Source organism: Danio aesculapii, chromosome 10 (genome assembly GCF_903798145.1).
Source record: "Danio aesculapii chromosome 10, fDanAes4.1, whole genome shotgun sequence".
Lineage (NCBI taxonomy): Eukaryota > Metazoa > Chordata > Actinopteri > Cypriniformes > Danionidae > Danio > Danio aesculapii.
The window spans coordinates 19539824-19666573 of NC_079444.1; the positions used below are offsets into that span (position 1 = coordinate 19539824).

At 35.6% G+C, this 126750-nt stretch overlaps 5 protein-coding genes and 1 long non-coding RNA gene across 10 annotated transcripts in view; 4 read left to right on the plus strand and 2 right to left on the minus strand.

Annotated features, from left to right (window-relative positions):
• kcnn2 (potassium calcium-activated channel subfamily N member 2) overlaps positions 1-555 on the minus strand; it is a 73833-nt gene extending 73278 nt beyond the window's left edge. The window contains exon 1 of the mRNA XM_056467346.1: positions 1-555. This exon is cut by the window's left edge and continues 268 nt beyond it. Within this exon, the coding sequence (XP_056323321.1) occupies positions 1-524 (524 nt within the window). The 5' untranslated portion in view covers positions 525-555.
• A 3979-nt stretch (positions 556-4534) lies between these two features.
• smarcad1b (SWI/SNF-related, matrix-associated actin-dependent regulator of chromatin, subfamily a, containing DEAD/H box 1 b) lies at positions 4535-53593 on the plus strand. Of its 3 annotated transcripts, XM_056467394.1 has the most exons (23): positions 4535-4954; positions 22536-22665; positions 24941-25109; positions 25211-25259; positions 25430-25518; positions 27688-27780; positions 27874-27952; positions 30971-31389; positions 32701-32897; positions 32992-33082; positions 35186-35285; positions 35367-35426; positions 37477-37552; positions 37918-38053; positions 38240-38371; positions 41181-41276; positions 41480-41597; positions 41674-41789; positions 44766-44954; positions 45254-45372; positions 48992-49174; positions 52637-52746; positions 52839-53593. In XM_056467394.1, exons 1-23 carry the CDS (start codon positions 4903-4905, stop codon positions 52898-52900), a joined length of 2865 nt encoding a protein of 954 aa, XP_056323369.1. In that variant the 5' UTR covers positions 4535-4902; the 3' UTR covers positions 52901-53593. The 3 variants fall into 3 exon arrangements, with proteins under 3 accessions (XP_056323369.1, XP_056323367.1, XP_056323368.1); XM_056467392.1 differs by lacking the exons at positions 4535-4954; positions 22536-22665; positions 24941-25109 and having other exon boundaries at positions 25216-25259; positions 41184-41276; XM_056467393.1 differs by lacking the exons at positions 4535-4954; positions 22536-22665; positions 24941-25109; positions 25211-25259 and adding an exon at positions 25276-25363 and having other exon boundaries at positions 52839-53592.
• Positions 53594-55002: 1409 nt separating this feature from the next.
• ska1 (spindle and kinetochore associated complex subunit 1) lies at positions 55003-63465 on the plus strand. The gene is made up of 7 exons (XM_056466988.1): positions 55003-55082; positions 55679-55768; positions 56364-56488; positions 59192-59295; positions 59472-59612; positions 62312-62481; positions 62748-63465. Exons 2-7 carry the CDS (start codon positions 55681-55683, stop codon positions 62894-62896), a joined length of 777 nt encoding a protein of 258 aa, XP_056322963.1. The 5' UTR covers positions 55003-55082; positions 55679-55680; the 3' UTR covers positions 62897-63465.
• A 132-nt stretch (positions 63466-63597) lies between these two features.
• Positions 63598-78311, minus strand: LOC130236080 (uncharacterized). 2 transcript variants are annotated; one of them, XR_008838440.1, is made up of 4 exons: positions 78129-78311; positions 66808-67009; positions 66194-66453; positions 63598-63943 (listed from the first exon to the last, which is right to left on the minus strand). It is a non-coding gene; the product is annotated as an uncharacterized LOC130236080 (long non-coding RNA). The 2 variants fall into 2 exon arrangements; XR_008838439.1 differs by lacking the exon at positions 63598-63943 and adding an exon at positions 65628-66110.
• slc2a11l (solute carrier family 2 member 11, like) lies at positions 63729-77230 on the plus strand. Its single transcript, XM_056466650.1, has 12 exons — positions 63729-63776; positions 63847-63945; positions 64195-64355; positions 66005-66129; positions 66225-66354; positions 67266-67414; positions 69879-70069; positions 70632-70742; positions 70863-70964; positions 75168-75243; positions 75348-75475; positions 76378-77230. The coding sequence occupies exons 1-12, from the start codon at positions 63753-63755 to the stop codon at positions 76594-76596; spliced, it is 1515 nt and encodes a 504-aa protein (XP_056322625.1). The 5' UTR covers positions 63729-63752; the 3' UTR covers positions 76597-77230.
• A 152-nt stretch (positions 78312-78463) lies between the features above and the next one.
• On the plus strand, positions 78464-103293 carry nt5c2l1 (5'-nucleotidase, cytosolic II, like 1). Of its 2 annotated transcripts, none has more exons than XM_056466649.1 (18): positions 78464-78625; positions 82114-82187; positions 82274-82391; positions 84773-84868; positions 87715-87806; positions 87886-87943; positions 90599-90692; positions 94006-94059; positions 96327-96410; positions 96525-96566; positions 96655-96756; positions 98809-98875; positions 98959-99129; positions 100135-100186; positions 101272-101332; positions 101593-101769; positions 102369-102452; positions 102761-103293. In XM_056466649.1, the coding sequence occupies exons 1-18, from the start codon at positions 78588-78590 to the stop codon at positions 102848-102850; spliced, it is 1554 nt and encodes a 517-aa protein (XP_056322624.1). In that variant the 5' UTR covers positions 78464-78587; the 3' UTR covers positions 102851-103293. The 2 variants fall into 2 exon arrangements, with proteins under 2 accessions (XP_056322624.1, XP_056322623.1); XM_056466648.1 differs by having other exon boundaries at positions 78465-78625; positions 102758-103293.
• Positions 103294-126750: the final 23457 nt, after the last annotated feature.

Below are 126750 nucleotides of genomic sequence, written 5' to 3' on the forward strand. Positions count from 1 at the left end.
GAGGCGAGTGTGTCGGACGCGTCCGCCGCAGAGACGGGCTGCAGTGGCTGGGACTCCGAATCAAACTCGTGCAGGTTCCTGCGGGACGAGCTCAAGTTGCTGAGCGGCCGCATCACGCCGCCGTTGTATCTGCAGCTGCTCATGGCTATTTGGGTGTAAGAGTTACTCTCTCTGTGGCTGCTGGCCGGACTGCCCCGAATCTGCTGCCGGTTGTGGTCGCGATGAGGATGATGATGGTGGTGATGATGATGTCTGGAAGAACTACCATGACTAGAGGGCGTGAACTCGCTGTACTGAGCGCCTTGCCTGGTTGAAGATGAGACGGACGGTGTCCTTAAAGTTCCCAGCGGCGTCCCGTGCAAAGGCTGGCTTTTTCTGGCATCCTCGCAGGTGGAGGAGTTGTTGCAGGTGCAGTGCCTGATGGAGCGCTCTTCCTCCCGCCCGCAGTAGTGCTGGTACTTACAGTGCTGCTGCTGCTGCTGCTCTGGATAGAAATTGTTCTGCAACTGCAATGGGGTTTCCATGTCAGAGCTGCTGCTTAAAGCGGAGCCCCGTGCTTGCACCCTACCGAGGGGGCGTTGTGATGAGTAACGGAGGATAGAAGCTGGCGCGAGGATGGACCCACGTCGGCTCCTGTAGAAGTGCGAGCGAGCTTCCGATTGGTCGGCGACCCAAAACAACTGGGCTGACGTCACGCGGGGAAGGTGGCAACATGCGGTTCAAATGTGCGAGCATCCACATCCACAAGTCGCTGCTGTCTGGATGTTTCTTTGGGCTGAGAGATCAGTGGATTTCATTTAGATAATATGTGTGGTTTCTTTATGTGTTTTGAGGGTTTGTTTGTGTTACAATCCACATGAAATGTCTAGAATTAAAAGTAGAGTTTTTTCGTTGATAAGAAGAGTATTAAAATGTAAACAAATCAGCAATGAATAAAACTTACCTACCGACGTTTCATTTTCTGTACATTATTTCTTTGACATTCAAAACTTGCATTCTCTTACTCATTTTCTTTTGGTTTATTTTCAGATTTATCAGGGGTCACAGCGGAATGAACCGCCAATTACCATCAGCTACAACCCAGCAACACTCTGTGCTGGGAAACACCCACACATTCATACATTATGCCCAATTTAGTTGATCCATTTCGCCTATACAACATCTTTGGACTGTGGGGAAAACCAGAGCACACAGAACACACAGAAATGCCTCCTGACCCAGCCGTGACTCGAACCTGCAGCCTTCTTGCTTTGAGGCAACAGCGCTAAGCACAGTCACAATTAAATTGCACCATAAAATTAAATTAATTTTAAAATAATGTAATTTATTATTGTATCACATACTAGATTAAAATATAACAGGTGCAATAAAAAATCAAAGAAAACAAAACTTTATTTTAAGTGAATATGATGGTTTCTGATGGCCATACACGGTTAAATGAGAAAATAATAATAAAATTGATTTATTCATTCTGTACATTTATTCATTTCTGTATATGATCAATTATTACTAGCAATATATATATAATAGTGTTATATTTTTACAGTTTTATGTATATGTGTCTGCATGTCTGTGTATGTGTGATAAACCTGTAATCTATAAACTCAGTGTGTGTGTGTGTGTGTGCATATGTGAATAAAAAAATATTAATGGGGGGGGGGGGGTTGGGTGCAATTAAACATAAATTCACAATTTAGGTGTATATGGCATCTACAGCTAAATATAAAACAATATTGAATCATTCAGTTTATTCATTAATTTAATAAAATCAAACAATTGCAGTTCAGTCATTGCTTTATTTATTTATTTATTGTTCACAATGGCATGATAAAGGTCTGAGTTATATCTGTCAACACTCCTGAGCCTCTTCGTTATTTACAAAAAAGTTTAAAAGTATCAACTGAAAAGTGACTTTCTCGGATAACACACAAAAGACAGTGATGTTACCTGCAGATGTTACCTTTTTATTAACAATGCTTGAACAATAACAGAAAGGAATTAATAATTTTTTTAATTACACAAAAGACACAAAAGATAATCATTGTACATTTACGATCTTTCCATCCTCATTAATAATGTTAATAATAATAATACAACATATATAAATAAATAAAATAACAAAAATTAGCGAATAAAATAAAGGATAAAGAAAATTAAGTAGCAGTGGATCTGAAGTTCTCAAAACTATGGACCCAAAATCCTCTTATGATGAATATAAATATCCTGCTTTTTGACTTTTCGTCACTCTTAATGTCTTCAAATATATCACTAATTCTTCTTTAAACACCACTAGTCTTGGGGGAATTCTGAAAAATTTACATTTATAAATATAAAATTAGGATGACACGGTGGCGCAGTGGGTAGCACAATCGCCTCACAGCAAGAAGGCCGCTGGTTCAAGCCTCGGCTGGGTTAGTTGGCATTTCTGAGTGGAGTTTGCATGTTCTCCCCGTGTTTGCATGGGTTTCCTCCGGGTGCTTCGGTTTCCACCAAGTCCAAAAACGTGCTGTAGGTGAATTGGGTAAGCTAAATTGGCCGTAGTGTATGTGCTTGATTGAGTGTGTATGGGTGTTTCCCAGTGATGGGTTGTAGCTTGAAGGACATCCTCTGCGTAAAACATATGCTGGATAAGTTGGCGGTTCATTCTGCTGTGGCGACCCCAATTAATAAAGGGACTAAGCCAAAAAGAAAATTAATGAATGAATGAATTACCTGCAGAAAGTACTACACGAATCAGAAAGAATTGTTTTAGTGAACCGATTCCAAAGCTCCGATTCACTAAGTCGAATCAAACTCGCCACTACAGTCACAATCCACGTGCACCTGACTACACTTAAAGCCAGGGTTTATTGTACTCTCTTAAAACCCCCAAAAACAATCAACAAAAAACAAAACAACAACAGAAATGACAAAAACACGTCCACTGAACAACAACACTGATAATCCTAAATGATTAAACACTGCTTTCCTTTCCAATGCGTATTGCATAACACACACAATCACTAGCACGCCTGTATAACAATATCCATCTCGATGTCTGTACAAGTGTGTGTTTATTGTCTTAATCTTCATTAATCCCAGCACGTGTGGAAGTCGCTGCAGTGTTACCGCAGTCACAGCACGTCACCTCGCAGCGTCAGCAGCATCTGAAAAAGCCTTTGTTATTGTTGTCTCGCCTCTTGCCAACTTGCATCGTTATGAAGCAAGATCAAGCTGCCGTCTGTCTGTCAGTCAGTCAATCACCGAGCAGCTCATTACCAGAGGACTATCAGAGACACTGAGAGTTTGAATGAAAGGAAGATAACTGGATGCGCGCGCCATGGCTCGGAAAACTAGACAGATTTACTTGAAAACAAGGCAGCTCGGTTTCGTGCCAGACACTCGGAGATGTGTGATGAGTGTTTTATTGCTGCAGATTTTTTTTTGTGAATCACCAGCTCTGCATCATGTTTTATTTATTTATTTCTATTTAAAACATTTCAAATTTGGAGTTAGCTGTTGTTTATTTTTGATTTATTATTATTATACAATTATATTATTATTAATATATTATACATTTTATATTTCTACAATACATAGACATACATCGTACAATTAACGATAACTAAACATAAAATGCAACATATGCAGCCCAATGTACATTATCAATGTACATTTTCACTATTAATTGCATAATTAGTCATTTTTATTTAAAAAATTAAGTTTTATTTTACTTTATATTTGTAATATTGCAATTAATAATAATATGTTGTATTTTTATTGGTTAATTAATTATTACTTAATTTCAAACTATAATATATTATTAAACATAGACATATAAAATAAAATCAACAATTATTGTTTTATAATAATAGTTATAATAATAATAATAATAACTATAATAAAAAATATTAATAATATTAGTAATAATAGTAATAACAATAATGCGTATTTATTATTATTATTATTATTATTATTATTATTATACACCATTATTATTATTATTATTATTATTATTATTGTTATTATTATACACTATTATTATTATTATTATTATTATACACCATTATTATTATTATTATTATTATTATTATTATTATTATTACTATACACCATTATTAATATTATTATTATTATTATTATTATTATTATTATTATTATTATTATTATTATTATACACCATTATTATTATTATTATTATTATTATTATTATTATTATTATTATACACCATTATTAATATTATTATTATAATAATAATAATTATTATTATACACCATTATTATATTATTATTATTATTATTATTATTATTATTATTATTATTATTATTATTATTATTATTATTATTACTACTACTACAAAAAAAGAGTGAAAAAAACGATTTTTAAATTATACTTTCTAAATAAAATACTTGCGACTTCACGGTTTAATTGACGGTATCCATTTATGAGTAAAAACCTGGTAAAAACCTTTCCTTTTCCCGAGTTCACTTCCCCGTACTTCTCTACTACACATGCGTGCCTCCACGGCCACCGTAGTTACAGATGTTACAACCGGTTAGCGTTTGATCAGAACTGTCTTCATTCATTAAATACCGTAACTTACAAACAACAAAAGCGCTGAAATATCTCAAAGACACATGTCATGCAGATAAATTGCTGGAGTTAACCAGGTTTATCTGTTCATTAGCGGTGGCCGAAACCGACGCGAGGCTGTTTATTGACAAAGCGATCATTTATTAGCTCGCCGGTGAACTCTTTGTTATAGACAACTGCTTTTATGGTCCCCAAACCAGCTGAAAGCGGGTTTTAGTTGGTGAATTCGGGCAGCGACGCGTCAGATGAGGCTCAGTGTATCGATTGAGATGCGTGACATTATGCGTGGAAGTGGATTGAGCTGTTTTTCTAACGCGTAAGAGTGAACAATGAGGAGAAAGAAAGGACCAGCATCATCCTCAGATCATGAGGAGCCGCCGGGTAGGATGTGATACCACAAATGTACTGGTTTAAAACTGTGATGTTACAAATGTACACATTGGTCATTCGAGAATGGGTTAATAAATAAAACAGTATTGATTAAACTGTGCTTCCCATCATAGCAAATCTATGACAAACAAATGCAATAAATGATAAATGCAAATAAATTATGCAAATATTACAAAACGTCATCGTTGTTACTTATAATTTATTTGCATAAATGCATGTTTAGATTTACATTCTCTCAGAGCCAATTGGAGATATGTCAAAATGTTAAATATAAACATATATTTGACATGTGTCAAATATATGTTTAAAAAAGGAAAATATTACTTATGAAATCAGTAAAAGGGTGTTTAAATCATTGCATATATACTGTGTTTTTCCCTTTTCACTTTTGTTGTCAGCACTGTACGTTTTCTGCTGTTTAGGGTGTCAATATTTGAGTTTTGGAAACATTTTTTGATCTACAATTTAAATTTAAATGTCAAATTTCAGTGATTTATCATGCAGATTTCTTTATGGTGTTATCAGCACATTCTGAATTAAAAGTCGTATTTGGTATTAAAAATTGGTATGGTACATATACTTTATATTAATACTAAAATATACATTTATAATATGAACAAAAAAGGTGACGCAGTGGCTCAATTGCTAGCACCGTTGACTCAAAATGGTCACTAAACAAAAGCAATAAATGCCAAATGCAAATGGATTATGCAAATATTACAAAACATCATCGTTGTTCATTATAATTTATTTGCATAAATGCATTTTTAGATTTACATTCTGTCAGAGCCAATTGAAGATGTTTTAAAAATGTATTTTTTTTTCTCTATTTAGTGTGAAACAGGGCTGCACAAAATCTCATTTCGGCATTGATATCTCAATCAATGTGATCATTCGCAATAGTCTCATCTTTTGCTTATGTGGGCAGCACGGTGGCGCAGTGGGTAGCGCTCTTGCCTCACAGCAAGAAGTTCGCTGGTTCAAGCCTCGGTTTGGTCAGTTGGCATTTCTGTGTGGAGTTTGCAAGTTCTCCCGTGTTTGCGTGGGTTTCCTCCGGGTGCTCCCGTTTCCCCCACAGTCCAAGACATGCACTATAGGTGAATTGGGTGTAGAGCATCCGCTGCATTAAATATAGGCTCGATAAGTTGGCGATTCATTCCGCTGTGGTGACCTCAGATTAATAAAAGGACTAAGCCGAAAAGGGAATTAATGAATTTTGCATGTGTTTTTGATGTCTATAATGATCTTAAAAGCATTTAGTCATAAGAAATTGTACCATTTGTAACTTTAACAATGAATAATTTTATTATGGTGGCTTGAAAAGCCAGCATACTGTTATCTATCTTAAACTTATTATTAGGCTGGCTTGTGTAGCAAGCCAGACTACTGAAATCCTATTTAAACTTATTATTATTTTTTTTTTTTATTATTCTTCTTCTTCTGAGACTAAAATTTAAACTCTATCTCCTCCTAGAGCTTTCGAGCTATGACCACCAAACTCGCACCAGACCTCCGAACTATTCGGACTCGGATTGCTATATCTTTTCCGACTGATCCGACTTTCGGTTTTCCGAAAACACCCCCGGGACCACCGGAAAAATCCCATAGACTTAACATGGGATCAAACTTTGTGAGCGCATAACTCTGCGTCAGACTGTCGCACAGACTTCTAACTGGGCTCATTTAACTCAGACTATCAATCTGCCAATGACTGATCACCTTTAAACTTTCTAGCCACGCCCTAGCAACCACTTTTGGACCCTAGAAACTGTCCCATAGACTTCCATTGCAAAAGACTGTCATTGACTTAACATTGAATCAAACTCTGTGAGCTCATAACTCTGCATCAGACTGTCATATAGACTTATGGCTGAGCTCATTTAACTCAGACTACCAAACTGCCAATCACTGATGAGCTTTTAACTTTCTAGCCACACCCTAACAACTAGATACTGCACCCTAGCAACAACTGTCCCATAGACTTCCATTGCAAAAGACTGTCATTGACTTAACATTAGATCAAACTTTGTGACCTCATAGCTTTCCATCAGACTGTCATACTTATCTATCTATCTATCTATCTATCTATCTATCTATCTATCTATCTATCTATCTATCTATCTATCTATCTATCTATCTATCTATCTATCTATCTATCTATCTATCTATCTATCTATCAACTGTTTTTATCTATCTATCTATCTATCTATCAACTGTTTTTATCTATCTATCTATCTATCTATCTATCTATCTATCTATCTATCTATCTATCTATCTATCTATCTATCTATCTATCTATCTATCTATCTATCTATCTATCTATCTATCTATCTATCTATCTATCTATCTATCTACTGGTTTTATCTATCTATCTATCTATCTATCTATCTATCTATCTATCTATCTATCTATCTATCTATCTATCTATCTATCTATCTATCTATCTATCTATCTATCTATCTATCTATCTATCTATCTATCTATCTATCTATCTATCTATCTATCTATCTATCCATCCATCCATCCATCCATCCATCCATCTTCAAACTGTTTTGATCTATCTATCTATCTATCTATCTATCTATCTATCTATCTATCTATCTATCTATCTATCTATCTATCTATCTATCTATCTATCTATCTATCTATCTATCTATCTATCTATCTATCTATCTATCCTTTTTCAAACTGTTTTTATCTATCTATCTATCTATCTATCTATCTATCTATCTATCTATCTATCTATCTATCTATCTATCTATCTATCTATCTATCTATCTATCTATCTATCTATCTATCTATCTATCTATCTATCTATCTATCTATCAACTGTTTTTATCTATCTATCTATCTATCTATCTATCTATCTATCTATCTATCTATCTATCTATCTATCTATCTATCTATCTATCTATCTATCTATCTATCTATCTATCTATCTATCTATCTATCTATCAACTGTTTTTATCTATCTATCTATCTATCTATCTATCTATCTATCTATCTATCTATCTATCTATCTATCTATCTATCTATCTATCTATCTATCTATCTATCTATCTATCTATCTATCTATCTATCTATCTATCTATCTATCAACTGTTTTTATCTATCTATCTATCTATCTATCTATCTATCTATCTATCTATCTATCTATCTATCTATCTATCTATCTATCTATCTATCTATCTATCTATCTATCTATCTATCTATCTATCTATCTATCTATCTATCCTTTTTCAAACTGTTTTTATCTATCTATCTATCTATCTATCTATCTATCTATCTATCTATCTATCTATCTATCTATCTGTCTGTCTGTCTGTCTGTCTGTCTGTCTGTCTGTCTGTCTGTCTGTCTATCTATCTAAGAACATGCTAATTCATGCTAGAGTCATGCTAGTAACATGCTAATTCATGCTACAATCATGCTAGTAACATGCTAATTCATGCTAGAATCATGCTAGTAACATGCTAATTCATGCTAAAACGATGCTAATTTATGCTAGAGTCATGCTAGTAACATGCTAATTCATGCTAGAATCATGCTAGTAACATGCTAATTCATGCTAGAATCATGCTAGTAACATGCTAATTCATGCTAGAATCATGCTAGTTACATGCTAATTCGTGCTAGAACGATGCTAATTCATGCTAGAATCATGCTAGTAACATGCTAATTCATGCTAGAATCATGCTTGTAACATGCTAGTTCATGCTAGAATCATGCTAGAACGATGCTAATTCATGCTAGAATCATGCTAGTAACATGCTAATTCATGCTAGAATCATGCTAGTAACATGCTAATTTATGCTAGAATCATGCTAGTAACATGCTAATTCATGCTAGAATCATGCTAATTCATGCTAGAATCATGCTAATAACATGCTAATTCATGCTAGAAACATGCTAATTCATGCTAGAATCATGCTAATAACATGTTAATTCATGCTAGAGACATGCTAGTAACATGCTAATTAATGCTAGAAACTTGTTAGTAACATGCTAATTCATGCTAGAAACATGCTAGTAACATGCTAATTCATGCTAGAATCATGCTAGTAACATGCTAATTCATGCTAGAATCGTGCTAATAACATGCTAATTCATGCTAGAAACATGCTAGTAACATGCTAATTCATGCTAGAATCATGCTAGTTACATGCTAATCCATGCTAGAATCATGCTAGTAACATGCTAATTCATGCTAGAATCATGCTAACAACATGCTAATTCTTGCTAGAAACATGGTAGTAACATGCTAATTCATGCTAGAATCATGCTAGTTACATGCTAATTCCTGCTAGAATCATGCTAATAACATGCTAATTCATGCTAGAATCATGCTAATAACATGCTAATTCATGCTAGAATCATGCTAGTAACATGCTAATTCATGGTAAAATCATGCTAATGACATGCTAATCGTTTTATCTATCTATCTATCTATCTATCTATCTATCTATCTATCTATCTATCTATCTATCTATCTATCTATCTATCTATCTATCTATTTTAAATATATACATTTTAAAACTGTTTAAACTAAATAAACTATTACCAAGGCTTTGTCAAGCCAGCCTCAAAGTTTGTCTCGACGAACTTTAATAATCTAGTTATGGTGGCTTGAAAAGCCAGCATACTGTTATCTATCTTAAACTTATTATTATTCTTCTTCTTCTTCTTCTTCTTCTTCTTCTTATTCTTCTGAGACTAATTTCTAAGTGTATCTCCTCCTAGGCCTTTCAAGCTACATACTTCAAACTTTCGTCAAACCTTCAAACTGGTCTGACTCGGGTTGCTATATCTTTTCTAACTGATCCGACCTTGGGTTTTCCGAAAAACGACCCAGAAAAATCCCAAAAGTCCCATTGACTTAACATTGGGTCAAACTTTGTGAGCTCATAACTCTGCATCAGACTGTCCTACAGACTTCTAACTGGACTCATTTAACTCAGTCTAGCCAGCAGCCAATAACTGATGACTTTTTAACTTACTAGCCACTCCCTAGCAACCACTTACAGCACCCTAGCAACTGTCCCATAGACTTCCATTGTAAAAGACTCCCATTTACTTAACATTGGATCAACCTTTGTGAGCTCATAACTCTGCATCAGACTGTCCTACAGACTAGAGTCTGGCCTCATTCAACTCAGTCTAGCCAGCAGCCAATCACTGATTACCTTTAAACTTACTAGCCACTCCCTAGCAACCAATTTCAGCACCCTAGCAACTGTCCCAGAGACTGTGACTAGCTATTCTAACACACGCTAACAGTTTTAACATCCTACTGACATGCTAATCTTGCTAGAAAGGTGCTAGCAACACGATAGTGACATGCTAGTCATGCTAGTAACATGCTAATTCATGCTAGAATCATGCTAACAACATGCTAATTCATGCTAGAAACAAGCTGACTCATGCTAGAATCATGCTAGTAACATGCTAGTTACATGCTAATTAATGCTAGAATCATGCTAGTTACATGCTAATTCATGCTAGAAACATGCTAATTCATGCTAGAATCATGCTAACAACATGCTAATTCATGCTAGAAACATGCTAATAACATGCTAATTCATGCTAGAAACATGCTAGTAACATGCTAGAATCATGCTAGTAACATGCTAATTCATGCTAGAATCATGCTAATAACATGCTAATTCATGCTAGAATCATGCTAGTAACATGCTAATTCATGCTAGAATCATGCTAGTAACATGCTAATTCATGCTAGAAACATGCTAGTAACATGCTAATTCATGCTAGAATCATGCTAGTAGCATGCTAATTCATGCTAGAAACATGCTAGTAACATGCTAATTCATGCTAGAAACATGCTAGTAACATGGTAATTCATGCTAGAAACATGCTAGTAACATGCTAATCCATGCTAGAATCATGCTAGTAACATGCTGATTCATGCTAGAATCATGCTAGTAACATGCTAATTCATGCTAGAATCATGCTAGTAACATGCTAATTCATGCTAGAAACATGCTAGTAACATGCTAATTCATGCTAGAATCATGCTAGTAACATGCTAATTCATGCTAGAATCATGCTAATAACATGCTAATTCATGCTAGAAACATGCTAATTCATGCTAGAATCATGCTAATAACATGCTAATTCATGCTAGAAACATGCTAGTAACATGCTAATTAATGCTAGAAACATGCTAGTAACATGCTAATTCATGCTAGAATCATGCTAGTAACATGCTAATTCATGCTAGAAACATGCTAGTAACATGCTAGAATCATGCTAGTAACATGCTAATTCATGCTAGAATCATGCTAATAACATGCTAATTCATGCTAGAAACATGCTAGTAACATGCTAATTTATGCTAGAATCATGCTAGTTACATGCTAATCCATGCTAGAATCATGCTAGTAACATGCTAATTCATGCTAGAATCATGCTAGTAACATGCTAATTCATGCTAGAATCATGCTAGTAACATGCTAATTCATGCTAGAATCATGCTAATAACATGCTAATTCATGCTAGAATCATGCTAGTAACATGCTAATTCATGCTAGAATCATGCTAGTAACATGCTAATTCATGCTAGAATCATGCTAATAGCATGCTAATTCATGCTAGAAACATGCTAATTCATGCTAGAATCATGCTAATAACATGCTAATTCATGCTAGAAACATGCTAGTAACATGCTAATTCATGCTAGAATCATGCTAGTAACATGCTAATTCAAGCTAGAATCATGCTAATAACATGCTAATTCATGCTAGAAACATGCTAGTAACATGCTAATTCATGCTAGAATCATGCTAGTTACATGCTAATCCATGCTAGAATCATGCTAGTAACATAATAATTCATGCTAGAAACATGCTAGTAACATGCTAATTCATGCTAGAATCATGCTAGTAACATGCTAATTCCTGCTAGAATCATGCTAGTAACATGCTAATTCATGCTAGAAACATGCTAGTAACATGCTAATTCATGCTAGAATCATGCTAGTAACATGCTAATTCATGCTAGAATCATGCTAATAACATGCTAATTCATGTTAGAAACATGCTAATTCATGCTAGAATCATGCTAATAACATGCTAATTCATGCTAGAAACATGCTAGTAACATGCTAATTAATGCTAGAAACATGCTAGTAACATGCAAATTCATGCTAGAATCATGCTAGTAACATGCTAATTCATGCTAGAATCATGCTAGTAACATGCTAATTCATGCTAGAAACATGCTAGTAACATGCTAATTCATGCTAGAATCATGCTAGTAACATGCTAATTCATGCTAGAATCATGCTAATAACATGCTAATTCATGCTAGAAACATGCTAATTCATGCTAGAATCATGCTAATAACATGCTAATTCATGCTAGAAACATGCTAGTAACATGCTAATTAATGCTAGAAACATGCTAGTAACATGCTAATTCATGCTAGAATCATGCTAGTAACATGCTAATTCATGCTAGAAACATGCTAGTAACATGCTAATTCATGCTAGAATCATGCTAGTAACATGCTAATTCATGCTAGAATCATGCTAATAACATGCTAATTCATGCTAGAAACATGCTAGTAACATGCTAATTCATGCTAGAATCATGCTAGTTACATGCTAATCCATGCTAGAATCATGCTAGTAACATGCTAATTCATGCTAGAATCATGCTAGTAACATGCTAATTCATGCTAGAATCATGCTAATAACATGCTAATTCATGCTAGAATCATGCTAGTAACATGCTAATTCATGCTAGAATCATGCTAGTAACATGCTAATTCATGCTAGAAACATGCTAATTCATGCTAGAATCATGCTAATAACATGCTAATTCATGCTAGAAACATGCTAATTCATGCTAGAATCATGCTAATAACATGCTAAATCATGCTAGAAACATGCTAGTAACATGCTAATTCGTGCTAGAAACATGCTAGTAACATGCTAATTCATGCTAGAATCATGCTAGTAACATGCTAATTCATGCTAGAATCATGCTAGTAACATGCTAATTCATGCTAGAATCATGCTAATAACATGCTAATTCATGCTAGAAACATGCTAATTCATGCTAGAATCATGCTAATAACATGCTAGTAACATGCTAATTCATGCTAGAAACATGCTAGTAACATGCTAATTCATGCTAGAATCATGCTAGTAACATGCTAATTCATGCTAGAAACATGCTAGTAACATGCTAACTCATGCTAGAAACATGCTAGTAACATGCTAATTCATGCTAGAATCATGCTAATTCATGCTAGAAACATGCTAGTAACATGCTAATTCATGCTAGAATCATGCTAGTTACATGCTAATTTATGTTAGAATCATGCTAGTTACTTGCTAATTCATGCTAGTAACATGCTAATTCAGACTCGGCTTTTCAAGCCACCATAAAGTTTGTCCTCAAACTTTAATATCTAGTTCTTCTTCTTCTTCTTCTTCTTCTTCTTCTTCTTCTTATTCTTCTGAGACTAATTTCTAAGTGTATCTCCTCCTAGGCCTTTCGAGCTACATACTTCAAACTTTCGTCAAACCTTCGAACTGGTCTGACTCGGGTTGCTATATCTTTTCTAACTGATCCGACCTTGGGTTTTCCGAAAAACGACCCAGAAAAAACCCAAAAGTCCCATTGACTTAACATTGGGTCAAACTTTGTGAGCTTATAACTCTGCATCAGACTGTCCTACAGACTTCTAACTGGACTCATTTAACTCAGTCTAGCCAGCAGCCAATAACTGATGACTTTTTTACTCACTAGCCACTCCCTAGCAACCACTTACAGCACCCTAGCAACTGTCCCATAGACTTCCATTGTAAAAGACTCCCATTTACTTAACATTGGGTCAAACTTTGTGAGCTCATAACTCTGCATCAGACTGTCCTACAGACTAGAGTCTGGCCTCATTCAACTCAGTCTAGCCAGCAGCCAATCACTGATTACCTTTAAACTTACTAGCCACTCCCTAGCAACCAATTTCAGCACCCTAGCAACTGTCCCAGAGACTGTGACTAGCTATCCTAACACACGCTAACAGTTTTAACATCCTACTGACATGCTAATCTTGCTAGAAAGGTGCTAGCAACACGATAGTGACATGCTAGTCATGCTAGTAACATGCTAATTCATGCTAGAATCATGCTAACAACATGCTAATTAATGCTAGAAACAAGCTGACTCATGCTAGAATCATGCTAGTAACATGCTAGTTTCATGCTAATTAATGCTAGAATCATGCTAACAACATGCTAATTCATGCCAGAAACATGCTAATAACATGCTAATTCATGCTAGAAACATACTAGTAACATGCTAGAATCATGCTAGTAACATGCTAATTCATGCTAGAATCATGCTAATAACATGCTAATTCATGCTAGAATCATGCTAGTAACATGCTAATTCATGCTAGAATCATGCTAGTAACATGCTAATTCATGCTAGAAACATGCTAGTAACATGCTAATTCATGCTAGAATCATGCTAGTAACATGCTAATTCATGCTAGAAACATGCTAGTAACATGCTAACCCATGCTAGAATCATGCTAGTAACATGCTAATTCATGCTAGAATCATGCTAGTAAAATGCTAATTCATGCTAGAATCATGCTAGTAACATGCTAATTCATGCTAGAATCATGCTAGTAACATGCTAATTCATGCTAGAAACATGCTAGTAACATGCTAATTCATGCTAGAATCATGCTAGTAACATGCTAATTCATGCTAGAATCATGCTAATAACATGCTAATTCATGCTAGAAACATGCTAATTCATGCTAGAATCATGCTAATAACATGCTAATTCATGCTAGAAACATGCTAGTAACATGCTAATTAATGCTAGAAACATGCTAGTAACGTGCTAATTCATGCTAGAATCATGCTAGTAACATGCTAATTCATGCTAGAAACATGCTAGTAACATGCTAATTCATGCTAGAATCATGCTAGTAACATGCTAATTCATGCTAGAATCATGCTAATAACATGCTAATTCATGCTAGTAACATGCTAATTCATGCTAGAATCATGCTAGTTACATGCTAATCCATGCTAGAATCATGCTAGTTACATGCTAATTCCTGCTAGAATCATGCTAGTAACATGCTAATTCATGCTAGAATCATGCTAGTAACATGCTAATTCATGCTAGAATCATGCTAATAACATGCTAATTCATGCTAGAATCATGCTAGTAACATGCTAATTCATGCTAGAATCATGCTAGTAACATGCTAATTCATGCTAGAAACATGCTAATTCATGCTCGAATCATGCTAGTAACATGCTAATTCACGCTAGAATCATGCTAGTAACATGCTAATTCATGCTAGAATCATGCTAGTAACATGCTAATTCATGCTAGTAACATGCTAATTCATGCTAGAATCATGCTAATAACATGCTAATTCATGCTAGAATCATGCTAATAACATGCTAATTCATGCTAGAAACATGCTAATTCATGCTAGAAACATGCTAGTAACATGCTAATTCATGCTAGAATCATGCTAGTAACATGCTAATTCATGCTAGAATCATGCTAATAACATGCTAATTCATGCTAGAAACATGCTAATTCATGCTAGAATCATGCTAATAACATGCTAGTAACATGCTAATTCATGCTAGAAACATGCTAGTAACATGCTTATTCATGCTAGAAACATGCTAGTAACATGCTAATTCATGCTAGAATCATGCTAATTCATGCTAGAAACATGCTAGTAACATGCTAATTCATGCTAGAATCATGCTAGTTACATGCTAATTTATGTTAGAATCATGCTAGTTACTTGCTAATTCATGCTAGTAACATGCTAATTCAGACTCGGCTTTTCAAGCCACCATAAAGTTTGTCCTCAAACTTTAATATCTAGTTATTCTTCTTCTTCTTCTTCTTCTTCTTCTTCTTCTTATTCTTCTGAGACTAATTTCTAAGTGTATCTCCTCCTAGGCCTTTCAAGCTACATACTTCAAACTTTCGTCAAACCTTCGAACTGGTCTGACTCGGGTTGCTATATCTTTTCTAACTGATCCGACCTTGGGTTTTCCGAAAAACGACCCAGAAAAATCCCAAAAGTCCCATTGACTTAACATTGGGTCAAACTTTGTGAGCTCATAACTCTGCATCAGACTGTCCTACAGACTTCTAACTGGACTCATTTAACTCAGTCTAGCCAGCAGCCAATAACTGATGACTTTTTAACTTACTAGCCACTCCCTAGCAACCACTTACAGCACCCTAGCAACTGTCCCATAGACTTCCATTGTAAAAGACTCCCATTTACTTAACATTGGATCAACCTTTGTGAGCTCATAACTCTGCATCAGACTGTCCTACAGACTAGAGTCTGGCCTCATTCAACTCAGTCTAGCCAGCAGCCAATCACTGATTACCTTTAAACTTACTAGCCACTCCCTAGCAACCAATTTCAGCACCCTAGCAACTGTCCCAGAGACTGTGACTAGCTTTTCTAACACATGCTAACAGTTTAAACTTCCTACTGACATGCTAATCTTGCTAGAAAGGTGCTAGCAACACGATAGTGACATGCTAGTCATGCTAGTAACATGCTAATTCATGCTAGAATCATGCTAACAACATGCTAATTCATGCTAGAAACAAGCTGATTCATGCTAGAATCATGCTAGTAACATGCTAGTTACATGCTAATTAATGCTAGAATCATGCTAGTTACATGCTAATTCATGCTAGAAACATGCTAATTCATGCTAGAATCATGCTAACAACATGCTAATTCATGCTAGAAACATGCTAGTAACATGCTAATTCATGCTAGAAACATGCTAGTAACATGCTAATTAATGCTAGAATCATGCTAGTAACATGCTAATCCATGCTAGAATCATGCTAGTAACATGCTAATTCATGCTAGAATCATGCTAGTAACATGCTAATTCATGCTAGAATCATGCTAATAACATGCTAATTCATGCTAGAAACATGCTAATTCATGCTAGAATCATGCTAATAACATGCTAATTCATGCTAGAATCATGCTAACAACATGCTAATTCATGCTAGAAACAAGCTGATTCATGCTAGAATCATGCTAGTAACATGCTAGTTACATGCTAATTAATGCTAGAATCATGCTAGTTCCATGCTAATTCATGCTAGAAACATGCTAATTCATGCTAGAATCATGCTAACAACATGCTAATTCATGCTAGAAACATGCTAGTAACATGCCAATTCATGCTAGAAACATGCTAGTAACATGCTAATTCATGCTAGAATCATGCTAGTAACATGCTAATCCATGCTAGAATCATGCTAGTAACATGCTAATTCATGCTAGAATCATGCTAGTAACATGCTAATTCATGCTAGAAACATGCTAGTAACATGCTAATTCATGCTAGAATCATGCTAGTAACATGCTAATTCATGCTAGAATCATGCTAATAACATGCTAATTCATGCTAGAAACATGCTAATTCATGCTAGAATCATGCTAATAACATGCTAATTCATGCTAGTAACATGCTAATTAATGCTAGAAACATGCTAGTAACATGCTAATTCATGCTAGAATCATGCTAGTAACATGCTAATTCATGCTAGAATCATGCTAATAACATGCTAATTCATGCTAGAAACATGCTAGTAACATGCTAATTCATGCTAGAATCATGCTAGTAACATGCTAATTCATGCTAGAATCATGCTAGTAACATGCTAATTTATGCTAGAATCATGCTAGTAACATGCTAATTCATGCTAGAAACATGCTAGTAGCATGCTAATTCATGCTAGAATCATGCTAGTAACATGCTAATTCATGCTAGAATCATGCTAGTAACATGCTAATTCATGCTAGAAACATGCTAATTCATGCTAGAAACATGCTAATTCATGCTAGAATCATGCTAATAACATGCTAAATCATGCTCGAAACATGCTAGTAACATGCTAATTCATGCTAGAAACATGCTAATTCATGCTAGAATCATGCTAGTAACATGCTAATTCATGCTAGAAACATGCTAGTAACATGCTAACTCATGCTAGAAACATGCTAGTAACATGCTAATTCATGCTAGAATCATGCTAATTCATGCTAGAATCATGCTAGTTACATGCTAATTTATGTTAGAATCATGCTAGTTACTTGCTAATTCATGCTAGTAACATGCTAATTCAGACTCGGCTTTTCAAGCCACCATAAAGTTTGTCCTCAAACTTTAATATCTAGTTATTCTTCTTCTTCTTCTTCTTCTTCTTCTTCTTCTTCTGAGACTAATTTCTAAGTGTATCTCCTCCTAGGCCTTTCAAGCTACATACTTCAAACTTTCGTCAAACCTTCAAACTGGTCTGACTCGGGTTGCTATATCTTTTCTAACTGATCCGACCTTGGGTTTTCCGAAAAACGACCCAGAAAAATCCCAAAAGTCCCATTGACTTAACATTGGGTCAAACTTTGTGAGCTCATAACTCTGCATCAGACTGTCCTACAGACTTCTAACTGGACTCATTTAACTCAGTCTAGCCAGCAGCCAATAACTGATGACTTTTTAACTTACTAGCCACTCCCTAGCAACCACTTACAGCACCCTAGCAACTGTCCCATAGACTTCCATTGTAAAAGACTCCCATTTACTTAACATTGGATCAACCTTTGTGAGCTCATAACTCTGCATCAGACTGTCCTACAGACTAGAGTCTGGCCTCATTCAACTCAGTCTAGCCAGCAGCCAATCACTGATTACCTTTAAACTTACTAGCCACTCCCTAGCAACCAATTTCAGCACCCTAGCAACTGTCCCAGAGACTGTGACTAGCTATTCTAACACACGCTAACAGTTTTAACATCCTACTGACATGCTAATCTTGCTAGAAAGGTGCTAGCAACACGATAGTGACATGCTAGTCATGCTAGTAACATGCTAATTCATGCTAGAATCATGCTAACAACATGCTAATTCCTGCTAGAAACAAGCTGATTCATGCTAGAATCATGCTAGTAACATGCTAGTTACATGCTAATTAATGCTAGAATCATGCTAGTTACATGCTAATTCATGCTAGAAACATGCTAATTCATGCTAGAATCATGCTAACAACATGCTAATTCATGCTAGAAACATGCTAGTAACATGCTAATTCATGTTAGAAACATGCTAGTAACATGCTAGAATCATGCTAGTAACATGCTAATTCATGCTAGAAACATGCTAGTAACATGCTAATTCATGCTAGAATCATGCTAGTAACATGCTAATCCATGCTAGAATCATGCTAGTAACATGCTAATTCATGCTAGAAGCATGCTAGTAACATGCTAATTCATGCTAGAATCATGCTAGTAACATGCTAATTCATGCTAGAAACATGCTAGTAACATGCTAATTCATGCTAGAAACATGCTAGTAACATGCTAGTATCATGCTAGTAACATGCTAATTCATGCTAGAAACATGCTAGTAACATGCTAATTCATGCTATAATCATGCTAGTAACATGCTAATCCATGCTAGAATCATGCTAGTAACATGCTAATTCATGCTAGAAGCATGCTAGTAACATGCTAATTCATGCTAGAATCATGCTAGTAACATGCTAATTCATGCTAGAAACATGCTAGTAACGTGCTAATTCATGCTAGAAACATGCTAGTAACATGCTAATTCATGCTAGAATCATGCTAGTAACATGCTAATTCATGCTATAATCATGCTAATAACATGCTAATTCATGCTAGAAACATGCTAATTCATGCTAGAATCATGCTAATAACATGCTAATTCATGCTAGAAACATGCTAGTAACATGCTAATTCATGCTAGAATCATGCTAGTAACATGATAATTCATGCTAGAAACATGCTAGTAACATGTTAATTCATGCTAGAATCATGCTAGTAACATGCTAATTCATGCTAGAATCATGCTAGTAACATGCTAATTCATGCTAGAAACATGCTAGTAACATGCTAATTCATGCTAGAATCATGCTAGTTACATGCTTATCCATGCTAGAATCATGCTAGTAACATGCTAATTCATGCTAGAATCATGCTAGTAACATGCTAATTCATGCTAGAATCATGCTAGTAACATGCTAATTCATGCTAGAAACATGCTAGTAACATGCTAATTCATGCTAGAAACATGCTAGTAACATGCTAATTCATGCTAGAATCATGCTAGTAACATGCTAATTCATGCTAGAATCATGCTAATAACATGCTAATTCATGCTAGAAACATGCTAATTTATGCTAGAATCATGCTAATAACATGCTAAATCATGCTAGAATCATGCTAATAACATGCTAATTCATGCTAGAAACATGCTAATTCATGCTAGAATCATGCTAATAACATGCTAAATCATGCTAGAAACATGCTAGTAACATGCTAATTCATGCTAGAAACATGCTAGTAACATGCTAATTCATGCTAGAATCATGCTAGTAACATGCTAGTAACATGCTACCTCATGCTAGAAACATGCTAGTAACATGCTAATTCATGCTAGAATCATGCTAATTCATGGTAGAAACATGCTAGTAACATGCTAATTCATGCTAGAATCATGCTAGTTACATGCTAATTTATGTTAGAATCATGCTAGTTACTTGCTAATTCATGCTAGTAACATGCTAATTCAGACTCGGCTTTTCAAGCCACCATAAAGTTTGTCCTCAAACTTTAATATCTAGTTGAATTTATCATTCAGTTACTGTTAGATTCGGAAACTGATAAACCTCTTTATTTCAATTGTATCTTTTTCTTGATTGTATTTATAAATAGTTATCCATGAAAATACTCACAACACATGCAAATACAGAAATGCACTGCAAATAGCATGGACCATATCGAAAATGTGTTGGGGGACCCCAAAAAGTTTATAGATTGTTTATTAGATTTTATGGAGATGCACTGCCACTGAAGAATCATCGTAATTGATCCAACATTATAAATTCTTTCTAAATAGAGAAATTCAAGTTATCTGGTGAATTTGTATTCGTAAAGCAAAATAAAAAAATATCGCAATGCTAGATATTTCCAATATCCTGCAGCCCTACTGGGAAATCTACAAAAAAAAAAGTGCAACAGAATGTAATAAAGGGTAAGTTCACCAGAAAATGAACATTCTGTTATTAATTAACCACATATTCTAGATGAATTCAGAGATCTCCATTATTCATAGACAACAAATGTCCTGAAACATTCAAAGTCCAGAAAAGGACATTCCGCAGGACTTTTGTGCACCCCAAGAACATGTTTGTGCACAACAAAAAACAACAACAGCTGAGAATTCAATTTCTGAGTAAAATAACATCTGGAGTAAACATAGCACAATGACAACTGAGCATTTTGCTCTGCAATGTAAATTAAATCCATTGCATTTGTTACTGTTGTGCAGAGATGCCAAAAACTAGGGCCTGCGGGCCAAAGTTGGTCCATTGTAACCTTTGATTTGACCCGCCATTCCATCTGAGAAGAGAGTGAGAATTTTTGGGGTTAATGTCTTTAATACACATTGTCATTTCCTAACATCATTTAACATAACCTTTCGTTTGTTAGTTTTATTTTTAAGCTACAAAAAAGACATTAAATGTTTCAATTAACTGTTGTAAATGAATCAAGTTAACAAAAAAATGAACATACTGTTGCTCAACGGATAGACCACAATTCAGAAGTCCTCAGTAAGCAAATCAAGGCAAAGGCATGTGAAGCCTAACTAGTGTATTCAGCATTAAACTCTATTGAAATTCTTATGTTTTCATTACAATAGGTTTGTTATAAAATATAAAAATATAATGCATTAGTTAATGTGATTAATGTAATGCTTTCTATTTAATTTGAAGTAAATGAGGAAATCACCATGGTGATATTGTAATATAGTTTCATTTATTTACCTTCAGCCCATGGCCCTCAATCAAGTTTGGTTTTTGGCCCTTCATAAGAAAAAGCTTAGGCACAGCTGCTGTTGTGGGTCAGAAATAAACAGAAATTAAGTCATTATGTCACCTAAATGAATAGAAATGCCAATAAATGAAAAGAAGAAAACCAGAACAAGCTGCTTTCACGAATATGATGATGGTTGCACTAGAAAATGTGATATTGATTTCATGCAAACATTTTTGTTGTCAACATCTGATAGTTTTGGTCTTGTGGTTCTAAGCCACTTTGTTCTTGATCTTGTCTTAGTCTGAAGCCCTCAAAGTTTTCAGCTTGTTTTGGTCTCAATACGCTCTGATCTTGGTCTTCACTTACTCTCTATTGAAGTAGTCGTGACTACAATACTACTTTATTGAAAATGTGAAGTTTATAGCTGTCCATTTTAGAAAATGTGTTTTTATTGTAGAGCGAATCATCCAAGTATTCAAGTTCAGTTTACCACAGACACACAGGAAATGTAAAAACTCATAAAGGGAGCCGCTGGTAAATTATGCTTGCAGGTTTTGGCATCATGACTGCAGGACTGTATAAGCATCTCAAGAGCTTGTGTTGTGATTTAGTTACAGTTAAGCAAATGCCTGACATCCTTCTGTGATTTAATGCTTCATTCCAACAGAGTCAGACACTGTCATTCCAGAGACGCCTGAAACCAAACGTCCATTGGGATCATCTCTGTCCACCGCCGTTTCTGACTCGGACTCGGACTCTGATAGTGAGATTTCAGGCAGTTCCATGATGCCTGTCAGGTCAGTAATCAACTTCAGTATCTGTGCTTGAGGCAGAGGCATAAAAATAAATGATACGAGGTGCTCACACACACACACACTCTAAAAATGTTTGTATTTTTACAGGAATACAGCCTTAAATGCCAAAGTATGAAAATATTAATTGGGTAAACTGCAAGTTTATGTACAATGCTGTCTAATATATAATTTTAAAAAGAAAAAAATATTAATTATCAAATAATTTTCAGCGAAAACCAGTAAAAGACATTTAAATCATTGCATAAATATACTGTAAAGCAAATTTCCTTTTTCAGTTTTGTTGATCTCCAATTTACATTTAAATGTAAGTTTAAGTTCAGTGATCCATCATGGTGTTATCTGCACATGACAAGTAAAAGTCACATTTGGTATTACACTTTAGTATTCAAAATTGGTATAGTACATACACTATAATAATTATATTAATTGAAATATACATTTATAATTTGGACAAATATACAGGCACCAATAGGCGGCACGGTGGCTCAGTGGTTAGCACTGTCGCCTCACATCAAGAAGGTCGCTGGTTCAAGTCCTGGCTGGGCCAGTTGGCATTTCTGTGTGGAGTTTGCATGTTCTTCCCATGTTAGCGTGGGCTTCCTCCGGGTGCTCCGGTTTCTCCCACAGTCCAAAAACATGCTCTATAGGTGAATTGAATAAACAAAATTGGTCATCGTGTATGAGTGTGTGTGAAGGTGAGATTATATGGGTGTTTCCCAGTACTGAGTTGCAGCTGGAAGGGCATTTGCTGCGTAATAAATAAAGGGACTAAGCCAAAGGAAAATGAATGAATGAATGCACCGATATGTGATGCCATTATGTTGAATGTGTAGCAGACACTGCTGCCATTTTATTTGAGCCATAATTTTAACAGAATACTATAGTTAATAATAATTTTGTACATATTTGGTGTATTATTCTTACGCAATGTATCATATATGTATATTTTGTATAACAAATACGTATATTAGGGCGTCATGGTGGCGCAGAGGGTAGCACGATCACCTCACAGCAAAAAGGTCGCTGGTTCAAGCCCCGGCTGGGTCAGTTGGCATTTCTGTGTGGAGTTTGCATGTTCTCCCCGAGTTGGCGTGGGTTTCCTCAGGGTGCTCCGGTTTCCCCCACAGTCCAAACACATGTGGTTTAGGTGAATTGAATCAGCTAAATTGGCCGTTATGTATGAATGTAAATGCAAAAGTCTATGGGTGTTTCCCAGTGCTGGGTTGCAGCCGGAAGGGCATCCGCTGCGTAAAACATATGCTGGATAAGTTGGCGGCTCATTCCGCTGTGGCGGAATCTCTAAGACTCTATCCGGCAAATTGATAATTTTGGCTGTTTTCATTATCAATTATTGTTATTTTCATGAATTACTTGCAGGCTTAAAAACTGGATTATATCAACACCCTGTACTATAGCTAAAAAATGTGTTTTAAAAAAGTCAGTATAAATGATATGTATAGTTACAAGCCTTTTGCAATAAACAACAGAGTTAAACAGGACACACTAATGCATGGAAAAAAAGCTGTATTATTTGATCAAATTTTTGACTTACTATATACATTCAAACTATTGACACTGACTACGTTTACATGGACATCAGTAATTGAATTATTTGATTAAGACAATAACAAAAAGTTGCTTTTTGAATGTTTCCGCAATGATTGCAATTTACATGTTATAGTGCATATTTTAACGTCATTGCGTCACCACGCTATCCACGTTTCCTCCGGAGTTTCATGTAATTTCGGGTGTTTCATTTTTAATTTGTCGACTGTAACTGCAGTTTGGCACTTTCACTTTCATTCAGGAACATTTCATGCATGCCCCCCATGACAAACGAGATATTGGGTGTGAGGATGAACTGCTGGAAGAGTGTTGTTTTAATGTTTGTGGTCCTTCACTGAGTCGGTAGATGCAGAGAATAGTGCCCAAAATCCGTGTGTGTAAAGACAGCGTACATTCTACACAATGGTAATAGTTTGATTGAGGTGCTTACATGTCTGTACTGCACTTCAATAATGCGACTAAAAGTCGGCATACTCCACATGTATTAATTCGATTTCTGTTTAGTTCGATTATGATTTTAGTCAGATTAAGGTAATCAAAAATCGCTGTTTACATGGTAAACTCTTAATCAGAGTATTGTCTTGATCATATTAAAATCAGATTTTTGGTGTTCATGTAAATGTACTCAATGCTGAGACTTCAGTTTGTTTAACAAAACTGTACAACATCCTTTATATACTCTGATATTAAGGAAGCTTAGGCCGAGGAAGAGAAAAGCAGCATCATCTGCGGATGAGTTCTCAGTGTCTGACGAAGAGGAAGAGATTGTGGTGAAGACGAAACGAAGGCCGACGCACAACAGAACGACAAGATCTACCTCACAGCAAGCTCTACCAGCACACCAGAACGCCTCAAAGATGGTAAAAACTACCAGTTTCTAGACCCACAGCGTGACAATTTTAGATGCACCCCAGCCTTGATTTTTAGCTGCATGGCAATAATCATCTCTTTGACGTTTTAGGTGACCGACAGCGCACACCCCTCGCCCCTGAAGACGTCCGGGATGGCAGGTACAGATGAGCAGATTCACTCCATCAATCTGAACAGCTCCCATGATAAAAGCTCATTGATCGCTTGGATGGCTTCAGTATTGCTGAATCCAGCTGAGTCTGAGGTGAAGATGCATTCGCCGCATTGATTCGCGTGTTGCTGAGCCATGTTGACATGCTCTGCTTTTCAGCTGCTGATTCGGGCCAGGAAAGGAGGCGACAGCAGATGTGCGGCTCTTCCCAGGAGAACGACAGCAGAAAGGGGGGACGGGTTTCTGCGGTGAGTTCAGACACGACCATTGGATTATCGTGGGACGTTCTCTCTCTGATCCCCCCTCAATACTGACAGCAATGCATTTTATGGTGCTGCAAATCCACCGAGGCTAAATTGAAAAGAGTGTCCCGATCAAGGACACTAGCAGTGTGCCTTTCTACCTGGGATATCAACTGCCAGGTTACACATAATCCCCTTTCTAGATGATTTATTAGTCTGTTTGTCATTTGTCATTGGGGAGAGAGTGAGTGAGTGAGAGTGTGTGTGTGTGTCTGCGCTAGGCTTAAAGGAATATTTCACCCGATATTTTGTAGAAAGCTGGAAACCATTGACTTTCATAGTTTTTGTTTGTCCTACTATGGAAGTCGGTGGTTTCAGCTTTCTTCAAAATATCTTCTTTTGTGTTCAACAGAAGAAAATAAACATTTGAAACCACTTGAGGGTGAGCAAATAGTCACAAAATGTTCATTTTTGGGTGAACTATCCCTTAAAGCCTCTGAAATACACACAGCGATGGTTTTTGTTTTGCTCTATTTTTTTCTTAGGGTTAAAAGGAAGTTTGAAAAACATGCTGCACACTGCAAATAAACATTAATATGCAAATGTATTCAGTAAATTTTCCTCTCAACATCAAAATAAATGCACGAAAAGGACAGAGGTGAGAAAACAGCAGCTAAGAAAGCATCTGTTCAGAAATGGGGGTGTTTGTACAAGCTTAACATGTAATATCATGTTTATTTACATCACTTTATACAATAAATTGGTTTAATGAATGCAATTTTGCTGTAAGAGCAACAAATAATGACTTGACTTCTAGTTGATCACTTGGAAAAGTGGCAGAAGGTAGATTTTTCAGATGAATCATCTGTTGAATCAACCTATTGGAACCGGCATGGACCCAAGATTCTCACAAAAGTTTGGTGAAGGAAAAATAATGGTTTGAGGTTAGATTCTGTATAATGGCATGTGAGAGATCTGCAGAGTGGATGGCAACATCCACAGCCTGAGGTATCAAGACAAATTTTGCTGCCCATTACATTACAAACCACAGAAGAGGGGGAATTCTTCAGCAGGATAGTACTCCCTCCCATATTTCAAAGTTCCTGAAAGCAAACAAAGATTGGCCAGCCCAGTCACCATATATGAACATTATTGAGCATGTCCAAAGAATCTTAATGAACTCTGGGAGTCCTGCAAGAATGCTTTCTTTTCCATTCCAGATGACTTTAATAATAAGTTATTTGAGTCATTGCAGAGATGTGTGGATGCAGTCATCCAAGCTTATGGGAGTCATACACAATATTAACTCTTTTTCCACTGCACCATGACTTTATATTCTATACTGTACATTATTTATTAAGTGACAAGACTTTTGTATAAGCAAAGACAGATTTTACTGTCCTAATTAAATAATTAAAAGACATGATCATATTTTATTTTGGTAAAAATAAGCGTAATCTAGAGGCCTTTGTCTTTTATATAAGCCACTTCTGATTACAAATGATAAAGTAGAAGTTATTATTTGTTGTTACTAAAACTTGGATAGGCGACAAGACTTTTGTCAGATAGTGTAGATGTCAGTATCAAAGATTAACTTCTGGTTCCATAAAAAAATGATCTGTAACAAATAGGATTTAAATGAACTATAACTCTGTTACAGTTCACTTAAAGGGGTTCACTCAAAAATGTTAATTCTGTCATCCTCCACTTGTCCCAAATCTTTTTGAGTGTCTGTTGTTGAACACAAAAGTAAAAGTAGATCTACTAAAATAATGTTGGAAAAACAGCCATTGACTGCCATAGTATTTTGTATTCTTATTATAGATGTCGGTGGCTGCATTTTTCACAATTCTTCACAATATCTTGTTCTGTGTTCAACAGAAAAAATAAATAAATCAAAGCTTAGAAGCACTAGAGTGTGCATAAGTGATGCATTTTTAGGTGAACTGTCCCTTTAAAGCTTCATTTAAAAACCATTTAAAATTGACTTCATTGATCTTATGGCAGACATTTCACTCCAAAAAATAATAAAACATCTTTGATTGAGAATGATGGAGCCAGAAGTGGTAAGATGCTATCTGATGTTTAGGTTTTGTCCTCCAGCCATGCGTCACCCCTGCAGCACTGCTCTCTGCTCAGGGATGTGTGTCACACTGGTGTTTTATGTCTCATTAGGCTGATGATTCAGAGGAGGAGGGACCGAGATCTAAAGATCAGGAACGTATGCTGAGAAAACTCCAGAGGAAGTTCCCACATCTAAACAAGAATGTGAGCGATTGCTGGAGGAAGCAGGACATTTTTCTATGTAAATCAAATATTTGTTTGAACTTGAGGCCCAATGCTGTGTGTGGCTTTTTACAGGAACTCAGGGATGTGCTTCAGGAGCACGACTGGCTTATTGACGATGCCTTGGAAACACTACGAATGTTCTCTGACCTCGGTGAGCTTTGATTGATTGTGTATTAACATTATAAGGGTCATGACATGAGAAATCTTTTTTTTTTTTCTAACATTTTGACACATAAGAGGATGTATTTTTAAAACATAATGCCACTTTTAGACTTGAAAGATTCATTCTAACTGCAAAAATAGCATTTGTTGAGACTAAACTGCCAAAACAAGTGTAGATTTTTGCATCTGACTGCCTCAGAAACCATTCTTTAAAGTAGAGGTGTCAAACCTTCATGAAGTTCTTATTTCTTGTTGAACACAAAAGAAGATATTTTGAAGAATGCTGGTTACTGGCACCCATGGACACATTCCAGTTTACTATAGAATCAGTGGGTCCCAGTAAACAGCCATTTTTCTAAATATCTTCATTTGTGCTCAACAGAAGAAAGAAACTCAAATTGGTTTTAAACAAGTAAATGGGTAGATGTATGATAACAGAATACATTTTTTAGTTAATATTTGGGTGAACTATCCCTTTAATGCATATTTTATCTGATCAGTCTAGAATCTACTGAGCAGAAGTGATGTATGAAGCTTTCGAGTCAAGCAGAGAGCCTTTAAAATCACATCAGGCACTTTAAATGTACTTCTAATGTAGATAGAATAATGTTTAAAATGTCAGGGAGAATCAAAAGACCTAGTGCACTGACATCCACAGGACTGCAGCACAATCAAATAAATGGTTTCATCTTAATGGCGTTCCAGATCACGTCCGATTTTTGTGAGCATTGGACTCCAGACTGTATATAAACAAGGGCACAGAAACCTTTTTGTTAAAAAATGAAAGTGCAAACAGTTTTGGATTTGACAGCAGCTGCTTCGTAAACAGTAACTTTCACAATGGTTTATCTGTTAATAAAAATTATGATTTTATAGAGATGACACTTCTGGCCCATTCCCAATTCTACCCCTTAGCCCTTCCCCTTACCTAAAGAGAATTGGGACACCCCTACCCCCTTCACGTGAACGAGTAAAACAAGGGGTAGGGGTGTCCCAATTCTCTTTAGCTTGAAGGCTAAGGGGAAGGCCTAGATAGCCCTTCTAACGGAGACTTGACTAGCATGACTGCACTCAGAATTAAGGAGATCCACAAATTAGTATTTTTTTTTTTGTCGTTATTACAAATTTTTACAACAAACAAGTTTTAATATATTCCTAACGGCGTTCATGTTTTACCGTCATGTTAAAAAAATGCTAAAATTAAAACCGCTAAATTTCGCTATCTATAATCCATAATAATAACTCCTGTATAGCAGTCCCACAACAATCTGACACTCTATGACACTCGAATACCCTGTCAGAAAGTCTAGTGGCTGGGAATGACCTTTTTCCGGTGTCTGGTATAATGTTAATGCTGTTTTCGTGTGTTTATGTGTAAATGCACAGTACAGTTACGATCTTATTGCCACATTATATTGTTATGATGATAACATGATATCGCTGCCTTCTGTGATTTCCTGATGATAAATACCAAAAAAATAACGCAACTGGAATAACTACAGCAGTCACGATCGTCAATCATATATGAAGCAAGTGATCACGATGACATTTGATGATGTATGCAGGTGCTGTAGTGTTGTCCCATTTCTTTTGAAGCCCTTCCTCTTCACACTCTGTTTCAAGGGCCAAGGGAAAGGGGAAGGGTAGGGGTACAAAAATAGTATTACGATTGAGCCTTAATAAACACTGCAGAAATGACAGTGGTGGTTTATTGACAGCCTACAGACACACACAAAACAAAGCTTTGTAGAGAGACATTTTCCCTTGTGATGTCACATGCCCCTTTGTATTGAAACTAGTCATTTTTGCAGCTTGATTTAATAAACGCTTTTTTGTCATTAGAATGACACTTTAAATTATGAAACTTGCAGGATGTTTTATTTGTACAAAGATCTCTTATGTGTCAAAAGATCAAGGCAGATTTGATTTCTCATGTCATGACCTCTTTAGTATTATATGTGAACCATAATAAAATAATAAAAAACATCCATGGCATGACCCTTAAAAGTGCACTAGATGCACATCTGAGCATGCCTACCTCATATTGCATGTCAAAAGCAGTATGTCAGGTATAGTCACTAATGGACACTTTACTATCCCATGAGGCCATGGGACATGGTATTCATAGTGATAAATGACAGAGATTGACTATGCCTTCATAACTTACTAAATATTCGTTCAAATTTTAATCTAAACAGTGAGCTTGAACCAAGGTAATTTGAGTAAAGAAAAACTAAAACAGAAGCTAAAACTATTGGTCAAAAAAATGTTAACTGAAATAAAATAAAGAAATTCAGTACCTGTAGAAGTATAGATGTGCATCATTATAAATAATTTCCGCATATCTGGGCATGTTTATTTTAATATGAAAATGTGTCTTTAAGTTTAAAGTCTCTTTATTTTTTAAGTTGCATTTGTATGATTTTAGGTTTTGTGTATTATTTTATTTTTATTACTAGGAGATTTGCCCTAGAGTAAATGTAAACACTAAACTTTGCATTGGTCGACTCTGTTAACTCTGCTAGACTATAATTACTAAAACTAAACTGAAACTAAATATATAATAAAACTAAAAAGAAATGTGTTCACTAAATAAAATGTAAACTAAAACTATCAGATCCAATTAAGGAATGAACTAAATCTAAATTTTAATTTACAACAACTTTAAAACATACCTGCCAACACTTTCGTTTTTCCTGGGAGTCTCCTGTTTTTCATACCCATCTCCCACCACCCTCCCGTTTTGTTATTTCTCCTGGAAAACTCCCGTAATTTCACCACCCGCCCCCATCCCCCACCCCCAGTCCTCAGCTTTTTGGTCTGTAAAACCCCTGGTTCGCCATATTTGGTATAGTATCTGATTGCATCGGCCACCCGAAACCCGCTTCATAGTACAGTTACTAACACCACAATTCACAGTTCTCTTATTCAGACACCCCCTGAAAGCAGATGAAAACAAGAATGTTTCAGAATTGCCCTAACACTTACATTATTTCTGTACATATAGTGGTTGAGTCCGAAGAAGACGACTCTCAAACTTCCACTCCTGCCAAACACGCCAGACGGGTCGCAGAGACCCGCCAACAAGCTCAGGTTACCAAACTTCCCAGCCCACCCAAACCAAAACCCAGCAGACCTCTGGATGGGACCAGAACATCTCAGAGGATCGCAAAGCAACCCATATTGGCCAAATACACATATGTGAGCTCAGAAGAGGAGTGCAGTGACTCTGAGGCCTCTTTAGTCAACGGTTTACTGGACTCTGACTCTGACCAATCAGAGGAGACTCTATCCAAGCTCAAAACCGAGATCCTCTGCTTCTTTCAGTCCGCGTCTGTGGATGAGCTTACACTCATTGCAGGATGCTCTTTGAAGAAGGCGCAGAAAATCACTGAGCTGAGACCCTTTAAAACATGGAAAGACCTGGTGAGAACTGTGCAAAAATGATATAAATATACAGAGTTGAAGTCAGAATTATTAGCCCCCCTAATAATTAGTTTATTTTTTTTCTCCAATCTGTTTAACAGAGAGATTTCTTTCAGCACATTTCTAAACATAATAGTTTTAATAACTCATTTCTAATAACTGATTTATTTTATCTTTGCCATGATGACAGTAAATAATATTTTTCTAGATATTTTCAAGACACTTCTATACAGCTTAAAGTGATATTTAAAGGCTTAACTAGGTTAATTAGGTTAACTAGGCAGGTTAGAGTAATTAGGGAAGTTATTGTATAATGATGGTTTGTTCTGTAGACTATTGAAAATATATAGCTTAAAGGGGCTAATAATTTTGACCTTATAATGGTTTTTAAAAATTTCAACACTGCTTTTATTCTAGCTAAAATAAAACAAATAAGACTTTCTCCAGAAGAAAAAATATTATCAGACATACTGTGAAAATTTCCTTGCTCTGTTAAACATTATTTAGGTGAAATATTTAAAAAAGAAAAAATATTCAAGTAATAATTATTTATTAATGCTCTTCTTCAAAGAGCATCCTGCAATGAGTGTAAGCTCATCCACGGGGGCTAATAATTCTGACTTCAACTGTATATAGTTGAAATCAAAATGATTAGCCCTTTTCTGAATTTTCTTTTTCAAATATTTCCCAAATGATGTTTAACAGATCAAGGAATTTTTCACAGTATTTCCTATAATATATTTTCTTCTGGAGAAGTCTTATTTGTTTTATTTCGGCTCGAATAAAAAGCAGTTTTAATTTTTTTTAATCTTTTTTTTAATCATTTTAAGGTAAGTATTATTAGCCCCCCTTAAGCAAAATTTGTTTTCAATTGTCTATAGAACAAACCACTGTTGAAAAGACTGTTGAATATATCTTTCCATTAAACAGAGATAGAAAAAAATATATACAGGGGGGCAAATAATTCAGGTCTAATAGATCTGACTTCGTTTATACAATCCTGTGCAATATTTCATATTGTATGTATTTCTATAGTTTACTCACTATCCAATTGTTACCTGTTTTAGTTTTTTCTGTTTACCACAATAGTAGATATTTTAAAGAATGTTGTAGCCTTCCACAGTATTTTTACATACTATAGATTTCAATGGCTACCAGTTTCTGACATTCTTCAAAATATCTGCTTTTGTGTTCAACAGAGGAAACACTTGAGGGTGAGGAAATGTTTAGTTTTGGGTGAACTATCTCTGTAACTGCCAGAACATTTAGGTTATGATCAAAGAGCAACACTTTCGCCCTTCTCTGTCTTAGGATGACGCCATGCGCAGAAGAAACGGTCTAACCGCTGAGCTCCTGGCAGGATGTCGAGAGGTTCTGAAGGAGAGGGAAGTTGTTAAAGGTCTCATGAGCAAGTGTGAGGAGATTTCAGTCAAACTGATCCAAGACGTGACGCAAGTAATGGACAAGGGCCCGGGCTCTATGACCCAGCCCGAGATCCTCTCTAGCACGTAAGATATTGCATCACAGCTTTTGAAGCGGCTTTATAGAGTGACAGATTGTAAAATTTCTGTGGCTTAATCATTTTTTAATGTGTTTTTCTAGATTTCAGTTGAAACCGTACCAGCTGATAGGCCTGAATTGGCTGGTTTTGCTTCATCAGAACAAACTCAGTGGAATTCTGGCAGATGAGATGGTAATGGAATAACGGTCTAAATTATTGAGAATCTTTTCTTCTCATTGTCAACAGAATAAAATGTAAAAAATTATGAACAAATCCTATAAAAACCTTTACATTTGTTGAATGGAAGTGCTGCAAAAGTGGTGATTTATGGCTCAATTCAGGAGAAAAAAATGTATCATATAAATAAAAAAACAGCCTTTAAAAATATGCAGCGAATTGTACAGACACAGATTGATAAAGTGCTATAAAGAAACACTCAAAGGGATAATTCACCCAGCACTGAAGATTCTGTCATCATTTGCTCACCCTTTACTTGTTTCAAACTTGTTTGTCATGTTGAACACAAAAGAAGATATTTTAAAGACGGCTGGAAACCTGTATCAATGACTTCCTTAGTATTTTGTTTCCTACTTTGGATGTCAATGGATACTGTATTCAGGGATGGGCAAAATACATTGAAATGTATTTTAAAATAAAATAGCTATTACATCAATTTTAAATGTATCAAAATAAACTACAAAAATGCAGCAGCCACAAATACTTTAAAAAAGGTTGCAAGTTTTTTTGCAAACCATCCATTAATAGGTCTACTGGATCCCTTCACCATTAAACTGACTTAGTAAAGTAAACAATGTTTGATAAGAACAAAATTTCTCTGCCTCTTCTTCACCTATAGGGGGTTGTGACATAATGATTAGTGAATTGTAACAAAAGGTAACTTGTGTTTCTTTTTGAGATTAGTATATATTTTGAACAAATTTCATACTGAAAGTCCTGTCTTGAAGATGATATTCTGTGGTTTAACTCATTTAATGCATTTAATGAGTCAGAACATAGTACTATAGGTTGATTAAGTTTCCACCCATTGCGTGACCAGTAAAATTCCCATCATCCCCTCATTAAAAGGTCACAGGCCTATATTAATGAGTTCATTTTATTTTTGTGTTCAGAGAATTTCCAATTAAACTCTTCTATATTCAATGTAAAACATCATTTCTGAAAACTTCTAAAAACTCCACAACATAAAAATATGATATGTAAAAAATACCAAAAAATCTGTTTTTGCAAATAAACTCATATATATCCTGCTGCTGCCGTGTAACTGGAGTCTGAAGTTTTTGACCTGTCTGTATAGACTGGAATATTATATTATATTATATTATATTATATTATATTATATTATATTATATTATATTATATTATATTATATTATATTATATTATTTTATATTATATTATATTATTTTATATTATATTATTTTATATTATATTATTTTATATTATTTTATATTATATTATTTTATATCACATCACATCACATCACATCACATCACATCACATCACATCACATCACATCACATCACATCACATCACATCACATCACATCACATCACATCACATCACATCACATCACATCACATCACATCACATCACATCACATCACATCACATCACATCACATCACATCACATCACATCACATCACATCACATCACATCACATCAATATTTGTGTTTTATATATTGTGACATTTTGACAGGCATAAATATTTTATCTCCATACAGTGCACCTGCAGATTAGTACTGGTATTTGAAACCAATGAATTGTAGGTATCGTCAGTGTAGGACTTATTTTAATGTTTGTCTTATTTTTTGAGATCTACATCAGCAATCCATCCATTATTTGTACAGTATACTCTTTCACCCAGGATTTTTAATTAATTTCTTCTTTAACTGTAAGAGTCTCAGTTTAGTTCTTGCAAAGTATTTTACAGTTTTTTCAGACTACAAAAATACAAGACACTAAAGTATTTTGATACAAAATATTAAGCCATTTTCATCAACCCTATCAAATACAAATGACAAAATACATGTATCATAAATACTGCCCATCCCTGACTGTATTCCAGCTTTCTTCAGAATATCTTCTTTAATTTTCAACAGAATAAAGCAACTCCACTTGAGGGTGAATAAATAGTGAGTATATTATCATTTAGAAATGAACTATCTCTTTAAATTAATTTAATGAAATCTCTCAAAACAGTCTTTTTCTTGGTGTCTTACCTTAAGATATATTGTGAATACATCCTAAAGGTTAATTAACACTTTTTTATTTTAGGGTCTGGGAAAGACCATACAGGCCATTTCGTTCCTGGCTCACCTCTATCAGGAAGGGAACCCTGGGCCTCATCTGATCACTGTACCTGCTTCTACACTTGGTGAACAGAATCATTTCAAAGACTAATTCTGAATCAACACAAAACCTCCTGCATCATATTTTTTTGTTATCTTTTTGACAGATAATTGGGTGCGGGAACTGAATCTGTGGTGCCCCAGCTTTAAAGTGCTGGTATATTATGGTAAAACCAAGCTTCTTTATTATATTTAAATTGTATATCAATTAAATAAGATATTAATATTTAAAATGCACTTTTGGTTGCTGTTGTTTTGTTATATTTGACTAAAAATGTATTCAGTATATTATGGAGCTAATAATATGCCAAAACAATCTGGATTTGAATTGTGTTCCTCTACTCTTCCCTGTTGATGACCCCTGACCAACTTCCTGCTGAATCTGAATTTCTTCATCTTGAAATTTCTTCAGTTTTGAATTTCTTCATCTTGAAAACTTAAAACTGTATTTTTACAAACTGGATATTAGGGCTGCTCGATTATGAGAAAAATCATAATCACGATTATTCAAAACGATTACAGTTGAAGTCAAAATTATTCACCCTCCTGTGAATTTTTTTTTCTTTTATAAATATTTCGCAAACTATGTTTATAAGAGCAAGGAATTTTCACAGTATTTCCTATAATACTTTTTCTTCTGGAGAAAGGCTTGTTTGTTTTATTTTGGCTAGAATAAAAGCGGTATTTAATATTTTGAAACCTATTTTAAGATCAACATTAATAGCCGCCTTAAGCAATGTATTTTTTTGACTACAGACTACTTCAGAAGAAACTACTGTTATACAATCACTTGCCTAATTACCCTTATTAAGCCTCTGAATCGCACTTTAATCTAATACTAGTATCTAGTAAAATATTATGTGCTGTCATCATAGCAAAGATAAAAGAAATCAGTTATTAGAAATGAGTTATTAAATTTATTATGTTTAGAAATGTGTTGAAAAAAATCTTCTCTCCATTAAACAGAAATTAGGGGGAAAGGGTCGCTAATAATTCAGGAGGGCTAATAATTCTAACTTCAACTGTATATACACAGTTATTTTCTTCCCTGTAAGTAAGGAAAGGGAAATAAATACAATAGAATAAAAATATTAAACAAACTGTGCTTTAAGCATCTTCACTGTAAGAAAACAAACTTTAATTATAGCTACAAAAGTCCTTCAGTCAAGAGCAGTGAGTGATTTTCTCCTTTTGTTGTTTGATTAATGATAAAAACAGTCGGCAGCAGGAATATTGTGCGCTGTCACTTTAAGAGCAGCATGGTTCTGATTAATGGTTTCTCTTTCACACGTCTTTTGATTCTCAACTCATTTGTTTATTACAGTGAATAATCACTAAACACCGCGTCCTGACTCCTATTTGACCATTAAAGCGCTCACATTAACATGACTTATTGTCTCTGAGGCTGAGCACGCAATCTCTTTTTGCGCTTTTAAAAACATGCATGATTCGAATGTACATCAATGAATGACGTGCATCCTGTGCAGCTAACGTTACATTAAATTACATGCTTTTAGTAATGTTCACGTGATAGTGAGCTTAGCAGAGCAACAAATGTGTACAACTGGAAACGGGCCGTTATATGATGCAATAATAGTTTTATCTCGATTAATGTTTTTTCATAATCGATAGAAGCCAAAATCGAAATCGAAACTGAATTTTTGATTAATTGCACAGCCCGACTGGATATCTGCAGTCCAGGAATTCAGAACACAAAAAAATCTGAAGTTTGAAAATACGTCTATAAAAATATTCAGCCTTGAAAAATTCAGTTGTCTCAAATTTCAGATATTCAATATTCAAGTTATAAAATTCTAATTCAAATGAAGAAATTCAAATTCAAAACAATTTTTAATGGCACATAAAGTACAATTGTCAATAATTCAAATTAACACAATTCAAATTCAGATTCTTTTGGCATATTATTAGCTCCATAGTAAACTACTAGGGACAATTCTTCCCAGTTAAAAAGGAAAATACATTTACTATAATATTTTACATATAATTATTCGTAAAAATATAGGATTCATATTGATGTTATTATAAAATTGTTAATAATGTAATCTATCAAAGAGACTGAACAAACTCTAAACTCTAAAGGTACATGATTGGTCTAGCCAAAGCTGTTGTTATTGGCCTTGTTAGGATGCTAAAAGAAGCTCTTCTGTGTTTACACATTTTGGCTGATATCAGTCTGACTGATCTATTCTGGTATAGGCTCTGCTGAGGATCGCAAGTACATGCGCTATGAGATTCTCAATCAAATAGTGGAGTACAACATCATCGTCTCGACGTGAGTATCTAAGTTCATGCACTCAGAAACACCCGTGGTTCTTGCCCTGAACCCTGAAAAAAAGAGTCAAGACATCATATCCTTCACAGACCACCTGCATGCAAATCTGAGAAGGGCACCAAACACGAGGTGCCAAGGGAAATATGTATCTTGTAAACTACGCCACACACAAAACCACAAGCCGTGAAGTCAGCATAGAAAAAAGCACCCATAATAATGATGAATTACTCAGCGTTTGAGTGAACGTGAAAAGGTCCAAGTAAAATGACCCTGTCCCATTCATTATTTATGGTAATGAAACATGGCTGTGCCTCTTGTCCTGCCCCTTAATACCTAAGCTCATTAAGAAGGTCTCTTGTGCACAGTTACAACCTGGCCATTGGAAACAGCAGTGACCGCAGCCTGTTCTGCAAGCTCAAGCTGGAGTATGCAGTGTTCGACGAAGGCCACTTGCTGAAGAACATGAACTCGCTGCGCTACCGACACCTCATGGCCATCAATGTAAGATCACCGTGAATATTTGTCGTCCTGAGCAACGCGTCAGTGGTCATTAAGAATAAATGGCTTGAGCTCTATTACAGGCACATGGTCTGGTTTTGTAAAAGCTGGGAGCGTGTGTTGCCCAATGGGGTTAAACTGCCTTTGCCCTCTCGGCCACTCAGGTTTCTCCTCCATTTGTGTCCCCAGGCTAAATATCGTCTGCTGCTCACTGGAACCCCACTGCAGAACAACCTACTGGAGCTCATGTCCCTGCTGAACTTCATCATGCCCAACATGTTCTCCAGCAGCACTTCACAGATCGCCAAGATGTTCTCTATGGTAGAGCTCACATGCATATTAAATAAGCAAAATAAATACCCCAACAACCACTCACTACTGTACTCACATACTTACCATTTACATCTTAGCAGAGACTTCACTGACAAATACTTAGAACACTAAAAAGGATACCCAGGATACCATAGCAACATCTTAGCAACAGCTCAGCCTTGGCTTAGAAATGACCAAAAACACCCTAGCAAATCACTAGCAGCCACTAACATCAAGAATACATTTGCAGCACCCAGAACACTTTAGCAACACTCTAGTAACCAGTGGTCCTACCATAGAACACAAGAAAGTACCCAGAATACCTTGAAAACACCCTAATAACCACATCGTCATGTCCTAGATATTACCCAGAACACCTTAGCGATGCACTAGGAACCACTAACGCCAAGGACACAATTGCAGCAGCTTGACAACCACCTTAAATGCCCTACCAGGCACCTGCTAATGCCCTAATAGGCCTCAACACCTTAGCAACCTCCTTGCAACCACCTGGCCATGCCCTTGAAAGCTAGAAAGTACCTGCAACAATCTAGTAACCACCTTGTCAAGCCCTGGTACACTAGAAAGCACCTAGAAAATGTTAGCAATACTCTAGTAACCACATGACCATGCCCAGAAACACAAGAAGGTACCCAAAAATACCTCGACAACACCCTGATAACCACATAGTCATGCCCTAGAAATTATAACCACTTTAAATGTCTTACCAGGCACCCGCTAATGCCCTAAAACACACATAAGACCTTAACAACCACCTGGCCATGCTCTTAAAAGAACCAGCAACAGTCTAGTAACCACTTGGTCAAGCCCTAGTACACGAGAAAGCACCCAGAACACTTTGCAACACTCTAGTAACCAGTGGTCATACCATAGAACCTATGCATAGAACACAAGAAAGTACCCAGAATACCTTGAAAAAACCCTAATAACCACATAGACATGTCCTAGAAATTACCCAGAACACCTTAGCGATGCACTAGGAACCACTAACACCAAGGACACAATTGCAGCAGTACCAGGCACCTGCTAATGCCCTAAAAGGCACAAAACACCTTAGCAACCCCCTAGCAACGACCTGACCATGCCCTTGAAAGCCAGAAATCACCAGCAACAATCTAGTAACTACCTGGTCATGCCCTAGTACAATAGAAAGCACCCAGAACACAAGCAACACTCTAGTAACCAATGGTCATGCCGTAGATCCCAAGAAAGTACCCAGAATACCTTGGCACACCCTAGTAACCATGTAGTCATGCCCTAGAACACTAGAAATCATACATAACACCTTAGCAACACTTTAGTAACCACATAGTCTCATTCTACAACACTAGAAAGCACCCAGAACAGCTTAGCAACACCCTAGTAACTACTTAGCTGTGCCCTAGAATGTTCACACAACACTCTAGTAATCACAGGGCCATGCCCAAGAACACAAGAAAATACCCAGAATGTCTTGACAACACCCTTATAACCACATAGTCATTTTCTAGAAATTACCCAGAACACCCTAGCAAATCACTAGCTACCACTAACACCAAGAACACATTTGAAGCAACTTGACAACCACATTACATGCCTTACCCGCCACATGCTAATGCTATATAAAGCACATAGGACACCTTAGCAACCACCTGGGCATGTCCTTGAAAGCTAGAAAACACCTGCAACAATCTAGTTACCACCTGATCAAGCCCTAGTACACTAGAAAGCACCCAGAACACTTTAGCAACACTCTAGTAACAATGGTCATGCCATAGAACATAAGAAAGTACACAGAATACCTTGGCAACACGCTAATAACCACATAGTCATGCCGTAGAAATTACAACCACCCTAAATGCCTTGCCAGGCACCCGCTAATGCCCTAAAGGCACACAACACCATTGCAACCACCTGGCCATGCCCTTGAAAGCTAGAAAGTACCACCAACAGTCTAGTAACCACCTGGTCAAGCCCTAGTACACTTGAAAGCATCCACAAAAATTTAGCAACATTCAAGTAACCAATGGTCATGCCATAGAACACAAGAAAGTACCCAGAATATATCGGCAATACCTTAGTAACCATGTAGTCATGCCCTAGAACACTTGAAAGCATCTATAACACCTTAGCAATACTTAGTAACCCCCTAGCTCTGCCCTAGAAAGCTCCCACAAAACTCTAGTAACCACCTGGCCATGCCCTGGAACACTAAGAGGGATGGAGAACACTTTAGCAACACCTTAGTAATCACTTTGTCACTCCCTAGAAAACAAGAAAGCACTCAGAACACCCAAGCAACCCCTTAGAAATCACCTTGTCACACACTAAAATGCTAGGAAGCATTCATAACTCCTTAACAACACCCTAGTAATCACCTAGTCACACCATAGAATGCTACAAAGCATCCATAACACATTAACAACACCCTAGTAACCACCTGGTCATGCCCACAAACACTAGACAGATCCCAGAATGTCTTAGCATCACCTCAGGAACTACCTGGACATGGACATTAGCAACCATTCAGAATGCTGTAGGGCAGTGGTCTCAAACTGAATTCCCAGAGGGCCGCAGCTCTGCATAGTTTAGCTCCAACCAGCTCCAACTCACACCTGCCTAATAGTCTCTGGTATTCTTGAACACCTTGATTAGTTAGATCAGCTGTGTTTGATTAGGGTTGGAGCAAAGTGTGCAGAGTTGTGGCCCTCCAGGAATCCAGTTTGAGACCTATGCTGTAGGGTCAAGGCAAGCACCATATTCACTTCTCCTTAAGTAAATGTAAAAATGTAGTTCCAGATATATCTGTTGCCCACAGAAGTCGTCAGAGGAGCAGAGCAGCTTTGAGCGGGACAGGATCACCCATGCCAAGCTCATCATGAAACCCTTCATCCTCAGACGTGTGAAGAGCGAGGTGCATCTGCATAGATAGTCTATAAGTGTTGTGCATAATGCATGCGCTCTCAGAATGCATGCCAATGTGAAAATCTGTTGGACAACATCTCAAATGCATTATTCAGTCTCATGAGCAGATGAGGCACTTTGCTTGTCACGTTGACCCTAGATGGCTCTGGGGCACTCGAGTGGTTCACTGACAGATGATGATGTGCCCGACAGGTCCTGAAGCAGCTGCCTGCCAAAGAGGAGCAGGTTGAATTTTGTGCCATGTCCGAGAGGCAGCAAGAACTCTACAGCGCTCTTCTCCACAAGCTGAAGCATTCCAGTAATGGGGAAAGTATGTATTTGAGGAAGGTGGTGTTATAAATGGTACTGGCAAATGTGAACCTTTTAATAATCTTGGATTTCTGCAGAACGCGAGCTGACCAATGTGATGATGCAGCTGAGGAAGATGTCCAACCATCCGCTTCTTCACCGGCAGTTTTACACCACAGAAAAACTCAAAGCCATGAGCAAACTTATGCTCAAGGTCTGAGATATTTTTGTATGAAGTACTGCATTTTGATTAATGCCACAGGACGGTTAGATACTAGCAGGGCCAGACAGAATTGGGGGCTTTTTTGTATTTTCTGTGCTGATTTTAAGTAGGTCAAGGGAGCCAGACGTTTGACTATTACATGAAGTCTGGTACAATTTTTGGTTTATTCAGCTCAAGAACCATTCATTTCTGCAGGCACAGGCATGAGTTTTAAAGGGAGTTTAGCGGAAGGTTTTTCTAAAGTAGATTATGTTTCAAAACTAGGTCACTATGTAAGATACAGCTGTACAGCAAGTAAAAGAAATGATTTATGATTATGAGTATTATACAACAATGATTACGTTTCAGCAACAGCATAAAATAGGTGCAGTAGGTGATCTGCCACAATGCTAACCGGTTAGCATAATAATAAACACAGTCCCCCTCCTGCTGTCCAAAACCATGCCTCCTGATATCATGAACGTGCACCTTAAAGATGACAGTAGACAATCCACTAGATCACGTCATTCACCAGTTAGAAAACTTTACAGTACTTTATAATACTACAATTCTGAACGAAAAACTGTATTATATCTAGCATGTTTTTAGCTGTGTAGCAAACAAATCTTGTCATAATGTGTAATATTTATTGCATGCAAGGATCACTCATGCGCTTTGTCCTAAAGCCACTACTGTATGCTTAGTGGTTGGCCGGTGGTGTGCAGGAATTACACTTATTACTAAGCCATTCTCACATGCTACTTCAGACTGAATACTCAAAGTAACATGGTTAACAATATAGGGAGCGCATCACAGGTTGCAATTGTTAAAAAATGTACCAATGTGATGTGAATATAAAACCAACTTCAGCTCAGTAAAGCAGGCTAGGCTATTGATTTATGTTTTGTTGTTAAACTAAGATTTCAGTGGCTGAACAGCACTTGCATGTAACCCATTCATAACACAACACAATCTACATAAGCTTTGCGTGACTAAAATACTTTTAAAACAGAATGTTACCTGTCTAAAAGAAACGCATCAGCCATGGTGTCATGGTGGCAAAAGTAACTCCAATATTGGTTCAGGATTTTAAAAAGTTTTGATTCAGCATTTGTTTTTACCGGTCTCTCTCGTGTGCACAGACGTGCAGCGCGCGTCTACATGCTAATGGCAGATTTGCGTGAACGGCTGCACAGATGTACAAATCTACATTTGTTGACAGACAGGTTGGGCTACTTATCAGAATTATGGGAATTGTCGGCCCGACAAATTTTAATTGGATGAACATTTTATAGTCTTATGCCTTACCCAGAATATAAGAATATAAATACATTTAGATTATTTACTTTAATCAGTACTGTTGGAATGTAAAGAGACTTTCAACCAGCACAACAAAACATGTTTCTGAAGACAAACACCTACTGCATCTTTTACATTACTATTAGTAATAGTAGTATTATTTACTCAATATTCACTTCATCAGTTGCAAAGCAGTAAAGGTCTACAAACAAGTGTAGCAGAAAACACCAAATAAATTATATGACTAATACGTATTTTTTTATTTGATCGTTTTTTATGATTGCTTATATTTTGCAGTAATTACTGGAAAATATGTCAAATATATACCACTTATGCTTATTATACTACTATTTATTGTGTTTACTTAAGAATTGCTCATTAAGCTTATTTCTGGTCACATTAGTCCAGCTGTAGATGAAACAGTTATTCATTTAATTTAATAAAATAATGCATTATTAGTATCAATTCTATAAATAACAATAATGAAATATACAGTTGTCAGAATCATAAGCCCCCCTTTGAATTTTGTTTTCTTTTTTAAATATTTCCCAAATGATGTTTAACAGAGCAAGGGAATTTTCACAGTATGTCTGATAATATTTTTTCTTCTGGAGTAAGTCTTATTTGTTTTATTTTGGCTAGAATAAAAGCAGTTTTTAATTTTTTTCAAACAATTTTAAGGTCAAAATTATTAGCCCCTTTAAGCTATTTTTTTTTCCGATACTGAACAAACCATCGTTATACAATAATTTCCCTAATTACCCTAACCTGCCTAGTTAACCTAATTAACCTAGTTAAGCCTTTAAATGTCACTTTAAGCTGTATAGAAATGTCTTGAAAAAATATCTAGCAAAAAATCTTAGAAAAAATCTTTTCTTCGTTAAACAGAAATTGGGGAAAAAATAAACAGGGGTGCTAATAATTCAAGGCGGCTAATAATTCTGACGTTAACTGTATATATTATTATGTTATAATTAAAAGCTGTGCGTAACGAAGATCTCTGATCAACATGTTGCCATTTTATTCTGGAAAAATATAATTAAAAACACTATTCGTTCATTTATTTTCCTTCGGCTTCGTCCTTTATTTATCAGGGGTCACCACAGCGGAATGAACCGCCAAAAGCAGTATTCTTCTAGTTTAATTTCATAGAGTAAAAAGATCAAATAAAATAAATAATGGCACAGTGGGTAGCATTATTGCCTCACAGCAAGAAGGTCGCTAGTTCGAGCCCCAGCTGGGTCAGTTTGGCATTTCTGTGTGGAGTTTGCATGTTCTTCCTGTGTTTGCGTGAGTTTCCTCCAGCTGCTCCGGTTTCTCCCACAGTATAAAGACATGCGGTACAGGTGAATTGAATAAGCTAAATTGGCCATAGTGTATGTGTGAGAATGCTAGATTGTATGGGTGTTTACCAGTGTTGGGTTGCGGCTGGAAGGGCATCCGTTGCGTAAAACATATGCCGGATAAGTTAGCGGTTCATTCTGCTGTGGTGACCCCTGATTAATAAAGAGACTAAGCCAAAAAGAAAATGAATGAATGAATAATAAATAAATTCAAAGCAACATTGCTCAATATAAATGTAGTGTTTATAAAAGCAGATATTTATTGTGATTGTAGTTATCTCCTGTTTTGTTAATTGTGTGTCATCTACCTGAAAAGACTTTGTTTTAATGGGCTGAAATATTCCAGGAGCCGAGTCACCGTGATGCAGATCCCGCTCTCATCAAAGAGGATATGGAAGTGCTCTCAGACTTTGAGTTACACCGGCTCTGTCAGCAGTATTCAGCACTGCACGAATACCAGCTCGACACCGACGTACTGCTGGACTCGGGCAAGCTCAGCCTCCTCACACAGCTGCTGAACTCCCTGAAGGAGAAGGTTGGGGAAAGCAGATTCTGTTATGTTGCGCAGACCAAATTACATTTTCAACAACTCCTCTGAGTATAATGAAAGTTATTTAACTGCAGAGAAATATACTGAGTTCCAAATTACACCACACTGCATACTGTCAAATACAGAAGCAGGGCATATAGGTTTTTGCCAACTGTATGACTTTTGTATTTGGAACAAAATGAGATGTTTAGTAGAATGTTCCTACTGCTCTTTTCCACATAGTGAACTGATCTTCATGTTGTCCACTTGTAGGATGGTCACTTTCACTGTTTTATTCCACGCAGGGCGACCGAGTGGTGCTGTTTAGCCAGTTCACAATGATGCTTGACATTTTGGAGGTGTTTCTTAGACACCATAAGCACAGATACAACCGGCTGGATGGTTCAACCCCCATGAGTGACAGGTAAACACATTTATTTGTGCTGTGTTGCTGAGAATTCACTTCATGTCCAATCAATATCAGCTACACTGATGAGCCAAAAACGTCATTACAGTCACAGGTGAAGCAAATGTCATTGATCATCTTATAATAAGGCTGCATAATAGGCTCTGGGTGGATTTAGATGGTAAGCAATCAATCAGTACTTGTAATCAGCATATTGGATGCAGGAGAATGAAGATCTGAGGGCTAAATTGTTATGGTAAGGTATCTCTGTTGTATCTATGCTTGTGGGTTGCTGCCGGTCAACGGTGGTCTGATGAAGGTGTTGGGCACCAAAGGTTTACCCATGCACGAGGATAAAGATGACCACCTCTGTCTGGTCCTCACAAACAGGTCTACTGCTGCACAAGTCACACAAGCAGTCATATGGCGGTAATGGAAGGAACGTGTCACAGCACAAAGTGTATCACACTCTGCTGTGAAAGAGGAGTATCTATAGGGGCTTTTGCACTGGGTAGTTATAGGAACTTAATCATAGGAACTAGCCACCAGGCCCAGTTCCCAGAGAATAAATTCCCCCAGATAATTTTCCTGTAAGTAAAGTAGGGGAACTGTGAAGGACACTGGTCAAAGCTGTGTTTTCTTTGTGTATCTTGTGATAATGAAGACAGAACATAGATGTATAAGTTATCCGATAGAACCATACAAAGGATGAGTAAATCAACTACGTATGAGAACTTGTAGTGCTACATTTCACTACAGAACACAACACCCTGCTGGGAAATCTGAGCTAATGTAGTTGTGCAAAATGGTGTTCCTTGAACTAATATCATTCCCAGTTCCTCCTGTGTGAACATGCCAAATAATTCTAAGGACTGTGAAAAAGTTTATCCAGTTCCTTTTAAGATGAGAACTGTCCACTTACAATGAGCACACGGGTGTTGTAACTGGACCGTGAAACACTGGAAGAACACTCCATTCAGTGTGATGTTCTGCTGGGAAACCTTCCCAATAAATTCCCATAATGGCGAATACTACCAAGCTACGCTGTTTCAAACCTGATAGTGGTGTTTCCTGGTGGAAGTGGGCTCTTTCTGTAGGATCATGCTATCTGCACTGCATTACATTAAATCATTTCATCATTAAGGAATGATTTTGTTTGAAGAGCATGATTAGAAGTTGAAGTTTTGTCCTGGCCTCCAAAGATTCTCCAGATCTCAATTCAATTAGACCAACTAGTTTGATCCACACCAGCTTCATTTAGCCTTCAGGACTCCATCTAAAGTCTAGAACGGACACGGCTGTTGTTACTTTGGCATGCGCTAGTGGTGTAACGAATCACAAATCTCACGGTTCAGATCACATTATAATCACATTTATTAATCACATTTTTTAAGTCAATGAGACAAATGTAATTTGCTTTTCATTTATTACAGAAACAGTACTGCAAGACACTTTTGGATTTAACAAACAGAACTTAGAAGCTGTAATTTTATTAACAATAAAATGAAGAAATAATCAGCTGAATAAAAATGAATTGTAAAATATTAATTAATGTGAAAATTCACTGTTACTTCTACTGTTGCTGATAATGCTAAATGTAGAAATCTAATATTATAATTTGTACAACCCATATTTATTTTTAGTCTCATTTTGAATAAATGACTCAGTTATTCACTCATAAACCTTCTGTTTCATTCTAGATGGATCATTTTTGAAGAATTATTCAGTGGCATATTTTTGATATCTGCTTGTCGCCACCTTTTGGTTAAATAATGGAATTGCTGCATACAACTTTCATTTTTGAGCATCAAGTTAAATGCAAATGTCGGTGATTTTAATCTTTACCATAAAAAAATGTGTGGTTTTAGCTAAACTATAAACTGTTATCCCAGTACTTCTGTGTTATTTGACTGTTTGTAACTTCATAACGAACTCAAAAGACTAAAGACTGAATCTTTATTTTTATTTTTGTGTTTTTCAAACACAGATTTGAATGCAGTGATTTAAAGGATTAATAAACACATGCAAATGACCTCCATTTATCGTTTATGTTTCGTGAGTGTTGAGATCCCGATCTTTTAAAGATTAATCGTGCAGCTTACACTGAATGCATTGATTCAGGCTAAACAAGTAGTGACAAAAACACCTTTAATAACCTAAGAAACCCACCACATCCCGTATAACCTACCACAACTTCTTCCGTCATCATTATATTTTACAGGAAAGCCTAAATGCTTTCGTTACACATGATCGTTACACATTTAGGATTAATATACAAGGAAAAAAAATTTATTTATCCACAGTCACGTGTCTTCCGAACCGTGGGTTGTGATCCGTACGAAATACGGATCAACCATCATCCATTACACCCCTAGCATGTGCTCATCAATATAGCATCATTTTTTGTGACACAGTACGACAGTAATTACAATTTTTACATTACTGTGAGGGATAGGTTTAGGCTGGCATAGGGGCGAACATTACTGGAATGAAATTGGTAATTGTAGCAGCACACAAAGGACCAACACCATATTAGGCATGTTTTGGCTCATCAGTGTATGTCCTTCTATCGTTGGCCTACGTCTAGACTCATGACAGTGCTAATGTTAGCAGATTTGTGACAAGGCAGAACTGATGCTCATTGTGTCATAAATAAAGGATCGAGTCTCCTTCACTGACAAAGTGTACTCCAACCATGTCCTTTGTCTGTTTTGGAGTCACCGAAACACAAAATAGCCTGCTCATTTTAGCCAAGAATCAAAGTTTAGACAGGAATAAACAGTTTGTGATAAGTGTGAGTGAGTTTTTGTGTTATGATGGAAGTAGCGGTTCTGTTTGTTGTTTTGACCTTGAATTTAAATGGATAGTTCTTTATATAGTTACTTATATATTTTGACAAATGCTGATATCTGGCACCCACTGAGTTCAATAGTAATGTTTTTTTTCTAAAGAACTATGGAATTCAACGCGTGCCTGCAACCAGCATTCTTCAAAATATCTTCTTTTGTGCTCAACACAAGAAAGAAAACCGTAAAGGTTTAAAACCACATGAGAGAGAATAAATAATGAGGTAATTAAAACTTTTGGGTGAACTAACCCTTTAATGGATGAGTGGTTGCTATTATTGTTTACTACTTGGTTATAAAATTATTATAATATATTACTACTATATAAGTTTTATTTAATTTATTGATAGAATGCAGTAAAATATCAAATGTGATTACAATAAAAAATGTGCGTTATTTATGTTATCATCTATGGTAATACTTATAATAGATGATCCCATTAAAAATCCGATATTGATTTGCATACATTTTTAAAAAGCACAGAAATTGGCTCATAAACAATATAGCACCAATATATTGAGTGTTGTGATATTCACCTGAATTATTACTGAGGTAATAACAAAAATTGAACCACTACAAAAATTAAAAATAGCCCACCACACATGAATCTGTTTTATTAAGGCTGTTCGACATCCAGTTCTCCCATCATCGTGTTCTTTGCCGAAGCACTTAACCTCATGATCCACTGGGACTTTTGCAACTGTTAGCATCTTGTAAATCACTTCAGATGAAAATCTAAATGCCAATTAAGTGAATGGACAGTAACTGTAAATCTCATCTGGCTTTTACAGAATTGGGCTGATTGACCAGTTCAACACAGACCAGGATATATTTGTGTTCCTGCTGTCCACCAGAGCCGGAGGGCTGGGCATTAACCTGACTTCAGCCAATGTGGTCATCCTTCATGATATCGACTGCAACCCTTACAATGACAAACAGGCAGAGGGCCGCTGTCACCGGGTCGGACAAACCAAGTAAGAGACGCAGAACAAAGTAGAGTTTTTGGTCCCACTTTATATTAAGTGTTCTTAACTACTATGTACTTACACCAAAGTTAATCATTCATTACAATGTACTTATTGTGTAAATACATGTATTTATTGTGTACTTATGCTTGATTAAATACCTGTATGTAATTACATCTGTAATTAAATTCTGTAATTACATTTGTAAATACACTGCTGACCGTTGCTTACACCTTAACCCACTCTTAAACCTACCCATACCACCAAACCTGTCCATAACACAACCCCTATCCCAACTCAAGAGCACCACAAGTGTTCTCAAATACATTATGAACACAGTAAGTACATTGTGTTTATTTTTCGGTGTAAGTACATAGTAGTTAAGGACACTTAATATAAAGTGGGACAGAGTTTTTTTTTTTTGTCCTCATATTACATTACTACCCTGACCTGGAAAAGCATAAGTAATCTGAATTACATAATCAGATTCCAAAAAGTACGTACATTTAGAGTAAACTACTTTTTAAGTACTTGTAATCAGACTACATTTTTTGTTGATGGATTACCTGATTGCATTTTACACAGTGGCAGTAATTAGTTCAAAATTCATTCATTCTCCAAATTGTTCTCTGTTTTAAAGGGATAGTTCACCCAAAACTGAAATGTTCTGTCATTATTTTTTCAATTTTCTCTTGTTACAAACCTGTTTGACTTTCTTTCATCTGTTGAACTCAAAGGAAGAAAATTGGAAACCTGTAACCATTGACTTCCATAGTATTTGTTTTCCCTTCTATGGATATCAGTGGTTACAGGTTTTTAACATATTTCAAAATATCTTTATTTGTGTTCAACAGAAACGCTTAAAAGTTTTGTAACTTCTTAAGGGAGATTAATTGTGAGTCAATTCAAATTTGTAGGCGAACTATCCTTTTAATGTTTGTTTTTTTATAATAAACCTGTTTCTTATACACATATGTGACTCCTCATGTTTTTATTGGTGGAGTGGAGCACAGAGTTTACCACAGAAAACACCAACATGAAATTATGTGACTGTAATAAGGATCGTTTGATCTCTGGATTTATTGTTTGGTGTTTTTATTAGATTGTGTTATTTGCACTTCTATAGTGTTTCTAGATGAAATATTTGACGTAACAGAGATATAGCTGCGAATTTCATGTTTGTTATATGGCTTTAGTAATATTGCAGGTTTTGTAGATTTACTTAATTTGAAGTAGATGTTTTAAAATCAGAGGTTGTATGAGATAAATAAGATGCTATTTTGTTTAATTCAGTGTTACTATCGGAAAAGTATGGGCTGTTAGTAATGAAGTTTTAACTGTCCACACATTGCCCTTTCAGCCGCAACCCATCACTGGGAAACATCCATACACACTCATTCACACACACACACTACGGTCAATTTTAGCATACCCAATTCACCTGTACCACATGTCTTTGGATTTGTGGGGTAAACCGAAGCACCCAGAGGAAACCCACGCGAACACGGGAGAACATGCAAACTCCACACAGAAATGCCAACTGACCCAGCCGAGGCTCGAACCAGCAACCTTCTTGCTGTTAGGTGAACGTGCTACCCACTGCGCCACCACGTTGCCTTGTTGAGGATTTTGTTAGTGATTATTCATTCATTCATTTTCTTTTCGGCTTAGTCCCTTTATTAATCAGGGGTCACCACAGCGGAATGAACCGCCAACTAATCCAGCATATGTTTTATGCAGCGGATGCCCCTCCAGCTGCAACCCATCACTGGGAAACATCCATACACACCCATTTAAACTGTAGGGATAATTTACAGTTTTTACCCAAAGAATGACCAGTCTGTCAGATGAAGAAGAGCTGGACTCAGAGATTCAAATAAATAAAGTTCACTGAAGATAGATTGCAGTTTCATCAGCAGAAGCCAGCTTCAACACTCGCAATGAGTTCCTAGGACGCTCTGCTTACAATCACAAATCAATAACAATTATACCATTTACACGAGACCAGAAAAGGTGTAATTCCGGTAAACTGTTACGATTGGTCATGGCAAAGATAGACAATTCTAAATATGTACGTCAATGTGGGGTTGTATCTGAGTCCAGATAGGGATGGCGCCCGGAGGCTTGGGTCAGGACACCCGTACACAATTAAGAGCTGGTCTCATACCTGTAGAACTGACCCATCGAATGCGTATACACAGGCAAGAGACAATCTGTTATGAAAAATCCAAGGTTGTTTCTTCGTACTCTCAGCCGTCTTATCAAACTAGTTCAAAACTGGTATAAACAGCATTCAAGCCGCCATATTCTTACTACACAAAGTCTATTTTGCATAAAAAGGAAATCACTTGTAAAAAATTTACCGTAAAAATAGGGAAATCAGTATTAACTCATAGAAATAACAATAGAAACAGTTGTTTCCAGTCATCAGGCTCAGCAGTTCCACTCAAAAGGTCTCTATGACCTATGACCTGGTTTCGTGGCCCCTGAAAAATAAAGTTGAAATAGACAGACAAAGAGAGGAACAAGGACATTGAACATTCGTACATTAAGCAGTGTGTTAACTTATTCATTAGTCAAAATAATTTCAAAGTTAAATACTTTTTCAAATAATCATATTAATAAAGTAATGAGAACAAGGATAAACGTTGATCCATTCTAGGACGGATTGAAAGGCAGAAATCACACAAACACTACGGACAATTTAGCTTACCCAATTCACCTATATACCACATGTCTTTGGACTTGTGGGGGAAACCAGACCACCCAGAGGAAACCCAAGCCAACACGGGGAGCAATTAAATTTCATTGGATTTGCATTTTAAACATTAAATACAAGTTAAAAAGATATTATTTTTTATTTCACATATAAAGGTTTTAGTTATGATACTCCCAAAATAATTTCGCTGAAATCCACAGATTTTTACTAAAATTTTCCGCAGAAATAGCAAAAGCGCCCGCAGATTCCGCCTGGACCTACTTATTACTTATATTTTACATAATGACAGTAATTTGACCTCAATTCGTTGATTATTTTTACATATTTATAAATAGTAATATCCTGTCAATAAATTTGACATCAATAAAGTTTAGCGCATTTTAAATGTAATCCAAAAGTAGTCTGTTTACATTACCATAAATATGTAATCCAGGACAGTGTTTCTCAGCCACGTTGCTGGAGGACCTTCAGCTCTGCACATTTTTCGGGTCTCCTAAATCAAACACACCTGATTTAGATCATCAACTCGTTAGCAGAGACCAAAAGACTTGAAATGGGTGTGACCGACAAAGGTGACATCCAAAACATGCAGTGTTGGTAGTCCTCCAGGAACGTGGTTGAGAAACACTGATCCAAGAGAATATATTACTGACTACAAATTTTGTTGTGTTATTTGTCATTCGTAACTGTTTATAATTCACAAGGAATCTACCCAGCTCTGAGCTTATCTGACTGCATTTGTTCCGTTTAAGGACCGTGAAGGTGATCAAGCTGATAAGTAAGGACTCCATAGAGGACACCATGCTTCGAATTGGAGAAAGAAAACTCAAACTAGAGCAGGAGATGACCGCAACTCAGGACGGTGAGAACACTAATAAAGCTCACAGGGATTTTAATTACCTGACCTTTGTTTTTCTTTCGTACTGCAAATACAGATATGCTTGTTTCTTTCAGGTGAAGAAGACACATTACCTGATGATATGACCACGCTGCTCAAAGCTTCTCTCGGACTCTGAAAGTTGGTCTAGGAGTGAAGCTCATTGTGATACTGGGACTGAATCTGAAAGAAAAAGTACTGTAGCACAATAAAATCTGGTTTTCATACACTAGCTGTAAAAATATGAGATTCAAATGAGCAGATATGTTTACATTTCTACTGTTCATTGCAAAAGATGATGTAATATTGTATGTGTGTTGATGGTGCTTGTATTTGTGAAGGTTTAAATCTGCAGTTGTTTGGTTTAAAAGTCTGGGTTTTTCAAGGATTTTGTTTTGGGGGGTGGGGATTAAAATATTTGTTTATTTGCTCTTTTTGTCTGACATAGTTACAATTTTGCTCTGGGTCTTTGCTTGGAATCTGAGATAAGATCACAGTGAATCTCTAACCGACTAAAGCTGAGAGTTTACTCAATCAGAGGTTGGCATGGTATCTTTACCAGTCTGGGAAATTCTACAAGAATACACAGAGTTCCATGAGCCTGGTTAACAAACCGGGCATCAGAATGGGGTACAAATGTGATTTAAGTGACTCTAAATGTGGCACGAGTTTTGGAGCTATATGGCTTTTCTGAGTATGTCAAAAACATCTGATCTACTGGGGTCTTCATACAGTCATCTTTAGGGTTGTATGAAAAAGAGAAAAAGTTCAATGAGTGGCAGTTCCGTGGGGAAATGAGAATGAGCAGACTGCTTTAAACCCCTGGAAGGCAACATAACTCAAATACAACCAAGGTCTGCAATAATAATAAAATGGCCACTGTAGTAGTTCTTTATATTCTATTAAACTAAAGTATTGTATATAGTTTAGGGACCTTATGATGTTTTAGGAGCATACATAAAATGTGATTTAGTCTTTAAAAATTCATGTAATATGTATACTTCACATACATACTACCTGACAAATATCTTGTCGCCTCCGAGTTTTAGTTATAACTTGACTGCTAGTTGATCATTTGATTCCAGAAGTGGCTTATATGAAGGCAAAGGCCTCTAGATTACGCTTATTTTACCTAAATGAAATATGATCATGCTTTGATTTTTAATCATTTAATTAGGACTGTAAGGTCCGGCATTGCTTAAACAAAAGTCTACGTAACAGAAATAATGTACAGTATAGAATATAAAGTCATGGTGCAGAGGAAAAAGAATTAATATTGTGTATGACTCCCATGAGCTTGGAGGACTGCATCCATACATCTCTGCAATGACTCAAATAACTTATTAATAAAGTCATCTGGAATGGCAAAGAAAGTGTTCTTGCAGGACTCACAGAGTTCATCAAGATTCTATGGATTCATCTTCAATGCCTCCTTCTTCATCTTACCCCAGACATGCTCAATAATGTTGATGTCTGGTAACTGGGCTGACCAATCATGCAGCAGCTTGACCTTCTTTGCTTTCAGGAACTTTGATGTGGAGGTTGAAGTATGAGGAGCGCTATCCTGCTGAAGAATTTGCCCTCTTCTGTGGTTTATAATGTAATGGAGAACACAAATGTCTTGATATGATGTTGCCATCCACTCTGCAGATCTCTCGCCCATACTTAATGCAACCCCAAATGGACCCGCCTGGGTCCATGCATGTTCCAATAGGTCTTCTGCGGTATCTGTGATGATTGGGATGCAGTTTAACAGATTCACTGCAAAAATCTACCTTTTGCCACTTTTCCAAATGATCAACTAGAAGTCTTAGTTATTTGATGCTTTTACAACTGGGATCGACAGCAAGACTTTTGTCAGATATTGTATAGTCCTTTTTTATATTACATAACACACACAATAAAAATAATAATGAATTACATTTACTCAGCTGCACTCAAACAGTTTTAGACATTTAGAAGGAGGAAACATATTTATTAAAAAATGTGTGCTGAACAAATTAGGTCTCTGGTTGGAGTTCATAAAAAAATAAAATAATTCACCTCATGAACAAGCTCAGAAAAAGAAGTAATGACATTTAGGTTAAATTACCTATTAAATCAAGACAGAGGTAGTGCTAAAAGAAATACCATAAAATGCTAAAAATCAGCTCCAAAAAGTAACTATCGAATCCAAAATGTCTCTGACGAAACTGCATTGTCGAATCACAAGGTGTCTTCTGCGCATCAGCGCATGCGTCTGTTTTAAACGTTGGCGCCTGTTAGCCTGATCAACATTTATTCATCACTTTCTGCATCAACTAGACCAATAAAAATATCAGGTAACGTCAAGTATTTTTGTGGTTTCCTAACGGAAAGGGTTGTTGACTTCCCACAACTCTATTGTTAGATTAAGGGCAATACAAAACGTATTTTAAAAAGCGAGTAAATTATCAAATTAAAATTATCATTTTTTGTCACTGGAAAACATCATTTAGACAGATAATGGCCTTTTGACAGTGTTTTAAGCGTGAGTACGTGTCTCCCTCTCACTGTCAATCGCTAAATTTGTCGTTGTTACTGTAACTGTTGTTGTTGTTGTTGCTACGGGTGTAGCATCACGTGACACGTCATAATGGCAAAAATCTAAGCTTTTGCCGTCTGTTTATTAAAAAAATGATTAGTATTAAAGCATGCAAGACTGTCAGGCGAGTTCTGTATCAATAAGAGAATTAAAACACGGATCTTAATGCTCAGGACTAAAATATATTTTTGCTCATGTAAGTTTTGTTGCTAGAGATGGAGCTACACTAACGTTAGTGGTATTTAACGTAATTTCAATAGTTTCCGACTTGTTGCTAAGTAAATGACTTGCATGTTATGTACTTAAATATGTGCTGTTGCTGAACTGTAATCTTTTAATGTTTTCTCTCTAAAGAAATGAATCACTGTGAGCTTGAAGAAGTAACACAACATATTAACAACAAAATTTCCATGATCAAAAGACTCCTGGAGCTTCGAGCTGTTGGTAAGTGGCTTTTACTACACAAGACATGCTCTGAATTATATATATTTTGTAATATTTTTAGACCACATGCTTGATTACAGTTATCATTTAACAAAAACTAAACCCCCAAAATAAAGTTTTTATAATTAAATGAGCTAATTATGCTATCAAAGTGTTATTTTCTCAAGTTTGAAAATGAGCTGATTTATCTATTGCTTAGGCAAAACCCTCATGGCCAGCAGAAGTCAATTAACTGGTGGAAAAATCCACAAGTTTTAGCTCTAATATATTTTATATTACAATAATTTAAAAAAGCAATTATCAGCTAATACTAATATGTCCTCGGTTATATTGTGTAACACTATTATAACTATTTTAACATAAGTGTTGGTCACAGAGACTTGTGTCCACACTGCTGACATATCTACCAGTCAAAACACCATCAGAGAATCACTATTTATAGGTTTCTATTTCAGTCAGAGATTCTGTTTTGACCAGTTTTATTTTACATTACAACTTATAAATCTAAAACATAGAATTCACAACTTTCTTTTTGTTATTATAAAATATCTGCCTTATTGCTGGTGTGATTATTTACACTGTGTGCGCTTTTTAGCAAAAGATCCAGACAAACGTGGGACTCTTCTCAAAATTGGGCAAGAAGTCAGTGCCATCGATGAGCTTCTTGATCGCTTTGAAAGATATGTGGGCCAGCAAAGAGACTTGCTGAAGCATTTGAAGGTGGGATATTTTCTTTAATATATATTTTTAATTATTATTTGGCAAGAAATGTAGTCAAAATAAAAACTGCAATTTACTCCGAATCTATCAGTTTGCTTCACAATATGTTTGTTGATTCATAAAGGTTTTCGAATTTTGAAGTGCTCATTATTTTTGCGCTTGTGCATGCACGCACACACATACGCACACACACAGGTATGGTTGTTTTTTTATTTGTGGGAACATTCCATAGGTTTCAATTGTTTTTATACTGTGGCTGTATTTTTTTTATTGCCGTACTGTATCCCTAAACCCAACCCTTACAGGAAACTATAAAGTTTTACTAATTCTACATTCAGTGCTTTGCATAGACTTTACTTGGGCTGGCCGCCCAAGTATGTTTAGTGACACTTTTTTTTTATTGCTATTATTATTATTATCTTTTTACACTTTTTTTTTTTATCCGCCCATTATAAACAAACATCCGCAAGCGATTAAGTAGTGGAAAATCTCTCCTTTATCCCTTTCATACTGCTCGTTCTGTGTGTGCGAGACCTGTCAAGACTTCCACAGACAGCCTCACGTGCTCTGCAGACCCACAGAGACCTTTTTGCATCTGGCCGGGGTTTCTAAATCCACTAAAATGTCCGGGATTTGGTTTTGCTTTCGTTTTCAAAGCTGTTGTTAATTTTATTTGCACAGCCGCGAGAGACATTAAATAATTAAATTTTTTAATCTAAATAACTCAGAAAAACACCACAAGAGGACGAAATTACATCTAAATTGGCTGCAGAATATTCGTACACTATATTAGAAATGGATAATCAACTCATTTGTCTTATTTAAATAACACTTTATTATTATAATTAAGTTTTAGAGATTGTTTTTATTCTTTTTTTCTGTAATTTCTAATTTGCTGTATAGTTTATTAATTTGATGATATTGATATAATACATATTTTGTATATTAAAAATGCTTTGGCAATACTGTAAAAAATATCATGCCAATAAAGCACCCTGAACTTGAATGAGAGATAGAGAGAAACAGATTTTACCTGTCAGTGGGGGTGCACATGGCTCCTGAATAGCATAAAGGAGAAATAGTGCTTTTTTATTTAATTTTTTTTACTTTAACCCATTGAAAAGAAAAAGTTTAAAACGGATAATAATAAAAATAGTGTTAAAAATCTAATTATGTTTTGTTTGTCGCATATATAGTAGTTAACTATTTATGTGCTGTGGTTAAAAGTGTGTTTCAATCTGGCTACCACTGGTATATTTTTGAGAAATAGAGACATCAGCAATGTTCTCTTAATTCACCATATTCTTGTAATACCCGTGTAGTAATCATGTCATTATACACATTTGTGTCCTGATATGTCATAAACACGCACACAAACACACATATGTGCAAATGCTTTAATAAATTTTTATATTGCAATAACAGAAAAATACTTTTACATAAAAAATACTTAATGTAAATGATAATGGTATAGTGCATGGCTGCCCAACCCTGTTCCTGGAGATCTGCCTTCCTGCAGAGTTCAGCTGCAACCTTGATCAAACACACCTGATTTTAATTACCAAGTGCTCCATCAAGTTGCTTTAGTTGTATTTAATTAGAGTTGGAGCTAAATTCTGCAGGGAGGTAGATCTCCAGGAACGGGGTTGAGCACCACTGGCATAGTGTAACGTAGTTTATATGTTCCGTACACTTTTTGCTCAAACAACTCATTCTCTGGGTGATTACCTATTGCCCTATCGAAATTTTGATTAATGTCTTTTGGAGCAGTAGCTACTGAGAAAAGACGGGAAAAGTACCGCCCATGCATGTGTATGAAAGATGATAGGTATTAACGGTGTTCTGTACAGGATTAAAATAGTGTTACATACAGGGCGCATAACTTCATTTCAACGGCAAAAATGGACATTGTTTTAAGTCTTATTAAAAATCAACGTCATAATATACGATTGTTGTGTTTAACTTTAAATAAATGTTATATTTAATAACTTTTCATGAAAGATTTAAATATTATAACTTTACAATCATGTTTATTTTATTACAGCATGACAATTTAAAATATTAAAACATTAAATTGATGCAAATTAATGCTAACTTAACTGACCTTTTATGAATATAATCATCATCATCACTGCACAAAGATTATCCAAACAGCATTGCAGCCTGTCTCTCAGGCTCTCTCTGGTGGAGAGTTGCACCATGTGGTCATCACCCACAACTAAGGTTTAAATATTCCCATTTCAAAGCATTTATTCAACAAAAGATGATGTATTTTACAAATTATGATAACAATATTCAGTTCACAAAGACTGTTTTACTGTGAGATGCATAAATTAAATGCAAATGCATATTGTTGTTGCTCTAAATGTCTCCCTTTCAAATTGACAGTGGCACCTTTAGCTTGCCCACTGTCTATTTTCAAGCACATTAGGTGGACGTAGCAAATTTACTGAATTTTCTTGGAAACACATGATAGGAGGGTCTCCGTTGTGATCGGGGGTGAAAGAGTGGGAAATAAAGATTACACAGTGTATATATAGCTTGTCTACAACCCGTTAGTATTTATTCAAATCGGTGTTAAAAGGTTATCTGTACAGAACATCGTTGTGTACAGAACATGGTTAGTCTACGTTAAACAAACTCTTAATTGCATATGTTTCATTTTTACTCTATCTTTATTATATTTTTTAAATTTGCCAACAGGATCTAGAAGGTTTTTTCCTGGAGGATGAACAGGATGCCTATCACCTTAAGGACAACACCCCTCCGCACATGCCAAAAAGAGGCCAACAAGCAGCTCCACAAGGGTATTTCCTTGTTTTTGTGTTTCTTTCCCAGAATTACCACAGTGAGATGATGCCTTGCTGTGTTTGCTTCATCATTAAGAAAGCCCACAAACATCTGAACGCAACATGATCAACACCTCGACCAGCTTCTGTTTGACTGAAACAGATGAGTTTGGTTCTTTGTGTTTTGTCATCAGAGGAGGACAGGTGGCAGTTCAGAGCAGGCAGACAGATGCACCAGCCGCCCCTCAGGAACAGGGGCCGCCCAGGAAAACTCAGCGTAACCAGATCAAAGAGATGGAGTTCATTACCGTCCCTGAGTTTGACAGCATACCACCGTGAGTCCTTCCACATCTGTCTAAACAAACTCTCGGAGAAAACATAGTAAAGGTGTGTAAACAATAGCTGTTCCAAAACTCAGTGAGCACCTACTTAGACATTCTTGTAGGTGGGATCTTGCTGCAAAATGCTTTTTTCTGAGGTACTGTGTTTTGCCATTCTGTAATGCATGTTCTCAAAATCAGTTGGAAATTCCACATATAATGGATGATTTTAGCAAATATTTATGAATCTTATACATTGTTTATTGATTATGGGATGTTGTTAGCTTAGCATTACATTAGCACCCAACCTAGTAGCCTTTGTTCTATGAGAAAATTAGCATTCAAGAGTTCAAACTTAGATATTGCTTGAGAACAATAGCAGGTTTGGCATGCTGTCCCAGGAGAGAACCCTGAGCTCGGAGATAATTGAACCCAGGGCTCCTGCCTGGTCAATGAGCATGTAAAGGGGTCTGAGATCAGGTAGTTCTCGAGAGCTCCCCCTGGTAAAGGAGGAAAAAGGGGAGATGGGGTGGATGGGTGAATTCTTCAAAAAATGAAGATAAGGGAGTAATGCTAGACGAGCTATTTATGAGTTTGGAATAATCCGATTGGCTTACTAATGATTACAGATGAGAGACCAGCCACGATCAATCATATCACATGCTCCTTTCGAAATTAGTTTGTGAAACTTCACTTTGTTTTTCTTGTCGTGATTTTAAAAAGTTATAAGATCTAACCAGCCATCAATGAGGTGCTTCATAACATTACATACTAATTTAAAGTTTAAAAAAAAAAATCACAAAAAAAAAAAAAAATCAGTATAAAAATCACAAAATAGAAAGTTACAAGACAAAATGTTTTAATAAGATGAACTACAACCCCATGAAGCATAGCAAAGTAGCTGTTTAAAAAAAATGAAGAAATATTTAACTTGCTGCATTAATTGTTTAAGGTTATATATTACGAAAAAAATAAATGTTATGTTTATGTAGAATTTTCATAAATATATATGTGAGAGTTGGCACACTTTGCTCGTAGCGACTCTCTGATTGGTGGAATCTTAACTGCAGCATCATGGGTAATGTAGTTTTCTACATAAATCCTACTTTTAAATATGACTTATTTGTTTTTTAAATAATATGTTAACAGTTATTTTGAAAAATAACTTAAAATGCAGTATTAAAGTTTAAAATTTAAATGCACCATTTACTCACCCTCAAGTGGTTCTTTTATGAGTTTCTTTAGTTTGTTGAGCACTAAAGAAGATATTTTGAAGAAAGCTGAAAACCCGAATCCATTGACTTCCACTGTAGGAAAACCAAATCAATGACAAATCAAAAACAAGTCAATGGCTACAGGTTTTCAGCTTTTTTCTAAATCTTTTCTTTAGTGGTTCTTAGAATATAGGGCTGCACGATATTGGAAAAATCTGATATTGTGATTTATTAAATTTTTCTGCGTTTTTTTTTTTTTTGCGATATGGATACAGTTTCATAAGATGGTTTGAATAGCACTATTTACAGTTTTCTGGGGAGACTAACAGTATTCAGGTACACGAATTGAATAATCACAAAGGAAAAAATGCTGTTATTAGTTTTTGTCTTGTTTCTAGTCTAAATATAACAAAAATTCTTAGAGCAAGTAAAAATAGTGTTTCGTTCAACTTTACAAGAAATAAATCAAAATTAGGAGTTTTTCCTTAAAACAAGCGAAATTATCTGCCAGTGGGGTAAGTGAAATAATCTTATTTTTTCTTTGAAATGTTGACTAGAAACAAGACAAATTCATTTTTTTAAAAAATAAATTCCATATAAATTAAGTGGTTGAATACAATTCTGTAGCTCCTACTCAACTATAATCCAGACTCAACTTTGCTTATCTTTGCGATGTGACTATTGCGGATGTGCACATTTTGATATCGATGCTAAAACGATATATTGTGCATCCTTATTAGAATACTTCACTAAAAACTTAAAGGTTTGAAACAAGGAAAGGATGAGTAAATGATGACAATTATTTTCATTTTTGGGTGAACTATGCTTTTTAACAAAAGAATAAATCATTATTTAGCGACCTAGATCTCAGTGTTTTTGTCATTAATAAGTTATTGTTTAATCAGTCAAATTAGTTTGTCTGTTTACTCAAAGAGGATGTCTGGCCATCCTTCCACTTTCATTCAAACATACTGGATGTTATGAAAAAAATTTTGAGCATTTTGTAGATGTGTTTGTTTGGAGTGTGTAAAACCTTTGCATGTATTTTATGATTTAGTTTATTCATTTGTGACTACAGATTTTAATGTATTCAATATATATACTTTATGTATTCAATGTATAATTTATTACATGTGAGCTATGTTTTCTTTTTGTTGGATAATAAAAACCAGCCAACTTAAGTGTTTTTCCACTTGCCAGTATAACATATTTCTCATATTTTGATCATTCAATTAATCAGTAATTGAGTAATCAGTAAAACATCAGTTTTAGCCATTAATGTGGGTTGAGCGTCAAAAATTGGTTACTTATGGAGTTCCATCTTAGTTAAGTATAACTGCTGTCCAAAAATATTTAAGCAGTAGACAAAAAAGAGCTCTCTTGGTTTTAAAACAAGAACGCCACAACCGACTAATGAGACTCAAGTATCCCAGAGAACAGCTCAAATTTGCATGTTGTTTACTGAGTCTGTGTCTTCATCTTCACTTGTTTCTGTCACAGGTACATGAAAGGGCGTGTAACATATGATCAGCTGAATGCAGCAGTACAAAGCATCAACACAGCCGTGGCCTCAAAATATAAGATCCTCCATCAACCAGTCAAGACCCTAAACAACGTGTCCCGCTCGCTCCAGCAGCTCTTTAAAGATCAAGAAACAAAAGACACTAAAGGTATCACAGTTTTATCTTTCTGTCTGTTGCAGAGACACTGATCAAAGCTCTTTTTTTTAACCTCCGTTAGCTCTGCAGTCCATCATCGTATTAAGAGTCTTGTCATTTCGAGAATTGAGAGTCAGCTGTTTGCTCCAGAAAACTATTAGCGCCACAACTGCTGAAATAAGTGCTCTGATTATTGAGGTCGTTTATCCTGGTCTGGTATTTAATAAGCACTTAAGGGCTGAAAGATGTCATCCATCAACCTCCTTTCCGTTCCACAGGTCAGTTTTTCGTCGTGGAGCAAGACATCAAAGAGTTTGCCCAGCTGAAGGTGGACAAGCGGTTTGTGGGCATGTTGAACATGTTACGCCACTGCCAGCGCCTGAAGGAGGTCCGAGGCGGTGGTCTTACACGATTCATCTTGTTATAAAGACGCCCACATCTCTGAATTTAAAAAGGCACTATGGACTAAAGGATACATGCTGAGCTGTTTTAAGTGCAATGAACATCAATGTCCATTTCACCAAGAACAGAACAGTTATATTGGTGGCGTTTCTGCTCCTTAATCCTGACAGAGAAATGTATTCATGTGTAAAATATGCTTGTAACAGAAATAACACAATAGTAACACATGGGATATTTAAAATATAAAAATAAGTTGTAAAGGTTTCAGAATTCATGTTTGATGTATAATTTTGTATGTTGTGGAACAAAACCTCATTATTTCGCTGAACAAACTTCTTTCCAATTAGTGTCAACAACAGACTTGATTTACTCATAAATCCAAAAGCGCTGTTCTGAAAACCCATTACTAATTCCCAGCGGTGCCCCATTATGAATTAGCATTCTGGATTTGGCTGACAAATTGACATTGTGAATTAACAGCCAGGTCACTTTTATCTGTGATGAAATGATCAATTGATTGTGGTGTTATTTATATTGGTGAAGAGTGAGGAAATGTTGGAGCTTTAATAAAAATGCCTTGTTTTTGTAACCTCATCTGAAATGTCAGTGTCACTTCATAAGCTGTGGAGACTGCTGTATTGACATTTTAGCTTTATTAATTTTTGACACAGAATAATCTGCTTTCATTCACAGTACTCGAGGGAAGTGTGAAGATGAATTCGGCTTGTCACCTTTACCCTATTATGTCATCAAAAACTCATCCAAGCATGAAAAGTTACACATCAACTGTATGTCAGGCATTACTGTTTTTGCTTTGTCATCTTTACTATTTTCTTCACTCAGACTTCATACAGTAGAGCAACACTTCACTGGCACATACAATGACGGGGGCTTTACGACAACTGGTACTATCACAACTATGAAATTACAAGTTACTTTCATTATTTAGTTTTCACTAAAATCTTTTTTTTTCAGATGAAAAGTCCTGTACTCGTTGCAGCCATTTTCATTGCAGGAATTGGAGGGACCTTCCAATACGGCTTTCATATTTCTGTCCTGAACTCCCCGTCACCTGTAAGCATCATTGTTTTTTGTTATAAAGTGTCTTTTGGTGATTTACTGTCTGCAAATAGGGGGATCGGAGGTAATCAGTGTTAATCAAATGCATTTCTGCCACTATCTTAAAATGTGACCTCCCCAAAGGATGGAAAACTCAATACATATCAGGGCTTGTGTGTTGGTGCTAACCTGCGAAGTGCTGTGGTTCAATAACATGAAATGAATGATGACACAATCAACTGAGACTTGTGCTTATGTTGCTAGTTCATTAAAGAGCTGGTGAACAGCACCTGCCAGCAGCGTTATGGACACCCTCTGGAGCCCTGGGAACTGTCCCTCATCTGGTCCTTCATTGTGTCCATTTATAGCATTGGAGGATTGGCCGGGACACTGTATGCTGGACGTGTGGCTGGCATGTATGGAAGGTAATGGAAGTGCATCCATATTGCCGAAGTATTCAGTCTGGGTATTGGCACATAGTGCGTGTGTGTGTGTGTGTGTGTGTGTGTGCTTGTGTCGAGGTGGTATGTTTTGGATGAAAACAGTTGAATCATGGAAGAAAGTAGGTTAAACATAAAGTTTACATTTTAACACAAGTAAAAGAAGATATTTAGTGAATTGTTCATGCTGCTCTCTTCCATACAATAAAAGTGAAAGATGATGAGGAGACTTCAAGAATGACAAAAATAAACCATAACAAATGACTTTTTCCACTATATATTTTAAAGTGTAGACTAGATTTATTTTTTTCTGCAGCTGCAGCTATACCTTAAAGTAGTCTTGATAATACCACTGTTTGTGGTCAGCATGATATTTTTTTAATGAATAATATCAATATAATGAATATAATGTTTGTCTTCAAAAGCTTTTCTAAGACTGCATTTATTTGATGAAAATTCTGTAAAGAAACAAACTAATATGTTGGAAGAAAAATCATCTTAAATATTATTGTGTTCTGTGAATTATCAATGGTCATTAATTTAGTCTTTAGTGTCAACATGATTCTTCATAAATAATTGTAACATGCTGGTTCTGTGTTTAAAGACAACGTCGTAATATTATTAATAAAAAGGTGTGTCATATAGCTGTGGATTTTATTTATTGTAGATTTTTATTTAGTTTTTTCAAATTGCTTTGAATTGTGTTTAATAGCATTGATTAAAATTAAAAACATTTGTAATAATATAAAAGTCAGAAAATTCAGTTTAATCATAAATCAATATAATGCAAATATTATTTTCTTTTAATAAGCAAAAAAACAGATATTACATTTTGAACAGTAGGCTGATATAGTACTGTAGGTGCAGACATTAATCTTTTCAGAAGCATCTTTGGATATTGAGCATACTAAGCAAGTGAATCAATTACCAAATTGGAGTAATTCAATGAGCAACATGGGCTTTTAATTCTAGAATTGATCTGAAATAATGCTATGGGTGGAAACAAACAGACTGTGAGATTTCTGTAAAATCAATCTAGCATAACCTTCGTCACTTCTGTTCTGTATCCCAACCGGCAGTTCGAAAATAGTTTAAGAATAACATTAATAATAAAAACAACAATAATTCTGAAACAGAATGAATGAATGAGTTTAGGCTTGGTTTTCATGTTACAGAAGATTCCTACCAAAAAGTGACTTTGACCTTAGCTTCGTTAACATTGCACTCAAACCAGCATTTCACCAAAATAGTTAAATATTTTATTCATAGTTATTTGTTAAACAGTGTTTAGCTTTACCCATTAGCCAACAGAGCAATGTCAATGTACTTTAGCTCTTAGTTTTCTAGTTGCCTTTAATTTGTACATTTAACATGTCTTCTGTTTCTGTTGTTGATTTTAAAATTACATGACAATATAAATGATAACCGTTTAATTAAACTCTGTGCTTTGAACTTGACTTGGTTTGGTGTTCATTGACTTGCATGTCGATTATTTGGCAACATAATAGCATGTATAGAGAATCTGACTCAGAAAACAACATACTATAAAGCAGTTCAATCTTAAAACCATTTATCAGAAGTTCATCATAGTTGATGTTTTATAGAATATGACGTGTGTTTTTAATCCTCCATAGGAAGACGACTCTTCTTTTGAACAATGTTTTGGCAATCAGTGGAGCCATCCTCATATTGTTCAGTAAAACTGCGCTCTCGTTTGAGATGATCATGGTGGCACGGGTTCTGTACGGCATAAACGCTGGTATGTTGAAAACTTTTATTATTATTATCATTACTATTATTATTATTATTAAATTGCACCTTACCGTATCACCTATATGACTGATGTTTTTACAGGTGTCAGTCTGACTGTCCACACAATGTATATTTTGGAGTGCGCCCCCAAAAGGCTGCGTGGGATGGTTGGCGTGTCTGTGGCCTCTTTTGTCTCATTAGGCAAGTTTTTCGGCCAGCTGCTTGGGATCAGGTGGGTCATCAAAAGGAAACGTTATCAATCCAATTATAACATTTAGTCATGCTTTATTCACACTCAAATAGTTCCAAACTTGTATGGGTTTCTGTTTTTCTGTTGAACACAAAAGAAGATATTTTGAAGAATGTTGGTAAGCCATTGACATCCATAGTAGGAAAAAAAATCTAATAATTTTTTATACACTGTATTCCACACAACAAATTGTGTTGGCCAATAAGAATGAAGTTAACATTCATTTTTACAAAATTAGGTGGATGTACAAAACTTAAGCAAAAAATAAAGAAATAAATAAATAAAATGTATATAGATGACCACAGTGCATTAAAAAAAGACCAAGAGTGTAGAAAAAACATTGATTAATGACAACTGTATAATTTATGGACAGTTAAAAGCATTAGTAAAGGGGTTGTTATTTAAGTTTGTTTTAAATGTTTTAAAGAGACTCACCGGAGGGAGACTGGATGACTAGTAGGACAGTACAGTTGAGACAGTGTGGGGAGCAGTGAGAGGGGAACAGGATCGTAATTGAACTCTGGTCGTCGTAAGCACCTCAGGGCTGTATGTTGGCACCCTTAACCACTTGGCTATCGGCGCCGACATCACTGCTCAACCATCAAGACTTGTAGAGATCACCTTTCCACTCAGTGACCTAAAAACAAACCGTAAAATTTTAAACTTGATTCTGTACTGAACTGGCAACCAGTGGAGAGAATATAGTATGGGAGAAATATGTCAAATTTGACGTTTTGAACCATCTGAAGTCTATTTATTTTAGATTGAAATACTCCCTTATAAAGAGAATCGCAGTAGTCAAGCCATGAATACACAAACCCTTGGATCCTTCTCAAACGTGTGCGTGTGTGTGTGTGTGTGTGTGCGCGCGTGTGCGTGTGTGTGTGTGTCAGTGAGGTGTTAGGCACTGAGGAGGGCTGGATTTGGCTGCTGGCTTTCAGCGGGGCGGCTGGGCTCCTGCAGCTACTGACCCTGCCCTTTCTCCCTGAGTCCCCGCGGTACCTGCTGCTCGAGAAGGCAGACAAACACGGCTGTGAGACTGGTCAGAACCACACACACTGTCTCTGACATTTACGCATACATTAATATCTGATACAAGATTCATGAAATCATTTGTTCAAAATGTGCCATGGCTTGAAGGAATAGGATTTGCATTGGCCTTGTGAAATAAAACGTTTATACTGAAAATCTTTAATCGAAAACAGAAAAAAAATAAGATTATCATAACTTTCAGTTTATGCAGGAAATTTTACCAACCATAAACTCAAATATAGAGGACAATTTTCATAGTTCCTATAACTAATGGATAAAGGAAGAACTGGGATCATCTTAATTGTACATTGATTGGGCGAATACATAACATACAAACAACGGTACAGTTCTCACTGGACCACCATAGTGGCTATTAACTAGGTTCTTAAAAGTACCTTGTGCAACACAACAGCTCCTTTCAGTGTCAATGCTTCTTGCTACTCAAGCCGGAATGTATCAGAACCAGTATCCTGGTTTTGTCCATAACCCACGTTCCCTAAAGGAAGGAACTACGATGTGGTGTCTAGAGAAACATTGTTTGGAGATCGCTGGAAGACCAATCACACTGTAGAGTAAGAAAATAGGCTAATGAGTACCTACGAGTTGGCAGAGTGCAGCTCCCGTAAGTGCTGCCAATTAATCAGGGGAGTATATAGCCAGCACCTACAGTAGAGCAAGCCAGGATTTAAATCACTGAAGGACACACAGCTGCTGTGGTGATGGAGACACCATGTTCCACACTTCAGGGAACATGGGTTACAGACATAACCAGGATGTTCCCCTTCAGATTGGGAACTATGACGTGGTGTCTAAGGAGACAATTTTGAGAATGTGTATGGAAAACAACACAGCAGCTGAGCCGGTCACATATTTGGTGAGGAGTTTGCCAAGCTTGGCATAAACGCACAAGCATCACCAAAAGCCCAACCTTCCAACACCCACAGACCCTTTAACTACCAGAATATTGGAATAATTTATAATTTAGGGGGGTGTACGATGTCTTTTTCCTTAGCTGATTATAGACCAAGGATTTTGGAATATGACAGTATGTTGTAAAAGTCTGCCAGTCCCAAATAGGAAGGATGCTGCAGGGGCCACCTGCTACCCAAAGGGGAAACTTGGTGACAATATATGCATACAGGCTACCCCTATCCAGGAGGAGCACAACATGTGATCAGCTGGTTAGTGGATAGTGAAGACACGGGTCCACCTGACAAGGGGCAACTGCACCATGGCTGAGTGATGCATAGGATCGCCAATGGGGATCACGAAATGCTGGCACCAATTCCTAGCACGTGGGTAGACCAAGCAGGCATACCAGACATTGTACTGGGCCAAGCACCCGGCTCCTCCACTGAGTTGGATGCTGGGGGCCTCAGAGGAACTTACTAGGGTTCGCCAGATTGAGAACTCACTAAGCAGAGTAGAATAAGCACACACATCACATTGGAATCACCCAGTAATCGAGAGGAAACCGGCTTCACCTGAAGATTATAGAATCTTGTGAATGTATTAGGTGTTCCTCAACCCTCAGCTCTACACATTGTTGTGTGCTAACGCCCCAGGAGGCGACACTTCTTGTTGAGTGAACTCTCACTCCCGGGGGACATGGCTTGCCCTGGCACTGATATGCGAGGGCAATGGCATTTACTATCCAGTGGGCTAACTTCTGTTTTGATACAGCACTTCCCCTCTGATGACCTTGTAATGTCATGCTCGTTTTTCGAACGCATACTGGAGAAATGGCCGGTGGCATGTAAAAATGAAGACATGAAAATACATGTCCTTCAGATCTATTGCTGCAAACCATTCCTAAGGATGGATGCACCAGATGATGCGCCTCTGCCTAAGCATCCTGAATGGCATTTTGTGCAGATAACAGTTTAGAATGTGCAGATCTAGGATTGACTTTAACCCACAGATATTTCTGGGCATGATAAAGTATGGAGAGAAGAAAGTCTGCTCTTTTTTTGACAATTTGGTCACCGCTGGCCAGTTGGCCAACAGCTTAATGTTCTGTGATGGAATTCCCTGGCCCTCCACCGGGAAAAGAGCAACTCTTCTCCGGGTGGCCCATCCCAGGGTCGCTTCATGTAGAGCAGAAATGGCCTGGCCTGCAGCAGTGTAGTCTCTGGCCGTGAGAGACTTAAATAACCTACACGCATTGAAAGGGAGCTTCGGCTGACCCCTCCAAGTGGATGTGCACTGCCAGTAAAAGTTGACCGTAATAGTGCACTCCACCTGGGGGATAGCTTCATACCCTCTAGTCATCCCACCATCAAGAGCGGTGATGGCGGAGAGCTCGAAAGCCCAGCTTTCTCTTTGGAAGACAGCTCTGCAGATAGTCTTTTCAGCTGCTCTGTGAGGCTTCTGAAGCTATATACTCGCCTGATTAATTGGCAGACACCACGTTTTTGTTGCCGATCTGAAGGGAACCTAAATTTCAATCAATTTAAGATGTTGCTCTTGCTCAGCTCTGCACAGGCTATGGGGAACTGAACAGGACCCTGGACCAGAGATGGAGGAGATGTTGGCTGAACATGCTGCCCTAAAGGGTGTGAAGATCCACAGTCTCGTGGACCTCTTCGTGGACCACAATGTTCGCTGGCAGCTGTTTACCATCATAGTCACATTCATTACTCTGCAACTTTGCGGCATCAATGCTGTGAGTTACAACACCAACATACCTAGTTGATTTAAAAAAAAGAAAATTGAGAGTGCTTACTTTGTGAAAACACAGAGCCATATGCCACAGTCTGTTCTGGAAATGAGCTTAATGACACAGCACAGAAAACATTAATTCCCTCTGTTCCCCCTGTAAGGCTTTTTTTCATCCTTCTGTTTCATTTTTTGAGAGAGATGCTAATGGTCTAATCTGATTCAATGAAGCTAAGCTAAGCTAAGCTAAAAGTGTACTGGAGATTGGCTGAATGAATTAAAAAAATAGTAAAACTCAACTGGTTAACTCTAAGTGAACCTTTTACCAAAAGAATAGTGGAATGTTTCTTTAAAGATGCACTGAGAAAATTTTGTCAGCAAGGTTAATATTTGAAAGCACCAAATAACCCAAATGGATGTCTCCCTTTTTTTTTTTAACATCATCACTATAGTTACTAGAACTACCCCCCTTACTGCTGATTGGCTGCATGTGTGACTCTGCGGTCAAAAGAATTTTTCTAATTTTATAGCTACTGTTTTCCATATTACTGGTATAATCTTTTTTGCAGGTTTATCTGTATTCATTTGATGTCTTTCAAGCTGCTGGTATTGCCAAGGAGAACTTGCGCTATGCTGCTCTTGGGACAGGCCTTTGTGAAGTCTCCACCTCCATAGCCTGCGTGAGCTGCACTTTACCACTCCAATATTTCATTCAAGCACAAAACCATGATGTGACCTGGTTAAAAGGACCCTTATGCTTGTTGTTTACACCTTTCTTTTTTTTCATATATTTTTTTAAGGTGCTTATCATTGAGAGTACAGGGAAGAGATTGCTTCTCTTTAGGGGTTACATCTGCATGGCCGCCTCGCTAGCTCTGCTCACGCTCACACTTTACCTTCAGGTATGACAGTTTTTTTCCCCAGTTTTATTAATTTTTAATTTCAATTTTATTGCATAATACTTTCCTGAGTATGTACTGTATGTTGAGTAGTTAATTATTGAATAAGATGGCACGTTATAGTTTGTGTATATGGCGAATTATTAAATTATTAACAAGAGAGGTGCTGCTGGCTGCCATTTGCCATGTCATAATGAGCAGAGATGGCAGCAACACAAAACGCAAAAACCGTGAGGAGGGTGACAGCTTCCACTCCAGATTATCTGAAGGAGGATAGTATACACACTGATCTGGCATGTTCTGGGTTCTTCTTGGTAAGAAGTGCACCACACAGAGGATCTTGTAAAAGGTGTGATGCTGTTAACTACTGACACTGAAGTCTTCCACCCATGGAGGTTCCAGAGATCAGTGCTAGAGGGTGCCCCGTCCCTGAGAAAGGAAGTGCTTCCTCAGGGGAATTAATCAAGGAGGACCCGATCGTGCATGGGGAACCCGATTGTGAAGCCAGTGCTAAAGTGGTCTCATATGAAAAATCTCAACACTCAATTTGATCGTTACTGCGGCTGCAGATAACATATGCTCCAAGAGCCTCTGAAAAAACTTCAGTGAGACCATTGTCTTCCTGCCAACTTCATCAGACAGAGTCTAGCTAGGAAAAACCCGCTCTTTCTTAGGTAACATTGGCCACGTGTGGTGCACTGCCTTTATCTGCAGGTGGAATTCCCAGCCTTCTGGGGAAAGAACAGTCCTTCTTATCTCCAGGCAGCCCACTTCAGGTTCATTTTGTGGTCTGTTTACCAGACTTAGCAGCGCTCTGAGACGGGGGTATCGGCTTCCTGCAGGGGGCTTGACACAGCTGCTAGCCAATGGAATGGTCTGTGGCAGGGGAGCAGATCTTGGAGCTGCCTAGGATATGGGTGTGCCAATAAAGCCATGCCTGTCAGTGTGGTGCATATCTACCAGGGTAGGCCACAGGCGGTGTTCCTGGACCACTAGTGTTTCCATCGTTCATCTTCTGCTTGTGCAGAAGTGGCATGGCCCATGGTGGTGTGGGCTCTGGCTGAGCAAGACACAGATAACCCACACCTCTTGGATGGGGGTCTTGACTTACCCCTTCAGGTGGCATCGTCACCACCTGGGGAATAGCCTCATATCCACTGGCCACCCCACCATCGAAGGAGGTAAGGGCAGAAGCCCATGAGGATCGGGCAGACAAAAGCATATCTGTGTAAGCTCATTGTGTGTCTTTGGGAAGAAGGGGACAGGGGGCTGGAAGGATTTACCTCTTATGTTAGCCCCCACACTGCAGCCCTCTAGTTGGTCCCACAGCGGGACCAGGGTGATGACACCTCTAGACCCACCACTGGAGCAGCCCGGCAAAGCACAGCCATCATGCTTGACTCCAGGTCTGTGACTGTGCTTTGCACCCAGAGTGTGGTAGTGGGCCTGGTCTGTCCTCTGAACATGACAGCTTGCCCTTTGGCATCTGATCAATCTGATCTCCAGTGTCATCAATTGGAAGTGCAGCCATCCCAGAGGATGAACTGACACAACCACTTGAAGCCTGGATAAACCCCCACTTTAATCCTCAGATCTGCCTGACCGCTCACCACTTTCGCGGTGTGAGCTGCAATCTAAGTTATGTAACAGGCATGTAGTGTTTGCAAGCACTGCATCAATATGCTGGACCTTTAGACATGTGATGCAGTACCTGTGCTCATCATCCAGAGACAAGAACCACCACATCCATAAACGCATGGGCAGGACATCGTCTTAAAAAAAGCCACGTTGTCTGACCATGTTGCTGTCTAAGAAAAATCTGCTCTTTTTTTGGACTACTTTTTTAGAAGTACCCAGTGAAATGCGGGATAATCACCCAGCTGACCGCCACTGTCTGCGTTATCACCTGCACTGGATACTCAATTCATCTCAGCAGATGTTGAGCAAAAAGTCTGGCTTGCTCTCCTACAGGTGGTAGCTTTATACTCAACTGATTGTAATCGGCAGCACTTGTGAGAGCTGTGCCCTGCAAATTCATAGTCATGCATTGGCCCGTTTTCTTACACTTCAGAATGACTGGTCATTTAGCAATTCTCCCAAAGTGTCATACTGACATGACATTGGAGTTCCCAGACTGAAGGGGAACAAATACTATGGAAGTCAGTGGTTACAGGTTTCCAGCATTTTTCCAAAATATCATCTTTTGGGTTCCACAAAAAGAAACTTGTGACTATTGAAGGATGAGTAAATTAGTAATTTAAGATTTAGGATTTTAGCAGTCTCAGGAGAGAACCCCAGACTTCCCTCTCCCCAGACACTTCCTCCAGCTCTGCTAAGAGGGGCCTTGAGGTGTTTTCAGGCCAGCTGAGAGACATAGTCCCTCCAGCATGTCCTGGGTCTTCCCAGAAGTCTCCTCCAGGTGGGACATGCCTGGAACACCTCCTTAGGTAGGCATCCAGGAAACATCTAAAAAAGATGCCCAAGCCTCCTCAGCTGGCTTTTCTGAATGCCGAGGAGCAGTGGCTCTACTCCGATTGACATTGCTCCGCACCCTATCAATAAGGGTGTGCCCTGCCAACCTGCGAAGGAAACTAATTTCAGCTGCTTGTATTCAAGATCTTCTCCTTTCGGGCATGACCCAAAACTCATGACCATAGAGTAGGAACGTAGATAGGCTGGTAAATCGAGAGCTTTGCCTTTCAGCTCAGTTGCTTTTTTACCACAACCAGTACATTGACCGCATCACTGCTGCAGCTGCATCGATCCATCTGTCAATCTTGTGTTTCATTGTTCCCTTACTCATGAACAAAATCCCAAGATACTTCACCTGGCGTAAGGACTTTCCTCCAACCCGGAGATGGCAAGCCACCTTTTTCCAGAGGAGCACCATGGCCTCAGACTTGGAGGTGCTGATTTTTATCCCAGCCACATCACACTAGGCAGCTCCGAATGCATGCTGCTCCAGTGCATGCTGAAGATCCATGTCTGATGAAGTTAGCAGAACAACATCTACCTGTTCATTGTTCGAGCAACATCGAATAAAAGAGATGAAATCCTGTGGTCCCTCAATCAAACCCCTTCTGGCACAAGACTACGCATAGAAATTCTGTCCATAAAATTATAAACAGAATTCTGCAGAGTCCACAATTCTGACTTATTGCTGGCAATTTGAACCAATCTCCTGTGGACCAGACAGCCCTTAACAGAGCACCTTAGACCCCATACTCCCAGAGCACCCCCCACAGAATGCCACGAGGGACACGATCGAATGCCTTTTCCAAATCTGACTGGTTGGTGTCTATTGAGCTGGTTGGGCATAGTCCCGTGAACCCTCGAGCACCCTGGTGAGCCTATAGAGTTGGTCCTGTGTACCACGGCCTGGATGGTCCCATGTCGCTCCTTCAGACTGAGCCCAATCGGATTCCGTTGGGTTAAAACCTGACCACCCAGTTGCTCACATATGGGCCCCGGCTGTGCCATACTGAGCGACGTCATGGTCCTCAATGTTTTATGTTCATAAGGTGTTGTTAAACCGCACTTAGTCTGACCTGTCACCTAAGACCTTTTTGCCTGGGAAGTCCCTACCAGGGACATTAGCCCCCAACAACATAGTTTTTAGGATCCCTCAGACACTCAAACCCCTCCATCACGATAAGGTGGCAGTTCATGGAGGAGTGGCGGTTTATGGAGGAGTACTTGATTTTAATTTAAAATTGAGTAAATATCAATTTTTTTTTCATACAGCCTAATTAAACTAAAAGGCGGGCTGCAACTATCAAGTGTCAACTAAAAATATAAAAAAAACATAAAAGTATAATAGAAGTTTATATAAACTGCCTCGTCAGCCCGTCAAACATCAAATATGACAAAGAGTATCATACAAGTATAATGTAGTAAATGTAGTTAAATGAATATCCTAAGAAAAGAAGTTGCATTTCGCATAAATTATGTACTATGTCTTTTAAATTCACTTGATTAGTAGTGTTCTGTGAGGATCAGACTGAAAGAGGAGAAAATAAGTCTAAAAAATGTGAAAAGGTGAATTACCAATGACAATTAAAAAATAATAATGTTTGGTAAGTTATTCAGCAATAATATCAAATGAGCTACATTACAATGAACTTTAAATAAACCAAACCTGTGTAAACTGTTACTATACAACATGCAAACTATTCCTGAGATTAAATTTGTCCGGTTCTGTTATAGGATTTTGTGTCCTGGATGCCATATTGCAGCATGGTCCTCATTTTCATATACATCTTCTTCTTTTCTAGTGGACCAGGTACATCCACACATATTTCTGCTGTAATTTTATACATTCAGAGAGTGCGTCTCTTGTTTGTGTAATGTTGGTTTCAGCATTATTGTGGATTCTCTCCTTCATAGCTGGAGTGACAGCACCACTTCCTGGTGAGATTTTTACACAGTCCTACAAACCACCAGCATTTATGGTTGCCTGTGTCCTCAACTGGACCGGACTCTTCCTAGTGGGCATGTTGTTTCCTCTCATAGTGGTGAGTTGATCCACCTTAAAAACTTTATGGCTTAATGACACTTTTTTAATCTTAAAGGTGAATTAGGGCAATCCAAAATGAAAACTATTGGTAACACTTAATATAAAGCCTGTGTTTATGATGTATTATAAGAGTACTCTTTATGTATTATAATCAGAGAACAAGTAATTAATTATTAATTACATAATTAGAATTGTATTTAAATTACTTTTCTAATTACTTATTCTGATACGTTTACCTAATTGCCCATCAAGTAATTTCGTTATTTGACTCAATACTATTTAATCCACATAAACATCAATGCACAAACAATAGAAAATATAGTATTTAAGTTTAGGTTGAACTGGATATTTTAGTTTTATTAAAATAAACTCTTAAAAATTTATGGAAATCAAGGGCTACAATAAACCAACAATTATTATAATAGCAAATATTAAATATAAGTTTTCTATAGATCTTTTTAACAGGTTCAAAACAAATTGAGACGCTAACTGCATCTATATTTTCAATAGTATATATCTAAATATATTATTTGTATAATATTTTGTTATTATGTTATATTATACACAATATTAAATAAAATATAATTTTCAATGATGTACACATGCGATTTTACTCATATTAATAGCCTTCTAAAAACAACTGTTAAATTTTACATGAAGAAGGTCACCTTATTTGGTTACTCGTCTTGTTATCCAACACTTTCGCTTGTGGAATAAATTAATCATGGCTTAATGTGAACCAGGCATTTTCTTTTCACAGTCTGTAATTGTACACATGTACTTTTGCATACATCCGTGCCAGTAGATGTCAGTATACCTCCTATATTTACAAACACAAAATGACATCTTTGAAACATGTATACACTCTCAGCTCCTTCTAATCTATTTCTCAATTTACAGGAGCATTTGGATTACTTCTGCTTCCTCGTGTTTTTCGTGTTTTGCTTTTTCTCTGGTGTTTTTGTGTGGTTCCACGTGCCTGAAACCAAGAATAAAACTGTTCTGGAGATCACAGAGGACTTTAAGAAAATGCACCAGAAACGCAGACACTCATTACAGTCCAAACTGAGCTCAATACACATCAACGACATCCAGTCCGCTAAATGTACTAAACTTTAGCACCAATACAAAATCAGTCCTGTAGTCAAATTTAGAAACCACTAAAATTAGAGACAGCTAAAAAAGGGCCTTTTCACCCAATAATACTACTTGATTGCTGAAGGAAATGTGGTTTGTTTATGTCATGTTGGGGGATATCAGGTGTTAAACTGTAATCCACATCCCATTTCTAAACTCAAAATCCAATTTCAATTAGAGGTGAACTGAATGATGAATCAATAAATGTGTACTTTGTGACGTCGGGTTCAGATTTGGCCTGATACAGTTGTTGTGGAGCAATCGTTGTATTGACGCTATTACTCGGATGGATCTGTAAAGTGATTAGGAAGGCCTGAGTATGTGTTGAGTCCTCAGAGGTGTGTGTTAACCTCTTGCCACACCAGAGAATTATCAAGCTAAAAAGTGGACTCCGCCAAAATGACTAAGCAAAGCAGCATCTCTCATAACTCGTCCGTGTTTGGGTGAGTCTCGTGAATATTGGAAGACAATTAGTTTATATGCCAAGTGTGTTTTTGTTATAAATGAATTAAAGTATAAGATAAAGTGGTTGAATTATATTATACATGTATCTAAAACACAAATAAAGACTAATACTTTTACTTGTAAAAACACTTCTTTCTGTAATGAATAGGTTAAAATCTGTTTTGGTGACATTAGATTATTATTGTGCTAGAGCCCTGTGTATTGTTATAATTTTTCCTTGTAGTTAAAACAAGAACAAATAATTATGTAGTGCGCACAATTTATTCACAATGAGGAAACAAACTAGTCATGGCAACAATTTCTTAATTCATGGTCACAGTTTAACCAAAATAAAATGAATTCATAATCTGTGGCCACGATTGATCTACAACAGTATACAACTCTTAATTTATTGCCCATTTGTCTTAAACATGAACAAATCCTTAATTCATATTGATGCAGTTACTTAAATGAGTGAACTAAACTACAACACGTGAACTAACTTAACTAGTGGACACTATAAAGAAGTGTGTGTTACTGTGTTTGTGTAACTTTTTTCTGCATGTTATGTGCAGGCTGTGTTAAAATTGTTGATGGAAAAACATGTTCAATAATTGAAATAAAGCTTAAAACAAAATACGTTGCCAGAGAAGCTTACAAATATTCAAGTAGTGTAATAGAATAGGCTAATAAATTATTCATTTACATTCATGAGCTAATAATAAGACTCAACAAAACTTAGAAATGAAATATAAATAATATTACAAATATAATAAACAACAATTTTACAATATTCCTGAGAAGCATGGTGTAGACAAAAACCCAGACTTAAAACATTTTATGTTCAACAGGAAAACAGTTGTATCCTAAAGCTTTAATTATTTTGTAAATCTAACATTTTAATTATTATAAAGACACAAAAGAGAAACTCCTTAAACTCTAGTCTTTTCAACACTTAATAAGTTAAAAAAATGCTAAGTAGACTATTATGTTTATTAGGTATTTGTAAGAAATGATTATATGCTAAAATGATTATATGCTAATCATTTAAAGCATATATAACAACGTACCAACTTTCAGTGGATCACCGAATTACTAAGCCACCAACAGCGATTGTGAGAACTTGCCCCGTAGAGGAACGCGCACTCTGGTGAATGTGAATGAAGCGACTGAACAGCCAAATGAAATATTAATGCGGGGTTAATTGTGAAGGCTCGTGGATGTATGCGTGTCGGCTGTCGGCTGTTTGGCCGCTGATCGGGACCTTTGCGTTCCGACTCGAGCGCGTGTGTTTCTCTGATAACACAATCTACGTGCTCTAGCGCGCGCTGCAGCTAGTTAGCGTGCACACCACATACGCCCAAACTACGTACACAGGGCTCCTGTTTACCAGCCAAACCTCAGGAAAATTCACTCTAGTGATGTCAACATGATGGCACGATTTAAAGCGCAAAGGGGAGTTTCGTGACCTCTTCAGATTGTGTTGATATTTGGGCAGCGGGAGCGAGTAGACGCACCGGGCACACGCGATGGAGCCGCGCATCACCAAAAAAGAGCTCCAGCACAGGTAAGAACAGGTACATTCACACATGTGGAGCTTCAGCAAACATTTACCCGTTTGTTGTTATTCATATGTGTGTTGTGCTTATTTGTGTTTTTATTTAAGTTATTTTTATTAAGCTAAAACTTCGTGACGGTTAGCCTTAGATGAAATGGGTAATCACTTCGCATTTGCCCTTTTCCAGAAACGTCTTCTTATCAAAGTTTATTAAACTAAAGAGAAATGAGCCTCTGTTTATCACAGTGTAATTTTATATAGCCTACTGTACATGGACTGCCTCATTCACACTGTATACCAGTACTTCAGAGAATATTGGCTAAAATACATTAAAATAATAATTATAAATAATTTAAAAAATTGTAGCCTACGTCTTATTTTGGGAAATAAACAATTAAGACTAAATTCTAACTAGTTACAATTATAAATAAATCAAAGCAAGAAACAATTTATTGACCCTAAAAAATAAAAAATATTAATAAATAGAGCACAACAATTCGATGTCTAACTATATAGGCCTATATATATATATATATATATATATATATAGGCCTATAGAGTTTGACATCGAATCTTTGTTGTGCTCTATTTATTAATATTTTTTATTTAAGGGTCAATAAATTGTTTGAATTTAATCTTAATTGTTTATTAATTACCAGTATAAAATTTAATAAAAAGTTTATTAAAGTGTATAAACAAATTACCAGAGTAAAACAAGACCTAAATAAGCATTTAAAGCAATTTGGGACATAGCTTAATACTACATGGTTGCTGTTAATTAATTAGTTATTTGTTTAATTACCCTAAGTATAAGTACACTGTAATATAATGTTGTATATCGTCATGACAACATGCCTTTTTATTTATTTAACACATCAAAATAACTATGTTTTAACTTAAACCATTTCAGACCTGCTGTTTAATGTCATGTCATTTCAGTTGACTTAAAAGCCTTATTTGATTCAACTTAAAAAGTGTTGCTGTATTTTTACTGTGAGTAACACATAATCGTATTTTACTATTGGGTTAACCTCCAAAAAATTCTGGGTTGTCAAAACCCAACGTTTTGTCAAATTTAAACAACACTAATGTTGTTCATTTCTCCAATTAAATTTAAATGTCATTATAGCTGTTGGATTTGTCCACATTTGACCCAGCATTGGGATAATACAAACCAGCAATTTTTAAGAGTATATTTTGGGGATTTCTTTGTTATTTAATAACAATAAATCATAAAAATAAGTATAAAAATAAAGTAAAAAAACAAGAAATATAATGAGACGTATGCTAAAAAAGACATGCTATTAATGAATTACTTTTTAATTACATATGTTGAGACATTTATGATTGAACAAATACAAAAAGTTTACTATTTCAGCCCCAAAGCTGGGTTTTAACAAGAACTCAGAATTAGTTAGGCATTTATTGTGATTATTGTTGGATTGGGGTTTGGATTATGATTATTTGTAGTGATATATAATTTACTATTAAGTAACTAACTTAATTGATTCAATAAGAAATAATCTATTGAGAACATTTTCTTATCAACTCCTAATAATAAAAATGCTAGGATGATGTTGTAAACCAACGTCGAGTCAAATATTGACAAACCAAACCACTAGCTTGATTTTTTGAATTACATTTAAATGATTATTTTTAAACCTACAGTGTTTTTAGAGTGTATACTGTATTTATTTGTTTTATTATATATATATTTTTTGATTGATTGATTTTTAATTATATACTAATGTATAATTACTCTAATTTCTGAGAAATATCACTTTTAATGAGTAGTTTATAAGTTAAATTTAGATGTATTGATGTATTGATTAGTTCATTGGAATGCTCTTGTTTGTTTGCTAGTGCTCTTATCTATTAAAAGAAAACAGACTGATTGTTTCGGTTCTCTCTGAATAGTTTGAATAGTTATTCATAGATGAAAAGTCATTTAGTTATTATAGATAATTAACAGCTTTCCACAATCATTAAGGTTTTAGTACACAGATTTAAAGGGGGGGATTAAAATGAGACTCGTGTCATCATTTAATCATGTCATTCCAAAGCAAGTATGTTAAATAATAATGCTAAAAAGGTAGATGTTTGAAAAAACTACAATGCAAACATCTGACTAGTTAATGGCAGATAATTACAGTTATATGAAACATTAAACCAGTTCTTAAGGGGATAGCTCACCCAAAAGTCACAACTTTGTCAGAATTTATTCACCTTTTAATTGTTTCAAACCTTCATTAGTTTCTTTCATCTGTAAAATAATTTATTTTAAAGAGATCTGTAACCATTGTCCTGCTATGGAGCTATGTTTTCAGGTTTTTTCAAAATATATTCTTTAGTGTTTATCAGAATCATAAACGTGTAAAGGTTTGGAACCACTTGTGGGTGAGTAAACAGTGAGTGCATTTTGGGTACACTATCCTTTAACTTTAACTTTGATCATGTTGCATTATCCTACTATTTTTAGTTTGCTTAGCCAATACATTCCACCCTAAATATAAAAACATTACTGCTTTGCATAGAAATATTGGCACGCAGAAAGAGTGCCAGTTGTATTCACGCCGCAGTGACATCAAACCAGCTGGACTGATGTCATATGCCAGAGACCTGATAAGAACAGACCTAAACTGGGCTGACCTGATATATAGGAGCGTCCGATAAGTGATGCACATTTCAATACAAACTGTATGAAAATGATTGCTTTTTTGGCGGTAAAACATGTTCTTGCAGTTCAGCTGATAGAGCAAAGTCAAAAACATCGCTGAAGTAACCTAATTAATTGTTATCAGGGGTTAAAATTAGCACTAAGCAAGTTTGAGTACAAATCTGAGTTGACGAGGATAAAGTTTATAAGACTGTTTACACCAAGAATGAGCTATAATGATAAACATATTAGCACTTATGGGCTAAATATTGTAAATCATAATTAAATTAGATTGGGGCTAAATAGTTTGCAACATAAAATTCTATATGCTAAAATCACTTTTGAAAAGTTTTGAAGGTTTTTATTGAGAGAAGTGAGCAACAGTCAATTAGGATGCTGCTAGCATGTTTAGCATGCATGTTTAACATTGATTATAAGCACATTTTTAATTGCTGGCATGAATTAACTTAATAATAATAATTATGTAAATAAAAATATTATCATGAAATACTTCAAAAATACAATTCGTTAGTATTAGTGCCATTATTGATTTCTTTCATTTTAATGACTAAACAAACCAAATAATACAATTTTAAATATGATTATGATCATTTAATTCTGCCAGTTTATTTTGTGTTTATTTATTTATTTATTATATAAAATAATGCACATACAGATTTGTAGCTGGCGATATTTAATTGTCTCTTAGATTTTTTTAAGTTACTAGCCATTGGCAGGTGCTATGTTTGTCCCAAAGTGTAAGTTATTGCAGATAAAAGTGTGTCAAATCGATCATACCATCAAACAGAAAGATAATAACCTCTCCTGTCTTTCCCCTCAGGGTGTTTGTGAACCGGAGTCTGACGCTTGAAAACATCAAGTGCTATGGCTTTGACATGGATTACACTCTGGCAGGTGAGGCCGTTTTCAGTGCCTTCGGGACAGGTTGTCAACGTGTGTGTGAAGTGCTTGGCTCTCATCAGCTCTCCTGTTCTCTGCAGTTTATAAATCTCCAGAGTATGAGAGTCTGGGCTTTGAGCTGCTCAGGGACAGGCTCGTGTCCATTGGATATCCGCACGAGCTGCTGGGATATACATACGACTCCACTTTCCCTACACGGTAAGTGTTACTCCTATAATGGGTTTGGATTTGGCTATTTTGGGTGTACAGTGAGCTCATGGTAAAGGCTTTTGAGGACTGCTCTGTGTGGCATTGATGCATTCACTGTTTACATGCACACATATCATTCATGGTGTGATACTAGAGTTGATGTTGCCCCTCACTTTTTTTGTAATTTTATTGAAAATTGTTCTTCATAAAAGGGAAGAAAATGCCCAATTTTAAACAGACTGCGATGAATTCTTAAACGTTGTTTTACAGTTTTTATCTTTTTGTAAGGAATTATTTTATTAAGATTATGAAAATAATGTTTTTGGAACATTCTAGTAATATTTATAGAACAACTTAATGCCTTTGGGACGTTAATTGTCCTTGATGAATGTTCGCTTAATGAAAAAAGTTCTTAGAAGATTCATATAATATGAATTGGAAAGTTCTAATAACATTAAATATTGTTCTGAGAGAATTTATATGACATGAGACTGAAACATTACGACAGTGTTTTGATTAACATTATTATAACTGAATATTAATAATCTTAAAGGTGCAGTAGGTGATCTGCCAAAATGCTAACTGTTAGCATAATATCTTTGAAACACAGTCCCACCCCTGCCGTCCAAAGTCACAATAGTATCTGGATGCAGCCTTTATGATGCAAGCTGCGATGCAATGTCAGACACAATGCACTCAATGGAGTGAGTGATGTCACTGTGATGGTAGGGTTAAGGGTGGTGTTAAAAAGCATTGTATGCAGCTCAGATTGCACTGCACCAGGTCTGTATCCAGACCCCTCTCTAAAGCCATGCCTCCTGAAATCACAAACACGCACCTTAAAGATGACAGTAGACAACCCACTAGATCATGTCAATTGCCAGTTGAAAAAAACTTTACAGTACTTTATAATACTGCAATCCCCAACGAAAACTGTATTATATCTAGCACATTTTCAGTTGTGTAGCATGCAAAACTTGTCATAAAGTTTAATATTTCATGCATGCAAGGATCGCTGGTCTGACTCTCTCACACTCTTTGTCCTAAAGTGACTACTGTATGCTTAGTGGTTGGTCGGTGGGTTGCAGGAATCAGACTTATTACTAAGCCATACTTACATACTATTTCAGAGCGAATATTCAGAGTAGCGGTAAACAATATAGGGAGTGCGTCACAGGTTGTCATTGTTCAAAAATGAACCAATGTGAATATAAAGCCAACTTCACCTCAGTAAAGCAGGGTAGGCGGAATAGCGCTATTTACTAGTGTTTTGTTGTTAAACTAAATAAAAATCTACATTATCGAGGCTGTAAAAGGTCCCTTATGAAACTGAAAATAGTCACATCAATCTTTCGCAGGAAGATTTCAGTGGCTGAACAACACTTCTGTGCATATAACCCATTAGTAACAACACAATCTACAAATATTAATTGGACAAACATTTTTAGCCTTATCCAGAATATAAAAATACATATAAATACATTTAGATCATTTACTTTAATAATTACTGTTGGAATGTGAAGAGACTTTCAACCAGCACAACAAAACATGTTTGTGAAGACAATCACCTACTGCATCTTTAATGCATCGCCAAGAAAAATCGACATTCTACTAACATTCAAAAATAACATTATATAACTTAATGGTAATGTTAAGGTTAGGTTTAGGTTAAGGTTAGTTAGGTTTTTAGAGCCTAAAATTGGCTGCTGCAGGAAACTGTCTTGAAGCATATTTGATATTACAAAAGCAGTCAGATTGAATGTTTTTTCAACAGCCTCTTGAAGTTCAAAAGGTTAGATTAACAAAAGTAGATTAACAAAAACACTTCTTAAAGGAATAATTCACCCAAAAATTGAAATGACCACATCATTTGCTCTTCATCATGTGGTTTTACAACCTTAAGTTTCTTTTTTTTATTGAACACAAAAGATATTTGTAAGAAGTCAATGGCACCCATTGACTTCCATAGTAGAAAAAAAAGACTCTGGAATTCAGTGAGCGCCATCAACTAGAATTCTTTAGATTTCATTCTTGGGTGAATTGTCCCTTTAATACAGGTGAAAAAAATGACAAAATCACTTCATTTTCATTCTGGACATCTGTAGTCCTACTGTAAATCCTTTATGAGAGACTGTGTCTGTAACCATTCAAAAAAAAGTGTCCTGCTATTACATCGGCCTCGGGAGTCTCATAAAAAAGAAGTTCACCAGAGGTCATTATTAATACAGTCTGAATATCAAACACAGACAGTTAAACTCACTGCTCAGTGATACAGCAGGGGGGAAATATAAATATAAACTCTTGTTTCAGCTCCTCAGAGGGCCATATTTTTAATGCTCCCAGACTCTCATTCTCTCAATCATTCTCTCGCTTTCTCTATTTCTCCTCAGAGGTCTGGTTTATGACACCACATACGGTAACCTGTTGAAAATAGACTCCAATGGAAACATCCTGGTCTGCACTCACGGCTTCGAGTACCTGAGAGGGTGAGTGAAGATTCATTGTGGTGCCAGTCAATGGTGTATTGAGGCAGAGTTTGCTCACAAATGCCCTCTGAACTTTCCTCTGACAACAGAAGAATCCAGCAAAGTAGAAAATGCTGCGTGAGGCTGAAATGATAAAGAAAGGCAGGTTGAAAGCCAATAAACCCAACATGAAGGAATGACAGAGTTGAGAACAGTTAAAAATAGATGAAGAAACACCAGGTTTTTCAGCTGAACATTCAAGAAGATTTTTAGCTGAAACTGTGGTCCTTTGTGCTTCATAACATGCTAATCAAAGGCTACTGGCACTTTGGGGGTGTGCGTTGGCTCGAGGCCGCAGGCTGAGATATACTGCCATATCGCACTGCTATGAGTGTTATATTGCATTTTTACAACAGTTTGACGGCATAATCGTGTGTATAAAAAAAGAAAATCAAACACAGAGAGTCTCAAAAACCCTTTTGTAAGAAAAACTACGTTCTTCTGCCGTTCATACAGATCTGCAGCTGACTGTCAGAACAGCAGAAACTATTGCTAACTCATACTGTCTAAAGTGATGGCAAAACAGGTCATTTTTGCTCACATTTTAAGATTATAAGACTGAACGGCATGAAATGGCATCAATCTACAGAGATTTCCCAGTGTTTTTCTGTTGCAATCAGGAGATCACAATAATTAATCCTAAAAAAGGCAAAGCAAACCAAACACTACCAGTTTCTGTGGAATAAATACAGCACTACAAAATACAAAAGAGAGATCAACTCAGAATGTCACTTGCCTGATTTAAAATGATTTGCTCGGCTGTAGTTGAAAAAGCTGTTTGTCTACCTCTAAGGCCTCATTATATGGTCTCTGCTGCCATCTTGCGGTGGAACATCAACCATGGCTGTTTCTCAATTCCAAGAACGCAGAGAACGGACTTATCAGGTCTTGCCAGGTGACCCCGGAAGAACGAACTTTTTTTTTTTTTTCTTTCCCGGAAGAACGAACTCAGGAGACCGCGAGGACAGAGAATGCATCCTGTGAAAAATGAGATGCTGTGTTCCTCCTGATGGTCACGTGACCTCCGCGCGTTTTTTTTAATGGGAAATTATTTAAACATTACAGCATTCATACAATGATTTATTGTTTTTCCCTTTTTAATATATATACTCTGCATAAAGACTTTACAAATATACGTTGCACAATATTAATAAAACTGATTTTAAAACTCATTTCAGCAAATAAACACCCTTAATGTGTTTATTTCTTTATTAAGATTTTCATGGTCATGTTTACTTTCACTGTTTTATTTAGGGAAACTCCTGATATAAATAAGTTCTATCTCTGAACTTTAATAATAAACCTATATAAAATTCTGCGCTTTACACCTCCAGTCGACTTCTGGGACTTCTAGAGCGAGTTCAATGCTCAAGTCTGCATCCATGCATCCTTCTTGATATCAAGAACAGATCCGAGAAGTTTCACGTGTCCTCTGTTCTTGCGGTCTTGAGTATTGGAACTGAACTTTGACAGTTGATGATGACGTTACACGAGAACACGAGGACACAAGACCGCTGAAGAGCGCATATTGAGAAACAGCCCATCACTTTCTTTGGTCTGCCCAGACAATCTGATGGCAGCCGATGCTCTGAATCTCCATAATTATATATATTATAAAATAGGCACTATCCTTATATATAAACTGCATAGTTTCAATCTAAGCAACTACATTATCGCCTAAAAAGCCTTAAAAGTACATTATGTTGAACAACAGCTGCAATATTTGTCAAACTGTAGAGTGTCCTCTGTTTGTCGCTGTATGTGGGCGGAGTAATACACAAGAGTTAAGGGTGAACATCGCACAGCTATCAGCCAATCAGATTCAAGAACCAGACAGCAAATCAACATATTTGAATAATTTCTAAAAGATCATGTGACTCAGATGACTGGAGTAATCGTGAGTAAAAGGTTTGATCAGAATTAAAAAATCTCTTTTTAGTGTATATTTTTAGTTTGTATATATATAGAAAAATGTTATTGCCCAATGTTTTATTATATGTTTTCAATTATAAAAATAAAACTTTGGTAAGCCTGGAAGACTTTCAAAAAATGTGTTTCTTAATTGCACATAACCAACCACTTTCTCTATTTCATTTTAAAAATTAGTTTGATTTCGTGAAAAGGATGAACAACGGCATTAAACAAAGGTTCAGCCCTTATTACATTTCTGTGTTAAATTGACTGCTCAATTATCTGACAAAGATGATGTAATAAATTTGTTGTGGGTTATTTATATCCCAGACCTGGCACTAGTGGTATATATTTGTTTAGTTAACACTACTGTATATTGTTGATTTCCTTGTATTGAAGACCAAAATAAGAGTTTTTGAAGAGGACAAGTGTAAACACTGACCTCTGCATGTTTCAAGATTTATTAAAGAAGCATGGATCAACATCAGGAGTGTGCTCTCATACAAGACAGCATAATGAAGGGTGTTTCATCAGGCGCTGCCTCGCCACAGGGTACTGTGAGCCTGGTTTTATTTAGCAGGGGGATCAGTTGTTTGGGCTGCTGGTTGTTAGCGATCCCTCTCTGTGACACTGACTGCTGTGACATATTAACTGGGCAATTCACTTACCGACTGTTACTGTTTACAAGATTTTCCATGTGTGTAATATACAGTCCACTAATACTGGCACCCTTGCTAAATATGAACAAAAAAAGTCATTAATTTTTAACCTTTTGATCATTTGCTCAATGTAGAACCATCGCTGACTCTAATTCAATAACAAAATGATCAAAACAAAGAAGCGTATTTCTTTGCTGAACTTCTCCTGAAGGGGTGTGTGTGTGTGTGTGTCTGCAGTGAACAGGTGGATGAGTATTATCCAAACAAGTTCATCCAGAGGGACGACACTGACCGATTTTACGTCCTCAACACGCTCTTCAACCTCTCAGGTACAATAATTGTGACACATTTATATGGTCAACTGATGATCAATCTGTTAACATGTATTTGTGCTGATTCTTTTCTCAGAGACCTATCTTTACGCCTGCCTGGTTGACTTCTACACCAAAAGCACCAGATACAAGAAGTGAGCAAATTATTTTATATACCAGGGCTATTCAATTACAAATTTAGCTGGGCCAGATTGTCAAACCAAGAAGGTTAGCTGGGCCAGTCATTTTAGCGGCAAAGCAGCTCATATGGACAAATTTTAAAACCAACACAAACAAATTTATTGAAAAACATAAGGTTTATTCGTTGTTTCTCTTTTAACTTTGGTCAGTTTGCAGAGCAAACAGTGCATACAAAAAGAGCTGAATTAACAGAGTCTGAGGGCGTACTCGCACGATGTACAGTTGCCTTGAACTGGGCTGAAGCACGCTTGTCCCCCCTCCCGTCTCCCCCGACGGCCCGCACTCACGTTGCATTCGGGCCTAAGCACGCTTACATTATTGATGATGCGCTGTTCAGTTTAAGTAGCGCTCTCGTTCAGCAGTCAAGCTTTCTTTATATCGTTATATCATTTTAGTGGTTTAGGATGCAGTGACACACAGTCAAATATTCGCCGAACAGATCAGCCACTTTTGACGTTCATAAACAATCATAAAATCCTCATACTGCCAGAATTAGAAGGTTTGCTAAAGGTGCAGCTGTGGTGCAGTGAGGGGTTTGCATCTTTAATAATCTACGACAGTTTGCGTTCATTAAACAGTAAGAATGATTATTAAATTTATATGAAACAGGCCCTTAAAAGTCACGTCTCGTCTTCAGTTTACGCTTTGCACCCTACAAGTGTACCGCGCCTGAGCCCGAGTGAACCGTGCTCCGCATTGTTTGCGTGTTGCAGGCTACGTAATTTACGTAGGAATTTGCGTTTTTGGCGGGACCATAGACATAATAAATACTTTCTATTTATATTAATATAATATATTAAAAAACAATTAATGAATAATATATATTAATTTATTATCTATGGGCGGAACCACAGGCTGGGCTGCTCGGAGGTTGATTCTGGGTTGCATGTGGCCCGCGGGCTGCCAATTGAATAGCCCTGTTATATACGGTTCCCTAAAAAACCTACTTTTAAAGCTACACCCTATAGCATGAACTACTAAAGTTAAATTTTAAATTATGTAAAATAAAAAAATGAATATCTGTGTGTTTTTAATTATTAAACAATACATTTTTTCCTTTAAATCTATGAAATATGTTGGCGCCAATAACCTTGTGGTTAGTGCGTCGACACATAGCACAAAGGTGTTCACAGCGACCTGAGTTCGATTCCTAGCTCGAGGTCATTTGATAACCCTTCCCCTATCTCTGCTCTATCTTTTCGATCTCTAAAATCTCCACTGTTAAAAATATGCATTAAACATTTGTCAAACTTTTTTTATACACAGTAAAAAGATATATGTTAATCAACAGTATCTATATTTTGTAATTCACACGTTTTCCATTTATTTACAGTTGTGAATTGCATTATGGGACACTGATCTCTGCTCTGTCAACATTTGTTGAAAATTCAACTCTACAGTTTAACAAAGTGACTTTTGTTGACATTTTAGTAATAATATAAAGCCCAATATAAAGTCGATTAATTAATTTGTTTTGTAATACTTAAATATTATTTTATTTCTTTTATTATGTGTTTATTGATTGATGGATGATTTGTTTCTGAATTTATGTACCTATATTTCATTTAAAAGTCTTACCTGATGTGTTGTGACAGAAGTGGCTGTATAAGAAATAATATATAGAGAAATAAGTCTGTAAAGTAACTGGAAATGTACTCTCAGTTTATTACAAGGTTTTTGTACCATAGTAATATACAACCCAGACAATATTTCACTTTAAACTATTCAAAATGTTAATAAAAGTAACTTTTTAGAGCGTTTCAAGGTTAAAAGTTCTTGGATTTTTTACAGTGTAATATAATTTAGTTGTATATTTAGTTATATTGCCCAAAAAAGTCATCAAAAATATTATAAATTATGTAAAACATCCAACATGGTGTAATATTTCCTATTTGAGATGTGAACAAATGTGTGTTCTTGGATAATCAAGCAAACCGAGCAAACAGTTTCATTCCAGAAAAAAATCTAGAAACAATATTAACAATATTTAATAGTTATAGTTATAGTTAGATATATAGTTAGATAATAGTTATAATTAGATATAAAACAGCAAAATGGCATGTAAACCTCAACCAGAATGTTTTCTTTTTACTTGCGGTAACACTTTACAATAAGGTTTCTTAGTTAATGCCTTTACTAACATGAACTAATCATGAACAATACTTGTACAGCATTTATTAATCATAATTGAGGATTTACTAATGCATTATTAACATCCAAGACCATGCTTGTTAACATTAGTTAATGCACCGTGAGTTAACATGAACTAACAATGAACAACTGTATTTTCATTTACTAATGTTAACTAACATGAACAAATACTGTAGTAAATGTATTGTTCATTGTTTGTTCATGTTCGTAAATGCATTAATTAACATTAACTAACGAACCTTATTGTAAAGCATGACCATACTTGCTAAAAAGAGTCAAATCTAGCAATCAGGCTACTGTAGGCATGTAATACATTTTGTATGATAATTTCTTCAGCAAGTTTTAATCACGTTGATAATTTAGACTTCCTTAATTTGGTTAATAGGCTTCACAGCAAAACTCTGTGTATTTATAACCCTATATGAAGTCCCTCTCCTCACTGTTTCTCTCTCTTATAGTTGGCCGAAGGGGTTTAAACATGGTGACTTGTTCATGTCACACAGAAGCATGTTTCAGGACGTGCGGGATGCCATGGATCATCTTCACGACACTGTAAATATAACCATCTACACCTTTATGTCAACTTATTAAACTTGTAGTCTTATGTATCTTATTAATCACACAGTACTATCACAATTCTGGCTATAACGTTCAAGATACATCTATAATGAAAAAGCAGGAAGGATAATGTTCAGAATCATCAAATTCAGATCATCAACAGCCTATCAGAATCTCCTTGAATATTAAGGCAAAAGACATTTATTATAAACAGAACATATCATCTGCTCATGATCAACTGATCTCTAACAACTGTATATTTGGGATGCTGGATATTTCAGTACCCCAAGGAATGAAGAGAGACCTTTTAATATAACACAGCTACAACTCATATAATACTCAAAGAAAGCAAATATACAGTAAATAGTATTAATATCACACTTGTAACATTGCAATATGGCACAAAATATATGCACAGCTGAGATTACCTACAGTGTTATGGATCATGTTAACTGTGGTTTGTGTGTGCATGAAGATAGTATAACCTGAATTACAGCAGATGTTGAACTGTGACAGATTAATTTCAGGGCTTTTTCAATGGACTTTCCACACTGTATTAATTGTAATACTGGACATTGATGTTTTACCTGTCACTGTCCCAAAAGTATTAGATGCCATTTATGGGGTGTTTTAATGAGAGATTATCACTAATGTTACATTAGTTTTTGATGTTGAAATATTTAAAATTTTACTTTTGTTCCATGCATTGATAAGAATTATATTGAGACAATGAGCATGGGCGCTATTGAATAAGGGTTTTATTTTAGTTTTATCTAGTCTCATCTAGTCTCAAGTTCTCATCTAGTCTTTGACTCCGCAATTCAATAATCATCGGAAGACTATGTTAGAGTCTGATCTGGCTGACAACCACATTCATCATCCAAGAAAAAAAACATCTTTTAACACACACAATTACAACCAAAATCCCCGATAATGACAAGATGCAATGATGAAAAATGTCCTGTAAAACAGTGTTTCCCAACCCTGTTCCTGAAGGCACACCAACAGTCCACATTTTCAACCTCTCCCTAATCAAACACACCTGAATCAACTCATCAGAACATTAGAAGAGACTCCACAACCTGACACGAATGGGTTAGATAAAGGAGACATACAAAATATGTACTGTTGGTGTGCCTCCAGGAACAGGGTTGGGAAACACTGCTGTAAAAACATCTGTTAATGAACTTTTTTTTTAAATTTTGTGATTTACAAGCGTTTTCTGTTCATTTATGATTGTGAATTTATGGGATGTTGATCTCTGCTGTGTCGACTCTACAGTTTAACAAAATGACTTTTATGGACATTTTAGTAGTTTCAAATAATATAATGGATAAGAAATAATGTAAAGAGAAATAAATCTGTAAAATAACAGTTTATTACAAGGTTTTTGTACTGTAAAGTGACAACATATCACTTTAAACTATTAAAACGTCACTTTTATTGGAACTTTTTGTGGTTAAAAGTTGTTGGAAGAAAGGTTAAGGTCCCAAAATACAATTCAAATGCACAAAATAAACAGGGAAAAATAAAAAAAATCAAACAAGAAGCACAAAATACAGAAAAACTGCTCATTTAAATATATTTTTTACAATGGGATTAACAACTAACTACAAAATGATGATAAAACATGAGCCGCTGCACAGAGAACTACAGCAATACCAAACTATTATCAATGTAAATTAATTAAAACCTGCACAGCTTTAAAATATTGCTTTCTGACAAAGAAATCTTTAAATATGAACATAAATTTACTAGAAGTCGTCAGATTTCTTCACAAGTTCTGTTTGTTTTTTAACTAAGCAAGTCCGAGGATCTTGCAGAATAGTATTGTAATACTGAACTTTGAGCAGACTTTATTACAGACTGTGAACATGAGTGTTTAACTCCTGACACTGTGCCATTACTCCTGAAGCTGTGCTGCAGAACTGGTCATTGATTCTTTCATCGTAGGCCAGCCATAATTCTGAAGTGGCCCTGAGTGAAAATGATTTGTTTGCTGATATTATATGTTAAACAATATTGCAGTAAACATGATGTTTCCTGCAGTTCAAAACATGAATCGTGATTATTTAATATCCGAAATCGATTTGAATCGTCACATATTTGCCTTGATTTTTAATCAAATCATGATGATTTAACCATATCTGCTCAACAGTGAAAATATAATAGAGATAGAAATATAACTATAACAGAACACAGCGTTTTTTTTCACTAACCACTGAAGCTGATACTGAGTAGAAATGTCAACATAAATGCATATATTAAATAAAACACTGTGATTATAAGCTAATGTTCAGAGTCATAGACAACACCAAGTTGCAACCAGAACGTTTATTATAATAACTGACCGTTTACCAGTGATTAAAAATCCTGTTCAAACTTTTAAACACTATGAAATGGCAGAATAATTGATCAGAATAAGCAACAGATCATCATTTGTCAGCACGTACAATTAAAACAGGCAGCTATTTAAAGTCTCCTTGTAAAAATGCTGTGAAACGGGTGAGCAGATCACAGATGAATGAGCTGTACGTGACTGTGAGCTTGTTTTAGTTGACTCTGGTTTTTTAAATGACCCACTCACAAGAGGAGGGATGGTGCTGTGGTCATTGCTGACCTCTGCAGGGTCATTGGGGTAAAACTCCTGTCATTGTTGCATATTCAGTACTCTAGGCAACATTGTCTTTGTATCTGTCCATATATCTCTAACTCAAATCCGAATCTAAAATCCTACCATGTACAGAGCGATACATATCATCAATTCTCTAATCTCTCAAAGCTCCAGACATTCTGTCTCCTCCACGTGACCCCTGTCACAAATACAAATACATTTTCTGTGACACATTCTGTTTGATGAGCAGATCTTTCACTTTCTTTAAATATGGCCTGAAAAATCTCTCTGGCTGCAACAGGACTCAAGGAAAAGTTTAATCAGCTTTACTGTTTCACTGTTGTACATTTAATTTGGAGATGTCTCCTATTTTACCCCATTTCTGTAATCTTGATAGTGACCTTCGTGTGTCTTCTGCATCAGATCACTGCCATTCATAAATCCTCATGGGACAGTAAAGTGACCTCTAGCATAAGCCTTTCAGAGTCCTGTCAGAAGTAGTTGGTCATCTGGCTTTCAACCCATGTTTTATGAATATCCTGACTTCAGACATACTGCTCTGTTTATAATACTGTATTTTCACCTACACAATATGGAAGCAGACATATTCTGACAGATGTTTATTGGTAAATATTCAAGAGTTCATAACTCCATGAGGCACAGGCTCACTACAGTGCTGTTTTTGTTATTCAGGGGACACTGAAGGAACGGACACTGAAAAACCTGGACAAGTACGTCATTAAAGATGTAAGTAACAACTATATTTGTTCTCAGATTGCCAAAGAAAAAAATCTGTTCACAGTGGCTCCGTGTTCCCATTTTTACATCACAGATTCACATGATCTAGTCAGAGCGAATGACTTAATGACTTAAGTTAATGATTCTCTGACCCAAATGATCTGATTCACATCATCAGATGATTCATTCGCAAGTCTCCAGTAAATGATTTTACAGATTAAATGAATTTCAAAATGAGTGGAAAAAAGGTGTTTGAGTGCTGGTGGAACAAAATGAGTCACTAATGCTTCTGGATTTAGGATTATTACTGTATTTAAGGCACAACTGTCTGTTGGCTGTTAAACCAATCTACTGTTAAAGCCCACATATAAAATACTTCAGTAGGACATTATTTTTTTTTTAAAAGCCCCTATTTTGCATTATAAAAAATCTTATTTTGTTTTTGGGGGTCTCCAACAACAGTCTGATATGCATGCAAGGTCAAAAAACACTTTCATTGTCTTATAATATGCATTTATTTTAATTTAATTATCCCAACGACTCCCATATGATTCGTTCAGCGATTCAATTGTTCCCAAACCCCTCCTTTGCGTGATGCTAATCTGCTGTGATTTGTTCAATGGCCCAGTCTGTTGTGATTGGTTGACTGCGTTCAGCGAATGCCCAACACGGTTATTGTATCATCAGTTAAATGCCGAAGGCTTGTCATCTCAAAGCTTACGCACACAACCCATGTCCAGTCAAGCTTCCGATTCAAGTTTAAATTCACTTTATTTAGCTTAATGGAAATTCATACTTGCAGTTAATAATGGTGAATCCCTTAGCGTCCTAAAGAGAGTGTGTGTGTGTGTGTGTGTGTGTGTGTGTGTGTGTGGTAAAAACTGTACGCGTTCCCTCCCTCAAGCCTTCTTCCCTTATGCAAGAAACACAGACTTAAAAACCCTATGTGCACATACTGCCCCCAAGTGGTGACAGCCGAAAATACATTCACATCAGCATAGGCTCCTACAGTTATGAAGTAGCACACAGAGCATGAGCGAGCCCAATGCAGGAGTGCATTAAAGCAATGCAGTTAAACACCAGCATATTACTCTACTCTTAACCCTAAGTAATAACAACAACACACTCAGTATCGATCCACTCAGTGGCAAATGTTTAACTATTTGAAAATTGACTAAGCCGTGCGTCTGTAGGAACAGCTGATGGTGGCCATAGCAAAGACCAACAGCAGAGGATCGCCAGCTCAGAAAGACATTTAAATCAGTAAAGGAAGAAGCATGTGTCACGTTTTCAACGTGGTTTTGGGCACAATATGTGAATAGCCCCATACAGATTTAACCTAAGGGGGATACAATACAAGCACTGATCTATAATAAATAAGTCATTACAAGTTACAACACACTCTTAAATACATATTTTGCAAACTACAGAGAACGAGGAAACAATATTAATCACACTTACATGTTATGATCCGGAGGAAGAAGAAACTGGTCCATGAACTGTAACAGTTACTGACAAAGCCCCAGACATAGTAGTCTCTGCTGCTGCTTTAATAGCAAATAGCCGACAAGTCCCGCGTCGCAGCGTAGGTTATTATATCTAATATCAGAAAAATGACAGGAACAAACACAGCACTAGGTTGGCTATACTGTGGTGTTGTTGTGAAAATAAAGTTTAACCGTTTATTCCCTGCAGCCGAATCTCCATCTGTCAGTGATCGTCGTCTTCATGTCATGTTGTGTCTGAAGGGAAAGGCGCGTTCATGTTTTACTGGATGCACTACTACATATTTGGTGATGCACCGTATCGACGTCGACACGTTCAGGCAAAAGATTCGAATCCAACACAATTCATTTATTCGACTCACGACTACTTCGCTAAAGAATCAATAGTTTTAAACACGGTGCACTTTCAGATTTAAACATCAGCCGGATGGTTTCATACACTTAGTGCTGTGTTATACACTGCATGGAAGCTCGTTTTCAAAAACCCGTAATAGGGGTGCTTTAATCATTTGGACATTTGAGTCGTTATTAAGTATCAGAATGGTTATCAGTGTATGAAAAGTTTGGTCAAGAAAATTCTTGCTAAATAAATGAACTAAATACATTTTGTTTTTAATACTTGAGTTATCAGCTTTAGTACTTTGACTGAAGACGTTATGCTTCATGAAGATGTTATGAAGTAGTCAATTTGTTTTTACTTCATCCACCGCTGCTGATATAACAGATTTGAATGTCCCAAACCCTCATTCACCTGCATTTGCTCTGGTTTAGCCTCGTATTCCTGTGTTACTGAGCCGCATCAAAGAGGTCGCTAAAGTGTTCCTGGCCACCAACAGCGACTTCAATTACACCGAGGTAAGAAGAGACCGCCAGACCTACAGAAATTATTTAAACCACCATCCGACAGCCTGCAGATCATTACACACTGTCATTAATATTCACACTGCATCCCATCTTTTCTCAAATTAGGCTATCATGAAATACTTACTGGATTCGGCGACGGGCTCTAAGGTGAGAAACATGAACTGACAGAACTGAAGTCTTGCTTGTGAGCATTTTTGATTGCGCAAAGAAAGATATTAACACTGTTGTTTTCCAGGGCATGAAGAAGTCGTGGCGCTCTTACTTTGACCTGGTGGTTGTGGATACGAGGAAGCCCTTGTTCTTCGCTGGAGGGACAGTTTTACGCCAAGTGGACACAGTGAGTCAGTTAGAAGTGAAGTGTGCTGGACAAAAAATATACACAGGTCAGAGATGCAGAAGAGCATGTGGTCAAGCATTAAACAAATGAACAAACAAAATCCTGTCAGGCATATTTACATCATTAATCATTTGTTGATATTGAAAGTCTCTATTTAAAGATCATATTGGAGCCCAAAATACTAATTAATTGTCATTTGAAATCTTTATCTTTGCCAGCACCCTTTTTAATCATTATGTTTTAGTTCATTTGTCAAGTTTTTAACCATTAACATTAAATCTAGATATTTTCTTGGCAGAATTTCACAGTTTTTGGGAAATTAATGTTCATAAATGAATCAAGAAAAAGTCACAGAATTAAGATTTCAACAAAGTAAATATAGATTTAAATGATTTATATCAAAGTTGATATTTAGGCGCACCATGTTGGGGTTTCGTAACATCTAGTTTTTATAAGGTGGGTCGTTAGCCCAACGCTCAACCCCCAACCTGGAGAACCAGGACATGCACACATACACTACAGGCAATTTAGCTTACCCAATTCACCTATAGCGCACATATTTGGACTTGTGGGAGAAACCGGTGCACCCAGAGGAAACCCATGCCAACACGGGGAGACATACCTGCCAACACTCCCGTTTTTCCCAGGAGTCTCCAGTATTTCAGACCAATCTCCCGCCCATCTCCCGTATTGTTCTGTCTCCCGGAAAACGCCCGGAATTCCACCCACCCAGTCCGGCTAGCTTTTTGGTTCAGTCCCCATGCGCACCGAACCCAACACGCAACCATCTTCATACCTGCTCCCCGCTCTTCACTTAGCGCGCACCAAATGCGTCACCATGTCACCAAAGTATATATAAATATACACTAAATATAATTGACACATAAGAAATATAAGAAAAAAAAGTTATTTTTTCTGCTGAACACAAAAGTTATTTAGTTAGAAACTCGTGGAAAATGTTGGAAACCTGTAACCATTGACTTCCATAGTTTGTTTTTCCTACTATACAAGTCATTGCTTACAAGTTTTTTTTAACATTTTTAAAATATCTAATTTCATGTTGGACAGAATAAAGAAACTCATAGAGCTATTGAACCAATTAAGAATGAGTACATTTAATTTTTGGGGGGTGAACAATCCCTTAAAGCATCGAAACTGGTCTTAATATCGATTTTTTTTTTTTTAATTCAAGTTTTTTTTATTGTTTTCTTCTGGTTCATGACAAAATAATATAAACATATATTACAAACGATCACTGGTAGGCCTACTGAATGTAAAGCCATGATGTATACAGTGGTTACTATCGACAAAAGTACAATAATATAAAGATAGCCTGGTGAGTAATCTTAAATTGTGTTACAAGACATCGTCACAGAAGGCCAAAAGTCTTCCCACACTGGGATAACATACAGAGACCCCTGCTTTGTCCTTATTATGTCATTTGTAAAGTAAACATTCATACGAAGCTGTTTAGTCATTATATTGACCCATTCTTTTAACTCTGGAATTTTGGGAGTTTTCCAGTGTTTTAAGATGACTCTGAAATCCCCACCATGATCACTTTCCTTTTGTAATATTTGGCATCTGTTCCCTATCTCCCGTCTTAATATCGATTTTAATATTTGATTACTGAGCAGGAAACTATCAGATTATTTCATATATTCATATTACATATATATTGTCAGGAAAGCGTGACCTTATCCTGAAAATTCTGCTCTGCATCACAGAACAAATGACAAAATATTTATATAAATTATAGTGCTTTAATGTCCCACAAGATTATATTTTTTTACTTAGTTTCTTAAAATCAAAACAGCCTTTTTTGATTTGCAGCATATATATATATATATATATATATATATATATATATATATATATATATATATATATATATATATATATATATATATATATATATATATATATATATATAAGCTATACTGTATATAAACATCTTAGATGATATACATTCTGTATATTTTCATTAATGTTAATCAGTCAGTTCGATATCATGAAAGAAAGCCTGGACTGCTCTTGCTCTTTCTCCTCCAGGACACTGGGAAGTTGCGAATCGGCACATACACCGGAGACCTCCAGCATGGGACGGTGTATTCTGGAGGTAAAACCCAACATCCCTCTCATCATCATCATCTCACATGAAGCCACTGCTTTTACTTTATCCCTGTTCAACCCCTTCCTCAGGATCTTCTGATCTAGTCTGCGATTTGCTGGATGTAAAGGGCAAAGACATCCTCTATGTGGGCGATCACATTTTTGGGGACATCCTGAAGTCCAAGAAGAGGCAGGGCTGGAAGACGTTCCTCGTGGTTCCTGAGCTCGTGAAAGAGCTGCATGTGTGGGCAGACAAATCCAGTGAGTGTGTTTACATGCACAACATTAACCCAAATATCAATAAAGGGATAGTTCAGCCAAAACTGACAATTCCTATCATCATTTACTCACTATCCTCTCTTTCCAAACCAGTTTGACTCCTTTTTTACATTGTTGAACATAAAAGAGGATAGTTTGATGAATGTTGAAAACTGATAGCTATTGACTTCCATAGTATTTTTTCTACTGTCAAAGACTACCAGTTTTCTACATTCAACAACAAAAACAAAAAGAAACTCAAAGGGGTTTGGAAGAAGGTTAATAATATTTATTGTTATATAATATTTATTTATGTGCAGGCCAATATTTAATTTGTAAATCCTGTCATGTGAATGCTATGCTATAGCCTAAGTTTGGTTTTCCTTTTTCTGAGAAAGGTCAAAAATGTCAGAAACTGACAGTCACAGCTACAATTTAGCCCCTTACACTAATTTCACCAAGGATGTAAAAGAATTAACCTGATTTCTGCCGGTTTATCATGTGAATTCAGTGCGCATGCATGAAATGTGAGCACTTCTTTATTATAGATATAAACGCATTCAAGGAGCACATAGTTTGCAGTAATCAAAGATAAAATTGACACTTTCTTCAACCATTTTTCTTCAGATAAAATGAATGAATGCTTTGATCTCATGCAACTGAAGTAGAAGTGCTACAATCAAAATTCAGCATTTTTAGATGACCATAGTAGGCTGAGCTATAATGCTAACATGTAGAAACTCTTATGTTTTGCCCATGAGATAAATGAAATACTTAAGATATTATGTTTTGACTTCACTACTAATTCATTAATAACGTCATGTAAATGCAGGTTACTTGCATTTGCATATTATTGGTTTGAATGTACAGTAGCTAACGGGTTATTTCAGTAAGATTGTGAGTTAGCCTGTCAGTTTATTGGCGAATGTAAACACGCTCAGTTTTGTTAATTGACTGGTGGTTTGAAAGATTTTGGGTTGAAAACACGCTCTTATTTGTCTTTTATAGGTATGTTTGAGGAGCTAAAACACCTCGACATCTTCCTCGCAGAGTTGTATCAGTAAGTATCAATCAATTATAGTCAGAAACTGATCAGCAGCAGGTGCAGTACATGACATGATCGATAGATGGCGACAGAGGACTTCAAAATCTGCGCAAAGACTTCAAATTTGCTTCATATTTTTAACCTCCTCGGGCTTGAGTGTCCACATACATGGACAGCACATTTTAGCTCTTAAGTGGCTATTTAAAATACTTTAAATGTTTGTTATTTTGTTACAGACATACGGTGTCATCTTGCAACTGTTTTGCAGCATATGAAACGACCCAAACACTATTTTTAACTGTATAAAATGGGAAAAATGTAGTTTTTACTCTCTGATAGTCATAAGCAAGTTAAAAAAAATTCTATGTTAAATATGCAGTAAAAACATTCAGGAAAAAGTGTTTTATGTAAATTCGGACCACGAGTTCACAAATATGGACATCATTTTTCTCTAAAAGTACATCGTATCAAAAGATGATACTTATTTTATTCTAGTTAGGTTTGGGCCTTAAGAGGTTAATATCCTGTTTTCTGTCCTACTGCTGGCCCAGTGAGGAGTTACACCTAAAACATTACATTTCTGTAGTATTTCATCCCAGTGGGCATCCTTCTAGTAATTTTTTGGGACTTTTCAGTGTGAACTATCTCCTTTTTGGCGCTTTTTACATGTAAAATGAGACCTGCTTAATAATACAAGCTATTTGTTTACTTAGAAATTTTGTTACAAATTATACATCACTTATTAATGAGTATATACTAAATTAAAAGGACTTATTTCGTGGTTGCTATATCAAACATTTGATGAGATTATGCACGCACTGTACTTTTTTGCTTTTTTATTTATTTACAGAAGACAACCACTAACATATCATTCAGTTTAACAATAGTTTATATACTGTTTTATATATATATATATATATATATATATATATATATATATATATATATATATATATATAAGCCTATATATTAGGCTATTATATATGCATCATCACGGTAGGTGGAAACAAAACATTCGAGAATGTTTCAATAAGGGGAAAAGTCTGTTTCCTGCTATCTTTTAACGCTTCATGAATGTTCACTTCCCTCTTGCCCATCAGGCATTTGGACAGTGGAAGTCAAGAGTGTCCAGATATCAGTGCGATTCAGACCAGGATAAAGGTGAGCCTGGGATATATTTGATCTACAGCTATACAAACCTCTGGATAATTCTCACTTTCTTGGATTTATGAGGTGTGTGTTTGAGTAGAAAGTCAGTATGTGGTTCAGTTTATTTAAATAATGACAGTCTAAATAGCATTCTCATTTAAATCCTTGACATTGTGTTGTCTTAATAAAATTTCGGTGTAAATCCAGAGAAACTGAGTATTGTCAGGTATCTTATCATTGATCATATTAATGCTGTGTTATTGTTTGTGCAGATGGTGACGTACGGCATGGATCTGTGTTATGGGAAGATGGGCAGTTTGTTGCGCTGTGGCTCCACTAAAACACTGTTCGCCAGTCAGTTACTGCGGTATGCAGACATTTACTCAACCACCTGCCTTAACCTGCTTAACTACCCCTTCAGCTTCCTCTTCAGAGCCCCGCTCGTCCTGGTGAGCGTAATACACACATTTACACATAATATTTTATTCCATAATATTTTATAATGTGTACTTTTTAGAATATTTTGTATGATTTATTATTTAACATATTTGTAATGAGATTCGTTTTATAAATGTTTTTTTAAACACCTGTCACTTGTAACGTGATGGTTCAATTATAATATAATCTGTTATAATATATTTATTAATAATAATTTAATTATATTTAAGATATATATTCATTCATTTATACAACAGCCAAACAGAATAATACATTAAACATGATAATACAATTATAATATTTATAATTAATTATATGAAAAGAATATATAAATAAAATATATGTACAATTTTTTATCTATATGGATCTAAAATTGTAGAATGAAATCTGGATTTCATTTTGGCATAAAGTTTCATATTATCATAAAGTTGCATATAATATTTTGGTATATGTTTTTTAATCCGGTAACTTAATTAATAATATTAATATATATACATTTTATATAGTTATGTTTTACAGTTTTAAAATAATATAAGATTTTAAAGCTGCTGAAAAGATCATAGAAACTAATGATCAGATTTTTTGTTTCTTTGATTGTTTTGCGTGTCAGTTGCCACATGAGGCCGCTGTGGAGACTCAGAATAAAGAGCAGATGGCAGAGCTGTCAGAGCACATGCGCAGAACCGGCATCAAGGTCTTGTTTACAATTATTACTGATGTTTTGATTCATATCTAAAATCTATTACACGATTTTCGTTAATGCTCTAAACGGCAGAAGTTTATAATTATGTTTTTGTTCTCCCTGAAGTGTTGACTTGAGCTCATCCTCAGGTGTTTTTAATTAACTTTCAAAATGACAAAATTAACATTGAACAAGTTTCTAACTTATAAGATACCAGATACAATAGCGATTTCTTAATACTCACAATGCTGTAGAAAACCCATTGTTAGTGTTTTGTTAAATAAAAATAAATAAATAAAGCAATGTTTTCTCCTCAGCAGCGTCAGTGTGAGTGTGAGGATGGAGACTGTGGACAAGATGACAACTGTGCCGCCAGAAACACCGCTTCCACTTCAACTAAAGACAAATAGACATTTATTTATTTTTTTACTGCTGTAAATAGGCCTGATTTTTTTAAACGTGCATGTTTTACCTTCACACGTTTCCATTGCTGTGTGTTGCTGTTTCACAGTTCCGCTCGGATATGATTCCACTTCCGGCAGAAAGTAAACGGAATTAATTTGCCAAGTTTGCGATGTTGTATTGAGTTAACAGCTGTTATTTGTAAAGCAGGTCTATCATTATTTAAGCATTTCGTAAAACTTTTATATTCTTTGGATTTAAATATGATATTCAGCCTTTTGTATGACTGTCATAACTGCATGAAAACTTAAGATAATCAGATTTTGAAGTTTCATTGGAAACATTCGTTTATATCTCAATTATTTACATAAATACTAAATGTGTCTACACCTGTGAATGCTTTGTTTACTATTTTTCATAAAATTAAATTACCATTAAAATGTTTATTTTAGACATGCTGTTGTCTTGTTCATTTCTGAAGGTAGCCTATATGGAGAACAAACACTTGAATTTAGGACTTTAGTTATATGTTTGATTAGATGTAGCCCTGTAGATGCCGAACTGGACTAAATCAGCAAATCCGCGAAAACGGGTAATTGAATCCAACGATATTATAGGCCTAAATAGATCAAATCTGAGCAAATCACGGTCTGGCGGCCATAAAATGGCGGCAGAGATTGTGTTTTTGAACGGAGACCTATTTTATTACAGTAGAACACTGACCATATCTGACAGTATTCTGGATTTATTGTGTTTGTTTTGTGTTCGTTCAGTCAGATCTCGCGCTGTTATTGATTTCCGTTGTGTTGATCATCTCAAGCCCGTTTTCCCCAATAAAATAGCCATAATGAGTGAATTGAAAACAATGCTTTAGATATTGATTAATTAGCCTGCATTAAATGATTAGCAGGTTGTCCAGGTAACAAACTAGTGTGCAGCACCACCTGTAAGTGTATCTATTATAGTCTATAAGCTCATCATGACCTTCAAGCCTAATATTGCTAAAATTTATTTAAAAAATGCATTATTGAAAACAAAGGGTTTAGTCGATTTCACCAAAGCAAAACAAACACGTGGGGCAGTTCTCACCTGCCTGAATGCTTTTTATGAGATAACTTTGAGGATGAGAGGCCCATTTTCTGTGTGTGGGAGGTAGTATTCAATGTTTATAAAAAACAGACCTTTACCTTTAACAAAACTATACAATAATTGTGACATGTTGCCTATGAATTCATTCAAGCCTGTAGCCGAAGGGTGAGGGGAAAGGGGGAAATCGGGTGGTTCGGAAGGCCCACCCATCACTGACAAAAGTCCAGAATTTGTCCCATACGTGGCTCATTTGTCCTGTCTTGACTGCTATGCCATCATAAAAAGTGAAAATAACCCAATCGAAAAAGGCTGTAGGACCAAGTTAAATCCTGGTGTGACTTCAGTTAATCAGTTTTGGCCAATGAAAACAATTATTTTTCAAGAGTTTAACATCTAGGTGTGCAAGAAAACGTCTGACATAAGTAGTCATCTCTCACTATAGTGATGTTTTTAAACAGAAAACACTTGACAAGTTACTTTAATTAAATCTTGGACCTTATTCTTGGAAGAAAACAACCAATAAAAAGTGTGAAGCACTTTTACAAGAGAGGCTAGAAAAATTGTGAAGCTCTAAATTATTATTATTATTATGTTTCAGTTTTGTATTATTCAAATGGCTAAACTCTGACTGAGGAAAGTTGAATGTGCTGGCCAGGCTGTTAGCTTCATAAATTACACTAGGCTGCAGTTTTTAATTTGAAAACTTTTTTGTAATGATGTATAATGTAAAACATTTCTATTTTAAAAACACATATTTGTCATAGTTCTTTATTCTAAATATTTAGGAAATATTTTTGGTACATCAAAAAGTGTGGTTATGATGACCATCCGATAAGCTAATTCAGCTAAAAATGGTGCTTAAAATGTCACCTACATTCAGATTTAAATCTCATAATTAAATAGAAAATAAGGTGCATCGCTGCAAATAGGTCCACTTTTTGAGAAAAAAAGAACCACTCTTTTCACCAGGCTGGCTACGGGCCTGTCATAACAATATAATCTTTTAATTACAGGCATAGTATTTAATAAAATTAATGTATCATTTAATCCTGCATTGCATGTTTACAGGTGAAACATTTCTTGCATGAAAATCTTTTACTTATTTATTCTACATTTGTCAAGATCAGCCATCTGATATGATTACCCACACACTTTAAAAAATCTGTTCAAACAGTTTTCTACACGACTGTCAATATCTTCAAACTAGCATTTGGCAGATTACCTATTTATTTATTTAAAACCACAAGAATTAGAGTATGATACTGTACAATCTTTTAAGAAACAGTTTAATAAGTTAAATAAACAAGAAAAAAAAAAAAACAAGATAAAATGAAATTCACATAATGAATACCAATTTGCTTTAATTTTTGATTTATTTTAAAGCACAACCTTTCAAATTTTCCTGAAGACAATTAAGTAAAACTAAAGTTCTCCAACAGGAGATCAGACACTCAAGTCTTATCAAGATTGAAAGCGGTTTTCTTTAAAAACATCCTAGTGTGTTAAGCCAGAAGTATTGCACCTGCTATTCCCGTGCTAAACCTTTAGTATGGATTGATTGCCCTTTGAAGCTAATTGGGTTCAATGTCACATAGACTCAAATTCCAACAAATCCAGCAAACCACATCTGAGTTTGCTCTGAAATTCTTACATCACTGATAACAGTGTAGTGTTATAGTTCGCATAGGGATAGTTCAAACAAAAAAAGAAGGTTTTTTTGGACCACAAAAATGAAAGAAACCTCAAAATAAAAATCTTCTTCATCATCAATCGCAGTTAAAAGCGAAAAGCAATACATTTTAAAAAGTGTTCAAGTATAGAGGTTAGGTGAAAAACAAGCTAGAATTTTGACCTTTATAAACAACAGTGTGTTCATTAAAGCTGCGGTTTATGTATACCTGCCCAGAAAAAATAAACACGTTTTGGTAAAGATTCCTTTTGAATTTGTTGCAACAGGAATACATGCTGCTTTTTAGCCTCCTGTCAACTTAAAAGTCTTCTGAGATTTTCAGCTCAGTGAAAAAACAACTGCAAAAACTTTTTGGAAGGATTTCTAGACATTGTGTTCAAGTTGCTTCACTAAAAAAAAATGATTCAAAGATGATTCCTGGAATTGACTAAATCTTTTTTAAGTTAAGTGGTTGTAAACTATTTATTTGGGCTGAATTCAAACAATCAAATTCAGTTGAACATTACTCAATTTCATTTGTTTGTTTAAGTTATTTACAACACTTTTGCAGGCATCCTTTTTTTTAAGTGTAGGTGAACTGCTGTTAAATTTGACTCATTTAAGAAATTCTCCTCGCAGAGAATGCTGCACAACTTATTGTCCAAACACTTGTGATTTCTTGGCTGGACTCCAACCATGCCCTCTGAAGGGCCATTCACACCTTGCACGATAATAAAAGTAATAAATAACAATAAAGACATTGTTCTAAAATGTTCTGAATGTAAAACAACATTGATAATGATAGAGATGTAGAGAAACAATATCAATAAGATCACTTTCAGAATCATTTAGTCCAGCTTATAAACAGTAAAACACTGATATCCAGTCTGAATTTAAAGAATAATAAAGGGCTCACACAAGGCTTCAGGTATCCATGGTTAGTTTTGGCATCACCTCCTTTGAAAAACCCCAAAACAAACAGATCATTTGCTGTTGTGGACACAAATATTGTTATATTTAAATTCATAGTTCTGTCCTTGGTGTGAACTGCCTTTTAAACCACTATAAATAATCCAAAAAGCTGCAGCTCATCTGTTCTTCAATGAGTCCAAAAGAGCCCAGGTCACAGCTCTCATCGTCTACCTGTGCTGGATACTATTCGAAGCTCGTATAGAGTTAAAATCATTGATGCCTGCATACAGAACAGCTAAAGGCTCTGCACCCTACTTGCATGTGCTTCCTCAAGTCTACACCCCCTCCAGAAGGCTTCAGTTGGTAAGCACTGCCTTGTGAAAAAAAAAAAACCTCTCAACCACTTTCCAGAACCTTCTCCTTCACTGTTCCTCACTGGTGGAACAATTTTTCCGATTCCACACAAACAGCCATTTCATAGGTAACATTCGAACAGCAACTGAAATCATATCTATTTGAGATATGCCATAACTTTACTACAACCATATATAAAAAATGGATTGAATTGGCCATTGCCTTCCTAATTTTTTAGCTCTTATGTTTCTCCTTGACTTTCTTTCTTGATAAACACACACAAAAAAAGATATTCTGAAGAATGTTGAAAACTCGTAACCGCTGACTTCTATAGTATTTGTTTCTCCTACAATGGAAGTCAATGTAGGATATTAGCTTTCTTCAAAATATCTTCATCAGTGTTTAACTGAATAAAGAAACTTATAAAGTTTTGGAACCACTTGAGGATGAGTAAACTTTCATTTTTGGGTGAACTATCCAGTCAATGAAAAAAGTGTACACCGTAACCCCCTTGGACGATACGAAATCTAATATGTGAAACCATTCTTTAAGAAGCTCTAAATAGTCTTCAGCAGTTTGTGATTTGTAAAGATTCACGCCGTGTCCGTGTGGTGTAATTTTCGTCATCAGAATGACCATAGCCATTTCCACACACTGTCCGCATGCAGTCAAATTTAGCGGCTGGACAGGAAAACAGAAAGAACAGCAGGGTGAATGAACAATCACTGGATTTTCATTATTGTGTGAGAAAAAAAAGCCTTGAAGACACCAGAAATCCATCAGACAGATTCATGTCTGCAAGTTTGACAATCCTCTTGGAAGACAAGGCGAGTCGATTGAACATTTGTAAGAGTTTTAATGAAGTGGTCTTCGACTCTTGTTGAACTCAATAAGCACAAACACTAGAGTGCAATTAACGAACTACACAGTACACACATTGAATTTTTATCCCAATGTTTGGGTTTGTCCATAATTGTCCTGAATTTGGGTTGGATAAATCCGGTAGTTATTTTTTTTACACTAAAGGCGTGACTTGTATTAAACCAAGCACAAAAATATGCATGTTTTCCACCATAATCAAAAAACCCACATCAAATTAAAGACGAGCACATTCTTGAGCAATCTGCTCATAAAAGAAGCGAAAGCACCCAGCAATGGCGTGTCTCACAGACACATATCATCTCCCATTCCTCACATTCCACCATTTCCCAGCAGCCTTTGCAAACGTGCCCCGACAAGTCGCATACATTACTGAAGCAGTTGAGGTGCTGAGAGTTTCCCACCCGAGAGATAAACAGGGTTAACATTTAACCCGAGGCGTAATCCTAAAACTGCGCCACTGCCTTGGTGCAAAAGAGACTTTCAAAGCTATTTCTTATCAATAAGCATCAGATAACCACACGTTTACGATCATAACATGTATGTTTACTGTGAATATATGATAAGAGTAACCTATGCAACCTCAGAAAGTCAACAAGAGTGTGTTAGTATAGACAAGGGCAAGTAGAGACGCCTCTCGTATACAGATCTGGTATGCGTGATTCAGTCTATAGGGTGGATTGGTGCAGTTATGTTAAGGACTGTTTCAGCAATGCCGAGAGACGCGTTTAGCAGTGGCGGGCCTCTCCTGACCCTCCCCCACCCCAAACTCACAACTGGACTCCCTGCATTCCACCGAAAACATTCCCTTCCCCCTGCTAACCTGCGACAAGGAGGGTCCTACCAGAGCACCTTTAATTCGCCCCTTTAGCTTCACGCTGCGCCTAACGCATGGAGTGACTTCTAAGGCAAAAGGAGAAAGAAATGATGCCTGAACTCAGGTTTAAGTCTAGAAGAGCACTTTTATTTGATTTATATGCATTAGGTTACAGTTGGAGGTTAATGTAATGCGATGACCTGTGTGAGCAGCCACTTGTTTCCCAGCGTTCCTGTGTGCGTTGAGCATATCAGAGGCTAAATGCTATGACAATACTATTGCACTGCTAGAATGGATGGTACAGTAGTGCAACATCGTCAGAGCAGCTGACCTCAGCACATCAGCATGCGGACAGAGACAGCCATCTTCTTTGGCCAATGACTGCTGGCCTTCTTTTACTGTGTGTGTGTGTAAATATATATATATATATATATATATATATATATATATATATATATATATATATATATATATATATATATAAATAAATAAATATATACATATACACATACATATATATATATATATATATATATATATATATATATATATATATATATATATATATATATATATATATATACATATATACACACACACACACACACACACACATAAACACACACCACAACAAATAAAAAAACAATATCAACAATTTCCAATTATTTATAGGTAATATTATCTGTTATATTATATACAATTATATTTTAAATTACAATAAAAAAAACAACTTCCAGGCAAATTGCAATATTAATAACACATTTTAAATATGAATATTTTATAATGTGTAGGCGTTTTACAATATTATATATATTTAGCAATAGGCTTAACAATGCAATCAATTTGAATTATTAAAACCAAATAAAATGCAACCACAAATAAAATGCTAATAATTATTATTAAATAATAATTAATATATACAAATAATGACATTTTATCTGATAACTTACAGTGTTTTTTTACATACTGCATGTAGCAATATGCGTTTTCACAATGTAAACCATTTTAAACTTATATGATCAAATAAATAATTTTTTTTAGTCAGCCATTGTGTATATTACTTTATATATTATATATACAAATATTACTGACACTTTAAAAACGATTTATATATATATATATATATGAACTACACTGTTCCTATTTACTATGACCTTTTATGTGAAGCTGCTTTGACACAATCTACATTGTATAAGCGCTATACAAATAAAGGTGAATTGAATTTAATTGAATATAAATAAATAAATAAATAAATAAATAAATATATAAATAAATATATAAATATATATATATATATATATATATATATATATATATATATATATATATATATATATATATATATATATATATATATATATATATATATATATATATGTGTTAGGCATGGGCCGGTATAAGATTCTGATGGTATGATAACCTTGGATAAAAATATCACGGTTCCACGGTATTGTGTTTACTGCTCTAAAATATGTTGTTTTTAAATGTTTGGGTAAAACTTATTCCTCTTTGAACACAATATATTTTATTTTGAGAGACATTAAAAATATTTTGGAACAGTAAACATGTTATGTCATTACTTTCTAAAACACAGATTTCTTTACAATTTAAAATGGCATCATTGGATATCTTTTCTGCTGGAGATACTGTTGTCCTAAAAAAATAAAAACGTAAATATAAAAATCTTACATATACCACAGGAACGACATAGCAAAGAATTTTGGCGGTTTTAAAACCTTGACTTTTCCAAACTGAGGTATACCTTGAAAACAGTTATCGTCCCATGCCTAATATATATATATATATATATATATATATATATATATATATATATATATATATATATATATATATATATATATATATATAGCAATATTACATATTTTAAAACTATTATTTATTGATATCATTGCTGAATAAAATGCTACCTCAATAATCAGAAACAAATGAAAAAATGTTGTTGTTACTTAATACTAAATTAAACAAAATGCAACCAGAACAACTTAAACTTTGACTCTTACATTTTATAATAATACAAATAACTATGCATTTCTGTTAAATCATGCAATTATCCAAATCAATACTTTGATGAAAAGATCAGTTTGTCAAACATTTACAGTTTGCAGTGGATTTGCACATGCAGCGAGTGACTTTGACGGTTGTCCAGCTTTGCAGGCGTGTGTCGCTGCACATGTTAAATAATGTCAGAGCAGGAGAGGGTGAGAGGTGAAGGACTCTGTTCTATCAGCCAATGCCCTTTTAATATTGCACTGCTCTTCTGATTGGCCAGTAGTACAACAGAAAAAGGGCAATGGACAAAACATGGTCAATATCACCATACAGTCCTCTCCCTCATCATGCTATCATAGCATTTGATTTCTATAGTCTTTATTTGATTATTATGCACATTTGGTTGAAAATCAAAGTAAAGAGCAGCTACGTTTATCAGTTAAATCATGACTTCAAAAAGTTACACATAACCAAATGATTAATACACTGAGCTGTAACTAAATGACTGCAACAGCAGATGAACACATTTAACCAGAAGGTTTGAGAAAGCAAACAGTTACGAAAATCAAAGATTTCACTTCATTTATGGATCCTAAGGGGCTCTGCTTTACAATGAGAACACTTTATTACAGCTTGAAAATAATTGTAATATTAATATGATATAAAAAGCTAACTTCTTAAACAGATGCCTCTGATTTAACTTCATGCATCCACATGTGACATGATAAAATGTCAGATCTTCAGAAACAGCTGGAATGTGTTTTCGTTGAAGTTGAAACCTTGATAGTTTCTTAAGATTTAGTGAAATCCAACCAAAGTAAAAAAACAAAACTAAAAATAACTAAGTGCTCCAACACTTTCTCAATTTATATCTATGAATTATCTATGACTTTTCCAGCATTTTATGACGACTGATTCAGGACTGAAAATAAATAAAAAATAGACCAAAACTATACTTACGAAGCATCATTTCGACTTGAAACCGCGTTTTACAGTTAAACCTAATTAAAATGTATAATAACTCCCAAATATTTCACAACATTTCCAGGCTTGGAAATCACTTTTAAAATTTCCCTAATATTTGGTTTTCCAGTGCAGTGGAAACACTGTCAGCTTTGGAAATCCTACGACTTTATAACCCTTTTTTAACGCGTGTGAGCTTTGACAGCTTTTAACACGTTGCAGAATTTGCATTAACATTTTCAGACTTGTTGCTAACCATAACAAACTTCCCGAATTACTATCGACTCTTTATTAATTCTGCAATCATTTATTTTCACATCGCACGCGTTATAAATCAGTTAACAACATAAAACTAAGCCGAATTAACCACATTCGCGTGTTTGTTTTGATTCGCATTAATTGTAAAACATCACAAAGCTCAACTAAACTTCAGCACACAAACGAAATTACAGATAATAATAATAATAATGACAGCGTGTTTACATTTGCTGTTTAAAAGGGTGATTCGTACCTGAGCACACTATCAGCGCGTAGATTAAAAGGCGACAATTGGTTGATCCTCATCTGCTTTCTCAAACACAAACACAGCACAGCACAGAAAGGCTCTCGTACCCGCGGCTTGATGCCTGGCATACGGTCCTGATGCGCATGAAAATGAGGCGAGTGGATTGGTCCCATCCATCCAAACTCGCCTTTGCGACCTACCGACCCTGCCATTCCCACCCAATCATCCCGAAAACACGAAGAGCACACAGTAAACCCCAAATTCATGAATGGCAGCGAACCAAGGGAGGGACACTCCGTCAGAGAAAAAAAAATGAAGAGGGAGAGTGAGAGAAGAAGAAAAGTTGAGGAAAAATGTGCAAAACCTGGACGCCTTCATCTTCGGTCCTTTTTCAAACGGTAAACGTAATAAAACTGTCGGTTTTAAAGAGCGTGAAGTTAAAATCTCACCGCGCGACTCTGCGAAATAAATGAGCAAATGTAGAGACGCACGGCCTTCCAGCGTCAGACTCCATCTTTGACTAGTTGACATTCAGATCCAGCCGGAGCAAATGCCTCATTTGCATGCGCGGCGCTGATTGGCGGGCTGCTGCGCTAGTCTGTGCCTTGCGGTGCGCCATTGGCTGGATCCGTGGCTCCTTGGCGCTATTAATCGCGCTGTGATTGGACGGCTATCTGATAGCGCCGCTGCATACTTTAATTGAGCAACAAATACGCGACGCACTGTCTCATTCACAAATTTGCCATCAGCGCTCAACATCAGACGACAACACTGATTACACATGTCCGCTGGAAGATTATCGATGAAAAGCATTTCTCATTTCCGTTTGGTTTTATCATTCTTTTGGATTGTTTACAGCTTTAGTGCGAAACATTAGGATATAAAGGAGATTAATTTAATGTATTTTACATAGAGCTTTTACTATTTTATAGTTTTTAAAATTATTTTCATATAATTATTGTACACATTTCACATGCTTTTACGCAGCTAGAGTGTTTTAAGGAAATTCACATTTGTGAGGGTGTGTTAAAGCTCTGCATATTATTACAGAGTAATATGCACACATACAGAGTTGAACATCTGAATTAATGCATTAGATTGTCTAGCTAATATAATCACATGAACATTTTTTTTTCATATATATATATATATATATATATATATATATATATATATATATATATATATATATATATATATATATATATATATATATATATATGCCTATATAATAACCATAACTAGGTTTTACCTACTTGTTAGCAAGAACTTTTTAAAAATCTAAAATGCAATACAATTTTGTACGATCACTTTGAAATGTCTTCATAAGTTAAGTGTTGATTTATTTTTTGATAGGTACTCTCTATATATAGCCTAACTGTTATAGTGAATGACATCTGAACATTACCCATATTTTGACCATTTGATTTATTTATTTCGAAGGGAAAAATCATACACAAAACAATTCTTTAAACAAAATACATTTCAATATGGTGGAAATGGAGCAGGATGAAGCACGAGCTTATTATTTTCCCCACCCCATTGTCACACACGTCATTAGTTTATTACTTCAACTTATTTTTCTTTTACTTCTCTCTTCTTTTTACATCAGACATGTTTGATCCCTTTGGCATCTTTGACGTATTACATGTTTGATTCCATTTGTACATTTACGTTTTATAACATAGACCCAAAATATAATTTTTGAAAAATGACAGAGTATTGCAAACAGCCATTCATTGAAAGTTCATCATACCTTTCTCATTTTGTTCTTTTTCAATCACTTCTATTAATCATTTTAATATATATATTTATATATGTATACAACTCTTTAAATTGATTAATATCATGACATTGTTTGAGAATTTATTTTCACAGAAGTTAGTTGAAACAGTACAGTTTGCTTGCATTTAATTTTCGTTATGCAAGCACCAGCAGTAACTTGGAGCTGAATTTATTGTATTAATATATATATTTTTAAATGATGTTTGCATTAAAAAAAAATGCACAGATCTTCTAACTTCTAAATTCACACTAACTTATTTTCGGCAACTGATTTCACCGTGAAACAAACAAGCAACACTGAATTAAATACAACATTCTGAAGTCTAAAAACTAAACCTGTTTTATTTACATTCTTTAATTTACAGCTCTGAAAAAATACTATGGTAGATTTAATGGGATGAGCAACATTGATGGGCTGGACTTGGGCAGATTGTAGGCGGAGCCTGAGTGGCCAGCGAGCTTTGATTGACATCTGGAGGAGGGTAGTGGGCTGTGAAATGTGGCATTCTTGGCCAAGGGAGCTGAAATAATGGTATTGTTTGGTGAGAAAGGGCCCATTTCCCCTCCTTCTCTCTCTCTGTCCCCCAATCTAAGGGATCTGATTGTGCGCTTAAAAGTGTTTGATGTGGCCAATGCATTCAACAGGCTGCGGGTGAAACTAGAAGGGACGTCCTGACTCGGTCTTTCGCTTGTAACTTACTCCAGATCCCCCATTTGCTAATCATGTACATGTTAAAAATGTAATTCATTATCAGTGGCTTTTTCGGCTGGTCTTACATGCTTTTAAAAGTCATATACAGCACGCTGAGTTCTGTAAATCATTTCAATTCATGTTCTGTAGGTGCATTTTGTTTAAAGGTTGTAAGGTTATCATGTCACGCTGTTCAAGGGTTAAAAAAACATGCACAGAAAATGTCAATGGTTGCTTCTTTTTAAATAAATTCACCAAGAAAAACGAACATTTCTACATTTATTAAAACAAATAAACAAATTGTTTCTTTTCATGTGCAACTCTGAAAGAGCTTATCGAAAGCTTACGTTTGTATTTGTTATTATGAAGGTTTATGCAAATGTTTTTATCATTTTAACTCTTTTAGAAAGCACAAAGAAATCATTTTTCTAAAGCAAGACTTGTCTTCAATATAATGCATTTGAAAACAATTAAATGAGCACAGTTTGGAAGAAAAATAACTTTTCCTGTTACTTTTTAATTTTAGTTAACTGGATGTTTCTAAAATAATTGAATAAACGTACAGATGTTGTGTACTGTTTTCAATCAGAAATATTCGTATTAGTAATATTAAAGCTGAGGGAATGATTTAGAAACTTTATACAGACATATCTAATTATTTGTAATGGATTCCATCTATTTTATGCTTTCGGTAATTGATTTTAAGTGTGACAGACACCTCACATGATCTGATAATCAGTAGTAATTATTTGTGGCTCTACGATGATTCTAAAATTGAAATTAGTAATATAAGATGTGAACAGAAATTATGGAAACAATTATACATTAGATAAACCTGCTACATGTAATTAACTATACTGATTCAAATAGATTTGTGAATATGAAAGTGTACAATTAAATGTACTGTTTTAAAATAAAACTTTAGATTTTTGCTTTCCAGTCAAACTGTAATAGTTTATTTATCTAATAATTTCAGGGTTTCATAAGCATAATTATAAATATAAAGAGGGAGAACATTTAGGAATGCAGTTGTGCTTTTAGTATTTGAAATGTTGATTTTAAATGGTTTTTAATGGCATGAAATGAATTTGATAATTCTTGCTGGATCATGAAAAAGAGGAAAACATACATGAGACATCTTTTTTGGTGTTTACATCCAGTTAAATGTACAAAAGTAATTTATTTTATATAGAAATGTGTAGCAGGTGAAATATTGTTCTATTATCATTTAGTGTAACTGATTTGAATGATTTCTGAATCTGTGTAAAATGATTTGGTTTGAAGGATAGAGGAAAAGTATAAAGATTCCTTTCAAATAAATCTGTTAGTCTTGTTTCCTGTTTAGTCTGATTCTTGTTCTAAATAAGATTTTTATAATATTTTAGCATAAAAGACATTGTATTGGCTGTCTTTGGTAAATCAGGCGTAAAATGTCTGTTGTTCTTTTTTAGAATTGTTTTGATGCTTTAAAATCCCTTTTTACCTTGTTCTGCTATATTCTTGGTTTAGATATTTCAGATGTGTTTTAAAACATTCACAACCAAATAACTGAAGTAGGATTTTAAGAAAAAAACATTTTCCCATATGTTTATTTCCAAAAGAATAATTTTTACATTGTAAAGCCAACGTTATGAATGTTCAAACAAATCTCCATCTCATCATTTCATTAATTGAAAGGCTTCCTGCTCGCTCTTTTACCTGAAGCATTTGTTGCAAACAGAGAAACCTTTCAGACCTGGATGGGAGGTACGGAGTTTTGTGATTGTTCTTTCTTTTGCCCGATTCCCTTCCTCCAAAAATGTTCCTCCCCACTTCCTCTGGCCTTTCACCTTTCCCTGCTGCCCTCTCTTTCTCTCTCTTTTTCTCTTTCTCTCTTTCTCTGAACGCCGCTGACAGAAACTCATTGATAATTTCCTTAAGCTGAACAGAAGGGTAATGGATGTGCTTCTGGTATCGGCATCACAGTGGGTGGTGTTGCGGTCGGGATGCGAACCCCTTTGAGGTTCCGCGTGTATGTTTATGGAGTCGAGAGTCCACCTCCAGTTTACCGGGATGCCTCTCTCTCTCTCTTCCCCTCCCCCTGTTTCACCTTAATGCAAAACACTGCAGGCAAAAACATTGTTTTGTCATGCATCTGTCAAATCTAAGATTCGAGGCTATTTTTGCTTTTCATAAATGCTTTTTTTCATTCTCATGTACAGAAAACATCCAAAATACACTTCTAAATGTTTCTTTTGTTGCACTTAATCTGTTTGTCTCTGTATTTCAATTACAATTCATAGAAATCTGGCTATGCTTTTCTCAATATTAGATTTTTTTCCTCTCCAGCACTAAATCTCCACTTCAGCAGCACTTTAATACACAAAACTTCACGGTTCTATTCATTTCAGGAATATGTTTACATATAATTTGCTTGATTATATACAGAGATGAAACAACATTCCCAAAATCTTCTGTTTAAAACCTTTGACTCTAATATTTAAAAAAAACTTCATCCAAAGTTATGCGTTTTTGTTGCTATATTTATATTCAGATTAGTGCACATTTAATGAAAATGTTTCTTTTGTTACATGTTAGTCGTTTATGTCTGTAGGTTTCAATTTTGGTACAGAAGATTTTCCCAAAACTTTTTTTCTTCAGTAATAAATCTCCACTTCAGCTGCACTTTTACACACCACACTTGACAGTTTTATTCATATCTGTATTTTGAAGGTTTTTATACATGGGTATATCCATATTTAAATCTGTTGAATGTAGATAATATTGTATTGTACAAAAGAGGTCTGAAAATGTCTTTTATTTTCTGGTCAGTATTTTCTGAATTATGCAGTGATTAATAGAGATTTCCAAAATCTCCTCTCTACAAAAACCAAAAAACTTTGATTCTAATATGTCAAAAAAAAAAAACCAAACAAACAAAGAATACCAAAATTTGGAAATGTTAGTTTTACTAGAAATACAGTCAGTGTGAATGAAGTCAGAATTATTCGCCCCCTTTTTATTTTTTTCCTAATTTCTGTTTAACGGTGAGAAAATTCTCAACACATTTGTAAACATAATAGTTTTAATAACTCATTGCTAATAACTGAATTATTTTATCTTTGCCATGATGACAGTAAATAATATTTGACTAGATATTTTTCAAGACACTTCTATACAGCTTAAAGTGACATTTAAAGGCTTAATTAGGTTAATTAGGTTAACTAGACAGGTTAGGGTAATTAGGCAAGTTATTGTATAACAATGGTTTGTTCTGTATCGAGAAAAAAAAGCTTAAAGGGGCTAATATTTTGACCTTAAAATGGTTTTTAAAGAATTAAAAACCTCTTTTTTATTCTAGCGGAAATAAACCAAATAAGACTTTCTCCAGAAGAAAAAATATTATCAGACATACTGTGAAAATTTCCTGGCTTTGTTAAACATCACTTGGGAAATATTTGAAAAAGAAAAAAAATCAAAGGGGGGCTAATAATTCTGACTTCAACTGTATGCAAATGAGTTCATATTTAATTAAAACGTTTCATGTAGATATTTAAAAATGACATTTTAGATGTAAAAAACCTTTGCGATTGTTATTGTAATGGACGAGCAGCGTAAGTTTGCGTGTGCTCTGTTCACCTGTGCTTCTGGAGCGGCTGTTGTCAGCTCATGTCCAGCATTCCAGCTGTGTGGGAGGTGGAGAGGAGGTGTTTTTGGGGCTGAACGTGACACCAAACATCAGCTTTTTCTGCAGGGGGATTCCAGCATTCTGGGCTGGAGGTGTGAACATTTATTCTGCTCACTCTGCCTTTAACACTCACGCTATTCATTCCTAAAGCAATCGACAAATGTTGATGTAATATTCTAACACCAAACAGACAAATAAAGTACAATTATATGAAATAATTGGATGGTTGAGCCATTTGAACACTCTTAATAATGCTGGAATGTTTCAACCCAAATGTAGCTCAAATATGGACAGTTAAATGTTGTCATCTGGAATAAAAATTCTGATTAGGTTTGATCATATTTGTACAATTTCAGGATGAAACATTTCAGCAATTTTTTAAACATTGAAAATAAGATTATATGATCAACAATTCATCTGTTTTTATGTTAATTATACACACATTAAAGTTTTTAAAAGTTATTTAAGCTGTTTTTTTGTTAGTTTAACGTTATTTAAGTTCAAAAGAGGCAAAATTAGTAATTGGATTCAACTTAATTTAAGGAAACCATGTATTTTTTTACACAGAATGAAGGAATTTGAAAAAAGAAAGAACAAAAAAAAGGATCAAACGTTTATTTGTTCAGTAATGTTTGCTATTTAATTAATCAACTATGAAAATATATTGATGTCTTCAAATGAATTCAATTTAAACATTCTTTTATTGTTTTCACTCTTTTTATGTGATTTAATTTGTTAAATTGTTAATTTGTTAAAATGTTTACCAAGGCTGCATTTATTTAAAGATAAACACAGTAATTACCGTAAATATTAGAGAACTTCTAATATTTATAATAATACAATAATATGCACACAGACTTTGAATTTCAATCAGCCAGCCCCAGAGCTTCCGGTGAATTCTCATCCCATACAAAATTGCCACGTTTAAGATCTGATTTCTTTAAAAAACAGTGATCTTCACTGCCTGGCTGAGATCCGATATAAAGTGGGTGTCAGACCAAACAAGAAGCACTGCATTAAACTATATCTTTCTGCGTCATGTCTTTAAAATATTGAAATTAAGTTTACCCCAGTATTTTTAATGGAATTTCTGCGCTCGCCTTCTGCTAATGACAGCGCCTGCGTTTAAACAGTCTTTCATCTCTTTTTACACTTTAACAACCAAAAGGATGCTTAAGTCTATTTAACTGAATGTATTTTAATTACATTACAACATCGATGCTGGGCTCTCTCTCTCTCTCTCTCTCTCTCTCTCTCTCTCTCTCTCTATATATATATATATATATATTTATTTATGTTAATTAAATAAGTGACCATACTCTTTTGTTGTAAGTCAGATTAGTGCAATTTAAGTTAAAACAACTTGTAAGGTTACTTTGATTCAACTTGATTATTTAAGCCAACCACAATTATTTGTTTAGTGTGTCCACATAATGCATCAACCATTACCTTGTAGTTTAAGCGCTGCGAGTCCTCTGTGCGCCATGTGTTGGTCAGCAGCTCCTCGGTGGCGTCCATTAAGTGAACTTCAGAGGAATTCCTCACAGAAGACCTGAGGAATGAAGACAGAGGTCAGAGAGCAGATCCAGACCAGCCCAGAGAGCCTGAGGGTCGAGGAGGAGACAAACCTGTGCCTAAAACTTTGTGTCTGCACAATTTGAACCTACATACTTGTCATTCATGCAAAAATGAAACAGGTAAGAGTTCTGTGGGGCTAATGAATGTGTTTTATTTGTGTTTGTTTCTCTTTCACACCATTTAAATTGATTGTTTATCATTTGGGTATTTTATGTCAAATGTTAATAGTTAACCCTGAACATTATGTAGTGTTTTTAAAAAGCGCTTTAGTTATTTTACTAAACCTGAGGCCATACATGTTTTAACCTTGAATAAATATTTCAATCCACTGATTAGGTTTGAGCAGTATGGTGGCACAGTGAGTAGCACTATCGCCTCAAAGCAAGAAGGTCGCTGGTTCGAGCCCCGGCTGGGTTAGTGGGCATTTCTCTGTGGAGTTTGCATGTTCTCCCCACGTTAGCGTGGGTTTCCTCTGGGAGCTCCGGTTTCCCCCACAGTCCAAAAACATGTGGTATAGGTGAATTGGGTTAGCTTAATTGTCCGTAGTGTGTGTGAATTAGTGTGTATGGTGTTACCTAGTGATGGGTTGCAGCTGGAAGGGCATCCGCCGTGTAAAACATATGCTGAATAAGTTGGTGGTTCATTCTGCTGTGGTGACCCCAGAATATTAAAGGGATGAAAATAAAATAAATGAATGATTAGGTTTGACCATATCTGTCGCAAATTCAGGATGAAACAGTCCAGTAATTTTCTAACATTGTAAAAAGGATTATATGATCAGCAAGTCATTTAATTATAACATAATAAACTAGGTTAATCAGGTTTCTAATTTATTTTTTTAAATTTATTAATTTATTTAAGTTATTCAAGCTGTTTTTAAGTCAGTTTAATGTCATGGAAGTTCAAATGAGTCAAAAGGTTATTTGGAGTCAACTAAATTTAAGGAAAACCATGTATTATTTAACACAGAATAAAGGAATTTGAAAAAAAAGATCAAATGTTTAATTGTTCAGTAATGTTTGTTATTTAATTAATCAATTATAAGCATTTAATAATGCCTTAAAACAAATTAAATTAAAACATTCTTTTATTGTTTTAGTATTCGCTCTTTTTTTGTTGTTTAATTTGTTACGTTTGGCTGCATTTATTTAAACATAAACACAGTGATTACTGTAAAAATACTCTTGGAATTAAAATTTTTATTTTCTTCTGTGGCCATAAAAAGCAAAAAGTTGACTTTACTGTAAAAAAGTGAGTAAACTAACTGTAACTTAGAAGTTGACTAACTTGATTCTTACAATGTTGGACATCAATTTATTAGCCAACAGGTTTACCCATTTATAAAGTGAAGTCAACTAATCACTTTTTACGGTATAAAATAAATTAAATATGTTATATTAATTTTATTAAAATAGCATTTACATTTTTTTGTACAAAAGGTCTGAATGAATTAAATTTACATAATTTTGTTATGTGATTTTCAAGTGACGTCATCATATTTATAAGTTTATATAACTGTAATTAATTTACATTTATTTAGTTGTTGCTGTTACTGCAATTTAAACAAAATCAACATGAGAAATGTTTATACCAAAATAAAAATAAATTCAAGACTTTGATACATACATACATATATATATATTTATTAAATAAACGTTTGTTTTGTTGAGTGTTTAATAAATCATATCATATAATACACATAATACTTACAAATATAATAAAAATAACTGGGTTGTTATAAAACAATGTTGTTGGATCAAATATCGATTAACCCAACCATTGGGTAAAAAAAGTGTCATTTAAATATAATAAAAAAATAACAACAACAACAAAATTCGGTTCAAGTATTTTTTTTAATTTAAGAGTGTATAATATAATATAATATAATATAATATAATATAATATAATATAATATAATATAATATAATATAATATAATATAATATAATATAATATAATATAATACTTAATTTGCAGATAAAAGACTGATTTCTAAAAATAATTGTAATAAAATTTAAGAAATTTCTTTGAAGGCAAGATTATTATAGAACAGTCATTGACTCTTCTCTTCAACTCTTGCCTCTCCTTTGATTGAATCTCACATGTATCTGTTTCTACAAATGAAGGAGTGTTTGTAAATGACATCTGCAGTTTCCACTCAGAGTCTCATTCACACCGCAGTACAGTTGACCCTCTGAGTCCCGGGATGCTCTGGTCAATGTGTGAACAAGGCTGAACCCTACAAATTCCTCAGTCCAGCGTCTCTCTGACCCCGATGACCCCCAGAACCACCCTGATGACCCGCAGATTAAGCCAAAAACCACCATCAGCATCAGTGCTGTAAGCTCAAAACATACAGAGCGTAACCTACATGCCTTCTGTCCTCTGATTATTTATGACCTCATACATATTTCAGAATTGAAATAGCTGTATTTTAAGATGATCAATATCTAGAATGAAGCCATTTAGATTCGCATGATTATCAAAATATTATATCTTAGAAAAGCTGGCAGGCTTCTGATTGCATTTATGATCATATTGCATTGTTTTGCTCACACTGTGAAAAAAAAAATCCTGGTTGCCTTAAATTTCTCAGCTGAATCAAATTAACCTTATGAGCCCATTGAACTTATATTTTGCTAAACAGCTAGCGTAACTTAATAAAATTAAGTTAGAATATGAATAACCTAGTTTAATAAGTTACAATGACCTAAAACATATGCTGTCAGGACTAATTGATATAATTTTTTACAGTGCATAATAAAACTGATTTTACCTCTTTTTATTATATTTTAAAGTAAGTAAATAACCAGGCGTAACATAATAACCCAAGATATTGAAGTTATCATTTAGGTTTGTGTAAAACTATATCTAATGATGAACATTTAATGTACTGAAACATGCTTTTGATGACCATTTGTCATTCGTTCATTATATGGCTATGGACAAGAGAAACCACTTAACAATTCTCTATTTTTAGGAGGATTTATTAGTTACGGGTGTGAGTAAAATGTTAAAATAGTTTTTATTCTATAAAATCAATCAAATATTTGTTGTTTAGAGCACATTTCATTTTTTATGTCACAATATCAAACGTTTTTAACTGTTGTAATAGAAAATCTGTGTCATTGTACCAAAGATGAAAATATTGGTATTATGTTGTCCAAAAATAAAATAAAAATCATCCTATTTTTGGCCACATTTATGGAGCAGTTGTTGCACAAAATTGCAAAATGAATCAAATCTTGTTTAGCCTTTTTTATGAGGCACGATTCTACTTTGTTAAAGTAAACTAGTTAAGGTAAAAGATTGAATTTTTAAATAATGAAAAAGTATTATCCATATCTCAATGTGAGCACTTACAGATGTAATTTAGGCTTAACTGATTATACAATGATTATACATGTTTTTTTTTTGTTTTTTTTTTTTATTGTAAGATTTCTCAAAATGACCATCCTTCATTTTTTAAGAACATTTATTTGTCCATCATTGTACTGCACAGCATTGTTTTAGCTCACATTAATATTTTATCAATGAACTATTGAATATTTGCCTGAGATGAATAAACTGTTGTCTCCTCATCTAATCACCAATGAGCCTCATGTTCTTATTTCGCTATAAAAGGTGATGTAACAAATTGTGAGACATAAAACCTACATAATCTTTCTTTCCAAGTTTATAACTTCCATTGAACTGTCAATTTTCTAACTATATCTCATATGTTTGGTTTTACAGGGTTAAGATGATAACTTGCAAGTTGATGTGTGATGTTTTATGGATGTTATACCTATTCTTCTTCTCTTAACACGCAGAGACATCTTCAAAAAAGCTCCTGCTGATTCCTCTGAAAAAAGGCAAACGGGCTCAGTCAAATACTAAGCAATTAAAAAACGTTCTGAAAACTTTTACAGCTAAAAGTATTTTTGTTGACCAAGTGTTAAGCCATGGGTCATGTTGTTAGAAATGGTTTAACAGCAGCAGTACCAGTAGCGACTGCTGCTTCAACAGATGAATGAATGAGCGGCCATTTTCCCCTCAACGAATCTCAACCTCTACCCGAGCAGTGACGTAACGAATTTGGGTCACGAGACAAAACATTTAACATTTTAATGCAATTATTATTATTATTAGCCATCCAGGTGTTACTTCGAACAACATTAGGAAGTATTTTTATTGTTTTGTGTTCTTATACAGGGTATCACATCAAACTTACATTACTGCTTATATTTTGCGTTTAAAGATAAATTTGATCGTTTATTATTATTCATTTTAAAAATAGTTCTTTTAGTTATACCACTCGTATTAAAAGGTCTATAAATCCATAACTGGACACGGAGGCTGTTAACAGTTATCTGTGGTGAAGTACAGTGTTACAGTGACACCTGGTGGACGCAAAGTGAAGCGTTTCAAATGTGCAAAAACATTTTAATAACAATAAGCGCAACGACGACCTTATAAGACATTACAAGCCTTTTAAAATGTAAGTAATTAGTTTAAAGAATGGCACGGATAAAACATAAAATATAAAATAATATAAAATAATTAAAAAGTTTAACTAATTCATAATTTATTACTAATATTCATTATTTTGTTAATTTTTCAGTTAAAATTAAGACGATGATTGTGTTGCTTTTTATAAAATATATCAAATTTCATTAAAGTGTTTGAATAACATTGTTAAATCTTCATTTTTACATCATTTTAGTCACCAACAGTGGAGTATTATAATTAGGTAATTCATTGATAAAAACGAGTGTTTCTGCAGAGGTGGATTAATTTTATTAGCTTCATTTGTTTGTCGCAATATAGGTGTTCTCCCTCCTTTAACCAAACATTATACGCAATGCATTTCACATTACATTAGAGCATTATTTTGATAAACTGTTTTTTTTTTTTTGCTAGGATGCTTCACAAAAATGTAGTTTTACTTTAACTCTAGTATGATTTGAAAAGATCTGAAAGTGAGATACTTGTATTTTTCTTGAAAAACATTCACTATTTGTAGCCTACATTTTTTAACACCTTTAAGATTTCTTTTTTTTAGCATTTCAGATGCATATTTTCTTAGATGAAGACTAAAATGAGATTGCATCGAAAACTTGTCAATCCAGTTAAAGCAAAAATAATGTTTACCACCATTATCCAAAGAGGACGTGGCTTTCATTTGGTTGGGTGAAAATGCCTTGCTGATGATAAAAGATAAAAACGTTTTGTGAAGCTGCTTTGAAACCGTAATTATTGTGAAAAGCACTACACAAATAAACTTGACTTGAAAAGACAATAGTTAATAAAATAATAATTTTTCAATACAACTGATATCTGAAGAAGAGCATCTGAATACGACAAACCTTGAAGCAGATGAGCCACAGCAGCAGAATATAATAGACTACTGGAGAAAGCTGGCCTGCCTTCTGTCTTGTATCAGCACTTTGGGTGTAAGAGCGTGGAGATTAACTTGACATTTCATCAGCAGTTGAGCTTTTCTTAAACCCCGCAGCCAATCAGAGTACTGATACCGACAATTGTAGTGCATCCCACAGTGTCTCCATTTTGTGATGCTACTTCCAAAAGCATGACAAATACACAAATCATCTCAACCTTCATTAAACTCCACAGTCTTCAGATCTCCAGCGCTGGATCTGGAGATTCACGCCAGGAAGGCACAGTCCACAGTGTCAAAGAGTGTCCAACCAGGAATCAGGGAAGGGTCTCTAAAAAGTTGTATAATGGTAAAACACTCCAAATCAAATTCCCAGAATTTTCCATTACTAAAAATGAACAGACAACAGATTTCGGCTGTGCTTTGGATATCAAAATGTTTTTAGCCATTTATATTTAATTTCTCTTTTTTTACTATCACTTTACTTTAACAGCCACTATGAGAACAGAAATGGACAATTTACCTTTGATTAAAAATAAATCTTAGGTACACAAACATTGTTGCGAACAGATTATGTTGAATTTAAACAAATTAAATTTAGTAATCGTCAACTTTGTTTAAATTCAGCCCAAATAAATTGCTCACAACCACTTTACTTTAGTAAATCCAAGGACTCAACTTTGAATATTTTTTCAGAGTACTGAGCATTTGCTTGGCTGTCTGTTTCTACATTATTTGATCGCTCTTAAATAGTTTTACAAATTTTGCACTTGGTTTTTCCTGTTGTTCACTTTTTAACAGCCAGTCTTTGAACTCAGTTATTTTGAAGCTCCTAAAATGTGTATTATCCTCAAATGTTAAACTTGATTTATAGTTGGTGACTGCATTTGATTTCAGTGACGGTCGGCTGATGAGCACTGAAAGAATAGAGCTGAAAAATAGCCTACACTGTAGAAAAAAACAACAACAAAGTTGACAACTTCACATTAAGTCAACAAACTTTAGGACATTTGAGTTTACTCAACTTAAACTGAGTCAAGTGCAGTAATTGGGTTAAAAGTTGTACAACTCAAAAATGTCCTGAAGTTTGTTGCCTTAAAATTGAGTTAAGTCAACTTTTATTTATTTTAATTTTTTTTTACAGTGTAGCCATACATGTAACAACAGACATGAAACAATTAAGTAAAAGAATTCATTCTCCTTCGGATAAGTCCCGTTATTGATCAGGGGTCGCCAGAGTGGAATGAACCACCAACTTATTCCTTTTGTTTTATGCAGCGGATGCCCTTCCAGCTGCAATCCAGTACTGGGAAACATCCATGCACTCTTACATTCACACATACATTATGGCCAATTTAGCTTATTCAATTCCCTCATAACACGTCTTTGGACTGTGGGGGAAACCGGCGCACCGGGAGGAAACCCATGCCAACACACAGAAAACATGCAAACTCTACACAGAAATGTCAACTGACCCAGCCGGTACTCGAATCAGCGACCTTCTTGCTGTGAGGTGGCAGCGCTAACCACTGAGCCACCGTGCGACCCAGGTAAAAGAAATATGGTATAGAAAAATTACATTGTGATATACAGAAACTAAAATTTAAAGC

What these genes read in the sequence shown, in the direction of transcription:
- smarcad1b (XM_056467394.1), top strand. Translation starts at nt 4,903, where the DNA reads ATGAGGAGAAAGAAAGGACCAGCATCATCCTCAGATCATGAGGAGCCG. An exon ending in TAAAGTGCTGGTATATTATG is followed by an intron (nt 35,427 to 37,476) that starts GTAAAACCAAGC and finishes ATTCTGGTATAG; the next exon opens with GCTCTGCTGAGGATCGCAAG. An exon ending in TCAACCCCCATGAGTGACAG is followed by an intron (nt 45,373 to 48,991) that starts GTAAACACATTT and finishes TGGCTTTTACAG; the next exon opens with AATTGGGCTGATTGACCAGT.
- ska1 (XM_056466988.1), top strand. Translation starts at nt 55,681, where the DNA reads ATGAATCACTGTGAGCTTGAAGAAGTAACACAACATATTAACAACAAA. An exon ending in ACTTGCTGAAGCATTTGAAG is followed by an intron (nt 56,489 to 59,191) that starts GTGGGATATTTT and finishes ATTTGCCAACAG; the next exon opens with GATCTAGAAGGTTTTTTCCT. An exon ending in CAACAAGCAGCTCCACAAGG is followed by an intron (nt 59,296 to 59,471) that starts GTATTTCCTTGT and finishes TTTTGTCATCAG; the next exon opens with AGGAGGACAGGTGGCAGTTC.
- slc2a11l (XM_056466650.1), top strand. Translation starts at nt 63,753, where the DNA reads ATGACGGGGGCTTTACGACAACTG. An exon ending in GGCCAGCTGCTTGGGATCAG is followed by an intron (nt 66,355 to 67,265) that starts GTGGGTCATCAA and finishes TGTGTGTGTCAG; the next exon opens with TGAGGTGTTAGGCACTGAGG. An exon ending in CGCTCACACTTTACCTTCAG is followed by an intron (nt 70,965 to 75,167) that starts GTATGACAGTTT and finishes GTTCTGTTATAG; the next exon opens with GATTTTGTGTCCTGGATGCC.
- nt5c2l1 (XM_056466648.1), top strand. Translation starts at nt 78,588, where the DNA reads ATGGAGCCGCGCATCACCAAAAAAGAGCTCCAGCACAG. An exon ending in GGCTTCGAGTACCTGAGAGG is followed by an intron (nt 84,869 to 87,714) that starts GTGAGTGAAGAT and finishes GTGTGTCTGCAG; the next exon opens with TGAACAGGTGGATGAGTATT. An exon ending in TGGGACGGTGTATTCTGGAG is followed by an intron (nt 98,876 to 98,958) that starts GTAAAACCCAAC and finishes CCCCTTCCTCAG; the next exon opens with GATCTTCTGATCTAGTCTGC.